The sequence below is a fragment of the Anopheles coustani genome, chromosome 3 (assembly GCF_943734705.1).
Source record: "Anopheles coustani chromosome 3, idAnoCousDA_361_x.2, whole genome shotgun sequence".
Lineage (NCBI taxonomy): Eukaryota > Metazoa > Arthropoda > Insecta > Diptera > Culicidae > Anopheles > Anopheles coustani.
The window spans coordinates 93479181-93623359 of record NC_071288.1 but is presented as its reverse complement, the minus strand read 5'-3'; the positions used below and the strand labels follow the sequence as shown (position 1 = coordinate 93623359).

Below are 144179 nucleotides of genomic sequence, written 5' to 3'. Positions count from 1 at the left end.
GGGGCACCAAGTCGTCCTTCCGTAAAAGGAACGGCACGAATTTGTCACACTTTCTGTGCTTTCAATAACTCCACACACACATGTGAGAAATAAAACCAACCTTCTCCGATGGCCTAAAGATGTCGAGCACGAAAGTAAGTGCTCCACTTTCGACCGGTAGCGATTGCAAAATGCAACCTAAATCGTGCGTGAACCCTTCAATCTCAACCTAAAGCCTTCGTCGGCTTTTGTCTCACTCAGACCGTGCCGTCACCGTCCTTCCCTCCCAGCACGTGTAACACACTTCCAACGCATGTAATTTGCTAAATTGTAGTCCCAGCGACGTTCTGCCTCGGTTTTGTTTATGCGGCACAAGACAAACGGGTTTTCCCTGGGAAGGAATTTCAGCTGGTTTGAATCCTTAACCGTGGTACAATGTTGTGTGGAAAGCGAGTTGAGGCAGTTACTTAGCAGCCGATTCACACTGAAAACTAGGTCGGATGAAGCACGCAGTTCCGGTGGCGGCAATTTGATTGATGGAGAATGGAGTCACTAAATGGAACGGGTTTGTGTTTACACGCAACTCGCAGGCGGATACTTTTTCACCTTGAATGCTTCCATAGAACTGTCGTGAATTCACTTTAGAATGTCCTACAAATTATTTGCCTTTCATATTTTGTCTCCCCAAGACTCATTAACGTCCCTTAGAAATGGTTCACAAGTAAAAAGGGGCCGTTACAGTTACAGTATGGCACTTCGTCAACCCGCAAAAAGGGTGACGGCATTCAAAGGTAGAATAACACACGTCATAATTGATACCTCGAGCCTCGAGGGGGGTGGGGGAGTGCCGCCTAATGGCAACCGGAACCGGTACTGCTTAGTGTCACAGAAAGCATAGAGTAATCCAATGAATACCGTAGCTAATTCTGAAGCATCTCAAGCGTGAAGCCATTCCCCCGGGGGGAAAAGCGTTCGTTCCGGGTGTGCAGCAAAAAGCAAAACCGGCCACATGCCAATAGAATACCGAAAGGACCCGTTGATGTGGCCATTCCCCCCCCCCCCCCCCCACGTGCTTTCTCGAGCCCTGGAGTAGCGTAATAATTCCTGTTCATTACGGGGCCAGCCAGCGTTAGGATATTCGATCCCGGGCCGGGGAAACCGAGCTGGGGTTCGGAAGGATGGATTATTAGCAAAAGAAGCTCGTAAACAAGGAATCCTCGTTAGTGACGAGGGGGTGAGAGAGAGAGAGAGTGCGTCCATCGGACCATCACTCCTAGTACTATTGACGCGCCAGTGTCAGAGTTGAGTGGGTACCGGAATGTACCCTGACAGTCGAAGTGGACTCCTCCTTAGCACGTCATTAGGACGCGCCGGGTCCGACGTAGGACGTGGGTCGTTTGGATGGAGGGGGGGGGGGGAATGAGGGGCGAAAATAAAAGCAAATCATCTTTTATGCTACCACGACGATGGGCCCGGAGCTGGGATGAGACCATGAGACCGTGAGGATGGATGGATGGATTTCATCGTCGGATCGTTAGAGCACAGGATATTGCGAGCGTTCACGTCTGAAGGACCATGATATCTTATCCAGTTCTGCCGTGCTTTCCTTCCGGCCCCGAACCGTGAACCGTAAAGTCCTTCACTGTACGAGGCCGATGCGGTTGGGGGGCGAAGGAGAGTGAGGATAAAAGTCCTGCCTAACGACGACACATAGACTCCCAGACCAAGAGCCAACAGTCCCGGTTTTGCTTCCCGTTTCCCGCAGTGGATACAAAAGATGGTCCCGGGTTTATATAACACAGCGAGAATAAAATGCAACTATTTATGGACACGTTCGGAGCCGGGAAAACCGCCGGCTTTCCACCCGGGGCCTTCGTTGCGCACTCCGGACATTCCTCGGGATGAATTCCTTTCCTGCTGATGGCTGCAAAATCTGGATCACGACCCGCTTCTCGGCAGGCAGCATCCCTTCGAATCCGTTCGAAAATAAAGTGATGGAAACGACCGGGCAGGGTCTACGGCGTTTTTCCTCGTGGAGGGTGCTTCTAGCGTAACCTTTAAGCATTTTGCAGCTTTTCACTCAACCCCCTTTGGAGTCGGGGCCTGTCTGAAGAGCGGCTCTGCCGATGTAAGGCGAAAACGAAAGATGGACTGCGCCGAACACAAACACACACACAGGTAGCACAAGTGCAGGATTTTATTTTTATGAAGCGGATAATTTTCCACTTCTCGATGCGACGGTGTTGTGTTTTATTTCACTCCGCAAAGGACACTTCCACCGGGAAAACCCTGCTCCGACTGCTGGGACTTGTTGAAACGCAAAAATGGATTGTCGGATTGCGCCACGGTAACGATGGTGGTGGTGCAGGACTTCGGAAAACGGTCCGACACCGGAAAGGATGTCACGTTTATTTCCGTTTCCTTGGGCCCTTAATGCTGGACGGTGGAGCTGCGTGGTGTTTGGCGCACGTCCACGCTTCGTCCTAAGCTGGTTGGAGCAATTTTCTCTCGTCCGGAGGATATATTTTATTTTCACCACTCGTAGTGACGGTTGAAAATTTCATATTAAAAGCGAACGAAACCCGGGTTTAACAAATCGATTCCCGGGGTAAATAAATGTGCACCGTTCGGAAACGGGTGCCCTACCGGCTTTTTGCGAAAGAGTGTAATAAAAATCCCTCGAATCGAACGTGAAGCAATAAAAATCCGTCACGCGGCTCAAAAGAAAGCGATATTCGTCCGGTTCCGGTTTCGCCTTTGCCTTTCTCTAATGGTCATGTTGGTGCTTTATTCAACTTCTTTCCGGGGTTTTTGAATGCTTAACTAAATGTCCTTTCCGGTGCAGGGGTGGGTGGGTGTTGGGTGCCTCCCACCGAAACGGAACGGTTGTAAAGCAATTTCGCAACCAAAATCGTATCCCATTCCTATTCCTTCCCGCCGGGGGGGTTTGTTGTAGTGATGGGCACTCCGGAGCGCACTAACGGCTCCGGCATTAGCTCAGAACCGGCTCCAAACTAACGGCTCCAAACTAACGGCTCCGAACTAACGGCTCCAAACTAACGACTCCGAACTAACGGCTCCGAACTAACGGCTCCGAACTAACGGCTCCGAACTAACGGCTCCGAACTAACGGCTCCAAACTAACGGCTCCGAACTAAAGACTCCGAACTATCGGCTCCGAACTAACGGCTCCGAACTAACGGCTCCGAACTAACGGCTCCGAACTAACGGCTCCGGAGCTGACTCCGAAGTATCGGCTTAATGCTTACGGGAGCCCCTTTTTTTGTGGGCGCATAATCTCGCAATGAAAGAGATTACTTTTTTGTTCACACCCGGCTCCGTAGTTCGGAGCCGTTAGTTCGGAGCCGGCTCCGGAGTCGGCTCCAAAATTTACTGGAGTTCGTCGAAGCCGGCTCCGGTTGTGGAGCCGATTTTCCCATCACTAGTTTGTTGCCACGGAATTGCAGTTGATTTTCACTTTCCCGTCCCGCGTGGAGGGCACGGATTTGGCGCCCCGGAGGGATTTATGCCAAGATTGCCTACGCACACCAGATGGATTTACGCGCGTTACGCGTCAGATGACTTCTGTTAATGTTGTTGCCTTGGTTTTATTGCTAAACTTTCTCTACTCCCGGCTCCTCCCCCGGGGATAGCGTTTAGAGGAGCGCAAGGTAACTGGTCCTTGCCCCCAAGGAACGTCCCTGGAACGCAACGAAGGGAACTAGAGACCCGTTAGAACATAAATTGAATGAGTTTCCCGCATAAATCTCTCGATGGCACATTAATTTGGCCACTTTTGAAGGAGGAGGCGGGAAAAAAGAATTCCAAATGGGAAAAAAGTACGCCACGGCACATTTGATTAGCCTCCCGTACCCCTATTTGCTCATCAAACGGTCACTCAAAGTCGTTGAAACAATCGAGCGAGTGAGTGCGGGAGAACGTTTCCGTTCGGGAACTTTGTTTATTCGTTTCGTTCGGTCCGGTTTTACTTGCGTGAACAAAAAGCATTTTAGAGCCGAAAAGGGTGGGGGTAATGGTGGAAACATCAGGTGGCTTATAGAGCGTCCGCGGTGTGGTGGGGGGTGGCAAAAGGACATCAAATGAATTTATTGGCCAATTTTGCAAAGGAAAGTTTAGAAACTTCACAACTACGGCGAGTGGAGAGCAAATCTTAATTTACTTCCAGCGGGGAAAAAAGAAAAAACACTTCACGCTCCACTGGAGAAAGTGAAAAAGAAACTGTAAATCCTTAGAAAACGGGAAGTGGGTTGGGAAAATGTACGATAGAAAAGAAAGAGCACGTAACGAAGGGAAAACGGGAAATGGAGCCGTATAAAAGGCTAGTAAATGGAGGAAGTAACTATTCAGCTGGTGCCCTGAACGGCCCCGGTTGCTTGCATGTGGATCCCAAGCATAGTTCGGAGCGTTCAAGGGCAGTTTCAGCCCGAATCTGAACCCGAGCTGATCGCTCGAAGACGATAAAATAGAGAATATACTGCAAATAGAATTTTCATTTGGGCGTAAATAATATTTCCTCGGCCCACGTGCGCGTTTGCTTTTGCCCTCCGGCGTGGGGGCACAAACAAACCTCACGGAAACATTGTCCACAGGATGTGCACGCGTTGTCGTTGTTGCTGTTTTTTTGGTGGAAATATTTTACAGAAAACACCCCCACCGCCCTTCGGTGGAAAACCCGAAAGAAAGCAGCTCGCGAATAAAGCCACCATTTGTTGCGCCTCCAGGAGAGGATGGGACATTTTTCTCACCATCTTTAGCATTTCCACCGATCGGGCCGCCGCCGCCGGCCGGTTCGGGTGTGGTGTTTCCAATTTTCACCAAATTTTACACACACTCGACGGAGGCGTTTGGGACCGTTTAAGGATTGGTTTTGTTTTTTGGTTCGGCTTTTTAAATCTCTCCCCGTAACGGTCATAATTTTTCGTTTTTCCAGCTTTCCCAGTGCCTCGGGGTGGGTTTTTTGTGTGTGTGGGAAGGTTAGGGCTTTTCATTTTCCCGTTTACCCGCTGCCCTGAAGTGAATTTTCCCAGCCACAGAAATTCCATCTCCCCATTTGTTGCCGCTGTGTTCCAGTTTCGATGGAGTTTTTCCAGGATTGTTGATTTTTTTTCCTGGGACGAAGTAAAACCAAGGCCGAAGCAAAACTAAAGCAAGGGGGAAAAACACAACCCACGCGCCGGAAAAAAAGAATGGTTACCGATAGCGATGATTACCATCGGCCCAATCGTTTTCCGGTGAGTCGTAAACATGTGTTATTATGATTATCATTGTATCGAGCTTCCGGCTCGGGGGGCATTTTCCGCCAGCGCAAGGAAACACTTCCAGTTGCGTGTTGGTGGAAGCTCTTAAAGCAAGCTACTTTTTTTTCTCACCCTCTCTACACGGAATCCGTATGGGGCCTCGAAATTGGCAAGTTTAAAAACATATACAATTCCACTTGCTGAATGCTGCTGAGGGAGCAATACTCTGCCTTTCGTTTAATCTGATAAAAGGGGCCAAGATTGGCGTTCATAGACGGTAAATTGTTGTGGATTGTATTATGCTAATGGTAGGAGTCGTCATGTTTATTTCATATTTATTCGTCTACAAAGAGAAGACGGGCATATGTGAATAAAAATAAATTAAATCAATTTCAACTCGAAAGAACAATATAGAATTGTTCTTACAATATTTAACACTAGAATCCAAATTGGGATCATTTTGACCCCAACGCAATTTTCGATCTAAATATCTCGAAAACGGCTGAAAATTCCTAAAATCCAAAGCTACATCTCAAACAAAATTTTCAGATTTTTCTGTTCGATCAGTTCCGAGAACCAACTTGACTATCCCTAGAATGCTTTTTAGGGGTAATTTTGACACCTATTTTGAAAAAACTATAACTTCACTATTTTTGAAGATTTTTCTAATCCGATAACTGTTGCTTTTAAGTATATTTGTTTTCGATCTTTTGACGTTTTTGGTTTTTTTATGCATTTCTTCATCATGTTGCTCAACATACTAACTTTCTAGCGTACACTGTTTTTTCTAGATAGATTTTGAATAAATAAAAGCTAAAAAGAACTCAATTTCGGCCATTTTAGCTTTACACCGAGCTAGAGGAATGATGAAGTGGAACACCAAAAAGTTAAAAATACCAAAAGATAGTCAACAAATATGCTAAAAAGTAACAGTTTACGGATTTGAAAAAATCTTCAAAAATAGTGAAGTTATAGCTTTTTCAAAATAGGGGTCAAAATGACCCCTAAAAAGCATTCGAGCAAGTTTCCAAAGCAATGTATTCTAGTGTTAAGCAAGTGGAAAATGGTAATAAATTATGTAAGAGAAACTAAATTAAATGTAGTCAGTGTATACGAATCTTGATATCTGTGATTCGTTCGCGAAACTCATCTCTATTCAAAGCACGGGATGTATGAAATGTGTCAAAGGCGTCAAAGTTTGATCTCTTCTTGACGGAAAAATAGCACAAATTAGATGATCCTATTTTTTACCGAAATTGGATCTCGACCGGAGAGAGAAAAAAGCCCCGTTTTTGATAACGTATCAAATCAACTACGCGACATCATCCTACCAATCGGGCCCTGTTTTCATTTGCCGCACCGGAATGTGATGAATTTTCCGTCCTCTCCGTCTCCAAGAATAGCTTTACGCTAGACATTTGCTTACCGTCTTGCTGCGTAGATAAGCGAGAAGCAGGAAGGTCTTAATATCATCCGACAAGAAAAATCACTGCTTTCCGTTGATTAAGATTTGTCTTGGCTCCACGCGCGCGGGTACTTGCACAACCTGGACCAGGTGTAAAGCTCGCGGAAAAGCAGAAGAAAAATGCTACCGACTACCGCCTTTTACCACCTGCCTCCGGCTCGATTGGTCGGTCTTCCGGTTCCTGTCCTGTGTGGCGTGATTGCGTTTTATCGTGCCAACAGATCATGGTGTGGCCAATGAGAGGATGGATGTACGCGTTTGTTTGCTCGTTTTTTCCTCGAGGGATGAAGCCAAAGAGGCGTTGATAACGGTCCCGAAGCGTTCCAACGTAACCGACCGGAGTGCTGAAAGCGCCGGCACGACATGATAGTTGCCTGCTAAAGAAGAGATCGATGTGAACGCATCCTTCACGACGGTTGGCCGGGCAGTGTGTTGAGCCGGCGAACACATATTTACCACTCCGACTCCGCAGGGGCCGACTGCGGTTGTTTGGTGACGTCTCGGGGTGGTTGGGGAGTTGCTATTAGCAGTACGGTGATTTCACGGCAAACGGTGCGCTGTTGTGTAGGCAAAAAAGGAACTCTTGCAGTGCCGCATCACGATTCCAGCTGATTCCCGCTGGCGTACGGGAAGGCCCCTGCAAGAGGCGCAAGAGGTTGACGAACGGGGTTTTTCTTGCGAGATCATCACCGGGCTGCAGAAGGCCAAAGTCCCATGGTTTGGCTCGGATGGGTCGTTGGTGCGCAGCATAACTGTGTTTCTGATGCCGGCGGCCTGAAAGGAAGAAAGTCGGCGTGGTGCGTGCCGGAGGAGGAGAAATAAAAAAGCCACCCAACGGGGGGGACGGGAGTCGAGCAAACATATTTACATAAAAGGCAATATAGTGGTACAAATAATGCCACCCTTTTGGAGCTGGTCGGAATGCTAGAGCGAGGGATTGGGAAGAGTGCAGAGATGCGTCAAGACGCTACGGTTGGAATGAATCTCTCGTTTCGATGCGAGACGCAGACGGGGAAGCTGCCGATGTAGCGTGATAAGGAACTTCAGGGCTCGCGGTTCGTTGCCATCAGCCCGTTGGAAGGGCGCGAAGACCGAGATTTATTACGTTATCCATCAAAAAGGGAACGCGCGGTACGATCCCGCTATGCTGTAACCACAATGCAATTCCTACGAGATGGGGTTACGACGAAAACGGGGCGACTCCAACAACGACGACGACAACGACGACGACTTCCAGTAATAAAGTCTTGGCAGGTCCGGAGAAACCTGGCGAACCCCCCTTTTGGCGAACGGTAACCGGGTGCGTCTTGAGCAAGTCCGGAAAGTCAGACACTAACATGAAGAGTACAAAGTGTTGCCGCTACGGTGCCATGTTCATTAACCGTGTGTCGTTCGCTTGCCCCCTGGCGAACCAACTCTGGCTGGCTGGCAAACGACTAACTTGTGTTTTGAGGCGTTACCCGACAACCCTTTTGTGTGCGCTGCACGTGTCTTCATGCTTTCATGAGATGAAGCTGTGCAAAACGCCAAGTCGCCATTGTGCAGACGGAAGGAAACCCCCGAAACTCCTCGCTTCGGCTTTGGTGTATTAATTATTGTGCACAGCATTGCTTCCACTTCGAGCGTGCACCGATTTTGACTGCATTCCCGCAGGGGAAAGTGATTCCCAAAAAAGCCTGACGACGGTGCCTTCAGTCGGAGGCAACATGCGGTAAAATATGGCAATGCGGTTGAAGGGCAAAACAAGGAAACACTTGCCTCGCTTGCTTTGGCAGCCCGTGACAATCTTGCCAACTCCGAGGAAGTCCTACGTAAGGTGCAGCATGGTGTGCGTTCGTTTTTGCACGAACGAAGATATCATCATGGGAGATGTTGGCAGAGAGAAGGGCAAGAGGAATGAGTTTGTAACCTGCCTTGGTGCGGAAGGAACTTTTGTGTTACGTTATGTACAGTCATAATTCTTCGGTTTACAAATGCTACAATGTATGTGTTTGAATGAGGGACTTAGTTCAGAAGTTTGTCAATAGGAGATGTGTTATTGTAACAAAATAGAATTTGACAGTTAAAACTTATTACAAGTATAAAAGATTTATGAACACGAGACAAATAGTTGAAAACTTCACATAAATAATAACATCCGTCGATGTAAGATATTCGGGTTCTCCAAACTTACTTTAGTTGATCCTTTTATTTTTCTCAACAAAACCAGCTCACTGTAACAAGTTATGTATGCTACCATGCTGACTTCGTCAATATATCTTTTTATCTCACCCTTGCCTAGAACTTTATTTTCAAATCACGTTTGACAGAAAGATGTCTGCCTCAAAATCGGAACCTAGCATGCCTGACCCATTTTTGAGTACTTTGCGTTATTACAGGATTCTTGCGCGGGTAGTTTGTTTATGTCAAACGTCCTGCTAGAGACTATTTTGACATTAATATGGCAAAGATGACAGTAATGCCCTAATTAGACGAGGATTTTATCTGTCATCTTTGCCCAGACTTTTACTGTCAAAGTAGGCTCTGGCAGGGCGTTTGACATATAAATGATGTCCGCTCGTGTAATAACGCACAAAATGGGTTTTTCAGTTATTTGATCATTTTTATGTTTGAATTTAGTGTATTGTTCATCCTAGTGTAATGAACCAAATCTGCTACAAACAACAGAGCTAAAAGTAAACAAATCACCACTTTGTCATAAAAATTCCAGTGGAAAGAAAATCGGACCCGATTGTGCTCGATTCCGATTTTGAGGAAGGAATGTATCTGTCAAACGCGTTTGGCAGTAAACTTCTGGGAAAATATGACAGATAAAGTCCTCGTCTAATAAGGGTTTAAAAGTCCACGTCTAGTAAGCGCATAAATGCGAAAAACAAAGCTGTTTTTGATTCAAATGCATACTCCTGTTTACAACTCAACTCACATGAATGCACGCAGGAAGAAGGATTATTTGTCCAACTTATTTCAATTTGTCTTGACACTCTTAAGCATTCCCGACACTTGAAGGTAGGATACCGTAAAAGGAAACTAGAATATATTTAGCCGCAAATTTCTCTCGGCTACCCTTTTAAATTACCACAATTTATTGCCGCTTTTGTCGTGTGGCACAAGGATATTTATGATCTCGCAATGATTCCGTACCGGAGCACGTTCAAGAAACAAAAATTGCCTCCATCACAACTCGCCGGACCCGTGTCTGACTGAACTGAAAATTAATCATCCTAATTTTAACATAACTCACCCTCGCATACCGCACCGATTGGCATTGTTGCCGAGCACATGCATGCATGTGGCAAAATGAGGTAGCCTCAAATGCAAAACCGTACGCAGTGACATCATCCCGTCAAGCAGGCCGCGAGCTTTCGGATTCGTTTCGTCGGTGCACGTTTTGTCACTGGGGCAAGGTGAAAACCACCCCAGCGGGCACCCTGGTTGCTCGAAAATCCCTTGGCCCTAGGGGCTGGAGTTGCCGCTTGGTATTCCGGTGGCGGCGTTACGGCGAACGCCTGTAATGTTGCGCTCTTTTTTTTCTCGTTGTTTACGCAGTGTCTTGTCTCCGAGGCGGGAAGGATTTGTTTCGCTGCAAAGACACCATTCTTCTTTTGCCGAAGGATAAAGTTTGGCCCTATTAGGTGAAGGCCCAGTGGGGGGGGAAAAAAACTGCTTTTCCATTATCAATTCCGTACACGCTGCACCAATATGGCGGACGAGAGGATCGAACAGGGCTGCCGAAAGGGAATCTCTCGCGCCGTAGTGGTGTTTGAATGCAAATTGGTTTTGATTTTTATCCGACTTCGCCTGTTCCGTTCGGCGTTACAAGCATGGTGCAACGTATTTACGCACCAACCGTTACGCAATCAGCAAAATGAATGTAAAAGGAGAAAATACCCAAAATGAGGATGGTCGAAAGTGTTCGGTTTTTGTTTGCTAAATAAATCGAGCCCAGTTTGAGGATGAGTTTGGTCACTATTGACGTTCCGCTGGTTGTGATTTAGCATTTTTCCAGCCAAAGTTCGTCCGTCCGTCTCTTTCTTGCTCCATTTCCGAGAGGGTCACCCAGCGAGGCTCCCACAGGGTCACCCATTTCCGAATGGGAATAAATTTCACTTACCCGGAATACCCTTCACGGGGCAGTGCGTTTTCCGAGCTCCTAACGAGCCTCGTTAAAGTTTCACAGTCAACTGCAATCAATCACGCCCCGGCCAAAGCTTTTGCGGAACTTTCCATTAGGAATTGACCCAATTAAAATCGGTTTCCATTTCGACCGACGGGACGGGGGAAAACTTTTCCCCGAGCGCTCGCAAAAGTAATCCTAATTTTGCCGATCGTGTTCCCTATTTTAGCTGTATTTGATTTGCTTTCGTTACGTTTGATGTAGTTTCATTTTTGCCCCCCCGGGAGGTGGTGGGAAGGAAGTGAGGGAAGGAGAATGGCCTGGAACGGTGACGGTTCTCTTCCTGTTTTAAAGCCTAAAGAGTGACCCCCGGAACTCGATGGCACCGGGACGGATTCAATCCGAATGCCGGAGTGAGACACACACTAAGGCGATTAGGACATTACCCTCATTCCTCTTGGGGCTTATTTACCGCATCCCCCCCTCTCTTCCTCCTCCACAATTCCACCCATGTCCGTGATCGGTCTCGTTTGTTGTTTCAAAACCGTGAATGAAGTTCCGGCCGGGCTGTGCGGGTTTGCATCTCGTTTAGAAGTTCGATTTTTCCTACAGAACAATGCGCTCCCGGAGAACAATGGTACTGCTGGGAAAGACAATTTTTCATCCTGGATGGTCCCTTCCCCCCTCAAAAGGAGGCGCCCTTGGATTCGGACAAATTTCGGGTGAACTCTTAATCCCGGCAGGAGAAAACTTTCGAAAAGTGCAAAAGTAGGAAAGAGCACGTCGTTTCGTAGATTGTATTTATTCAAACGATTAAACAGGATTTGGGCTCCCCCACCTCGCTTTCCCCTGGCAACTTTTACCACCGTCTGAATTTGAAACTCCTGTGTGTGTGTGTGGGTGTGGGCGGGAAAATTCCAATTTTTTGCTAATTGAATTCGAAAAACATTTATCCAAGCTTTACTCATCCAAATGCGGGTTACTTGTCGGCCCGCAAATACTTCTTTACTTTGTTGGTATAGATGTTTCTGATTAAGCGTAGTAGGCTATCCAATCCAATCAGTGTAGTTCATACTTTTGTGCTATTGTTGCTATCTTTTCAGCCCTTTAAATTGGAGGGAAGCAGCTCGTTATAAGCAGATGCTCCAAGGTAAGTTGAATAATTTTCTCTTGGGTTCCTTCTTCCCTGCCGCAGGACATCGTGTCACGTGTCAATAACTCTGATAACCGATGAGCATAGTGCAAGCACAAGATGCACCTTGGAAATCAATCCAACTGACCACAAAAACAGCGCCCTTAGGGCCTTTGTGGAGTAAAGTATCTTCTTCATCGTCAAGGCCAAAGGTTGCGAACAGTTTTCAAGATGTTGATATCTTCCAATCTCTCCCAAGACTTGCGTTCTCCAACCCCCCCTGCGTGGAGGAAAAGTACAGACGGTGCTCACACGGCCCGGTGAATAATTGAATCTCACGCGATTAAATCTTCCCGCAAGCGTAAAAGCTGCGGTGTGCTTTCCGATTGCCACGCCGACTTTACCGTGCGGTCTTATGAGGCGCTCGGGACGCGGGAATGTGTTCGGTTTTCTGCGCGATAATTTGCCATAATCTTGCACGTAATTAATTGCACGCACGCACAGTTTTCTTCAACGCCGCCGACGAGGCCTTGTGCCATATATTCGCCGGTTTGTTCTCTGGAGTTCTTGCTACGCCGGTGGGTTCACTGAGGGTGAGAAGGCGGCATTAAGGTGGATTTTACTGACCATCGGGAATTGCGGAGTTGCGCAAGCACTATAGGGAATGGTTTACCAGGATCCTTAGGTGAATGATGTTGATCACCGTGGAGAAGAATTAATTGGTATTGTAGTGCTTATTTGTTCCATCATTTAATTGCAACAACGTCAACCACGAGAAGGAAGTTCTTAAAGCGCACTTGAATGGTAACAGATGGATCTCAGCGTAAAAGGCAAACCTTAATGGAGCAAAACATGGAGAAGAACTCAACCCACTCAACGCATGCGGCACCCTTTTGCTTGTTTATCAACCATTTGTGAAGAAGCATAACTCTTTCGCTGCTTGTAAAGTTTGCCGCACCAGAAAGTCATCATCTGAAACCAAAGTAAATTTGCATGTAGGAAACTTAGCTACAAACCCGCTCGCTAATTAAACCGTAAGCAGCGCTAATGGGAACAGTGCGTGCGGAGTGTGAGGACGAAAGAAAACCGGGCACCGAAAACATCTCCTCAAGTTTCCTCAACTGAGTGCTGAAGCACGGGCACATTTTCCACGCATGACGTTGGAAAACTTCCGAGATGTTTTTAAAGCCACTTGTTTCCTTTCCGCAATAACAGCGAGGCGCACGTGCTTCACCGGGAGGGAAGAGTTAATTCTACCCTTTCTCCGGTGCGCATCTTGTGTTTTTATTTCGCCCAAGAGCGTAGGACATGTGCTCCATGGATTGGAAAAACATCTCTCGGAAAAATCGTACCCGCTCCGTGGCAGCCGGGACGCCGGGCAGCTGTGCAAACAGCGATAAATTGTCAGCTCAAGCTTCAACAGAGCCATTCGAGCTTGGGAGCTCCTAGAAACGTACGGCGTACAGTAAGTACGCTTTAAGTAACCTTTCCCAACCGGCTGCCTCCTCGCCTCCTTGCCCACCTTCGGGCCCCTAGGGTTTGGTCCGGATGCGGTTCGATTTCTTTTTGCAACGCGAAAGACAAACAAACCAATCACCCGAGAGAGCTCGCGCCGAACGGAACCGTGGGCAAAGGAAATAAATAAACGCTCCGTTGACGTGGCACCGTGTGAGGGTTTTTCACGTGTGTGGGTTGGAAAATAAAATAAACGCTCCGCACAAGTGGGTGGAAAAGCGGGGAGTAAAAAAATTGTGGCGAAGCGATTGAAAATTCAAACAAACGATTGCAGCGATGCAGGCGTAAGGAAGGGATAGTATCCTTTTCCGTTTCGAGGAAGAAGTCAACCGCGTGGCCCAACCGGGTCCGACCGGATCAAGGACCAACCGCTCCGGATGTGTGTTTGCAGATTGTGGTGCGCGCGCTTGTACGCGCCCGATCGCGTGCAAACAAACAAACGCCGTCCACTTGGTGACGATGCTTTATCCCACCGTTTGCTCGAGGGTCCTTCAAGTGGGGGGTTTGACTTCAAAAGATTGTTTTACTCCACATTCAGAGAGTGAGCAAACAAAAACGGGGGAAACACTGTTGCTGGCGAGCGGACGACAAACAGGTCCCGAGGACATGTGCAATGCACGCCGCACCAATGCCTGGGTTCGGTTTTGCTGACTCCGTTGGCACTGACATTGATTCTCGGAAGATGATTTGATCTTACAGCGCTGCAAAGTGGAGCGCTGGAGTGTGCCCGCGTAGGTCACGACATGCTCGCGACACATGCCTGAAGTGGTGCTGGGTTGCAAGCTTCACTTTTGTGTCATGTTTGCCACGGTTTGCGCTACTGAAAACAACTCCAAACGTGGAGGGCGAATGGTTTAGTTTTCGTTTTATTATGCAGCAGAGTGCATTATGTACGGGAGAAGGCAAGCTTCAATAAACCACAAAGGAAAGACAAGAAAACCAGAAGGAAACTAAATGGTAAAATCAATATTTGAAGTACATACATGTTTTAATGGATTAGAGACCACTCGACATAAGGTATTTTTAACACTAGAATCCAAATTGGGGTCATTTTGACTCCAACGCAATTTTCGATTTTTATATCTCGGAAACGACTGAATATTTTTACAAAAAAAATAAGGCGCGTTCTTAAAATCCAAAGCTACACCTAAAATAAAAAATTCAGCTATTTCTGTTCGACCAGTTCCGAGAACCAACTTGACTATCCCCAGATTGCTTTTAGGGGTCATTTTGACCCCTATTTTTCAAACGCTATAACTGCACTACTTTTGGAAATTTTCAAATCCGCAAACTGTTACTTTTTAGTATATTTGTTTTCTATCTTTTGATGTTTTTGGGTTTTCGGTGCATTTCTAGACTTACTTTACAGATTTTAAATAAATAAAAGCTGAAAAAACTCAATTTCGGCCGTTTTTGCTTTACACCGAGCTAGCGTAAAGATGAAGTGCTACATACTAAAAAGTAACAGTTTACGGATTTGAAAAATCTTCAAAAATAGTGAAGTTATATTGTCTTCAAAATAGGGGTCAAAATGACCCCCTAAAAGCATTTAGGCAAGTTTCCAAAGCAAGTGTTAAACCAGAATGGATTGAAAATGGGTGTTGAACAGCTCATAAATTTTTTGAGTATTCTTTTCCACATGGAAAAACATGATTCGCGATAAGTGTGGTTAGAGTAACATTAACTTTATTGGAAAATAGCTTTCAGGTTTTGAACCAAGAACTGTAGTTTTACCTCTTTTGTTTTATTACTTGCACAATCAAGTGTGCTAGCTATAATTTAACAATTATTTTCACACCTTCGTGCGCTTGTTATCGCTTTCGATAGCCTTCTGAGTATTCTCATAAAGCATACTACAATTCCACACAGCAACGCCTCAAAACGATCGCGTGACTTAAACACAACACCCATCGACATGTCGACTATCTTCATCTCCGCAAACGAAACACGCCATAACATTTATCCACTTCTTACCCATTTAAGGGCGGCCGAACGCCATTTATTGCCCGACCATTGCTGACATTTGTCTGCACGCGTCCGTCGGCGTTCAACGTCGGCGATTTGATGATTTGTCAAAACGAAAACAATACGATCGTAACTTGCAAATCTGAGTGTGCTGGTTCCGGGAACTTCCTCGGCTTGTCGTCACGCAAGTGATGGGGTTCTACCAGGAAAAGCACGCCATGCATGCAGTTTGCACACGGCGAAAGTAATGCATTTAAATCACATGCTTGTTGATGAAACGTCTTCCTTGGGAGTCGAACTGAACGTGGTATTGAATTATCAACGCGTGTCCGCGATTTTGCGCGACTACCCGTGGAGCGATAAATAAATGATCATCAATTAATTTACATCCATTAATGCCGCGTACATCTTGCAACCTTAGCGGCATATGCACAGGCACGGTGACAACCTGGCAGCGAATCCGGAGCCCTAATGAGCTGAATCGCTTAAAACACTCGCCCGACATAGCGACGGCGACCCTGGTGGTCCGTGCAATGGACACGCAACTGCGCACGCCAGCTAGGAAGTCCGCGTACCGGTGTTTATGTAGCGTGTCACATCTATAATGATATACTAGGGAGGTGTAGGCAAAAAAAAAAGAACGGCACTGTACATCGTGGCGACCTCACTCCAGGAAGTGGCACATCGTTTGAGTATTTTTATGAGTTCCTACAGTTTTCTGCCGGCAAAGTTCGGTGAGCTTAAGTGCTTTCGGCGTTGAAACAAATCATCGAATGGGTTATAAACAAGCCGCGAGGAAGAAGTAAGTAAGCTTCATATGCGGTTGTTTCGCGAGTAGGGCCACCTTCAACCTCGGGAAGTCGCGAGGAATCAGTAAATTCCATCTCGAATGTACCTTTGTCCGCACGGCTTGGAGTACTGGAAGGTGATAATCGAAGACGGGTAACAAATTGCCTCTAGATGGAATATTAAACAATTTCTTCAGTTTAGTCCATGATAAGGAGCTCGAGTTCTTCATATAGTGCATCCACGTGCACTCTGTAATTCCAATCGTGCCATTCCAAAAACGCGGTGGGAGCTCACCGAGGCCTGGGTCTCCCAAAGAAAGAAAGCTCTAAACCGGTGCCAACAGTGGCGACAAATTTACGACCCACGCTGCCAAGGGTGCATATAAATATCTTCGAGGCCCCGGCATGGTCGATGCATCCCATCGTGAGCCAGTATTCCGGGCAGGTACGAACGAACGAACGAAAGGCCTGTTTCGGGGCTCGGTTTCGCGTCATGCTGGCGCACCCGACATTGACCAAGGTGAGGGTCTTGCGACATCTTCCGGAGGATTCTTTATTTTTTAGCCTCGGAGAAGACCCTGCGGCTTTAGTACGATTGCAGTTAGGCTCCTGGGATAGCCCACGGCGTGGGGCGAATCCCGAATGGGAATGGGAATGTGTACAATATATCCTAGGAATTAAACACGATCTTCTGTAGGTACAGAAGAAGCATCGCCCCCCGGGGGCCTTCCGGGGATCGAACGGAATGGGAGTTGGGGGAAGCGGAAAGAGCCATGCTCAAAATAACAAGCACATTTATCAAACGGAATGCAGAGGTTGACTTGCTAAATGATGCGGCGATGAATTATTGACTCCAAACAGGGGAAGCACGTGGAAGGGAGCTCGCGGGGGTAGGGGGGTCGTTCAGTAGCCGCTGGAGGAAATGGTTTAGCCCAGCCCTCAAAGCGAATCGACTTCCGCTGGTTGCTGCCCACAGGAGATGAACCGATCTGCCCATGTTCAGTTCTGCCTATTGCTCGAGTTTGGGGATTACTCGCACTTTGACACGGTTCGAATAAATTGTGGTTTTCTTCACGGTTTAAACGTTCTTGTGAGGAGTTTTAGATGAGATAAAATTGGACAATTTAATTTAAAATTCCAAAAAAATCGCAAACAATTTTTATTCCCCTGTGAAGGTTTGAATTTTAATTTGGTTTAGAGAAGAAGATGAACTGTATTTTTTTATGTTAAACAATAACAAAACAAAACATCATATATTTACATCGCTTATTTCTAATTTTTACAATATCATTTGTCGTAGCTCTGTTTTATCCATATTGCTATTCATATCCATATTATAGATTACCTTTATGTAATTTGCAAATAGTCCTAGTATTTTTATCCTATTAGCTTTCTTCACGTTGTTTAGATTTGGTTTAATTATATGGTTGATTTTAGGCAACCTAATTTGGAACTCTGTCATTATTTCTACTAAATTCTGCCATTGCTTCTCTACAGTTTTACATTTCTGACTGGCTGTTATTGTTTATTTCACTTGTTCTGATTATAATGCTTTTCTTTCTTGAAATCAGGTAATTGTTTGGAGCTCTTTAATTGCACTTGGAGTTAAAGCTAATTTGAATGCCATTTTAACTGTGAAAATCTGCCATTTTTTCTCTTTTCAATGTTGCTTTGTTTTCACCTGCGGTTCATTAGGATGATTTTGGTTTGTGAAAGCAACCCCGCTGGAACCCATGGGGGATAAACACACATACTCCTCATTAATGGGCTTTTTTTTCGCCAATCCCGGTTCACCTCACACTGGTTCACGTGTCGCTAATGATAGTGATGGAGAGTAATGCCAGGGATGGCTCCGAACGCGCGTATTCATGATCCATGCAAATTATGAAATGGCCACTAAAGCGGCGAGCATCCATGGTGATTGGGAAAATCGGTGCGCGGACCAGGTTGATGATGATTTTATTTTTGCGGTGGTTTGGCTACCGAAAACCGCCAATTTACCAACCAACCATCCCGAATGAAGAGGTATCGTGGTAAAAAGTCTGATTTTTTGCAAAATGCATCGACGCAAGTAACCGGTCTTTGGTGGTCACTAATGTGGTGCTTTGGGGTTGGCTTTCGCATGGGACTTTGTGTATGTGTGCCTGGCGTTTTTTTTGTCGCCTTCCAATGCATAAAGCATGCCAAAAGAGCATAAAAAGCAAATGATGCATGTAATAATTTTCCAGTTTTGAAATGAGACGAAATTATACCGAAAACAAGACAAAAAAAAACAACGGCTACATGACCCGGAACGCCAAAGGGTTGAAAATGAGCGTTCATTATTTTCCTCCTTTGCCGGTAGCTTGGCTTCAGTTTCAACCGGGTATGTCGAACATCCTCCAACCTCCATTGAAGGATTGAGTGGTCCACAGGCTGGTGGAGAGGAACGGTTCCAGCAAGTGAAAGTGGTGGCCCGACGACGACGACGACGACGCGTAATCGGTCGCGACTTTTACCGAACCGGATTACTTTTTTTCCCATTTCCCTCGCCATGTTCCGTGTTTCGCATTCGATCCGCTTTTTTGCTGCCATTTCGCCACACTTTTGCAAATTGTAACGCGCTCGGCATGTCTTGCCCCGGGTCGGGTCAGGAAGTTCCCACTGGGCGTCGGCTGGAACGGTCGGTTTCGTTCGTATTTTGTTCACCCCAGATTCACTCGTTTTTCCCCGTCGTTTTACATCACAGCTTTTGCATCTTTGCATATTTTGTGCATAAAATAAAGTGCATGGCTTCATGCGTGACCGAGCAGAGAGAGGGAGAGAAAGTTTTTCATCAAAACGGGACCCGGTTTCCTACCGATCCTTGCCGAGTGTGGCAATATGTTGCACAGGGTCAGGCTTGTCTGTCTCGCTGGACAAAGGAGCAAGGAGTCCTGTGTGTGACATTTCGTTGGCCGAAATGTTGTGACATTTGGTTCGATGATGGTTGAATAATTGGAACTGAAAATATCGGCGCCTTCGGTGAAGGATTTCTTTTGCTCATTTTCGGCGGTTTTCGGGAGCGATCGAACTGTATGATAAATTGCACAACTCGATGCAACGAAGAGGAAAAACAACGACCGAGAACGATGTCGACGAGCTATAAAAGGAAACGTAAGTGTTGCAACCGGTTAATGAATTTGCATTTTGCAATGATCTTTTGGAAAAGAGCAATCTGTCCGAAAAATTAAGGTGAGTTATTGCATATTGGTCCTTTTAGACCTCTGACAAGTCATGCAGGTGTGGTGATTATACCATTCGATTTTGTTGTGGTGAAACTACCCATTGTTATTTTAAAGCTCCATTTTCAACACAAAAAATGTACAGAAAATAAACGTTGCAAAGCAATCAAAACCCCTTACCGGTTTTGGCTGCTGATAAGACTGAGTTTAACCCAAAATTGCAGTAACACGCAGTGACCAAAAGCCCTCAGCTAAACTAAAACATGGTTGCGGTTGGCAGGAATTTGAAGTGTTTTAATTGCCCAAGATTAAAGGAAGTATGAAAACACACAAACAAAAAAAAAAACGGCAGCGGTCCCTAATGGTCCGGTTTTCCAAACAGTTGCCTCAACTCTTGTATTTGGTTAGCTGATGACTGTGCCCGGTGTGTGTTTGTAAGTGTTGTCTAGTGGAAATGTGTTCTTTACTATGCACTCCTGCAGCTGTTGCACAGCCGGGCAAGGAATGCAACGGTCCTTAGGTTGGTGTGCTTTTTCTGTTGTTTTGCAAACAAGGTTCCCCAAAACCGGGTAAAAATTTGTCTGTACTCGAATGGTTCTGAAGTGGCTCTACACGATTCATTCGGATTGAAGGGGGAAGGTAAGGGTAGCTCTTATATTTTGCATCCTTTTGGATGTTAAAAACCTCAAAACCGCAAAAGTATGCTTTTATTTTCATTTCATCAGAGTGGGTAAATTCCTTGGCCATAGAATTAAATTTAACCTTCCGTCGGATTTGGAAAAGGTTTCTCAATTTAGAAAATTTGTTTATAGATCATGCTACTTGTATTATCAACATGTTATAGACTATCTTTGGTACATTTAAATTGGTATGGTACATTTAAATTTCCTTTCTTCAAACTTTAAACAGCAAAACTAATCTCATCAACAGGTAAGGGAAGGTTGCAGAAGCTTCTCCTTGCATTTCCTCAGAGAAAATGTAAATATTTACTCCGGGAAAACGGATATCTCCATCAGCCATCAGAGCTATCTGGGATTTTCCAGACCGTTCTCCCGGGCGGGAAGGTGTTTAACGATCGGGACAGACACTTTTACGAGGCTTCTCCTCGCAGCTGTACTAAACAATTAACGGTAAGCTGCACTGAGTGCGATTGTCTTACAAACCCGGTTTATACGTGCATGTGTACGTGTGTGTTTGTTTGGATGGTGTATTTTACGAGACAATATACTCCCGGATGGACGGTGCAACATCACGCCCGGCTCCTCAAATCACACGAAATGGCCCACTAAGCACCGGTTGGCCCTAAAGCCAGCACTAAAAGGGCAAACATAAACCAAACGTCACCATTTCGGGGCGCATCGTTACAGCCGCCTGTCGCCCGTCGGACCATTAAGAACAACCTGGTTAGCCGGAAAGGAGCTCATTATGTTCCGGTCATACGGTGCGTGAGAATGTGTCTGTGTGTCTGTGGGTGTGGGGTTGGTTCTAAGTACATAAGGACAGTTCCACCTCACGTTGGGTTGGGTGGCTCACGGGGTGTTCTCGTGTTTAATGGGCTCGCTAATAAAACATAATGTTCTATTAAGCCATTAAGTGCGACGCGATGTGGACCGTGGACCTGGAGAGTGCGCAACAGTTTCCGGGGAAGGGTTAGTGTGGCCCGGGGTATCTCCTTGTGGGATGGGTTAGTTGAAGTGTGTGATGCACCGTAAAGTGCAACCCGTTTGTAGTGGATGCTTAGGTATTCGGTAATGAACTGTCGGTTATGTTTGATACCTCTGATAAGTTACATACGATCATGTTTAGCGTGTGTGTCGACTTCTTATTGAGAATTTTGTAAAGCATATGAAATCCTTTGAGTTTATGTACTCCCAATCAACGAGTGATACTTGTCGTTAATTTAGGAGATGTTAGAGTTATGTAAGTAGCTCGACAGTTATGCACCACTAATCCCTTGAAATGTAGAGAGGTGCTTCTGTAAAATCTTCTCGAATTCGCGGCAGCCTAGCGAAATACCCTCACTCTCGGTCCTTTTGTAAGCAGCATCGCGATTGTCGAAGGCAGTCGGTTAGTCAGTGATTTATGTGAGGTTAATTATAATAATTTGCTTCGGTGCTAAGCTGGAAACCCAACGTGAGTTCGGGCGCGGTTTTACGCTGAACGGGAAAATCAGGAAGCTGTTCGTGGGTCACCTCGAAATCCTTGAGCAAACATGAACGTGCATCTTCGGTGCATTGTGTGTGCGTAAGACCATAATCTCATTCGTTGAATACATAACGAGCCTGGTCAATTTTGTCGCGTTCATTAGGGATCATGCGTCCCAATTGTTCTTGAGAAACAATTCATGGGAGTCAACGACAGAAGATAATAATAAGAGCATCGTGCAAGCGTAAACGTTACGGACCACCCATTGTAAGCTGTTAATTGACACACAATAATGGATTATGATTTATCGTAACTTGTGTAACGAGGGTAAATTGAAAAGCAATCTGGTTATTTCAGCCATCAGTGGACCACGGATATCAATTCGAACCATTCCTCGACCAGGATGATCTCTTGCGAAAACCATCGCGAATGTTGCTCCTTATTGGGGTTTCAATTTTATCAGACTGCCAGAGCCTTTGTCGGACCGAACGTAACCATTTTATCATCTTCCAGTCCATAAAGGAACAAAATTGATTTCTAACCCTCTTAGGACGTGCCAAGAATGCTAGCGGTAGCCCAAAGATACACCAACGTATCACAGTGTCGGCAGCTGATGCCTTTCCCGGTTCGATGGCGAAATTAGCACTGTAATTTATGGGGCCAAAAAAGGGCACCACTTGATGCACTTTCCGTTGCATCTTCGAGTGGAAGATCGATCGGAAGATTGACTTTTACCGTCGCTCCTTGCGGGAGAAACAGAAACCGTGGTGGGTGGGTAATTAACAAAAATCAATATTATCGTTTTTTGTTTTCGAGAAAAGGAAAAGTTTGGGAAGCCATTGGAGCTCAATTAGCGAAGTTAACCTCCGTCAGCCGCGTTCGTGGCAGGAGGTTGAAAGTAATTAGGGGGAAGTTTTTTTTGCGAATCGCATCAAGTGAAAATTAAAAACGCAAAGGAATGAGTAGAGAGAAAAAAAACCGTACTCACATTTGAACAAGTAAATGGAAAACCCTGAAAGGTATCGGTAGCCGCTGCTGAACGAACATTTTACATTATTGATGGAAATGTTGAGTAGTACCGTGAAACACAAAAAAAGATAGGACAAAATGGGAAATTGAACAAGTGTAAAGCATGTACACATTTTTGCTGGAAAGTGACGGTAAACTCATGCAACAAGCGTCTTTGGAAGCGGAAAGGGTAAAACAGAAAACAAACTCATTATGGCATCCATCGATTTCGCGATAATTAATAACCTAACGAGTTTGGAAAGGTTTCTTCGAAACGTTAGTGAAATACCTAACGCTGCAGCATCTTGCTAATTACTTCTATATACACAACAGTTTCCAGTGTTGGTGGTCGTTTATTAAATCAAGCAAGTAAACAGAAAAAATGATGAGTTCATTTCGAATGATTAAATAAACAGTAATCTGATACTCATTCAACATTTTTCTTTTACGGACTGGTGAAATTGGTACTGTCAGCATTTAACACAGCTGTTTCTGAACCAAAAATTTTAATATTTTGGAAGGTTAGTCTTGTTGCAAGATAATTAGGTTTTCCTCTTCAACGAATTCAATGTTGTCTGAACTGTGGGTTGATTGGTGGGCAGTTCAACACCCCTTTTGCTGATTTTTCATGTTTTTACAGAGTAGCTATGGTGGAAGGTGGTTTAAAAATGGTGTAGGAAACGGTAGTTTCGAGGAAAAATCCCTCGCGAGTCATTAAAAATAAAATGCCTTCATCACCGGTGAAAAGACCCTTTCGCCTGGCGCCTCAAGTAATAAACCCATCGCGTAGGAAAATGATGCAGAATAACTCGGAATCCCAGACCGCGAAGGAGGTCAGTTCCTTTTGGTATAATGTTTGCTTTGTGCAGCTCGGTTTATGTTGTCGGCTGAGGCCAAAAAAGCGATAAAACCTCCGGGTACTGTGTTGACTAGTTAAATAAGCAATCTAACTGACGTAAATTGAATCTGCTTCAAGCGCAAAGCTGCCCTAAACTGACAGGTTAACTTAACTGCCGAAGATTAACGAGTCAGCCGGACAGGCCGGTGTGGCGAAGAAATCACACTGGCCTGAAATTTCATTATGGATTTTCCTCGGTTTCCCCGGGGCTTGCGGGTTAAGCGCCTTTCACTGGTGCGTTCGAATTTACTACAAACATATTAGAAAATAAATTAGACGATGGGTTTTATTGCGTGCTTTTATGCGTTCATTAGCTGTCCCGATGGATTTGCGGGGAACGCATTAAAATAGCCGGTGAGATTCTGGCCAGCTGCTGCTGCCGGGAGGGGTTAGTGATTTTCGTTTAACTGAGAAGATTACGGGCTTTGGTCGCAATTTTACCGGTTCAGTGAAAATTGTAATGGATAAGGCTGGGATTATATTCGATTTCTTTGCCCAACGTCCATTCAATCTGCCGGGATTGGTTGTTTATTTTTTGTACATTTTATGTCCGCAGACAACCAAATAACTACGCTGGATAACCGAAAATCAAAAGCAATAAATCACTTTGATTTATGTCCTGATGATTTATATAGTGTTCTTTTCCAACGCATTGAAACTACATCAAAGTACATTTTTTGTGGGATGGAATCAGTACCTGACAGTTATTTGACATTTTTTGAGAAATTTTGAAGCTTTATTACAATTTTGAACAAACTAAAAAAGGTTATTTATTACTTTTCATCATTTAAAATAAAATAACAATCATGTTATATTGATTCTTTACGTACATATCAAAAAGAATTTTATTCGATTTCGATATGTCCGTAAAAGGAAAAACTGTCCCAAATGGCTCCCGGCGCATTCTGACTGCCAAGGTTAGTGCGGTCGTGTTTGTGGCCGCACAAGGAACGCTCGGGCTGAACTTGATACTGATCGCTCATAAATCTCCCGTTACTTCTTTAACCGGATCGACGCAAATCGGCAGCGTCCGACCGCGGGGAATCGCCGAAGGCCGGAGGGGGTAGGGTAGCGATCCGTTCAAGTTCAATGCACCGGGTACGAGAAAATGTTACCAGCATGCCGACGCCGGAGTCGGAGATGGTGAGTTGTCCGACGGGTTTTCTGGTGCGGAGGTATCGAAAGTGGTCATACCAGTTTTAAGCTAACCGCGTGTTAGGTTGGTTCGTAAAATGTTTAAATTTCAGTTTGGTTTTTGCCGTTCTTAATCTTCTATCACTATTGTATTATTTTTTAAGGAAATTGAAGCTTTATTATGTTAAACATTATTTACATGTGTAGAGATTTTCCTTAACAGGATGGTAGCTACTAAGAATTTACTTACATCTCTTGAAGAAATGGTTAAAGATTGTGTAATGGACTGGTTGTTGCTTTAAAGCTTGAAATACTAACAGTATTGAATGAAATGGTGTCTTTCATAGCACATTATCAATGTTTGAGATATGTGTTCCAGTTAATAGAACTCAGTGCTTTGAATTTTCGTAATATTTAACTTGTTTATGAAACCAACCAAGATCAACAAATGTTAGTCACATTTTTCTAAATATTTAAAACAAGTTCAAAACCAAATTCATTCCAAATAAGTATTTTCATTTTTTTATAATTGGTACCTACTTTAGTTGAACCATTTACATTTCAGCTCATTGGTGTTAGGTAACCATGGTCATGTAACTGGTTTGGTAGTTCCTCTTACCTGTTCGAATATTTCGGTTAATGCATTTATTCCGGTTTGTGTTAATCATACACGTAAAAAATATAAACAAATTCCTTTTACTACAAAAAAAAATCGTTCTTCTTTTGATCCAATTAAAACCAGCCAGTGTTAAGCTTGGTAAACATACGCGAACTGGTTCACGCTGAACGACACCATTCAAGGACCAAATGGAATGCAACCCCCGGAGTGGTACACTATTACTTCAAGTTTAAGGTCGTCGGTTCTAGTTCTCGGTCCTTTTGGACTCTCCTACCCGTTTCGCTTTTGAAGCTGTGGCGTTTCACAACATAACAACATTCGATAAATGGTGTTATTTTATTCAGGATATTTTACCCCGGCCAACCCACTCACCGTGACGTGTTTGCGAAGTTTCATCTTCAGCCATTTGACGTTTGAAGGTTGGCGTGATGTTTGGCACCGGAAAACCGGCTGGGATGGGTGTTTGTTGTGGGTGTTGGGTGGGGGTTTCCCACCCCGCGCGCTTAGAACGAACGCGCTGACGCAACGCGACGGACGGCGGGTGATTCAATTTTTAGGTCACCGGTGCAACCAGATGAACCGGATTCCGGATTCGAGTGTATCATATTCCTTTCGGTTCGCCGGGCTTGCGGTTTTGTGGATGGTGTCCCATTCGATTAACTGTGACGGGGCATGGGCTTCGCATGAGAGGGTGTTTTATGAAAATAGACGAATGGGAAAACATTTCCCGCTGATCGGGAGGGGGGAACGGAAACGGTCACGAGTCAGAAAGGTGGATAAAGTCCCGAAACCAGATCAACCGCAATGCAGATTGCAATTTTCATTTGCAGGTGGCTGCAGCTTTTCATCCACCGTTTGCGCGTGTGTTTGTATGGGTATGGGGGGATGTTGGTGTTTGCTTTACGTTTCTCCCATTTCAGTGCTTCCACCTTTAAAGCGTCCATCATTGATCAAAATTGAAGCCGGGAAAAGTTGTGAATTGAATGTCGGGGGAAAAATGAGGAAAAACACGCACCGAAAGTGGAACTCCCGTTTCACCCGCCCACCTCCAACCCTTATTTCTTATGCCGGAAACATAAAAACATTGTCCAAAGTGATCGATTTGATGTTTCTGTTCGTGTGTTTTCGGGAGGAGGAGTTTCACCGAGTCGTTCTACCGTCTGCAAAAGTATCTGTGCCGAGTCTGTTCACACTGGACACAGGAAAGGAAGGAGGTTTGAATAACGGAACGGTTTTGCGGTTGACTCCAACATTCAACCCCTTTCCCGCCCCTTAATGCTACCCTTCGGAGTCCTTGTGCTGCTTGTCGTGGTGTCCTTTTGGGGTTCGCAATCTGCTGACGCTTTGACGAGCCGTTTTTGATGCACTTTGGGCCGCATCGGCCTCGGGGTTCGGGATTCGTCAGCAGTAAAATGAGTGTCAGCGCCAAATGTGGTTATTTTGATGCACATTTCGGGTGTTCCGGGTGCGTCCAGCCATTTGTGAATGGTTCGATAATGCGCGCGGGTGTGTTCATGTGCTGCCCTTGCAGTGTTTTATGCTCGCCGGCTCGTGGCGATTTCGATTCGATGACGAATATGGCAAATTTCCTGTTTCCGATTTTTGTTACCGTCCGGTTTCGATTCTTTCCACGAAAAATGTTGCGCAAAAATGTGGAGCACCAGACCACGGTTTTATTTGCGGCCGCCATCATCTGGCCACCAGATTCGGTCTGTTATTATTTTGCACAGTGGCATATTTGGGAAAATAAAACAGAGTGCTCCTTTGTGACCAAGGCTTAATTTTCGAACCAATAAAAAACGCAAGAGACGCAATTTTTGATGCCTCCTGGAATGCCACAATTTTTTGTTTATTTATATTTAAATTTGGCTATTGAGTTTGTTCACTTTCTGTTTATATTAACATTTCTGATTGATCTTTTTGTTAAATATTTTTAAGTTCATATTTTGTAAACCTTTTTTCACATGATTTAAATTGGAGAAAAACCTTTAACAAACCAAAATCAGAACTTAAAGTAAACAATAGTAGTCATTTGTAACAATTTGACCATACACTTGAACTGCTTCCCGTTCATGGCTACAACGAACACGAGCAATTGAAAAGTGAGTTACAGTTTCAATTTTTTACTCCACATTCTCGTCGGCTGCCAACAAAGAGACGATTATTCTGCTCGCGGCTTTTGATTCTGTCTCCTTTTTTTAATCGAATTCGACCACTTCAACTCCGGCGAAATCTCCCCATGACCGTGGACTTCAACAGCCACGAACAGCGGTTCGGCGTAAATTACAATTAAACGCAAATTGATCGAGCGCGCAAACTGGTGCGGGTGTACTTTTTTGTTTTTCCCCCTCACCGAAGCCACAAGGCTCTTTATGAGTGAAACAAAATGAATGGGGATGTAACTCGATGGTGGTTACTGTTCTATATGGCGCCGGCGGTAGGAAATGGATGGGCGACGAACTGGAGGGCAGAGATTTTTCCTCATCGAAACGAAATCATTCCACGGTCGGTAATCGATTTGGCATTATGTGTTGTGTCGTGTGGATTTTGTCGTTCTTACCTTTACTCTGTGTGGTCGTGTTTGTTTTTTTTTGTGCCCATCAAACATGAAACGCGGGCATCAGTGGCGCATTAGTAAGTTATTACCATCGGCTTACCGGCGGAAGGTTCTTGTTCTTGTCCTTGCGAAAAGCCGCTCTGGCACACGAGCACCAAATTTATGTCTTGCAAGCTGAGCGAGTTTTAAGTCACCTCATTACGCGGCTTTCGATAACACATCCACCGATTAACGACGATGAGGACAAACGCTCCATTTTGCGCCTCGGAGGTTTTCGGATTTTCGAACGGTGATCGAAAATTATGCGCTCGTCTCGAGACCATTACCTAAATGGAGCGGCGTTCCATCCATCGCCGACGCATTGATGAGCCCAATCGGTGGGCTCGGAGGTCGAACGATAATGAGGTTGATTATCAGGAGAGTGCAAGGCTGTAGAGGGTGTTTAAACGTAAAGGGTTAATTTACGGAAGAGGTAAGAGTACTTACGTGTTAAAAACGTTGACTGCCATGCGGTTTTAGCACACTGTTTTAGTACATTCATTTCATTTTCATTTTTAATATAATTTGTTTATAACATTGATTAAACAAACGATTTTTGAAGGCAGAGCTAAAGGTTAGCTTCTCAAAGAACTGATATAAAATATTACTATAACTTTTGTGTTGCATTTTCATGTATTTATGGCGCAAACACTTTTTAGAACTGATTTTTGCTGTTACCCACTTTTGGGTGACATGGTAGTCAACGTGTTAATTTGTGTATAGTTTCTTATCCCTATACTGATAAATTCAATTTTTTTATAATTTGAGAACTTAACTGTGTTATTTAACACTCTTAAATTTATAAACAATGATTAACTTGACTATTTGGCGATAATTGACGACTTAAAAGAATCGATTTCCCCACTGAACCGTTTTGGCAACATGTTCATTTATTTAATCAATGTCAGACACTTGAATCGGTTCGCTTGAAATCAAATCGGTAAATAATTTAAACGATCCCCATTCCCTAACGATTGCGTTAGCGCCGTCACACCTCATCAAGACTCAATTTCCCCCGTTTCGAAGGGTTGGAAAAGCGGAGGAAAAGCCCATTTGGTAGCACATTGCCTCCACACAAGCGGCAGGCTCGAAAGGCAAATTTTCCCAAAACCAACCACCACCTCCGATGCACACCGTCCTTAGGCCGGGGGGGGCGGTTGGTCCAAGGCCGGAAAAACGGGACGCGACTGATGAGATTACGAAATGAACTGGAAAATCCTCATCATTCGCTAGCCAACACCATCCGCCTCATCATCATCATCGCCACCGGTGGCGCCAGCACGGCCAACGGGTGGGACGGTGGCGGCCATTTGCGGTTCTGGATAAACATGCCCGACACCGATCATCCGTGCCATCCGGCGACCAGGTTTGAGGTTAGGGCTTAGGTTTCCTGGTTTTCGGCCGGGCGGAAAGTATACAAGTTTGCGTTCCGCATATATGCTCTCGCTCACTTCGTGCCGACCTCAGAGTCTTGCCTAACCACTAACACACACATACACACACGTGCCCGTTAACCTCAACCGTACCTTTCCCCCCATTTCCCTCGGCTTGGAGTAATTCATGCAATTATGTAAGCCTTCGCGTTGGTCAGCGAATTAAAGAGCCGTAAGTGACCTAAAAGGGCCTCCACTGGGCTCGCACACTTTGGTGGTTAGCGTCGGCGGCCGGGTTTGAACTCTTGACACCCAACCGCGGGACCTTCACCACCCGACAAAGTTCAAGCTGCTGCCGATGATGATGATGGCGATGATGATGATGAGGTAATCAGAAGTTCAATGTTGAAATAAAATCCGCACAATTTTTCCTTTAAAAATGCTGCATTATGCATGACGGCGTGCCCGGGGAAAAAGGTTACGTGTCATTTGCATACACACAGACAGACACACACCTACAAAAGGTGATGAATGTGGGGCGGAAAAAGGGCGCCTAAAACCGAAGCTCGGAGGCTCGGTCCGGCTTTTCCGAAAATATGTAACAGACGAGTGCCGCTGATGATCGCTACCTTCGATCGTTATTATGTGTCGGTAATTGTTCCCTCTCCTCCCCCTTCTCTTTTTGCCCTTGGTCATCCCACAAGTAATGTCTTCATCAATTGGCCCATTATCCGTGACCCACACTGTCCGACGCTGTTCGGATGGTTCCGTCCGTCCGTCCATCTGTCTGTTGTTTTTTGGTTCGCATTACTTTGTGAACATTACACCCGGCACGCACAATTTTCCCGGCACGACCCCGTGTAATTGCGGGGGTATCAATGGGGTGTTTAAAATAAATTTTAAATGCTTCACCCCCCAAATGATCGCCGTTTAAGGGTGATTAAGTTATTCGGGTTCGTTTGAAGTGCGCGAACCCGGGAATGTGGCTCATTGGTCGCGGTAGCTAATAATAAAAATAATAAACTCCCCAAATGACCTTCGAATTAAGCTCGTAATCTGGTTTATTGGACCCTGTTTGCGTTGGTTTTCTTTCGGCATTGGCGTTAAAATAATACTGTAGCTATTTAACGAACTGGTGAAGTGGTTTATTTTCTTCCATTTATATGTTCCTTATTAACTTCTGCTACATTGTTTATCATGAAAAGAAAAAAAAGTGTGATGATAAGATCTGACAACATTTCCCTAACCAGAAAAATGGGAGTCTTTCCATCACGTGGAAACTTTCCAACAACCACGAATCGGTGAGTTTCGTAATCAGCCGAAACGCGTCACATCAGCGATTTACCGACCGTCGATAGCATCGTGCCCGACTGGTCACAAACTACTCCGGGACGAAATCTCGACGAGTCGGGATCCCGGCTCGAGCTTTGGCTAAAGTTTTCGCCCGCCCGTCCAACTGTCACCGGCAGTGACATCAGTTTAGGTTTAGGTGCGCAATGGGCTGTGAGTACGAAAACGAAAGTATAGCATCGTTGCAAATTCGTCCATCCTAGAGGACGTCATACAGCCCAACCCCGAAAAATGTTTGCGACCATCCCGCGCCATCGAACGCCGTCGGGTGTCAATCTCCGGCCGGGATTCGATATCGGGAAAACCGGGAGTGGGACGGCTGGTGGGCAAAAATCAATTACCATCAATTTATCCTCCCTACTGCTGGCTGTAAGAAGTCTCCTCGTTTGAACGTAACAACACTGCCGGTTCCTGCCAGCAATGACCGTTTGACGTCAAAGAACTTCACCCGGCAGCTGCTGACGGAATTTATTTAGGGGGCAGCAGTCAACTCTGGAGCGAAATCTTGCACCAAACTGGATGGACTGGTATCCTCCTGGACAGCTCGTATAACCACCCTTCGCAAGGAGAAAGGGGAGCACAACTTTTTCTCTAAAGCCAACAACCGGGGGGACGTCGGTCGAAGCCAGACGGTTATATCAAACTGGGCTGGGCTCCGGGCGGGATCATTTCACTTTCAATCCGCGGGGACAGCTTCGACAGCGAGAAGATCGACTGAAAACGATATGCAAAATTATTCCAGCAACACTTGATTATCAATCGAAAGTTTGCGCGGAATGCGAGGGGTGGAGAAGTTATGGAGGGAATGCTTTTCTCGGTGGAGATTTGGAGCATACTTTTCCCCGATCACGAGCAACGATTTATGCTACTTATCTTTTTCGGAGGGTGGTCATTTTTGTTTTCTTTCAACCGTCGTTTGGATTTTTTCTTTTGAACACACTTTTGAGCGCTTCAAGTCGACATTCATCAAATGCGAGATAAAAAAAAAAACTTGGGAAACCATATTGCAAAAGTTTTAGTTGCGAGAGTCGGAGAGGAACATAATAAAAAAGATTGTCAGTATTGACAGGTATTTAAAAAAGCATTCAAGTTAATAACGCGAAGGATAATAATTCAAGTTAATAACGCGAAGGAAGGAAATAATGAGGAATGCAGCTAGAGGATATCGGAAATAATATTAAACTTGTTTCGAAATAAAAAAAGGAAACATTACACTTTGTCGCAAGTAATTTGGTACAATAAAACCCAACTTACTCTCTACCGCATTGTGTTGTAATAGGTTTGTGGGGGTTTTTATCCCTGAATGATGATTACCACGAATTTCCGTAATCACGTGATCGGTAGTTTGGCGTGGATTAATGTTATTGGTGGCTTGGACAAACCGTTCCGTACGTCGACCCACTCAAACTGTCCAGCCAGCGTCGGGCGAGTAAAATGTGGCATTTTAGTTGTTGTGGTACGCGTTTGCAAAGTTCGCTCTCAGTGTTCGGGCTGCCAGTGACAGCTAAATTATTCGCCTGAATGCATCCATAACCGCATTAGCTTTGGCACTGGTGGGTGGAAAGTCCGGTGATGCTGTATTAAAATTTTGCGATCTGACCATCCGCGCATTGAGGAAGTGCTGTAGAAGCATCGGAAAATCGGATGAACAGGTTGACGGGCAGAAGGGAAAGAGATTGCGGTGGGCGAGTTAAGGGAAACAATGTTAATTGAAAAGGTATGACCGATATGCCAAACGGACGTTTCTGCTCTAAAAGCTGATGTAGACGGTGGTTATAACATTATCAGTCAGTGGTTGTTATCTTGTCCATAATTTAATCAGTTTAATTTATTTTGATTGACTGTTTATCATTTCTGTTAACTATCCACTTATCAATCGTTTTTATGTTGACTTACAAGTTTCACAAGTTATTAGTTTCATTTTTACATATGGTGTCGAGTTTCAAAAATATTAACCAATACATCCATACATCGTTACTACTGAAATTTAAGTTTAGTAAATTTCTTCTTTGAATTTACATACAAACTATGAGATTGCTGATCCTCTTGTTGTTATCTTGTTCATCATTTAATCAGTTTAATTTATTTTGATTGACTGTTTATCATTTATGTTGACTATCAATCTATCAATCTTTTTATGTTGGCTTACAAGCTTTACAAGTTATTAGTTTGATTTTTACACCTTAAGGTACAAGGTTTCGAGTTTCAAATATATTAAGTGATAAATCCATGCATCATTATTACTAAAATTTAAGTTTAGTACACTTCTTCTTTAAATTAACATACAAACTATTGGAGCTTGCTGAACCTGAACCTTTCGTTGCATTTTATATTAGGTTCTTTATCGCTATGAACTTAACGAACAATGTCAAACTCGGTCCCAGCGCCAGCTGCTGGGAACGAAAGAAAGGGAAAACTTTTCCCCGTTGCTCGAAGAAAGCGGAAGTGGAAAAATCCTTCCCTCGGGTGGTCGACGTTAATCACTTCGGAAAACATTCTGACAGGTGCCGAGATGTAAAACGGCGGAGAAAGCTTGCACTAAAATCCATCCCACCGACCCCTTCCCTGCGCGGTTGGCTGACTGACTTACGACGACGACGTCGACGACGACCATGGCGAAGGCGTTTTGCCATCGGGCGCTGGTCATTAGTGGGAAAATTTGATCCTGCAGCTGTGTTGCGCCAGCCCGAAACGCACCGAGCGGCGATGAAGGATGCATGCTAATTAGTTTTTGATACTGCACATTTCGCCCGCAACCCGAACATGCAGGCTCGGAGGAAGTAGCGGAGAGAGGGATGCAGCGATCCTTGAGCCATTTTCCGACCCATTTCGTCCGTGACGCTCCGGAGATGACGCAACGTCCTCGAGCGGTAACGGCAAAGTCAGGGACCGAGGCGAGTCCACGCGAGTCCGGCGACAGCTGTTTAAGATGGTTAAGTTTAAGATAAATAATGAACAAACTCATCGTGCGGCATCGATGGCGTTGTCTTGCGTCCTCCGCCGACAATGGCCGCCCGTGGAGGTGGTTCTTTAGTTCCTCTTGTTTGTCTTTTTGACCAGTTTGCATGTTAATGACTATGCGGTATGCTTCTCCATCAGGCTCACCCCCTAAGTGCGGGGAGGAAAATTGATGCCATTCCATGTTGGGACATTCTTTTTTCCCATCGTTCTCTGTTTCGCAACCACCATCGTTGTGTGGTTCTCTCGTTCGCTTCGTGAGGAATTGCATTGCGGTGACTTTGGCATTCAACTGTCATGTTCGATTATCGAAACGATTTACTGTCGTTCCCAGCGATCGCCTCGGATGGAATGCATTGAAAGACGTCGGAGGAACGTGGGGAGGGTATAAGGACATCGATGTTCCAAGTGGTATTGAATAAATTTTACTTTGCATTGCACTCACTTCGGAAAGGCATTTGAATCCAGTACAGAAGTAATTGAACCATATCGACCATTTAGTTCTCGAACTCGGCAGAACTCCTTCTGTCGGTAAAACTTATTCTAGTTTAACTTATGAATAAATCTAACTTCCTCTTTTCTCTTCCCTCTCTTCAGGTACGCCAGGTTTGAGAGATTCATTGAAAATCCAATTTCCATCCAGTGTGCATTCGAACTCACGACATTGAAGACAGAACCCGCCACCCCCGGTGGTTATTTCATATTCAGGGCAAGGTATGCAAATTACGCATTGTTAGAGCTCAATTACAGCAAAACGTGCACCCAATAACATCAAATCATGTGTGATTCGGTGCGCTCGGACGGCGCGGACAGAGAAGAAGAAACGACAACGGTGGCACGCTTGTTCTTATGAAACGATTTAGGCCCGCTCAATTGGTCAGCTGAATTGAGTGATTTTAACACTTCATTAGCCATTAGCTGTCCAGCCGGTCCGAGAGACGTGAACATCGGGGGTTATTTGAATTCTTTCCGAACGTCTTCGGTGCGCGTCATTACGAATGCAACGCTGTCGATTCGATTATTTGCTTGAACAGCGATGCAACTCACCAGAGTTAACCGAACTGGCAGCGCTTTTAGTGAGGGGTGGAAAAGTATTTAACACGAGGGATTAGAACGGATTGACAGAATTATTGACACAAGACTACGCAAGGCATTAGCAAAGTGTTTAATCTGAGATTTAAATTTATCTTAAAGTTTACATCTGTAACTCCTGTGACGGTTACATAGTGACAGGATGGCAAACAGCGTATTGTTTGATGTTAGTAATGTGTCAAAAACGTTCAGGATTTTGCTAAATGTGTTCTATTAACAACTCATTTGGTTTACAGTATTCATCAAATGAAAGTACATCTAAAACTCAACGTACACTTCTAGAACTCTGATTTCTATCGCAGACCATAACTGGTTGTTATTAAAATGGTTCAACAGCTTCACAACATAGAACGTAAGCAAATTTCCGCATTTGTCGACTTCACCATATGAATACCAGAGAAAATACACTCATCTCTCATATGGGGTCGTAAACAAACAAGTATGAGCTCTAACGCAAGTTTTAATGCAAGTGTTGTCCTTTACGCTTGCATGTGTGCGTATGTAGGTGTGTGTGTGTGTGTGTGAGTGTTTGTGGAACTACAAACCACCGTTCCATCTATCACGCTGCCCCCGGGCGGCAAGGTCAGGTTGCGGTTTGGCGGCGTTTAACCATAAATCAAACCCGGGCTGCCGGACGCGGGTGAAGGATCCTAAGTCTAACGGACAAGATACGCCATGTTGAACGTTAACTCACTCCCCGCAACCCCTCCAACGGGGCCTCCGGAGAGAGAGTGAGAGAGAAAAGTGCTTGGCTAGGGTTAATCACTATAATCCATCATCCATCTTGGTGGCGTCTACGGCAGCCCGCGACTGTGTGTGAGAAGTCACAGAGCGTCAGGAGTGCGACTGTTTCCTACTTTCTTTGCGGTTAATAACAAGGCACCGAACGGTGTCCCTCCCCCTTGACAAGGACATCAGACCCGAGGGCCCGAGATCGGAATGGAGCAGAAGAACTGTAAGCAAGTTATAAAGCGTTGTTGTTCTTGGGTGTGATGAAGTTCTAGCAGGGGAGAAACCGAGCGCGAGCTTACCAGGAGTTGGGCGAGACTCGAGCCGTGCTGGCGCCACCCGATGTGACGCTAACTTTTTTTTTTTTATTCTACTTCTGTCCCTTAGTTTCCCCCTTTCACCACGGCACGGAACATTCGAAACGCGCTTGGGTAAATGATTTAATTCTGAAAGTTAATTAACTCCGCTGCAGTTAAGCTTCATTTGCATAATCAAGACGTGTCATTTACGAGAGGTGGCCGCACCCAATCCGCAGAATGAGGTTGGTTGGGAGAAGTTGAGCGCAGGGAGGAAGGGGGATGTTTCAGGGAGCCATGTTGACTGCACACTTTATCGGCAGGCTATCACGAAGCACATTGCATCAAGAGGTGCCAGGTTAAGAGGAAGAGAGTTGAGAATTTTATTGTGAATAATGCTTAACGGTGCTCCTCAGTGATTAACCACGAGATATACGATACTGCCGCTGGCCGATGGGGGTGAGGTATGGGATGGGCTGTTGAATAGTCGATTGATCTGCTGCCACCGGGATGCGGCTTAATCGAGTGCACTCGAAAGCCTTTTTCCACCCGACCACCTCAGTATCAAAGGAGGCGTTGCACTCCGGTCGCTTCGAATAGCGCCATCTGGCGAGGTTCTGAAGCGTCACCCGGAATCGGTGAACACTCTCGCGCCCGGCAGCGGCGGGCGTTCGCTTCGACGCGAGTCACTTGACACCGTGACAGTAATGTGATAATTTGCATTTCCGCGTGTTCGGCAAAATCTCTGCATGGCGTTCGATGTTGGCACGATTGTTGAGAGTGCTTGCTTGGAGAGTGGGCATTTCGAATAGGAATTTGTCGAGCGTGTCGGTAGGCTCGGTTGCTGCATGTGAGGAGGGTGCTTGTCCTGGAACATAGGTTAGGAGTTGGTGACACACCCTGTGAGAGCACTCCACACTCGTGCCCCCAAACAACCAATGTTCATGTACTTGCAGTGCCACCGGCGGAGAGATTTGTTCCGAAACAACCGCTACACCGAGCTATACCTAACCCTCTGTCAAGAAGGGGTGTGCCGCGGGGGGGAGGGAAACAAATGCCGATTAACTGCAGCCAACCCCCCCTCCCGGGCTGGAATCGCATGACGTTGCGGCTGCGGCTGAATAATTAGATCGCTGTTTGCGTGTTATTTGGATAATTGAATTATGGTAATTTTTGTCAATCATACGCACCCGGATTGACAGTAATTACGCACAATCGTACGGCGCTGTTCACGGCGAGACTGGTGTACCGGTTCACGGTTCTCAGGCGCCACCGAAGCCCGAGGACTTGACATACGTTAAATAATGATTTGTGGGTTTTGTGGCCCACACCCGTTGCTTTCAGCAACTCTAAACTCATTGTGGTGATAGCAGTCATAAATAATGCGGGGGGGATAGCTATTGCTTGGGAGGGGAGGAAAACTAACCCGCAGGAAAAAAAGGGGTTCTGTTGGATTATTTGTAATTTATTGGCTTGCGTACATTGTGTGATTTTTTTGGTTCGAAGCAGCAGGCGTCAATTTGATTGATAATCAAATAGAAAAATAATACAATTCCAATGATGGACGGTTTAGTATTGGGATTTTTGAAAAAGAGTACTCACCTAATGAGTCAACATTATTAATTAGTACGCTACGAGTACCTTTCCAACTGTAAGTAAATGCCGATGTTTGATGTAACCGTAATGAAAACTGGCGACAAATTTGGGTCACTCCCACAACGGCTCTAATTAGGATTATGGACGCACTATTTGCTCCCACGCTCTTTAAACCGTCCGACTCCGCGTGCTCCGGGTTTCACTTTCGCTGTCACTCGGACGGCGGTTCTGCGGGTGACAGATATGTCAGATGAGATACAATACCTTACCTACCTGCTCCAGCTTGAGAAGGAAGGGTCTCTTTTATTATGGGCAATCCGTGATGTCTCCCCTTTACTTCTCACTCTCTATGATGACAAGTTGGTCCCCCGAAGATGTTGACGAAAAACCCTTGATAATTATCTACGATCGTGTTTCTCGCGCTTGAAACAAAAAACTTTGACGCGCGATGGCTATCTGGAACATCAGACTACGTTCTGTCTAGTAGTTGGGACTGCTAACTCGGCAAATCGTCAGCTACCAGTTGGTGGATCTCACGCCTTTATAAATCGTAGTTTTTGTGCCGCTTTTCACCCCCGTCCGAACACAGTGCGGACCTGCCTATCCTTTGGGTTTTGGTTTGGAATGTTTTGTTATTTTCTTCCAAACATGTACAATATGACGCCACACCCTGACAAAAAGGGTGAAAACCGTGAATCTTTTTTTCAGTCTCACGATGGTAGAAACGGTACCGATCCAGATCAATGACAACCAACGATCTCTTCCATTCGGGTGTGCGTGTGTGAGTCTGTCATTCGTGGTACGCCTGGGAACAGTTTTGAATTGTGTTTGCCCAGAACCAAACCTCAAAATGGAGGTCCGTTTCGCTCGGTAATGGATCGAACGGTGGATGAATTTTGCACATTCCAATTTCTCTCTCAATCATGTCACGTGAAGTCGGCGATGGACCGACCATGACCAGTGTGCACCGTGGTCACGAGTTGTGACAGATCAATCTTATCTACGTGAGCCACACATACACACCCCCGTACACTACCAGAATGCCAAAGGAATGAAATGAATCGAACTTTTATACCTTTTTTCCTTCCCACACGTCCTTTTGAGTTTCACTAAAAAAGCGTGAGTTTTTTCCTCCTTAGCCGCTGACGTTTGATGTGGCCACGATAACTCCTTTCGGTGTGCTTCGGCATGGTGATAGTACGGCACGCGTGGTGTGAGTACCACTCGGAAACATTGTGGGGCTACTTCTGGCCCCGTGAGCGCCCGTGACGCAAAACCACGGTGCCACTCGGCATTTGATTGATAGATTTATGGCGGTGATGATTGGATTTATGGTTACGAGTCGCCAAGTGTCAATCGATCAGCACGGAATCGAAACCCCATCTGACAGGTCGGGTCGGTCTGGACGGTCTGGTCGGTCCGATGATCAAGACTTCCCGGTGACTCGTGGCGTCCCGAGGGTTTTGGGAGCTATGCAGACAGTCCGTCCGGTGGATCAACGGCAAAGTCGAACGGAATGCAACGCCATCGGATCGGCATGATTGAACGCTGATTGCAACGACCGCTGCCACCGAGGTGGAGTGACTCCGAGTGCGATAAGGTTTAAGCTTTATTTAAATTGCATTAGTCGGTCCCGTACTGCAATTAACATCTCAGTGCAACGTTAGAAACGGCACCACTTTCGACAATTTCAATCCGGACAGATGAGATGAATAGAATGTACGTTTCAAATCGAATTTAGCCTTGCATCAGCACACCTTCATTGCAGAGAATTAAACAATATACTAAATTGCATTAATATCGACCAGCGCTGATTAGCTCTATTAGTAAAGGCTTTCCACAATAAAACGACACAAAAACCTAACTTAGAACTGACCAATGCTACGCCCAACCAATCCTCCAGTTGAATGGTATTTAAGGTGGAAAATTTCGAAATCATAGAAGGGTTGGTCCCTTCGAAAGGCACCTGTCCTTGAATGTGCCTTGCAAACCGTGCACCATTGCTTCAGTTTAGGTTGAACTTTCTGCCAATGGGAGTGCTCACCGCCCCTTAGGGGGGTTTGGAGCTTTTGCCGTACCACGCAGTGTCAGACACTTGACTTTTAAATCAACGTTCCGCTCCGTGAGATTGCCTCACACAGAACGGTACCGACTCGATGAATGCTAGCTAGCATCCACCGGCCTGTAAACAACGGTACTCGATGTCGTGAGGATCAACAAACACAGGCGAACGCACACCGGTTTTTCCAACCACCGCCCTCCCCCGGACAAAGGTGTGTTCATCGGACGGAGGTTGTCTCCAGCTTGAGGCTATCGAGACCATGTATAAGCGGCAAGCGTTCAGGGACTCCTGCTGTGTGGCCGCTCGGAAGCCAGCAGGGCCCGCTTCTGTCGATGGTGCGACAAATTGTTCACCCGAGGTGGCGGACTGGAAAATGCCGCACCCAACCCAACGGTGACCCTGGACCGGGCAAACCATGGTGTTCCGTGTGTCGGACGGGAAAGAACTTCACTTTGCTCCCCCTCGTGAATCAGATCGGGCTATAAATTAATGTGTGAAATGAAGAGATATTACTCGGGAATTGGACGAGGAAAAAGAAAAAGCGGAAGCAAACACACAAGGTTACTTTTCACCCCCAGCGTGGCTACCCCGGGGGTTTTTCTCTTCTCCAGATTAGAGGGGAGTGTTAGGTTTTCATTATGGCTCAATTACATCGTTTCGCTGCTTCGGCACATTCTAGGGATGATTGCGAAAAAAGACGCTTCACTCGGGGACCGTATTTTCATGCCAGATAACAACCGCACGACTCAGCTCGGTGTGAGTTTGCAATTTTCCCAACGGATTTCTGGTGGCAAGCGGGGCGATTCGTTCGGTAAAATTATTCTTAATCAACGTAGAACGAGTTCTGTTCGCGTCTCGTTACTTTTTTCAACGCTTCTCCAACGCTGTCGAAAGGTCATTTCGGTGGCTATTACACATTCACTCCATTTTAACCGCTTTTTTCTTCCTTCGGGTAGAAAAGCCGGAAATCTAATGGAACTAATGGGAAATCGATCGATTCCTCTTACATCGGCTGATGGAGAATTTTCACACGAGAGTTGAACCACGTTGGTCATAAACAAAATTCGAAAGCATTTTTAACTCTTAGCTTTAGCCTTGCGCGAGATGAATATTGAGGATCCAACGTGCGTTTCCAGCATGGAAATGGGAAATACACATTTTTATAGAGTGACCTTCGACCAAGACGAACAGCCTAATGAAAATATGTGACGTTATGTTGATAAAAAAAAATGACATCTTGCCAGGATGAGAGGATTCCCAATGGTGTTTGATACATGAAAGATGTGTAAATTATACCAAATTAATATTTAACATAATGTTGTAATATGTCGTTAACTTGCCGCAGTGAGTGAAAATTCAAGGAAATGTAAATAGTCTGTTAAAAATATAATAGTTCATGCTATGGCATCTTATAAGTAATCACTTCCTTGACAAAGAATATATTTTCTCACATTCGTTTGTTGATCTTATGTAATTATCTTCCTGTTAATAAGATTAGTTACTTAGTTGAAATCTCACGTGAAGCTGTCTAACCACGACATACGAGTTGATGGATATCAACTTTGAAGGACATGCAGTTAAGCTGTTCCGGTTCGCCAATAACTGTCACATCCGTTTGAATTAAGGAACTGCACTGCCTGCACGTCCCCATTTTCTCGTGATGGAGCATTTTATTACGTCATTGAGACACCTTATAGTAGCAGCTCGGAAAGCGGGAAAGCCAAGAAAATGTACACTTACGTATATTTTCCAAGGACCAGCCTGTCTCGGGCTTGCAATGTGCACAGTTTCCCACGTACCATCTTTCCGCATACCGAGCGCGCACTGCGTGGCAATTCTAATTGCATTTCACACGAGTAATTAACCGTTTGAAGATCATAATTAAGCTGCAAATGAAACGCACCCGGAGAACATGCCGCACCGATATAAATTAGTCCATTTGCCAGGAGGAATCGCTTGCAAAAGGGAAACCCTTTCGCGCAGGACTGCCGAGTGGGGTGCTGATTTTCATTGCCAGCGGTATGACATAATGAAGTTTCCTTTCCGGTAGATTACACGCTAATTTTCTTGCAAAGCAGTTTGCTCGGGTTGGCGCTGTGTGCATCGCACGTTTGCCATCTAATTGGCTTGCTTGCATCCTTGAAGGTTTTATGCTCGTCAAGACGTTTCGTAATGTCAGTGCGGGCTGCAATGAATGAAGGTACTAACAACAAGCGTTGGGGAACAATTAAAAAAGGGAAGGAGGTACTTGAGCTGAATCATTTAAATCGTTAGTTGTTACGTTGAAACATAGAGTGGAGACGCATGGTGTATGGAATCGGATTATGACTTCCATTTTTAATGATGTCTCTTAATTAGTAAGAAGTGATCGTAATTCCCAAAACATCGTTTGATTTTCTCTATATAAGACGTTTAGAGACTCTTCAGATAAATATTATAATTCCTTTTTCTTCCTTTTCCAGTTTGTTTTACAAACTTCAGACTAAATATTATTTCTCTTCAGTTGCTTTCTTAACCAAACTTATAACATACCGATACATCAACACCATATGAAAGCTTTTCGTCTTTGAATACTTCAGGCTAGAAATATGTCTTAATACATAAATATAATTCATGTAGCAACAAGGGTTTTCCAGTTGATATGAATTTTCTACTCCGCACGAGAGTTATGATTTACGATTGGAAAAAAGAGTGGAACAAAACAAACACGCATTTGCTATTACAGCGGGAGCCAAAAAACATATAAGCACATAGAGTGCTTGAAAACCTAATCAATCTTTCCGGGTTCTTTCGAGAGGCTGATGAAAAATTATTCTTTCTTTTTCGTCCATTTCCGCCACTGAAAAGCTTTCAACGCCACTCCACTCGCGTCGGTTGCTTTCAGTTATTGATAGTTTATATGATGTACCGTCAAGATCGCCGAGTGGAATGGGCCTGTTTGGGTGAAGAGGCTCCTTTCCATCAACCACCCGAGGGAGGTCGATTTTCGCATGATCCCCATTCAGCTCACGTACCACACGTCCCGCACTGATAGTGTAATAAAACAATTACCCAACTGAATCGGGCCAATAACAGCACTGGCCAGCGATCATCACGTCACGCGAAAAATGATACATACCACGATGAAGCCGACTGACAGCTTTCCCCTCAGCGCACTCGGATTTATCTTAAAGACGAGAGCTGTTTGGAAAGGAACATTAAATTTGTCCATACATAAATAATAATTCACATCAATTTCCCAACCGTTCGCATTGCCATCCTGAGCGGTTCATCACTCATCGTTTCCCGCTTAGTAATTCAACCAAATTGACTTTCAATGCCCATATTAAACTCGAGAGTTTAGCGATGTCGTTGTGTCATTTTCCTTTTTCATCGCGCAATTATCATTCCATTGCTTTACTTGAGGCTGCTGGAGACATGTGCTGTTTTATGATTGTATTTCATCAATTTAAGGTATTTTGAGAACTTGGCATAGATACGAAACAGAACATGATTTAATAGACACAACAAATGCATGCCACAAGCGAATGGAAGCGGTTAAAATATGTATTCAAAGGGAAAGGGATTGAGTGAAGGGACATTTTTAAAGTACTGATTATTCAATCCTTGTTGCATCGATTGCTCTTTCGCAAGATTTTTGGTTTCGTCTGAACATGGACGACTCAGTAAGTATACTTGAAGCTCTTCAGGTGGTAAAAATCAATACTGTCTTGCATCCAGACAGTTAGGTTTCCTATAAATTCTAGCCAAGCCAGCCATCACCATCTTCCTGCAAATGGTTCGTTGAGATTATCCGTCACCTCTTGAATTTCAGAGGTAAAAGACCACTTGAAGCTCAGACCAAACGCCGGCAAGTGCCACTTTTTCCTTTTCCACGCCAGAATAACTGTCATGAATAATTGACGTGAAGATGAGTCTCAAACCCACACGCATTCGTCTGGGTGGAATTCTGTGGTTTGTGTAGACAGACTTTTTTCTTCCCTCCATCTTTGACTCGATGACAACATTCGTTTGCAATGGATTTCTGTTGCGATTCCTTCCTCTACACCTTGCAATCGGTTGCTCATTCGGCTCGTAGCCTGAAGCATTGGGAATCCTTAAATGAACGAGCTTCACTATGCACTGGCAACTATCTATCGAGCAGTTCGTTCGGAAGGATGCCTTTCGCACGACCGTTCACTTCTCCAGATGTTGCACGAAGCCGTCGCACACAATTGACGGCTGATCGATGGTGTCAAATGGCTGATGAGTCGAATGTAGGTGGGCATGTGCTTTTTCGTTGCCAGCTGCTGGCTCTCCATATTGCGGAAACGTGAACCATCGACCGATGATGCCGGCTCGCCTGCGGTTTCCGAACGATAATTATCCTCCTTCGTCGGTGAGGAAAGGCAACCGAACTGAATACGAAAAAGCGAAAAGAAACTACCAGCTTCCAGTGAGGAAAATGTTGATGCTGCAAAAGGAAGATGCTGCCAGGTGTTTGCTGCTACCTTTCGCGGAGGCCCGCTGCGGCTAATGATTATGCCTCGACAAATGGGCAAACGATGGGGATAATGATGACGGCTTTGGTGTAGATCTCCATTGAAGGGCGATAATGAGGGAAGCAAGTGTTACCGTAGGGTGGAAAAAGGAATGGTTCGTTACAACAAGAGCTGTGCACAATGTTGCAAATTGTTAGCGCTGTTTGTTTCTCGACAAACGAGAAGAGTATTGATTGGAAAAGTTAGTCATAAAACTGAAAGATGCTATAAGATAATTCTTCAAGAAAAAGTTTATTTCCTACTAGTATGTTTCGCTGTTAAGCGCTGTTAAGCGCTTCGTCGGCCCCGTGGGGCCGACAGTGTTCTTCCCCGTAAGCCGGCGTCGGTCTGCTCGGACCGACAGAGCCCGTTGGGTAGGCCGGCGTTTCTACGAATCGCTGGCAGAACGGAAAGCAGTGCAATTTAGGCATAGCGCTTAACGTGTTAATTAGAAAACGTTTCAACTTAGTTTTAGATAAAACGTTGTTTTGATTGATCATCAGAAAATCAACTCAAATTTAACTTAAGAAAATCAATACAACAACAAAAAGTAAATCAAACAGTTCTCTATTTTCAACTCTATTTTGGCTTGCTCGAGGAATGAAGGGAAAATTAGTTAATTAAAAAAAAAAATTCAATTTAATTATAGATAAAACGTTGTTTTGATTGACAAACAAATTTAAATCAAGAAAATCAAAACTAAAACAAAAATACAAATCAAACAGTTTTCTTGTCCTCTAATATCGTACATTTGGTGACAAATAGCAAACAATCTGTCACGTATCGAGGCACAAGATAAAAACCTCAAACATTTTCCACTGTATCGTGGAAACACCTGCACCGGTGCATCGATGCACCTGCTGTTGCGATGCGGTTTCCTGGTACATCTATATTTTGTCACTCGTCGTCCTGCTCCTCGTCGTCCCATCGCCGCGGAGTGAAATGTGAGCATCGAATGGTGGCAAAATCGGTTCGATACGCTCGGCGCTTAACCTTTCGACCGACAAACCGGCTCCGGTCGTTTGGCAAGTCGCCTGTCAATCGGCTGACACTTGGCCTTATGCTACCAGGCCGGGCTTTCTTCGCTGTGGTTTGACACATTGGCTTTTGAATATCGTTTTATCTTCGCTCGTTTTCCATCGATGCTCCGTGGGAAAACGTTTCACCCGGGGGTGGTGTGGACGGTGGATGAAAGGCTTATCGATTCGATTTCGGTGCATAGGAGGGTAAACAGGTCCTTTGACCAACTCCGTGTAGAGCTTTCGTTTAAAGTTTTCACCAAATAGTAGGAGCATTAAATTAGACTACATTTTCCTACGTTTTTTATCATGTTAAGTGAATTTTTCAGAAAATATAAAATCTAGAAAACATCCTTCTCATTCTTCAAATCCTAGATGAAGCTTCCAACAAGAGAAAAACCTTTCGGTAAATTTTAGAAAGAGCCTTCCTTTGTCGACCTCGAGTGTCACTATGTTGATCCGGTGCCGGTGACAATCAACTCAGTCCAAAAAAAAAGGACGCCCTCAGTCCCAGCCTGGCTTGTCTGGTTTGAAGAGATGGATTTAGCAACAGATTTAGTTCTTCAACGCCCCTCCACCACCGACACGCAATGTGTTAAAGCATCTTCGGGTCGCCATTTGCACGTGCCACATTAATCATATCCACTGTGCATGCTCATGGATGCCGCGTGCTGCGTCGGTTGATTGGAGTTTCGGGGCCCATCTTTCGCTTCCCTGGTCTGGGCAGCTTCCATTGTGCTGCCGGAAATAATCATCAGCAACGGGGGGGTGGGGCTGGTGGGAGAAACCCGTTTCGAAAAGAATAACATTATTGCACAATAATGTATGTGTCTGGGTGTGTGTGTGTCGGACAGGGATGGGGAGCTCCGACCGCCAGACTATGGATGGAAGATGGATGACAAGTTGCTTGCGGAGGCAGAATGTCAATGAATCGTGAAATTGTATGTGCTGCTCCCGACATGTCACGGACCGTCACGGACACAAGCGGCGACGATTGTGTCCGAAATAAATGTCCCGCTGTGGCCAGCCGTCTGCCTTGGCAAGGATCGTTCGACCCGGGTCTTTGCCACGGGCGTCCATCGCGTGCGCACTGTGGTAGAAGATTTCGCTGGAAATGATACTAATTTGTCACGTGAAAGACATCTCCAGGTCGGAGCTGCTTTCAGATGAATAGATAAATAAATAATCAATTTCGAGTGCCGTCGCATTTTCCTTTTCCTTTAAGATTGGCTCCAAACCATACTGAACTTCTCCTTCATTTCTCTTGAATTTCCATTTCCAGCTCGACCTATTTCGCAGAGAAACTCCACGTTGTTTCGTAAGTATTGAGGTTTCTTCAATTTTATTATGGTTTGAAATCACATATATTGTTTCTGTACACTAATATTAAAACCATGGAGAGATGAGTGGTCAGTTCAAAGTCAATGGCAAAATAAAATCATATCACCTTGGCTCAAGGTATATACCCTTAATGAATCATGCACGATTTCTCGCTGGTACATAGTCAAGGATTCTCAACTTTCTTGTCATCAGTCATGGACACCTGAGTCATCCTTTCCGTGGTGAAGAACCTCCACGGTTGTTTCTTCCGGAGACAGCTCAGACAGTAGCCTCCCTACACGGAACTTCTGAAGAAATCCCAGTCATGACGCCCGGTCGGGGATGTTTTAATCGACACGTTTAAAGCAAATACTGACCAATTCGATCAGTTGAAGACCAGCAACAGATCTTTGAGGATCGAGTTTGCTAAAGTGATCGAAATTTTGGATTATATTTCAATTTCTTTGCCGCAAATATTTGTTCAATATTCTTTGGTTACAATGTACATGGTTAAACATTAATACGTAGTGAAAAAAATAATTTAGAATTGTGTTTTAAAAGTTTCCCTGAATTACGCAACGTAAAACATGTGTGAGGCATGATAATTGTGTTAAACCAATGTGAAGTGTATTATAATCGCCCATAAGACCATCAAAGCACGCTTCAAAGTGACCTATTCAACCGAAAGTGAGTGAAGCCTATTTATTCAACCATTATGTCAATTCGTTCCATGAAGTTTTCCCCTTTCAATCACATAATCCACGAGCCAGTTCGTCGAATGTTTTATGTCATTATGAATACCGTCGCTCGTGATAGTGTTTTCAGCGTATTTCAGCCGAATCCGGCACGGGGCCTTGTGAATATTATTCCACGAAATACCATGTTGTTTCGGTAGATAAAGAAGCCAGATAAGAGCCTCAACCATGCGTGTGTGCATTTGCTTGGCGGGAAAGTTTTCCCCCCGACCGACGATTGAAGCGGTTAATTATTCAGCAAAGGCACAAGTAAAGCTTCTTACGGCTTCACGTCGGGCTCGAAACAGTTCCCTCACGCAAGCACGCGCCTCGAGGCTCACGGCCGGAAAAGCGGATGCACACCAGGGAGCAAATTTACAATTGTAATTTACCTCAAGGACCTCCGCCCGGCAGCCCGGACCGATGACTGACAGGTGGTTCCCTAGGAGAGTGTCAGATTCTGTGGCACGTTTTCCGACCATCGATAACGCCGAAATTAATGCTGATGGATGCTGTTTCATTAGCCATAATTGATGGTAAACATTTTATATTCCACTCGCGCTCCGCCCGTCGCGGGTTCGCGCGTGGGGGAAATAGGTAATGTTTATGCGCTCGCGGAAGATTTACGATTTGATTGATATGTTGCCGCACAGACGGAAAAGGCAACGCTTCTCTTCCCCCGAGGGAGGTAGCAAGGGGACCGCGAGTCAACGTTGTGGGAAAGGTATGGAAGCGTCCGTTACATTTTCTCGGAAAGTGTGTCTGATAACGGAGCTCTTTGATGTGAAACGGAACTGCGCAGGTGAAAATCCTCCGAGGCATGTCTACTTTTCTTCGCATTCCTTGAGGCCGATGAAGCTCTTATAATTCCTACGAGGAAACGGGTTTCTTTTTTTAAATAACGATACTATAGCTACAAGCGTATTTGTAGTAGTGATGAGTAAATCCGACAAAAAGCCGGAACCGCTTCCGAATGATTCCACCAATATCGGAAGCGGCTCCGTAAGGTAGGTGCAATACTCTGAGCTCGTAACCGTCCGGAGCCGGTAGACGGCAGCCGGCTCCGGACTGCTCCGGACGGTTCCGGACAACTCCGGACGACTCCGGATGGCTCCGACGGCTCCGACGGCTGTCGACTAGCGGCTCCGGATGACTCCGGATGACTCCGGACGGCTCCGGATGATTCCCGATAACTCCGGACAGCTCCGGACGGTTCCGGACGGAATCGTGGGTTTTTCTAAGCCGGAATCGGAGCCGGTTTAAAGATGCTCGGAAGTGGTTCCGGGCGGTAGGTGCGGTTCCAAGAACCCATCATTAATTTGTAGGTTAGGAATTCAATTCGTTTGTGTTTGTTTTAAGGTGAATGAAATATGTACATAAGTGGATCAATATTCTGCATCAATGTCTAGAAATTGCTTTCCAAGCACGTTGATTTACATAATTTCATTGATTTTCCCGGAAATTGGTAAGGCTTATCTATCTTCGCAAAAGTGGTTCGCCGGAAGGAACCAAGGAATCACGGTAATATCCTCCTCACCGTTGGTTCGGAATCACTATCTTGAATCACTTGATCACTATCGTTCCCTCTGGATGTCATAAGTTTCGAGTCGCAACATTATAACCTTCCGGAAACTTTCGTCCTCCGCCATTTCTTGACTTCGATGAACAAAACAAAAGCCAAGATTATCAACAAAACGGATGTTGGCTGAAGTCGGCATCTTGCAGGGGCTGCAGATGAGCTTAATGGTTGCTGATAAATTATCTCTTTTGCACCGGAAATTATCTCTTTGCTTGCTCCTATCTCCGTCCATTCGACCACGAATGTGGTTTACAGGGATTTGATATTTAAAGAAAGATATTGTCACCACGAGCATGGACTTTGCGGGGAGAATTACGCACTGGAAATCAGAAATCCCCGGCGGAGGTATCGTTTCACCTTCCGGACCGGATGCCGTACGGGGATATCCGACTAATCGAATCAACCTCCCGGCACGCCGTGGAGATGGCGTTCATTTCCTGGTACGTCGTAATTGTAGTTTAATCTTGTTTAATCCTTCCGGAGAAAAAGGTAAAAACTCGTTTCCGCTGGGCACTGGGGTTCGTAATTTCGGGAATAAGTTAAAATGCTTTAATGTGTCACGTGGTTCAAGCGCTCGGTTAGAAAGCGCCGGTCAAAGGTCACACAGAAGGAGAAGAGTCACCCTGAAAAGGGCGTTGCATTAAAAAAGGTTTAATTGGAATTCTCTCTTCGAGCTGAACTATAAACGGCTTAGCAAATATTCGGCCGAAGTCGCCCCTTTTGTAGACGACGCTTGACACCCTCGAAGGAGTTGAGACTACACCGAACATTACTTGCCTGAAGAAAGTCCAGACGCGTCGGCGGAGAAGTACCCGGGGCAACACCCGCCAATTTATGACTGACTTAAGCGAAGAAATACGTGTGCACGTACACATGCTAAGGTGCTAATGACGGCGTATTGCGACGGCGTTTTCCCCTCCCGAAGCAGTTTTCCGGGAAAATCCTATCGACCGTGGGTACGATAATCCAGAAGGAGCGCCTTTGGGGGGTTCCTTTCGAGGTTCCCAACTCCGACGCCGGCGAAGGCACGGCCGGGACGCGCGTGGCGAAGCATCTTTTAATCCTGTCAAGGCTTAAAGTACACTTTATGAGTTTTAATTTAATTTTTGTGCTGCACGCTTCACCACCCGCAGCGGTCGTCGGCCGAGCGATCCGACGTTCCGTAAAGCAAACGGTGCCTTTCTGTCCCGCGCGAACTTTCACCGCTAAGAATCTTTTTCCAGCGGGGGAGAGGTTGGTTTAAGAGGATGCTTTTAATGGAACCCTTTTTACTAGATTTTAGAGATTTTTCTCCAGTTAAATTTATCCTGGGAATAGCCTTACTTCGTTCGCCAAAAGGGGAATTTTAATTTTGTGTATTTTTTTTGGGCGCCCCGTTCATCCATTGTTGGACGAAATTCGAATCTTTGGGACGTTCCGGGAGTTCTTCGAAAACGAAGTTGGGCTTTTTTTCACTAGAAAAGCCTCTCTAATTATATTTAACTCCTCTGGGAAGCAATAACTAGTCCTTAGAATGACGTGATTATCAGATATTTCCATGCCCATTATCCAGTGTGTTTAAGGATTAAGCGTGACCATAATTAATTAATGTGAGGAAAATAATCTGTTAGGATTTTAAAGCTCATAGCTTCTATCCTATTTTTATAGTTGTGTGTTGTGTAGAAAATAATGTTGAAAAATGAGCTGTCAAAAACGAAGACTAAAACTCTAGCAAAAATGACATTTTCAAATGTCGTTTTTTTCCCCGAAATGTCCCTGTCCAAAATGACACACTCTTATCCTGGGGAGAACAAATCGATCACTCACAACATCCCACTCAGGATAGGTTTGTTTTTCAAGATCCAAGCAAGATTATATGCGGACCACCCTCTGCACATGAAGTGTGCAATTGTCCAATCAATCTGTTTTCCAATCATCGACGGCCCAAAATAACGACCCGATTCGGAATGTTTGCGCATAAACAAATTCTCTCGACAGCAGTGATCCGTAAGCCAATATTTGAAGCCCGTGACCAAAGTGGGAAAAATACGTCATCTGTCTGTCGGACCGGATGTGATGGGGTGTTCGGTATGGAATAGATTTATTAGATTTGACTGAATTTGTTTCCGGCATTTTGATCTAGGAGTATGTCTCTTTGATACACATCCGAGAGTGATAGAAAATTTACATTTTGTATTCCGCTTTCGAACACATGATGCTAGGGATTGTTTTGATTTGGTTCTATCAGATCGCAAAGCGTTCTTTTTAAGCTTCCTTTGCAGTAGTTTTGAGGGAGATAACTAATCTCTTTTGCATTTTTGATAACCAACCCTCAGAGTATCAAATGTTTGGTATATGAATGTCACGTCCGTTTGTTTATAATAAAGCTTTTGATTGTTCTTTTAAACAACAAACTGTTGGCATGGATGTGTTTCATGATTTCTAATGCGTGTAAGCTAAATCCGATATTAAACACGTTATAGGATAAGTATTCTTTATTATTCCTTATAACCCCAGGGAATCTTCTAACCATAATTTAAAAACAATTAAAGAAATAGTCCAGAAAAAAAAATCCTGAGATGTTAACAAGATTAATAAAGAGTAAAGTACAATAGATACAGAACCCTAGAGGTTTAAGTTATTTGATCGAAAAGACCTTCCGCCCTAAAATGATCTCATATGCTATCTTTCATACGTCGGATGACGCTAAGAGCATTTCTTTCGACGAAAAAATGGTTTCTAACGACGCTGGTAATATCCTACAACGGAACTTGATGATATGATTGAACCTTACAAAAGATAAACTTGTGAAACATGGCCCGGTCTATGTTGTTTGTTATCTTTCAATTTTGTATGTCAAAACGTGGTGCACATCCTGATCCAAAGTAATTCTTTGATGTTTAACAAAGCACATCTACCCAAACATCTTACCAAACGTGTTACTTTACCTAAGATATGACGAAAACATTCGAAATATTTCCGGTGAGCGTTGCATGTTTTGTTACAAAAATCCTTTAAAGAGAGAATATCAGCTAGATTGAAAACGACAGAAAGTGTTCACAAACATAATAGAAAAAGGGTACATGAATGTCACTTTCCCGCTGTAGGAATCGCTTTTGCCAAGATAGCAATTCCAGATTTCAATCTTCCGCCGGGGCAGGTCGATATTCAGAAGGATTATCATTACTGCCACTCGATTGAGCATTTTTTGTCACCCAAAGACGGTTCGGCAACTTAATCGAGCAGTAAAGCAGATAACAATAACAATCAGTTGAAAATGGCGTCTTCGGGATGGTTAAGGGGGAACTTGTGGAGATAATTCCTTCGGCGGGGTTTACGTTGATGATGCTCTGCTTTTCAGATACCTGATCCGGCGAGTTTGGATGGAAAACATTTTAGTTCAACTTCAAAATCTAGCATTTGAATCAGGGTACTATCTACAAACTACAGAGAAACTACAGAAAAGGGTTAAAATAGGGTCGTTTTGAAGACGTGCTTGTGGTACTCTTTTGAAGCACGGGAAGATTGTCCCCAGCTGACGTCAGCACTGCAGAGCAATCTTCTCTCGTAAGTTCAACAAATGGTTTTCTTGCTGCAGCAAGGTGGCAATTGTTTTCGTGCGGGTTCATCGTAGTTGCGTGCGCGTTTGGAAGGAGGATGATGACGAAAAAAAGGCTGTAATAACACACTTCCCTGGCCGCAAGGTTAGCCACGAAGCGATCGTAACCTATGGTGACGCTGCTGCTGCTGACCCAGATTCCCGGCAAACCTAACGAACGCCGGCTTCGGGTCGCTCGCTAAAAGGTCCCCTGTGTTTATGGGGCTTCAATCGAACCGTTTCCGAGATGAGACACTCCACGGAATCGACGCTGCACGTACGGATATTCCAATTACTATCGATGGCCACCAGCACCGCCACCACCGTCGATCGAATCGGTAAGCTACGTGACGGGGAGGGAGAAAAAATCCCATCCTACGCCACCACATGAAGTGGTTCACGTACTCCAAACGCACTTCGTGGTGCATACATGCCGCATCTCCCTTCTCCGTTCCTTTCCACACAGAGGGGCTAAACCGCAATGGGATCAATTTGCTTTCGCCTACAACAGGCAAGCATGGCCGCCCCTCATTCGACCAAGGTGAATGTGGCCGGGCCCGAGCCGAGGCTGCGGGCTTCTTCGCCTTGGCATTGCCTGTACGCGCGGCTCGAATTTCTGGGCCGAGGTTGGCGGTTTGACTTTTCGGCTTCGATTTTTCCCGCGCACTCTAATTAAGTGCTCGAGCGGCGGATGTTCAAAGTGTCGATAGATTGATCATTGAACGGAGCACAGTTAACACTTGCATTCGCAGTGCGGCGTCGGTGGAATCTCTTAGATCTGTCTGTTTTCAGAAAGACAAGAGAAAAATCATATGAAATACATAGGAGCCCTGCTTCAATGGAAGGTTTTCTGCTTCTTAAATCAAAAATAAAGGATTGAAAATTTCATCTATTGCTAGTTTTCTACCATCCTAGTTGCAGCGGATAAAACATTTTTGTAGTTGTTCCTTCACAAACGGTTGCCAAACTTCTGAGCTTAGGTTCCTGCTTCGGTGCAACAAAAACAATCTGAAAACGATAATAATTAATCATATAATTTTTACAAGATTTACAAATGAATAATTGTCAAAACGACAGGGCTGCATGCGTGACAGCGTGAGAAGTGAGGAGTGAGAACGGGAACGCTCACTCGGGACTAATTAGTACAAAAATTTGAACCGTAGCACACAGGGGTTCACCGGGACGGGATATAAAAGGAAAACCCGAATGGGACTGGGGGAAAACGATAGTGAATTGACGAGTCAGTTGACTAAGTCCAAAATAATTATTTGCCTCGAACTTCTTCGAAATCCAAACGTTGTAGTTACAACAATAAAATTTCATGGATTGAGGAGTCCAAATCAAATTTTGCCGAGCTACCCAATGATTAACAAACCCAGGAAGAAGATTACACTAACGAAATATATGTAAATGCCATTGAAATGGCGGTATGCCAAATTAAATTTTTATAAGATTTTTAAGAAAAACAAAGCTTTAAAAAATAGAATAAAACTAAATTGATATTGACACACATAATAATGCAATATAAATATTATTTTGATATGTAATGAGCAAATTTTCTTATACTTCTATGCTAAACGTCGATAGACTTGCTCGATAAGATTGTCCAAAGGCTCTATACTGAGTGAATAAATATGCATGAAGATGTTGTGCTGCATTCATTGTGGTGAATCGCACCGAGAATTTTGTAAACAAACAACCAGACCATAAGCTGGCATTAATCAGCATTAAAATATGCATACCAACATGTTGTATGCGGCGGCAGCCGGCATAGACTTTCTTCAGGCGCTCACGTTTTCGATGCAAATCATCAGGACATCCCACGCCTTGCTTATTTTCCTATCATCATCGAAGCGCTCATCTTTTAAAAGCGATCAACCATCGTCGATCGAAGTCGTCGCCGTACGTCATCGTCATCGTGCCGCCAGGCGCTCCGAATCCCAAGGGGCTTTTCCCGATCGGGTTTTCCCCAGCACAACGCAAAACGACCAGATGATGAGCTACGTGATGCGAATCCTGGCACGCACAACGTGCGCGCGAACGTGAAGGAGACCAGATTGACGACGTTTCCGAATGCGCATCCATCCGCTGCCGGTGCCGCCCCGAATGTTTATCTCAACCCACCCCCTGTTGTGGTGTTGGTTGGTGGTTGGTTACAACAAACATCCATTGGGTGCATCGAGCATCGAGCTCCGGTTCAACGATTCGACGAATGTGCAAAACGATTCCAGCAGCAGCAGAAACACGCAGTTGCATCGTGGCGGGCAAAGTGCGGCACTTGAATGCAAGCTGTCTTTTGCTTCCTACCTCGAGAATGTGACCCCACACCCCCTCCCCGCGAGCCGAGGGAAATTATTCCACCTGATACCAATGCCCGTGTCAACTGATCTGTACGATGATGTCGTTGTATTTGTCGAACGAGTAGCGCTCCGGGAAACCCCTCTCGGCCCGGGACCAGGCAACTCCCACTTCGTGATGGATGTATGCAGCAACTCCAACATCCACACGGCATCGGCTTCCCTACCCGGTGGTAGTAATATCATTTGCATATTGATTGAAATCGAAATTCGAAATTCAATCAATTTCCGCATGATATGAATTTTTAGTCAATTTCATTACACATTATGCAATTTGTCTCGCTAAGTTATTTTATTGCGTCGAGCAGCGCTGCATTGAGTTGTTGCCGAGTTTGTTACCGTTTTTTTCGCTGTGTTTTTTTTTCATTTTTTCATCGTTATTTTTTCTACTTCGGAGAGAAACAATCCCACACACACAAACAAATGTGGTAGAAACATAGAAACCTTTCAGGTGAGGAGGGAGGTAGGGACACACATTCGAACACATTTGCTAGGTTTTTTTTCCTGATCTATTTTTTTGCCACATTCTTTCCAACCTTATCTGTGGTGGAATGTTATTTTGCGCTCCCGGTTTGATGTTTTCTTTTTGTTCTACCGGCTTTTAGGAGGGTTCGTGGCGCTAGGTTGGAAAAACATGCAACATGCATGAGCATAACCCAGGCGCCACGGGATGCAATGGTTTGTTTGACATTTTAATGAGTGGTGCTTTCCTATGGTTTTGGTTTTAAATAGCATACCATTTGAGGTTTGGATATCAGTTTAATGAGTTTTCTTTTTTGCTTTCCAAATCATCAGTTAGTGCTTTTTTACGAGTTTAGTATTTTAATTGTAATTAAAATAATTAGGACAAAAATGAAACTTTTAACTAGAAGAGTAATAATACTTGCGTTAAATATTCTTTGAACCTTTTAAAAAGAAAAACCGTTAATCAAAAGAAAACCACCAGGCGTCTCCATTGAGAAAAAGATTTTTATTTTCAGTAAGAGGCTTATACTTAAAGGCAATAATAATCTGCTTTAATCTTCATGAAGTGTGCTTTTGAAATCATGCTGATTATATTCCTTAATCATGACTGAAGGAATGCAGAAGGCTGAGATTGTTTTTCCTGTGTCATTGTATATATGTTTTTATTTTGACAATTTCTTATTAAAGAAAATTTGTCCCAAAAACTCTATTATCGATGTCACACAAAACGTATTCCTCGGCTGATTATTTTAGCATCATGAGTTATGGCGATTACCAAAGAGGAAAAAATTACATTTGTAAATGATTTGTTGTATGACGTGTGTCCTTTTCTCATTCCCTCCCCCTCCCCGTTCCAATTCCACGGTCCTTCCACAAACCGTTCCGCTGTCGGGACAAATTACTTTAGCCCGAACAATGATTTCACCTCCACCCCAGACCGGCAGGACCAATTGTGTTCGGTGGGCGAGCGAAATTGCCAACGAGCGCCCATCATCAAAACCCATCAGGACGGTGGCACCGGGAACAATTGCTCGGCGCACTGGAGCGTACCGAAGAAAGCGAAGGAATAGAACAAAAACACATACCCATACACACACACACATGGTCTAGCAAACGAAGCGTAGAACGACCAGACCGGGATCGTGCCTTTCTTGTGCGTCGTTTGTGGCGCGGATATGCCGTTTTCTTCACCGTTCGTTCGGAGAAAACAATTGGTCCAGAGTTGGCGGAAATGTCCAGGCGAAACCAGCCGTACCAGCCAGTAACATCCGGCCGAGGGAAACTGTCAACCGTTTGCGTGATTCGGCGAGACATATTTCCGTTCCGGGGGTTTTTCCAGCATGTGAGGAGAGTTCGCTCTTGTTTTTGCGTTGTGCCGCCGTTTTATTCACTTACCGCTTTCGGTTTTATTTTTTTGCGTCGTGTTTCTCCGCTCGACATTAGACATCGCAAAGATGGCGCGTTTTCATACGCGACTGAGTACGGCAATGAGATTTTTCTGACAGAAAAGACACACCACCACCACCCCGGGCACGGGCTTTTCCACCACCTAGGCAATGATCGCGACCGCAAGTGGTGAGTCGGGGTTTTTTTCCCAACCGTAAAACTGATGAGTAAGATTGAATTCCATTTTGTTTTGTAGTGTCTCATGCACGTTTGAGAGTTGGAAAGGAAAAGCATGAAATGCCGATCGGGCGGAATGTGTTCTAATATACGGTACCTACGGGAAGCTCTAAAATAAAACAAAAAAAAGTAACAAAACACTCACACACACACATGCCCCCCACTCATATGTGCACGAGCACGCTCGAAAAACTGCAGACAAAGTAATGCAAGAAGGAAGCAACAGCAGCAAAAAAAGTAGAAGTACGGATCTCGACGACAACGATGCAGGAAAATAATGTCATTTCCAGCGAGCAGCGGAATGTGGGAAATGTGGCAACATGCTTCCGGCAAGACGGCAAACCGGAAGACATCATCATCATCGTCGTCGTCGGCAGCGCCGGCGTCGTCGTTGTGCGAAGCGGAGGAAGGACTGTGTCGTAGACACTTGTAAAAGGAAATCGTTTCCGTCCACCATCCACCCACCGGCTCTAATTCTCCCGGATTGGTTCTGCTCGAGGGGGTTTTCCACGGTTGGCCAGGTTGGGCGTATGTAAGCGTGTGTTCGTGTGAGCGTTTTTTTTTTCTCTCGGAGGGAGCGCGCTTCGGGGCTTCGGAATGTCTGGATTTCGCTGTCTTGCAAATTCTTTTTCGTTCACGGAAAACATTCGATTATGTGTTGCCTTTTGTGCTTGATCAAATTATTTACGATGAAAAGCAATAAAACAAAAACGTAACAAATCACATATGAATTGTTGTCATGTTTTGGGGTGGAATGAATTGTATTTTGTTTCGTTATCTTTTGTGATGAATTTAATTTATTCTTCTTTGGTGGATTTCTATACTTTCTATATTAGACACTTGTTTGTTAAACTACGATAAAAACAATCCTATTTCTACTATGAAAAATCTTGTTTTTATTAAACCATTTACTCAATTATACCTACCGTCGTTCACTTGTGAAAATTGTTTTCATAAATTTATTGAAACGCTTAATTATATGTTCCTTTGCAATCTTGTGTTTTTCTTTCTTGCATCCAATGTTTTCTTAACCTCAACGACATGCTTTTACTGGACACTGTCTTGCCTTGTAAATGCTAGCTAATGAGCGTCGTGTCCTTTCACGGGAAATCAGCCCTCGGAGGCTCGTGTCTGTCGTGGAAGAAAACATAAAATTTCCAAAAATATTGCCCCAAGCCGGACAATAAACTGTCAGTTATCGTCCACTGTTTCCGCCCGACTCGAAGGACACCGGAGAGGTGCGGTGGCAACGTTTTTAGAGGGAGCGTGGGAGAGAGAGATAGGGAGAGGGTACAAAGATGGCGCAGGGTGTTTTTTGTGTTTCAAGAAAAATAATCATCACTTGCCTTGGAAGCGACCCAACGACGTGTCGCGTCTCTCGGGGGAAAAACCGGAAGCAGTAAACATTTTATCGAAGAAGACCCACCGCAACACTCCCCCCCCCCCCCCCCCCCGCTACCGTCTCGGACGTGTCCATGTCGTGGCCGGATGTGGCGGACAACGCCATCTTGCCGTCGTCGTGACCCAACGGAGGAATTTTTGACGAGCCCCAGAAGGCGGACCAAACGGCGGACACGACGCTTTTATTACTTGTGCGGGAGTTTTCCGGTCGCCCGGAGAGGGTAAGGGTGGGAACAATCGGAGGGGCGGCTAATTAAAGGTTGGCATACCACAGCGTAATGTCCGGTTACGATCGGGGTTGCACCGTCCCCTTGGGTGGCGTCCGGAAGGGACATTCAAAGGAAGTTGGAAAAGGGAAATATAGGCTACTGGAAGGGAAAATGGTTGAAAAACAAACCCCCTCCTCACACCCATTTCACTGCTGCGTTTTCGCAACATTTCCCGAAGCTTTTCGTCTCCCCCCCACCCGGCGGGCCGTCGTAAAGATCACGAGTTTTTATCTTGGGTCTCTCCCCCCTTACCCCTCCCGGTTACGCGCTTCCGGCTTTTTGAAAACATAAAACACAGGCGGAGGCAAATAAAAGGAAACCACTGCGAACGCCCAGTAAATCGGTTCGATGTAAATGCGCACTCGATCTAGATAGATGGTATTCGTTTTTCATGCTAATCAACTTTCCCTATCTTTACCGTTATCGTTACAGGTTGAGCTAATCGTCGGAGAGCAAACATTTTTCGTGGGTGAGTGTTGTTTTATGTTGTGGGTTAGATTTTTCCGTTTTCAGGTATCGCGTGCTGACGGTAAAATATGTTCCTGCGAGTTGCCATGGGCCGTCGGTTGCGTACTTTAATCGTGTTATTCAAATTTGCGCTCGATCTATCTGATAAATCTAAGCATTCGAATTGCTAGAGTCGTTTCATTCCGTTTCATTCGTTCGCATTGTCCAGGTTTGGTACTTTCATGATTTAAAATGTTTTTTACTGTTGTTTTATGAAATTTACTCGACATTTTACTTGTTAAACAGTGCTTTTGCCTTGTTCAATGTTACTTGTTATTTTATTGTATGTGATTATCATCTTTTTACAGAGATGATAATCGTTTTTACATGTTGTCATTAGAAGCTTTTGTGACATAATGTTGCAATGAAATATTTATATTAAGTGGAATCGCATACGGATTTGTTTATTTACCTATCGTTTAATTTGCCTTCTTGAGTTCATTTTCGATGAATTGGATGCATTTGTCAATCATTTTCGTCAAAATTAATGGTCGTTATAATCAGTACAAACGATCGTTACTCCCCTAGGTAAATTTCAGTTCCTAGGTCTATGAACATAGGCGATTGTTTATTTTAAACCATGGTTAAAATTAAACAAATCCGCATGCGATTCCTCCTATTATTTCTTCATGCAACCGCACCATCGGTCATTGATGTGCAACTCAATTGAGTTGGTTGATTTGTTCACCGTTTCATGTCAGCGCGTCAACGAGCTCCAATGAACCGATGAAACGAAACCGTTTCATTCGTAATCAGTTTCACATCGCACATGGCTTCTCCATCGAACACCAACGTGGTAATAAATTTGACACTTTACTTCCCAGAATCGATCGACACTCGTCGTTCACTGACGGCACGAAGATGTAATTTCTGTCACCGGCTTCGTTAATGATGATGATGATGCTGATGACGATGCTCGGCACGTAACGACTGCATAGTGTGTCGTCACTGGTTCGATGTTCGAAACCATCGTCGGTCCATCTTCATTTCTGTGCCGATCACGGCGAGGGTTGATGGTTTTACCTTCACTAGTTTCCTTCGTTGCGGCTCGTTGCCCCACGCCTTGTGGACTTCTCCTAATCACTCAACCAAACGGCGGTCTTACATAATCGACCTTAATTGCTCGGTTCGACTAGAAGAGCAGCGAATTTGTAAGGTGAATATTGTACGTCATTCGGGAACCTACCTTTATTTTCGCAACGTCTTATTCGATGGCGTTATCGGGTAGACATGAAGGAAAAAAAAGGTTGTGAACTGAATCGAGGTGGTGAAGCCAATCATTGGAGGAAATAAATATCCACTCGAGAATATGGAAAACTGTCGATTTGCTGGCCGAAGGTGGAAGAATAATCGGTCCTGCTTATTGCTTGTGGCGTGCGGTGAAGAACGTATTTGATTGCATGGTTCATTTTCGTAAATATCGCATAAATAAAACATTTTCCTGCCACTCCAACGCCCAACGAGGCCTGGGATGGCGTTCGGGTCGAAATGTTCTTCAATATTGCAGAGCACTCAATTTTTTTCCCCGATGGAAATCCACCTTTCTTTAGTTGTGGTGAGTTGGGGAGTTTTTTTTCCTTTTTTCCCTCAGTGCTTGCAAGGAGAGAAAAACATAACATCAATCCAAAGGTGCTTCAGCTTACGCTCCTGGTTGCTCACCTTCGGGCCTGCCAATGGTTGTTTTCCCTGTTTGGCGCAGTTTGCTCGTTGAAATTCATTGAACTTTAGTCGATGGGTTTATCCACCCGAACGGAATGAACACGATTTGTCGATCCACCCGAACGACCCGAGTCCTTGAGTCGGCCGACAAACACTCGTCTCAATCATAATTCACTATCACGCTGCAAAATGGCCTCCGCCTCCCGTAAAGCTCGAAGCATGAATTTATGACTCGATGTCGATGGAAACAAACCACCTTTGCTTGCGTTGAAGTGTAAATAACTCGCCGCACTGTGTGTTCTCTGTTCTGAAAAACATACCCCGCATCTAACGGATGTGCTTTCCGCACTGAATTCCGTGAATCAAGCACATCTTAACATGTGCTTGGTTCCGAGGAAGCCGCTTTAATTAACGTTTACAGTGTGACGCTACGGCTTTGGAGCACACACTGACGAGCTGGTGGTTGATTGAGCCGGTGCTAATGAGCAGCATTGTAAGCCCGTCCTCAGCGAACGACAGGGCATGTTACGAAACGTTCCGAAATGGAGGCGCCGTTTGCGAGGGAAATTTATGTACGCGCCACGGGGCATTTGTCTTTCTGCGTTCGATTCTAGTTCGATTGATGTGTTGATTGACAGCAGCGATGTGTTGCGGTTTAATAATTCAGGTTTGTGTTAATTACATTTGGTTATTCATTGGACCCCATTTGATGTAATTTAATTATTTTTAAACTAGCAAAGACATATTTAATGTTGTTTGATATATAGAAAAACAACTTTTTACTTCTATTACAGTACGACTCGTTACAAAATCAACAAAAACAAAGCCAAATGTATCCTGGAAAATTAGTTTCATTCCGCTGTCAACCGTTTGCAAAAATATTTACCTATTATCCGCCCGCGGCGTTCCGTGAGCCGAAAGTTGATACAATAACACAAACTTCAGCCTCGTAGGAAGTTAGAATTAAACGGAAAACTCCCCCTGGGGTGAATGGCGGACGGATTTTCAACACGGAATAGAACTAAAACAAAAAACAAAAACGAACAAGCCAACCTGCTGATTCTGGTGAGTATTAATTTCACGGCGAAACGGATCACGGGCGCGATGTCACACAAAACATCGTGACAACGCAAACGATCCCATGGCGATAGGGGCGAGATTGGCAGCAGCCTGGAGTGTTGTTTCCCCGATGGAAAACCCGATGGCATCGGGACGACTAGAAGTGACGCCGTGTCCGAACGTTTGGCGAGCGTTTGTTTTGGGAGTTTTTCTTTCGCTGTTTTATTATTCTAACGGTGTTGTGCTGTTCTGGTTTTATTTCCCGGTCCAGTTTCACGTTGTACACTTTGCGAATTAAAATTGTAATCAGATAATTGACTGGGCGTTTGCGACAGTCGCACCACGCGCCATGTTTTTATGTGTGTGTTTTGTTTTGTTTTTCACTCGTCTCTGTTGTTCCACTTTTTTGTTTTACTTCAGAGAATGTGTTTTGTCTTCCCGTCAGCGCCAAACTAGATTTTATTGCTGTCATCGGTTTGGTGTTAGAAATTTATTGATTCAACCACACACTACTCCGGCGAACACACGCGGGCTCTAGTCGGTTGTAGGGGTTAGGAAATCCCCCCCTGCCTCCCATCTTTCCAACGTCGCAGGCCAACCCGGTGGCGGTCAATAAATTACAGATTAGCGCATTGTGCCTAATGCGATTACTGCGCGGTCGAAATAGAGGTAACGGTTGGCCATTGCCGAGCCAAACAATATTGATGGTGGTGTAAATTTTCGCATTTAGCTCCGATTGGTTTTGCATTAAATTTTATCGGCTGTAAAAGGATTACACCGGTCGGTTGTTTGCTGGTTTTTCGGGTGCGCTTTTTCTTTTATGTCGGTTGTTGTTAGTTCCCGATGGATGTTTAGTTCCATTACATCTAATTGAAACATAAACACTTTAATCACACTAAAATATTTCTCAGTATTAACTTATGTTTTCAAATGTTTTATCATTCATCTGATATAGGATAAACTTTAACCATTTTACTTTAAAAAAAAATGACACGAAAAACACCCAAACCGGTGTTGATGGTGCTTTTTCCAGTCATTTCCTCCCGTCACGCTAACAACTCTGCTTTTAGAGTGGATGACAAAGTTGTCACGAAGAATTAGACACACAGGCAGACGGCAAGAGTATGCAAAACAATTCCGCCGCTTCCTACGAAGCGCTACTCGAGAACGAAAATTGCTTAACCAACCCGAACAAACCGAAACGCCAGCGCGCGGGCAGCTCCCGAAACGATTGCGATAAGATATGATACCACGGGCGGGCTTCGTGGACCATAAATGCATTCACTCTGACTTTGGACACTTGCTCTTCCAACTCACGACAAGCGAGACACCGACCATGGCATCGCTGCAGAAGCACACTTTCCCAACGGGCATCATCTTCGTCGTCGTCGTTCGAGTGATAGCGTACTTTCCACCGGTGGATGGAGTCTTTTCTTTCCACCGCACCAAACATGGTGATGCATTTTTCTGCATGCATTTTCTATGCTACACGGTGTTTTGCATTTTTCCATCGCTCATCGCGACCCAGGCAATATGATTTCGCATCTGCAAGAGCCACTTATTCTGCCGCCGATGCACACGATAAGCTAAACGATGGACGGTATACGATCCGTGCGTAACATTTGTCTGGCGTCTCGCGACATCACGAGCTCCAGTCGACTACACGTCGCTTGTTTTTACATCGGCCCTCCCCCGCTCAGCCCCCAGGCGAACACCGATAAGGCGACCGATGATTTATGATGACATAATGTCCACTTATTGCTACAAAACTGCAGATGAGCTCCGCATGGTGCACGTCCCAAGGTGCGTTCCTGAGGAACCCCCCGAAGCAGGTTTTCGACGCCGCATCGTAAGAAGCTTGATGGACTTTCAGCACTGTTAGCGCGGGTTTTGTCCAGAGTTTTGCCCGAAGGCTTACTTTGCTACCAGGAAGTGTGCATTTGCTTGTTTTGCATACAATAGTTGATGGCTTATCACATAAGTTACAAGCAATGCGTTCCTGAAATGAAATCGTTGTTGGTGGTTAATTGGAAGAGATTAATTTTATACAAACATACATTTAAATGAGGAAAATTTTCAATATTGAAATAGTACAGTAAAAATTTATGAAATTGGACAAAATGTTGAAAGGATTCTTTAAAATAATTATTAAATAACTATTAGACTAAAAACGATTGTTTAGGTAAACAACGAAAATAAACGACATAGAAACAAAACCATTGCAATTCATAATAGAACCATAACGGGAAGTGTAAAGAAAAATGTTACGTATGAAACATTGTTTGATATCAGAGCTAACTATTTGTAAACTCTTTTTCATTTTTTTTTATTTTTGTTGCACACATGCATGCATGCAAAACCAGTTGGGAATGGTTCTTCAAAGTGAAACTGTGTTTCATCATAAACCACACGCTGAGCGCTTGAACGCTCTCGGTGCAATGCTTGTTTAATGCTTCGCCGAGCAAATATTTAGCTTGGTTCTCAAGCTACACATTTTTTTTGTGTCTTGATCTCTTCATGTTTTCCATGGCAATTTAAACAACGCGCCCAGAAACGCGAGGTTATTTAATTTGTTTCCTTGCACACCAAAGTTGATCGTGCAAGCTTGGTCGTTTGTCAACAAGTTGTAAAAATGTGGTTCGTTTTTCAATATTTTACTAAATGTATAAATTGTTTGGAATGTGCACAGAAGCGTTGCATCATCATTTGCGTAGAGCAAATGGTTCAGTTTGCTCCGGCGTTGCATTTTGGGGGGGTGGGGGGGGGGGGGGGGGGGGTGGGGGTAATAAATGTAATGGCCCCTAAATGGAAAACCACGTCTCACGCATCACCGAACCAGGTTGACGGACACCGAACCCCCGTTTCGTCGAGGATCGCATCCTCGCTCGGGCCCGTTCGTTAGCATGGGAAAATTACATGAAAAGTGTACATTATCAGATGAAAATTTTTAATTTCATTAAAAGCATTTCCATCATGGTTCGCGCCGGTGCAGGCGATGAACGGTGGCGATGCGTCGGCCGGGAGCCTGAGAACCGTGAATAGTTTTCATCCAGTTCATGGGCCGGAAAGGGGAGCGCGGGGGTGGGCATCCGGTAGGCACAGGACAGCGGAAAATGTGCGCCTCGCGGAAGTGCATTACGAATGCGGTAGAGGATGAAGCAAATAGTCTGAGGATGAACAAGCATCGACAAATGGGGCAGCTGCAGCAAATCCGGCATGATGTGAGGAGTTTTCCGAGCGAATGCAATGATGTCTACATTAATCCTGTCCTTTAGAGGGTTACGGACGATGGAAAGTACGGTTTAACGTTTCTTTGCACTGATTATTCAGCATTTTTATGATATGAAGCATTTCTCATAATTTTGTTGAGTTTAAACTTGCATATTGAATTTAGAAGTAAAAATTACAAATCAATCACAGAATATTTGTGACTATTTTCCTTGGTTTATAAACATTTCAAAGCACTTTTTCATTCAAATTAGATCGTAAAATATTTTTGAAATAACATTATTTTTCGTTGGAAATCATTATCATCATTTATCTATAGTAAAGGAAGATATTTATTTTAATTTTTCAATCAAACCCAGAATAAATAAGCCACTCAACACCCATCCGTACACGAATATCGAAACACCGCTAGAAGACAATTACACTCTACCATAAAAACCTAATTAACCTCCTTTACCAACTTGAGCACTTCTGCATCCAGTTCCGCTTCTTTCTGTTTTCGAACTGGCCTTGGTTGAAGGATAGAAGCTCCCGATTCCCGTGTGAATACTCTTTCCTTCCCCAGATTGTGCCCGAAACAGGTTCATTGGGAGGCAAACTTTTTCGCTCAAATCAACTTTGCACATCAAAAGTTGGCCAATTTTTTCGTTAGCGTTGCCTCGGCTGTGGCCTTTTGGGAAATTAAGGAAAATAACGTTAAGAATATTCAATGTACTGTAACTGAATGGGTTGGGATTTGATGCTAGAAATATACGAAAAAAAACAAATGAACATACAATTATCAATGTTACGATTGAAAGGTGTAAAATGTTATCCCAAAAAAGATTTGCAAACAAAAGCATCACACTTGTCTTCGGGTGGATTGAAGAAACCAGATTAAATTCTTCACTGGTCCTACCTGCCCAACACCTTGCGATCGGATGGAAAATCATTCGAACCAGGAATCGGTCGTTGAAAGCGGTGAAAAAGTTCGGCCTACGCACAAGTGCCACGATAAAATTCTCCGGAGAGCGCGAAGAGCACTCCAGTGGGGTGCCCGGGGAGCCTTTTGTGAACTGCATCGACCAGAATCAAATTAAAAGTAATCTTGAAGGGAAAACTTTTTAATTTCTTTTTAATTATATCAATACGGAAAGCCAACGAGTTTGGCGAAGCAAAAGGTACAAAATACTCGGGGCCCTTTTTTTTCTTCTTCTTGTCCGTCATTTAGTACCTCTACCTCGGTTGTGCCCCGGTGGGAAAAAAACTTTTCCGATTGTGGTTGAAGGGCCAATAAGGGAAGGTTAGGGAAAAGGGGGTGGTAAAAGGTAAAGATTCTTTCCATGTCACAGCCAAAGTGTTCAAAGGCCCGCTTGGCAAAAGGTGCGCTTTTGCACTTCCCGGTCGGACCCCCGGCTGGCAAACCATTTCCACGAAGGGGTTTTTCCTCCCCAGATGGGGGGGAAAAAAGGTGGCGTGGCGGTGATCGCTGACATTTAATTTCCGTTTGGAAAATGCGCCTTCGAAACGCCACGTCGATTGCGAGCACTCATTGAGGGTGAATTAAAAGGCCTCGGCGGGTTCGGGGCGAGGAAAAGCGTGGGGAGAAAAGTTTCACAACTGCCAGTGGGAAAACTGGCGCCATGCCAGTCATCGAGCCACGCAGTAGAATAGGTGAATTCCAATGCGCGAGGGAAACAAATACGCATAATACGCTACATTCTCCAATCCCAAACGCTCTCCAACTGAACTGAAGTTACCGAAAGGAAAATCTTACTTCAGAAAACTGTTCATTACTGCTCTGTATTTCCTTCAACAAAAGCGGCACTTGATTTTGTCCCACAATGAACTCAAATGAAAAACCTTGTGAAAACAGTAGCAATCCGCGTTGGAAAAGAAAAGTTTGCTCCTTTTTCCCACTACTAAACATACTCCTTACCATAATTTACCCCCCACTCCCATCCAGTGAGGCGGGCAGTTTTTCCGGGGCACCTAAATGGTAGGCAGGATATTCACTTACCGTGCAGCTGTAATTTGCTGCTCGTGGCAAGTTGTTTGGGAACGCACACAGTATCGTGCCGCATTATGCCGTTCGATGGCAAGAACTGCAAAGCAGAAAAATAAAATAACGGGTAAATTGAACTCAACAACGTTTTACGCAATTTGTTTTGTGCATTGTTGAGATTTCCCCTATTCATAAAGTCGTTGGCAAAGTTTCAAACCCATCCACAGAGTGAAGGTACCGTTTCAACGTGGTTCACGGTATAATTTTATCATCTGTTTGCTTCGTTTTGTTGTTCACGTTTTGACCCGTGATATTTTGAATGTAAGACAAAGGGTTTGAGGGTTAATTTTAACTGAACAAAAAAGTTCTTGGTTGAATTTATGAAAACAGATTTTCATTCCATACTTCATACCTCTATATGATACTGTCACGTTATCGACATTCTACCGAAAGGGTGACATTTTTTGTTAATTAAATTAATAACCCGCTGCAGAAATAGCGGCGGGCTAAAATGGTGACTACAATTATCCGGGCACACCTCCACCGGGCGGGCGGGTTGTGGGGCGTGCCCAAGATGGCTTAATTGTCGGCGCCGTAGCAATTAGGGTTCCGCGGAGTCCCCGACAGTTCGACGGTTCGAGTGCGAATATCAATAAGACATTCGCACAAAACGGGGGTTCACTTACAGCAATTAAGGTTAAACACCCGCTCGGCAAAAATGTCACGTCGCAGCAAAAATGTGTTGCACACCCCGCTTAGAAACCATCAAAACCCGCTTAGAACCCCATATTGACCCGCTTAGAATGCCCAGATTCTAAGCGACTCTGAGTTACTTTTTTGAGAGTGTGTGCGTGCGATGAGCTCGTTTTGAGCATGTGTGCGTGCCGTACCGCAGTATCCCTTGCGTAGTGGTGTTAGTGTCATCAAAATGCAAACGTGTGTGTGAACACACGAAATGAGAAAAATTATTTCAATAATTGAATCACAATTTATTCACTTAAAAACTATAATTTCACGCACTACACACATGACTTATTTCACGCACTTTTTCACGCATTTCACACGAACTATTTCACGCACCTAAGGGCAGCAGCACAGCGATGGACGGCAGCAGTACAGCGTCCGGCCATCGTACTGTCAACGCACTTTTCACTTTTTCCGTCACCCGATGGTCTGAAAAACAAAACACAAATACGGAGTTAATTTTATGATTTTAAGATCACTTTCACGCACTAAACTATAACTTACCGTGCACAGTAATGATTGGCAGCATTACAGCGGTGTTCAGCAGCAGCAGCTGCTGGCTGCTAACTGGGGTTGACGACCGGCTTCAGCTCCGTCAAGGTGGTCTGAAAAACAATAAAAAATGATCTTTTATACGATGTATGCTTAAAATGATAGTAAACTGTACTATAGATTATGAAAATACTTATCTTTTTCTGTCGTGCAAACAATTTCCTCCATCCTTTTCCATTGGTCAATCCAGCAGCTTTTCCCGACTCCATCCGGCTTCATCCGACTTCATCCGGATTCGTCCAATCTGCAGCAACCGTGTATAAAGCGGCAGGAACTAACACTTTTTGCTAAAAGAAAGCAAATAACACTAAATACTTCATTAACATTTTAAAACAAACTAGTTTTACTTAGTTTTTGCTCCACGCACAGCACACACCACTGCTTTGTTTGGGTTTTGGTTGAATACTGCGAGCTGTCTAGGAATACTAGATCAAAGTGAAATTTTATTTCGGCCAAAATATGTTGGCCAGAAAAAGCGGGTAAAGCATGATGAAAACTTAAACCATCATTTTAAAAATAATTCATAATGTGTACTCGTTGTCAAAATTCATTTTACAATATTCGCACAGGAATTAAGCCGTGAATGTATAAAAAAAAAGATATTTATCAAGACAGATTAAATTATGTCCGCTGAGCATGACGCCCCTCTTATTATGTAATATTTAGATCGGCATTTGCCGATGAAAATTTGAACGGAATCGTAAGGTAAGCTTCGAACTCATGAAAAATAACACTTATGTTAATTTTTACTTCTCTTTTGCTGCAACTACCATTAACAATGAACTGCGATAAATGTAATAACGCGATGGAGCTTTCGCACCAGAGTGTTGAAGTCCAAACAGAGCCCGGAATGTTGGAAGCGTGGTATTATAAAGGATGTTTACGGAAGTGTACGTTTGCATTAAACAAAAATAGACAAATTTTAACGACTTTTCATGCAAAACCGGAAAACGCTAGCGATTTTCTGTTGGAAGCAAAATAAAGAGTAGCATTTCTTTTAAATTTAGAACAAGTTTTATAACTGTATCTTTTAAATTGAACCCGCCTTAGCCTAAACATTAAACAATCTACGTTTGATTGTGTGTTAAAACATCGAGCTTTATCGCGGACCACGTGACCAAAGATTATTTAAAGCCAGACGGCAACAAGTGGTAAAAAACCTTGGTACTCTATGTTGCTTTTGAAGCTTGTTACAGTACATTTAAAATATTTTGAGGTCCCTTAACTCTCATAGCGTGGCTGTAGAACACCATATCGTGGCTGAAAACCAGCGAGAAGGCTATGCATAAAGTCGCTGTTCTTTCTGTTAATACTTCCGGCGTATGGAGAAGTGTATAGTGTGTAGTGTTATGCGGAATTAAGCATCTTAATGAGAAAACATCATAAACAGTACGATTCAGTGGTTTAGACATACCTGGGCACAGTAAATCATGTGCAAAGAGCATCGGAGGAGTTGAACGGGTCAAATGTAATCGAAATACCCCACACTACTATCCCTTCTTATGCCTCTCAAGTACAACCAATCGAAAAACATTTACTTCAATTAAAAGTAGGACCTATTCCAACATTTTAAAATCCAAATGGTGTAGTATTTGGGCATGATTGCATTAAAACAACTGTAAAGCATCCTCACAAGATTGGTTTTGTCGGCTATGGCTAAAGTTTCGGCTAAGGACCGTATGGTCGGCTTACTGGCAGTCGGAATATTTTTTAAAAGTACTTAAAAGGTTAAATTTTACAATAAAATTCATATCATTCAATTAGCTTGGTTGACTTTCTTCTTATTACCGATGAAAATTTGTCTAATTTTTTTAATGCAAATGTTATACAGACTCGTTATTTATTTACTTGTTTTACTTTTAGTATAGTGATGCCGTGTACCAACCATTGCTCTGCGTTGCTAAATATGGTTCAGCAAGGCGCAAGCAGTTCATTTTTTCTACTAAAATTTAGCAATTTATTTCTTAAGCCACTATATCGTGCGCGATGTCCTGGGCTATTCACTTCCGTTTTTTGTAAGCTAACATTATCATCTATAAACTCATGAACATCAAAATAAAAATTATCATCAACATTTATGTTACTTAAATTACTTATTTTATCTTCTATTTTAACCATCTTTTACATGATATTATTTCCTAATAATAATGTCTAACTCTAATAGTTAAAAAGTATTGGTTTTATGCGATTTTTTTAAAAATTCAATTATAGAGCGTGATAGGCTCAATAACAAACAAAAAAATGAAAAGGTCGTTGAAATATAGATCCAAATTAATTAATACAAAAGATAGTAACAAAGGGAAAAAACAAACCTTTCATTTTCGAGTAAGTGGAAAAAGTATTTATCTTTTGACTAATTATATTATTATATTATATTGGCTTACGTTAATGCTTTTGCTGGTAGTCATAACCCACACAACACGAAGTCGTATTAAGTTGAAGAAATTGAATCACATATGAGCATTTTTCGAATCGGAATCGCAGTAAGCATAGACAATGTACGAGCAATGTATATTCTTTGTTCCATATGATGCCGATTAAGAATGTAATACGATTTTCTTTATGCATACGTATAGATAAACGAGCAATGTCCGGCTGATGTATATCGTAAGTCGTATATGATGCCGACTTAGAATATATACGACTAAACATATACATTTTGAACAATGTACGGTTAGCGCCTCCACTTTTGTACGTATAGGCATTATTTTAGCATCATTTACGATTCAATCATATTGCATAGAAGTACGATTATTTCAAATTGATATTCGATTTACATGCATATGTGTTGTGTGGGAAGGGCTCATCTTGTAATATGGAAGAATCTCTTTTGAAATGAATTGAACTTTATTCATACAAATGCTATATATGGACTCAGCAGTGCATCCGTGGAAGATTTAACATGGTTTAATTCTTATAAAGAGCCACGGATTGGTACTATTTACCTTTTCACTACACAACAGTGGTAAAAACTACGCCAAACCAAACTTCTTGAGTAGTAATAGATGACTATTTCTACTATCATTATTTGGTTTTTCTGATTTGTTTTGAATATTCGACCGATTCGTTACCGTTCTTTGAACCTTATGCGCTCTATAATCAGATTTTTTAAAATAAATTTGCATCTATACTTATAGAAGTCACGGTAAAACCAGCATTTGTTTCATCCACCAAATTATTTGCACTTCACAACATAATGATTGAACAATAATCATTCTTTATACTTACCAAGCGGCCATCTAAATGTAGAAACACCAGGAGGCAAGTTCATCTGTTCTCCAAAATTCCCAGCTTCCCATTCTGCTTGCGCTGCCTGCTCCCCTTCCCTCGTGAACTGACGGACACGGTTATAACTTTCACGGCGAATTCTATTCATTTTTTATGTGAAAAAAACCTAGAAAAAAAAGGTCTGAAATTTTTAATCTTCAAACATTTGTAACTCCAAAACTTTTATGAAAATTAAACGCCTACTCACCTAGCAAGCCTGTTAAACCTTTTACACAAACACATACATTCAAACACGATGTGTATACACGACGCGGGTGATTGAAAAATATTCGAGGTAGCATAGAGAGAGACGAGAAAAAAATTTGATCGAAGGAGAAAGTAGGATGGCCTACTCAATGTATCGACGATGTTGCAAAACGATTCAAAAGTGTGGGCCAAAGGGGGGGTGAAACGGAAGGAAACGGGTGAAACGTAGCAGAGACACTCAATTTTTGAGTGATCCTTGCCGGCCGGGCATACGCTTTCATGTCGCGCGATTGTGAGAATTTGTAAAAGGGGCACAGATTTAAAAAAAAGACTTAGCCCACTAAAAGGGGGAGGGGGGGGGGAGGTCTACCGTGTTCGTCGCACAAGATACGCGCCAGAGGCCTCTAATTGTGAATGGTTTAAGTTGATAGCGTTTCGTGGCTTCATCTTTGGAGCTCCCGCTGTCACGCTGGCATGACGATCTCTTATTCCGTGCACGTTCGTCACGAGGGTGTGTGCTTGGCTGGAGTAACACTTTTAATTTCAGCTGCACGGGGCGTGAACTGAAGCACCATTTTTTCACTCGCATATCTCATAGGGAGTTGAATCCAAGTTAGTTCAGAGTGTGAAATAGAGGAAAGTTAACGCATGAATCCGTTAAGGCGAGGATTTGCAACATCCATAGCAGCATGACGTCTCAAACCCAATGTTATTTTATAGTTTTATACGTTCTTCTTCTTTTGTCCACGACGTAAAAAGAGAAATTTAATACCGCAAAGACTAGTAAATTTGCTACAGAAGAGGATTGTTCCAGCGTAAATCGAATGACCACACATCATCATCCTTGCGGGGTCAACTAATTGAGCCCGTACAACGCTAACCTCTTCGGAGCTCGATCTAATATTCATTGGCGAAAACAGGAAAAACAAAATTGACCCTAAAATACCACCAATCCACAGGCTACTACTGGATGCGGGAAAACCTCGGCTAGAGGTTTCCAGGTAGGAAGGGGCCAGCCAATCCTCGGCACTCCGAAGTCATAACTTATGCGCTGCAAATACCATCGGCTGCAGCCAGTTTATTATCCAATTACTGGTTGCCGGTCAGCGCTGCCCAATGCATTTGCCAACGCGGCCGGAAGTGTTGGGGCACGGGGAGTTTCCCCATTTGCCTCCACCGATCCTTCCCGATTCTCCACGTACGAAAACCCAGGTAGTTGCTGGTGACTCTCATGGGAAAGTTTTTTTTTTGCTAGGCTTTTTTCCCGTTTCTCTCACCGTAACTTTAATCCAATATCCTGTATCCTGTCTGCTCGTTTTCGTAAAACCTTCCTCTTTCCGCCGGGAAAGATACCTAGGTTGGGAAATGCATCCACCAGCAGTGGCCGATCGGGCCGAGGATGCGTTGGCTCGTCGTTCATGAATTATTGTTGCACGGCAACTCCGCACTGTTATTAGTTTTCCCGTCCGCAGTCGCCAACCCATCCAATGTCCCGGAAAGGGGAACTGGGAAGCAGAAAACGTAGAGAAAATATGGAGGAAGTTTTTCCCTGTGCCAGTCCATCGGTTATCTATTGGGGGGTTTGGAGTTGAGGACGGTTCGAAGCTGTACCACGAACGTGTATGAAAATCATGGAACTAAAGTAATTAAAACTATTTGCTAGTTGTTGGTTGAATGGCGCTAAACGTTTTGTGGTAGTTTTATATTCCTCCGAACGTGGTTCGTTCGAGGGTTTGTGTTGATATGAGTTGTGCTTTTCTGCCTTCATTAAACACTTACATGGAATGCTTGGTTAGCTTTTCCACCTTCAACTATGTCTATTCAGTTCAATCGTTGATGAGAAAATTACTCGTATACATTATTAACTCTACCAACTCAACTTTTCATTACTCTTTAATTTTATAGAATCCGAAGAGTTTATAAAACATGAAATATTGTGATACTTTTGTTAACTTCAATTAATTTTTTTTCTTTTTTCTCTTTTCAGTCTCGTGCCCTTTCTCCAGCTGGATTGCATAAATTATGTACAACCTACCGTTTTAATTGGATGCTTGTGATAACAACAACAACTATTTAATCTTATCTACACCGCCGCAATAAAACACTTACATACGAGTGGAGTGAACGAGCGAACCCGCAAACTATAGCGAGCAACAATGGGAAATATTGTCAAGTTGTTGCTGCTATGCTTTTGCTTAGCGAAAGGTAAGGTTGACCTTTTAGTCCTTCTCCTTCTATTTATCATTTATGTTTTCCCTTATTTCATTGGTTTGTTTCCTGCCTTGATCCTATCGAGGCACCTTCTGTTTCTTTTGCATAATTGTTTCCACCTCGATAAATGGGTAACGAGGTCTGGGAAAGGTGCACCCCGTTACGGACCAGCCGATTTCTTGGTGGTTTATAATTTACTTTCCTCCCGGCTACACCACATTGGACCGATGTCAAAATGTGGCCGGTTCCGTTTCTGGTGGAAAGCCTTTAATTATAAGGCCGTCGCGCGTTTCAGCGAAATCACTTTTGTTTTCGTCACGCCATTAAATACCGCGAATTAGCGCCCTAATCAGTGATTAATTATCAGCCGAGCGCGGAAGGAGTCCGGGTCGGGTTTTATGCCGTAGCCATTTGTAAATGCCACCGCCTTTTGGGTCGGAAAGGTTTATAGTTTGTCATCGTTTTGTGTTTAGAACTGCAGGCTTTCTAAAATGGAAAAAAACAACCGGAGCACAACTAACGTGAAAGAAAATGAACGCTTTGCGTGACAGCGTGAATCCTGGGCGAACAATTTACCGAACTGCAGTTCGGTGCAGTTGACCCCGTTTTTGTTGTTTTTCTTTTCCGTGTTTGGTGCACTTTCGAGCGTCCATTTAGGTGCGTTTTGGACGTCATTTAGTGCCGAGGCCGGCTGATGTTGAACGTTGAAGTTTCTTGCCACGACATTGTTGTTGTCCCCGGCCCGGTGGAAAACTCAAAAGAACCCCCGAGAAAGAGTCCCGGACCGTCGGCAAGCACCGACCGGGCGTTCTTTAAATGGTCAGACAATTATAGGCACGCCATCTCGAGTTTCGTGAAATAACCAAGCACCCAAGGGGGGAACGGACACACACACAAACAGCGTAAGGCCTTTGAAGTTTTCCCTTCCCAATGCTTGACACGCCATCCGAATGGGGCAATTGCACAAAGATGGTGGTGGTGGTATGTGTAGGGAGCTTTTTGGGGCCGGACTGTTCGCTACACAAGGACACGTGCGGTCCCCCTGAGGGGAAAGGAACGGACAAAGGACGGCCGGGATGTGCTGTAAAAGTTGTTTTAGGTCAAATGGTGGAGCCCACGAGGGTCCGGTCACGAGAAATGGTTATGTTTATGCAAATGTCATTACACCACCGGAAGCGCACGGGGAGGAGGGGGGACGGATCGGCCGGACGGATGTCGCATGAAGGGGCTGGGGGATAGGGGCGAGGAAAACTTTAATGAAAAGTGCCATCTAACCTACAAAATAATTTTCTTCACTCCCCACATTGCGGTTCGGTTCGGTCATATTTCTTTGTCTTCGAATGGACCCGAGCACGGACGCTTTGTGGGGAGGGGAGAAGGTGGCACCGGGGTCGGCGAGAAGTTTCCTTGAACGCTCCAAGAAGGCAGGCTTCCATGGAACCGAAGAAAACTTGCGCTGGGTAACTTTATGACCTACAGGGGTTAACAGCAATATAAGTGGCGTTCGAGTTCGATTCGAGTGCAGCGAAGGGGAAGCGGAAGAGGAGAAATCCAAGAGCGCAGCAGGCAGACGGCACTATCGGGGAACAGCAGACAAACGGTATTACAAGCGGATCCGGAAAAGCACAGCAGACCGGCTCGGCCGACGACGATTTACCACCACAATAAACGCAAGCAGCGTCGAAAATGAACGACATACTGCATTTCGTCCTTAGGAGTGTATGTGTGTGTGTCGGGGAGTTATTATAGAGGGAATTGTCTATGTTTGCGGAGGGAGGGTGTGGAAAGGAGTAAATAATCGAGGTCCCAAAGATGGTACACGCCAGGGCGAGCGAACGCACGAAGGGATGCAAGGATTGAATAATGTCGCGGACGTGCTTGTTTAAGATAACGCAATGGTTGGGTGAACTTACGAAACACGTCCATGGGATTGAGTTATTTTTAATGAAATTTACTCCTCTATCTGTTAAATCCATATGCACGATGGTTTAAGGTCATCCAATGTTTGAAGTTTGAAGTAACAAGTTACAGTATTCCCACGCACCGGATTAAATTATTTACGTTAAACTTTTGCTTGCATTCCATGTGCTATGAACACTTCAATAGTTTATCATTGGAAGGCTTTGAAGTTAGATTTAAATAAAAAAAAAACGTTTTTTTAACGACTTTAATTTGTTGACGTTATTAAGTTTACGTATTTGTTATCGTATTTTAAGGCATTTCTTTTCGCTTGCTGAAGCACGTAACAAAATCAGTATAATAGAGTTGAAAATGAATAAGTTAGAGAACAACAAACTAAAAATTTCCCCGTGTTTTTCTTCATATTGGCAATCCCAAGGATTCCAGGTTATTTGTTGTATGAAGTTTGAAATGACAATTATAGTATAGTTTTCCCGCATACAAGATTAAACTCTTCTGTTTCGTTTAGTTGTGATATTTTTTTATAAGCTCTTTGTTCAACTGAAATTTGTTGATCTCAAGTTATCAATTGATTTTTTGCTTAGCTATAAAAGAATATATTTCATTTATTATGGTATTACGGTCATTGCCATGTTGTGTAAAAGAATAGTATAGTTATAAAAAAATAGTTTAGTATACGATAGTATTATAGTTTGCCCGTATACGAGATTAAACTCTTCTTAAACTGCTGTGTTTAGTTGTGATATTTTTTTAAGAACTTTGTTTAACTGAACTTTGTTGATCTCATGTTATTAAAACGATGTTTTGCTTGGTTATTAAAGAATATAGTATAAAAACCATAAGTCAAAGAGTCATTAAACATCTGTTCACAAGTGTTTTGTTTAGATTGTGTACTTGTTTTTGATTTGATGTCTGCACAAAATGGGCTTAAAACTACACATTGGTTTTATTTTGGTGCACACATGTTTTTCGTCCAGCTTTTAAAGAAATCGATTGGAAGTTGTAGCATTCATTGCTGTTATTGTTGCTTAACAAGTAGGTAAAACAAAGAAAAATGCCAACTAGTTTTAGTAGAATAACAGGAAAGCCAATCTTCGCTGAAAGCCTCTCCTGAGGGAAGGAAAATATTGTATCTCTTCCCTTCACTTCCAGCAAGAAAGGATGTACGGCTCGTTAATAGGACAGTAATGTTCGACCTGGCCTGTCCTTTTTCCTTGGCGTAGCAGGTGTGTGTTTGGACGGCCAATTTCCGATAATAGAGTTAGAGACCTTCCTCCCCCCTCCCTGAGCTGAACTCGACCTGTTTCTCAATCGATCGGTTCCCTCCTTTGCTTTTGCGACAAAGAATGGTTGCTCAATAGCTTCTTGTCCTTTATTCTGTTACTTGCACAAAGGGCTCTACTTTCCCGAGTTACAGTACAGTCAAAAGCCTACGTGGAGTGCCCTTGAGTTTGGGGCTTTTTTTTCCTTTCATGTTCCATTGGTTTCCTTACTTTCGGAAGGACTCTCTCCCTAGATCGGGTAAAGGCAGCAAAGGAAGTGTTGGTGCGCCGCCTTCTCCAGGCCAACATCCGGGTCGTAAAATACCTGTGTATGTTCCATTGATACAAATTTGCATAAATTCCCATTTCCAGCTGCACGCTCATGACCGTATGGCTACAAAGTATCGTCTGAGTGGTTTCCCACCGGGCGAGCTCCTGGTCCTCCCCTCAGGTGTCTTCGCCCGGGAGTGGAGCATACCAGGGACCCAGGTTGGTTGTTGATTATTCGTGGCATGAGAAGTGTGCTTGCCAGAAGTGCGGAGACTGTGTTCTCGTGTACGGAAAATGCTCTTCCCGGGCCACGTACTCGTGCGCTCTTGTACCAGTACCGCCAATTATCGACTTTTGCTCTTCCCTCCCACCCCCTCCCCCAAACGGATGCGCCCCGTGCAGACAAATCGAAACCGTTCGGAAAAGAAAACCCGGAGGGCGAGCGTAAGGAAAACTTTTGTTTACCATCGCTTCCACCGGGGTTTTTCCGCTACCGGTTCGGTGTTTGTTTCTCTTTTCGGGGTGGGAGGGAAAACGAGATGTTTGTCTGCCAGACCGTCGGCCTATTTCCATTCTAGGAATTTGACCATTCTTATCTTGCTGCCGCCGCTTTGCGTACCAGAAAACTCAGGATTGGGAAGTAATTCCACCGGGACGACCACATGAGTTCGGTGAGTGAACGATCATTACTGTTTTGGGAGGCGGCCCCCCAGGTTTACGGTGCCTGGCGTACAATTAGAGCCCGGTATCGATTTCCACGGACGGAAAAGCGTGCCTTTTGAGCCGCTGTATCGGAGACCGGAAGCGAAAACGAAACGGATATTCTCCGTTACCCAAGGGATACACTGGAATTAGCGTGGGACTACCTTTATCAGTTAAAATGTTTCTGTTTTCGTTCATGTTAAAGCAAAAGAGTTGCATACCAGGTAGTTGATGTAAGATAAAATAATTTTCTATTTCTTTTCTTTGCTAAATGCTATTATAAATAGAGTTTGTGAAATTGTTTTGAACATTTGTTTCATTAGCAGAGCGTTGAAAACTTTGTTGAGGAAAACTGTAGCGCACACTCCGTGGAAATTTTGTCCATCCAATAAAAGTTACCTACGTAACCGGAAGTCTATTTACAAAATGTACTCCCCCCGCACATGTCCACATGACAAAACTTTGGTCGTTCCGAACGGAACCGGTTCGGTCACCGGCACACGACTCCCGACGACCGGTGAGAAGTTACGGTTAATTTGCAGTTAGCCAAACTCATTGCTCGCCTTTCCCACAACCGAGGGCACTATCTGATGTTGGTTTACCGGTAAGTTGCTGGTGTGCATACTCACCACTCCCTCTTACCGAAAAGGACACCCCCACCCATTCGATCGAGCCCTCGGTTTCGGGCGAGAACTTATTGCCACTAATAGGCGGAAGTTGTGCGAAAAATGGACCCAATGAGCTAGCGCACTGGAAGTCGACTGAGTGGGTCCTTGCCAGGGGACAGTCGGGATCCGGTTCCAGCACCAACCCGGCTGTGCCTCGGGACTGCGATGTAGAGATACAGGCCAATTAAATGCAAATTAAGTTGGAGAAAAGTCTAATTAAAGTTAAATTTCAACCCATTTGCTATTTGCCTGTTGGTGCCGGGCCGTTTGCTCGACGGTTCGACCGCCCGGTCGCTCCGGGTACTGGTACCAGCCTCTTGTTCGGGAGTCAGCTCACCAAACGGGGTAGTTCTTCGGAATCTCTCCTCGTCGCTGACGGGACTCGAAACAAATCGTCGACCAAAGTCGACCAAACCGAACGACTCGTCAGCAAATGGCGTTCGGTTCGTTTTTCTTCTCAATTCCTCCGAGATCGAGTAGATCGGGGAACGGATTGGACCTTGGGTTTGGACCGCACTTGATGTGTGTGTGTCGTTATTCTTTCCACCTGCCCGGTTCATGGCATGGCTTGGCCCTCGGGGAGAATGTAGTGTTGTGTGGTTGACTCTCGAGGTGTGGCGCAAGAATCTTCTTAGTGCCTCGGATGAGTGTGGTGGAAGGTGTTTCATTCCACTTGGAGTGAAGGTGCATCCCCTTCGGGCAAAATGGCACGCCCGGTTGTTGGCACCGCTCTGCATTTCAAGTTTCCCCATTAGTTCTCAATTTCGACGCCACAATTAAAGCTCAATGCTTGGGACGGTTCGGTATTGTTTGTTTGAATTTCGCCGACTCAATTCTGCCATCGGGAGCTCCCTCATTGTGAAACACAACTCGTGAACTCAGAGAGGATAACGAGACCTCAACAAAGATCGTGGACGAGAATAGGATAAGAAACGTACTTGTTGAGAGAAGTTAATGCATGCAATTATCACTAGAACAGAATGAAATCATTCAACGAGAATTGACCAAGACTTTTAAGGATTCTTAGTACGACCATTTCTAAAAGAAGAAAACTGGTTACATTACTTACAACATAAAATAAAATGGCAAGCAATAGTTAACATGAAGATGATTTATTGGAATATGATATATTGGAAAATAAATAAAACTAACTAAATGGATTATTATGTGAGTTTCGTGTTAAAATCGTAGGCATCTTTACAAGGAATAAAAAAAATGTCAAAATGGGTTTAATTTATCAAAATCTCTCATTTCAGCGAATTTAACATGCTTGCAAAAATGTGTTTTATGTGTTTATGTGATAACTAAATTTATTTCATTGTGCATTTACTTGGTGATTTTATCTATTTTTAAATGTCTAATTTTACAATTTCTACCATGTGTTGTTCGTTCCGAACGAAAGAACCCCAAACACGACGCACAACTTTTCTAATGGATGTAAAACAATTCAACAAATCAAACGTTCTTCTACGCACGAAAAGAAAAGCATGTAAAACTTTTCCCTCGCAACACAATGGATAAAATTATCCATCAAAAAGCATTCATATTTCCACCATGACTTTCTTGTGCCAAAAGAGGAAACGTAAGAAACTCCTCTCGGTTAAAATCCATTGTCAATGTGTTACAGTTTGTAACTGATTTTTGTACATTGACAACAACAGCAGCTTAAAATTTCTTCATACGCCTACGTGGGGACCCTTTTTGCCCAAAACCAGATGGCATTATAAAGACGCATTTTGGTACCGCCGCTTCAACACCACACCCTTGCCAACTATTCGTTAAACATACCTGCGGATGAAAATCACAGCTTTGCGAGGGTTTCTTGGGATTTGCGAAGTAAAAACAGAAGCAAAACATTTTATTCCCTTCCCACAAAACAACCGCAGGGGGAAAAACACACGGTGTGGGAAAAGACTCGTTCGGTGCACGATAGCAGGATTCGCTATCTTGCGAGCAGTTTCCACGCGCATCGGCGTTGGAGGGAAAAGTTAACAAGTAAACGCCTCGTCACTCCTTCGAAGAACACCTTCCCGTTGTTGCCGGCCGGCAGCCAGTAGTCAATTTTTCCATCCATTTTCACCGGAATGGAACAAAACAAGTAACGAACGTAAAATGACAAACGCGTCTCAAACACGACCGACGCCACGGGTTTGGTGCCGAACGCCCCCCCCCCCCCCCACCCCCCTTTTCACGGAAAAGGGATGGAAAAATTACCTGACAGAGCAATCGCACGAATCCCCGGGAGAAATTCGAGCCCCCCAACCCAGCATCCGAGTTTTCCCGCGGCTTTGGGTTTATTTCTTCTTTGCCACTCAACCATCAAATCGCTGCTTTCTATCATTTTCATCCCTGTTGGGCAGCATTGTCTTGGGGGTTTTTTGCGCGGACTTTTTCTTCTTGCAAATTTCATTAATATTCCTCCCTTCATGGGGGGAATCACCTATTAAATTTATGCCAACGCATAAAAGTGAAACGCTGTGCCTCTTTTTCTTCACCGTTTGTGTTTTGCCTTTGCCGGCATTTCTTTTGTCTTGGGAAAATGTTCGGCGCTACGAAAACAAACCCAAGACACAATCCGCTCACCGTGCAGACTAAATTCAACGCAAGGACGCGGTAAAGCCAACGCCGTCCTATTCGTGGGAAAATCAAGGGAAAAGGACAAAAGTGCCAACATGCCCGAAGTCTTTGGGGTGCCATTTGTGAAAGCGGGAAAATAAAATGACAACGAAGGGCGATACGTACCCGTAAGACAATAACAGCAAGTTTTGCGAAAATTTGGCCAGCATTTTTTTCCTCGAAGAGCAGCTTAAAAACAATTTTACACCAGGACGGGGGCGTTTTCTTCGACGTTGGTAGGAGCTTTTTTTGTGTCAAGAAAAATCGGTAACGAGAAAGGAAAATATCACTAGACACGCCAAAAGACAGCGCAATAAAACATGAATGATTGGGGGGTTTGTTTTTACTTTTGTTTCCTCCCGGTAGCGACGGATTTAATGGCGAAGGCTTTGGGCGATTAGGTTTTGATCCTGTTGTCTTGCTTTTTTTTTTAATCACAGGATGCACTCCAGATGCTTAGAGAACAAGCGATAAACAAGCAAACAGACAAAAACAAAACCGAAGAAACAATTCTGCATCTGTCAACGGCTCATGAGAACTCGCAAGGGTCTCAGCTTTCGGAGGGCCAGATTCCTGAAGCCGCATCATAAAACAGCACATTTTCCACCCGAGGAGGATTTTCCTCCAGGGGTAGAGGCAGGACGATTTTTATTATTTGTTTTCTCAAAGCACTTGCGCCAGTTTTATTTGTTGTTGTTCCGAAGCGGGACCGCAGCGGTTTTTTTCCATCCCACTTTATTTTTCCTATCCATCAGGCTGGCTTCTCTTGGACTGTGTTTGCAGTATTTACCCGTGTTTAAAATCTTACCGTTCGTTCTACCCCATGCGAAGAACCCCATGGCCTGCTCTGGGTGATGGTAAAAAGAAAAATCCTCTCGAATAAAACTGTCACCGGAAGGGAGGATAAACATTTCACTGCGCTAATAAAAAAAAACACTCACAAAACACTCGCCTAATTGAGATGTTTACATACGCCACGTCAACGCGGGCGACGGGCCCTGTCACGTGACAGGTGCCGGGAAAATCGCTGCCCCGACCGAACACTCTACCCGGGAGGATGTGTTTTTCACGAAACTGTGTGCGGTGGGAGCTCCGGTGTCTCATCTAGGAGCGGACGCGTACCTTTGATCTTATGCTTGAGGTAATACGGTTTTTGTCCCGGGTTGGGGCGGGTGGTTTTCCTGGTTTCGTTTTAAACATTTTATTTGTTTATTTTGGAACCTCATTTGATGCCTTCTGTGTACGTTTTCCTGTGAGTTTCCCGTCTTTCCAGGTTCGGTTTTGAAATCTATTTTCGTTTTCTTTGAAGTGCACAATTTATATTCAGCAAGCACGCTTGATTGAGCGTTAGGCTTCGGTTTTTGGAGCTCCTCCATTAGCAAATTCCCCGGACTTTTGCCATAAATGTCATTACTCCTGGACGTTTAAGCGTCCTACACGTTTCATAACTTCCCCTGAAGTGAACCTTCCTTTTGTCTTGTCAAGTCACTACTCCACACAAGTACTCCGATTCTTCTCGTTCTTTGTGATATCGATTTCATACTTCTTACAACTCCTGGTGGACTATAAGACTTTCACATTCCCACTAGAGGTCCCTCGTTTTCGATCGTAACGAATACATAAATTACATTTGCATTTTTTGCATTCAATTTCGCCCCGGTAAAATCGTTCAATCAGCACATAAAAGCGCCCTGCCAGCAATGAGCACGTCGGATTAAGGTAATTCTTCACGTGCCAGCACTTCACTTGGGAACTCCGGGAGTCCGAGAGCCCGTGGAGCTAATCGTTAGGAATGCAAATGGTGCCCGGTTACTTATCGTTTGATCTGAACCACTTTGTTACACCATCGGTCGGGAAACGTTCAGGGAACGGGTGGGTGTTGGACCGGGGCTTGATATATTGTTACTGCATCCTCGCACTGGCGGGAGTCCTTTTTAAGGAGTCCCCTAAGGATTTTCCCCCTCGAAAGTTGGGAAAACGGTACAAACGGGGACCTCTTTTGGGCGGGGGGCCTTTTTCTTGGCGAGAACAGCGTGGATAGGATTAAAGTCGAGAGTGGAATTTGCAGTTGAATGCCAGTGGAAGGTAAGGACATTCGTTACATTCAGGTCTCGCATGGCTGGTTGAACGTGAGAAAATGAACCGTTGCTCTGGACCACAGGAAGGCCAATTTTCGTATAATTTTTTTTTGCTCCCAACTCCATGTTCTCCTCCTCGAACAAGGTTTTGCATCTCGTCTACGGCGATGTCCTTGTACAGCCTTAGGTCTACGCTGCATTTCACTGTTCCGCTACATGTTTAGAATAGTGCAAGGATGTGAATATGTGCGACATGGGGGCGTTTTGGGGGTGGAAAAATCGCAAGGTAAAAGTTGGTAAAAGCTCGTTAACAACGTCGTGACTCTTCCCTCCCCCACCCCCTCACTCTAGTTTTAGTCAAAGGATCCTCCCAATACATTCACGTTCTGGGTAACTGTCTCCCGATGTTGTACCTTTCGAGGGGACAAACTTTAAACTGTGTTTCTTTTTTTTTGCGGAAAAACTTTTTTTTCGCTTGAAAACTCCCACTCGCGGTAACAAGGCAACAAGGACATGCCCAAATCCTCCTCCACCTTTTACCTTCAAAAGGGGGTGTAACGAGTGAAAAATGAATATATGCTGGAAAAAAACGAGACAAAAGTCTGGTTACAACTCATTCGGACGATTGCTTTTTCGTTTTCGTTGCCCTCTTTTTGTGCTTTGAAGGCTTTGAGGTTGTACCTCACCGGACGCGCGGAACACGCCGAACCCAACTTTGTCCTCCGGAAGAAAACTTCACTTGAAGCGGCAGGACTTTTCGCTTTTCCCGTCGATTGTGTCGCCAACGGGTGCGGCGATGTTTTTAACGGGTTTTCCCGCCTGTTAAACATGTGTGTGTGTGCATGTGTGTGTGTGCATCAGGACTGTCTGATTTCCTTCCTCGAGTGCCTTTCAAGTCGCATACCGTACACTTCAATCAGATCGATTCGTACCTTCCAACTGTATTTTTTCCCTCTTCGGTTCTTTTCCACTTTTCCCCCCCATTTCCCCCAGCGAACCGTTTAGGGATGGCGGGAAAAAAGGGGCATTTGCTAGGGTAGATAACTTTCACCAAATGGGTGTGCGTATGCGGAAAACACCGTACTTTCTGTGGAGTATGGAAGGAAAAACTCTCGATCTAACTACCGCAACTTTGCTGCTTTCGTCGGCTAGTTTTATTTCGAACCATCAACTTCTTCGGCCAGCATCGTCATTATCTTCATCCGACCCCTTCCTGGCTTCAACCAGCTCTCGGGAAAAAATGGCATGATGAAAACTTTGTGCAATCGAATGCAATATATTTGCGAAAGTAAGTGCAACGACCGGCTAGTTGGTAGACGACTGGCTGGGTGGTATAATTTTGAGGAGTTTACATTCGTATGTTTTTAGTGTACAAACTCCAGCCCTTATTTGTGTTGCTTTCCCCCGTTGGCGGAGCCAAAGTTTACGATGCACTTGACGGGGAGGGTAAACATTTCCGGTGCGGTCGGTAAAATAATTCTCCTCGAAATTACCACGTCACGCAAAGTGGTAATTTACGAATATCCTGGCCAAGTTTATTTCCATGGGCCGAACTTCTCCATCCCCTTTCCAAGTTGGGGTTGCTTTCGATTAATCGTGCTTGCAAATGAATTCATTTGGCCATTCAACTGAAATGTTGCATTGAATAAATTCACAATTTTTCCCCTCTTCGTAATGGTGGCCTTTGGTGCTCCTCCATGTACCGAGCCGATTTTTTCCAAAAAGTCCAAGCAAGTGATGTCGTTCCATGCATACAAAAAGAACCGATGAAGTATGCGATACAGTGTGCCATCTACTTATAATATACCTTGCATCAATCAGCAGAATTTAAGTGATTTGAAACAGTGTAGCCATTTTTGGGCTTACATTGTAGGTAAAGAAGGATAGGTGAAGAGAACACGTATACATCTCAAATGCAGTTTGATGCCACTAAACGTTGAAACATTAAAAAAAATGACGAGCTAGGATTACTTCTAAAACAGTTTTATTTGAATATAATTCGAAAGAACCTGAGTTATAACTTTTTGCTACATATATCTAACGCTAATGCAATATGAATGTTAAGAGTTGCTGCTTTCTCTACTTTTTTGATACTATTAATGTATGTGCTATATGCTTAATATAAATTCAGTACAGTTTTTATTTTTTTAAAATGAACAATTTTTAAATATTACTTATGTTATCAATGTTATCCGTTTATTTTATGAATACTTTTGCGTGCGGAGGCTAAATTGATTGACAGCTTATCACACTACTTTGGAATGATGACATCTCTATTGATATTGTGAACAAATACAGTTTGTTTTAGTTTTGACGCGTTTTTATTGCTTGAGATATGTTTATGTTAGTAACATGACAGGGGTATTCAAACAACTGTTCCTTCTTTTTCTTTAATCGATCTCGTCATCATATTTTGTTGTGAAAGTATGATTACTTTAGACTGAAAAGTAATAAACGCTCTTGAATGTAAATTTTAAAAGCAATTTATCGGATGTACACCAAACTTTCTGTTTATCGACTTTTCTTGTCTTTGTGCTTTGGGAAGGAAAATTACTTTGCTGCCCCGAAGCAACGATGAAAATGAACACATGCTCGACGGTTGCATCGTCGTGTCGACTGCACGTCTTTGTCATCACTGACGCCGCTCGCACATACAGACGAGCTACGCTAACTTCAAGACCCGAAAATGCATCCCAACGTACACTCAGTTGTTTGGGATTGTTTTTGTAGATGTTGCTCTTACCACCCGCTCTATCCCAGAGTATAATATCCTTGCAACGACAGCGTCGTTCGTCTAAGATCATTAGCTCAATGTTGTTGAACAAACGCTTTCCCGCTTCCCCGAAAGCGTCATCGCTCGCGATGGATGAACTTTGGGTTAAATTTAAATTCCTTCCACTCCATCGAACCTCGTGGGGTGAAAGTTTTTCCGAGCGTAACGCCCCTTCGACCGTTGATGAATTGATGGCTGACTGTTTGCTTATTGTTAGGGCGAGGCGAGGAAAACTCCTGGGCAAACTGTTGTCGCACGCAATCCTTTTTGGCCTCGAGCTGATGAGAAATTGTTGAAAATTGTCACCGTCAATATTTGGGCAAAACATTACCGACATTCACCGACGTCGGGCGCCCGAACTTCGATGCCAACAGTGAACGGATCCGTTCGTTCGGCCATCATCGATACCTAGAACGGCGCGAAGGACGAGAACAATCTTTTGCCTACGTTTCATAAATATCAACGCCAAAACTCATCCAAGCTCAAACCTGGTGCTGTAGAATTAGTGGAATTATTTGACTTTACCATTGCAACGCTTTGCAGATTATGTTACGATTGATCATAATTCGTGGGTTTAATTCCTTTCCTCCTCTAGCACACGGTGCCGTTTATTCGCCCGGCGGTGGCGGCGTCTACGGTGGAAATGACGATCTGCCAAGGGAGGCCGGTGGCGATCCGGTGTTTGCGGTGCTGCCGAGCCAGGACGTCAATCCCGACTACTACATCACGCAGACGGTGTACGGATTTCTCGACTTCACCACCACCATCGGCAACACGGTGATGATCTTTTCGCCCCAAAGTGCAGCTCCGGTAGTTACAGGTAATCAGGGCAGGTTTGTTTGCATCAATCAATGTTGCGCGGAGTTGTTCGAAAGTTTGCTTTCCTATCGCCGAATTTGATTGAATCATCAATTCCACATACGGGAGGTATCAAGAGGTGATTTAATCACATCAAGTTTTCAATTGGATTATCATGTATTCCTAGTATTTAAAATGATAAATGTTTAGGTTCTAAGACATCCTGTGTCCTTGAGTAAAGTAGTGCAATATTCGCGTAGAGCACGGACTACCATCGAAAAAAATCCGTTCGACAGTCGGTGAAAAATGAACTCTGTCTGTTTATACCTCGTATGTTCCGAGGTTCCGAGGTTCCAGCATCGTTTATACCTTAGGCGCTCAAGTGTTTCCATGAATTGGATGATTGTTTCTTTTCAAACGAAGTGGTTGGTAATCATTTCAATAATTATACAAAATGATGATAAATTCATGAAAAAAAAACTACAAATAGGATCCTCAGAAAAGCAATTAACATTCTTTTTTTTAATTAGAACCATAAATGTACGAATTCGTTGAGAATCCGCGGCTTAAAACCTCGCGGATTTCTTCCCAAACAAACGGAAACGTACGGATTTGCGAAAAGATTTCATTTCGTTCATATTCAAAATGGCAGGTAAAATGAATACATTTCAGAGGAGGTGAGTGAAACTTGACAGCCATTTGCCCGCACTTTTCAACGTGAGTGACCTTTTACAACTCGATTCGAACGGATTTTTTCCGATCGTAGTCCATGCTCTCAGCGATTGTTTCTTGTAAGGTTTATCAACTTATACCTAACCTTGATAATTTGTCATCCAAGCTTGTATTTATTCTCTGCTAATACTTTTGTATTTGTTGATCTTTTATGCGGCTCAAAATGTGCTTGGTGATGCAACCTAGAACCACCGAAAACAACAGCCGCACCACCGCCGGTGATCGAGACGACGCCCAGCACGACGACCACCACGGAGGAAGCGGTGCGGGAGATCAAACCAAGCAAAACGGTCGTCTTACCGGTGCAGCCCAAGGAGAAGGTCAGCATCGTCCAGGTGCTGCCGGAAACACCAAAACCACCGACCAGCAAACCACCCGGTCCGCTAAAGTTCGTCCCGAAGGCCGTGCCGAAGGTGGCGATCAAGCCGATTCTCAAGCCCAAACCGAAGGTGGTCGAGGTGACCCCGGTGAAGGTGGTCGAGCAGGAGCAACAGCAACCGGAACGGTTCATCGTCAAGCCGGTCCCGAAGTCGGTCATCATCAAACCGGTGGCACCGATCGTGAAGGTTGTCGCGACGAAGGTTGAACCGACGACAACGACGACCACGGAGGAACCACCGGTAGAATCAGAGGAGGAAGAGGAAGAGGCCACTTCGGAGGAGCAGGAAGTGGAGCCGGAACAGCATGAGGAGCAACAAGAGGAGGAAGAAGAACAGGACGCCGAAGAACAGCACGAACAAACTGAAGCGGTAGAAGAGGAACCGGAAGCGGATGAAGATGAAGCGAAACCGGTTGAAAAGGTGGTACCGGTTGAACCGGTTCAGGTGACCGAAAAACCGAAAACGCTTGTAGTGGAAGCTGTGAAGGAGGTTATTGCCGAAAAAGTGACCACGACATCCACGACAACGACGACCACGGAGGAACCGGAGCTGAAGGAAGAGGAACACGAAGAACACTCGCCGATAATGTTCTCAAACATTTCCGAGGACGAAGTGAAGAGCAAGAAGGTGTCCGCCGAGCCAGCGACGCACGAGGAGCAGCAGGACGAGGATGAGGAGCACGAGCAGGAGGACGACGAAGAGGACGAGGAGGCGGACGAGCCGGTGCCGGTGCTGCAGATCGGCAACAACATCGGCGAGCCGGAGTACGACTTCCTCTCGCGCCAACCGTCCGAGTTCGTCGAGGAGACGTTCCGCGTGGTCAACCTGCGCCCGACGGCGGCCGCAGCACACCCGGCATCGGCCGCCGCCCAACCGGCGCCCCGCGAGAAGGCGGCCAAGCCGAAGCGAGGTAATAAGGGCCACCATCACCCGACCGGACTGGTGACCAAGCTCGGGGGCACCGTGGTCAAGGAGGGCGTCACCACCGTCCACGAGACCAGCGTGATCGGCACCTACATTTCAGGAAAGTATGCGCAGGTCCTACAAAGCACGTCTCATGTCATTCAAGGTAACCAAGGTGGAGCGGCAGCGGCGGCGGCTCAGGCGGCCGGCGGCGCCGAAAATCGGCGCGTCAAGCTGAACCCCAGCTCGACGCTGCGCATTCTCAAGACGGCGGCGCCGGCGCTGAACAAGACGCCGCGCTACAACCCGGAGGCGGCCTCGATCATAACGCCGTCGCCGGCGACGCACGCCACCCTCGAGGACACCGGGCTGCCGCTGGAGAACCTGTTCGCCAGCCAGCCCAGCTCGAGCCTGGTGCGGCCGTCGCGCCGCCTCCCGGGTAGCGCCAGCGGCAACTTCAAGAACCGCCTCAAGAACCGCATCACCAAGGACGAGAACGAGCAGCAGCAGGAGCAGGCCGAGCAGGAGCCGAGCACGCCGCAGGCCACCGTCACCCCGCAGCCCGCCCCCGCCTACGGCAAGAAGCCCGCCGGCAGCCGCTACCGCAACACGCAGATCGTAAAGCCCGTCGCCAAGAAGTAAGTAGAGCCAGCTGCCACTCCAGCTGTCGCCCTTAGAGGCGCGCATGTGTCTGTCTTTGCTTGCTGGACTTTGCTGGGCGGCCTTTTCCATTCCACGGCCGCCGGGAAAACGCCGACTCGAAATTCTCAGACAAAACCATTTTTTCCATCCAAACTTTGTCTCATTATCCATTCGTTTCCGTTTCCTGCGTAAGTGTGCATGATTGTTGCCGTTTGCAGAATGTTTCTTTTCAGAAGGACGACCAAATTGATTCTATTTTGATTTATTTTGTTTTTCTTGAGACTTTTCACTCACAGAAACGCATATGATGGTACTTGTGAGAACTAAAGTATCAATTTTCTTGTAAATTATCTTATCCATACACTTTTTGATTCATGTTCCCTCGTAAGTCCATCAATGCGTTATCATGTGACCGAAAAAAAATGTTAATGAATGTAAATTTCAACCATTTCCAAAATTTAACTTATCCACATGTTTCCCAAATTATACTTCAACTTTGTTTTTGTGTGTGCTTTGATCAGATTCTACCGTTTTGCATGTTCTATCTTTCACTGTTTCGTTACTTTCCGTTCATTTTTATCATTTTCATCACGAGTGTGCTTTCTGCGTGTGTGTGTGTGTTTATGTGTGATTGAGAGTTTGGCATGTGTGTCTTTTGCTTGTTTCTATTACTTCTTCGCATGAGTTTTATCTTGTTTTTACACAATATGCGTTTTGTGAAAGCACATTTTCACCTTCACACTCTTGTTTTTGTTTTTCATTACACTTTCATTTTCTATTTCTTTCAAAATCATCACCCTATCTTCAATCAACCCATTTATCATACACCATTTTTATGATTTTTTTTCACTTTCATTTCATTTCACCTTTCACTACACCCGATCACCCTTTACATTCAATTTGGCGAGTTTTTGTTTCCGTTTTCGTTTCTTGCATTCTGGTTTCGTTTTGTTTTGGGGGCAAAGTTTTTGCATGCAAACAACAACAGCAAACAACAGATCTACAATGTACATACCTTGAACACCCCGGTGATTGAACAAAACACTTCCCCTATTTCCTAACCGTGTTTATTGCAGTCAGAGATATAATCGTTATTCTACATCTAGTGTGGAGTTGGCTACGGTGTCCGTTTTTAGTGAGCCAAGCACCACGACCCCGGGCTATCAGAACCGGCGCAATAAATCCTCACGTAACGGTTTCAAACCAACATCATCCCACAGCGCGCAACAGACGGCCGCGGTGCCGCAGCAACCCGCGTCCGACCGGCGATCGTTCAAGCCCCGGCCGCAACCGTCCGCCCCGCAGGAGCAGGAACCGGGCCAGACCACGAGTCTGTACAAGTTCAAGCTGAACCGATCGCCGGGCCGCTGGCAGTATAAGTCCCCGGCCAAGCCGACCGTTGCGATACGGAAGCAGAGTGCGGTAAAGCCGGTCGGTGCCGGCACGGGCAAGGATCAGGTACTGGAAAATCTTACCGCCGCACCGCTTTCCGACACCTCCGTACAGTCTAATGATATTGCGCAGTCACTGCCGGACCACGCGGAGAAGGTGGACACGGACACGGACCTGGACCAGTCCGGCTCGGTGCACGGGAATGTGCTGAACGACGCCGAGAACGACAACCAGATCGAGCGCCGCTACCCGATCGAGACGCTGAAGGTGGAAATTTCGACGCCGGCCGACTTCCGGGACACGTACTACGAGATTGCGACTATCAAGTCGCCCTACACTTTCCAGGTAAGCTTACTCCTGGAGGTATACAATAAGCTGAACATAGGCAAATTTCAATCTCGGATTTAAGACTTAAGTCTTTAAGGTCACTCCGTACCATTTTAATCGTGCATGTTAAATTGTTACAGGTTGGAACGGTCAAGAACACGCGGTACATCACCGTCACGTCAACAATCGAGAAGGTACTCGAACAGGAAACGGCCACCATTACGCCCTCGCTGACGGAACCACTGACGGAGAATATCCTCGCCACTACGACGCACATCGACAAGGAAAGTAATTTACTTGACTCCAGCATTGCCACGCTGCCACCTATCTCGCTTGGACCCGATACGGAGACACCTCCACTGGAAACCCTTACGGAAACGTTCAGCACCACTCAGGCTATGCTGAAGACGCACATTCTGCCAGTGATCCACGAAGGCGATACGACTTCCTACACGCTTATCCAAACGTACCACGTGACACGTCTGGTAACTGCCACCAAGACGCTCCCTCCGATGGAACTGTACCACTTTGTACCTTCGCGCACTCTGAACGAGTTCAACAGTCGGCTGGATGAGGCTGGTTCCGAGTTGCACCTCGAGCTGGAGTTCGGTGATGATAACGAGAACGAGGACGACGACAAGCCGAAGCGCGAGCGACTACCCTCGGACCTGGACCTCTCTAGCATCGGTTCGGACTTTGACCTATCGGAGGTGGACAAGACGAACATCCCGGAGAACATCCGGCCGAAGAAGAAGATCACTGGCAGCAACAAGGACAACCGAGTCACCACGGAAGCTCCCGTCACGACACCCGCCCTAACGCCGGAGCAGCTCCAACAGCTGGCCCTTCTCCGCTTGCTCAACCCGGCTGCCGCCGCCCAGATTCCCTCGGTCATCACCTCCTCCAAGCCGGTCTACAAACTGGAGACGGTTTACGAATCGCACGTCCTCCCGATCATCAACGGACACAACACGATCCTCAGCACCATCTCGCGCCCGATCGGAACGATCACCAAGACGAACTACGAGATCGTCACCACGACCCTTCCCTCGCTCCCACTCCCGCCCATCCCGCAGCTCAACCCCCTGCTTCTCCAACAGCAACAGCAACAACAACAGCAGCAGCAGCAGCTCCAGATCCAGTCCACACCCGTCGTCACGCAGACGATCGTCACCGAGACGAACAGCAAGGTGCTGAAGCTGACGTTCGGCGCCAAGACGGCCTACACCACGCTCTACTCGACCACGGTCGTGCCGACGGTGCTCACCACCTACCTGACGCAGTCGGTGTCTGTGCAGCCGACGGCGGCCGCCTTCCCCGGCTACTTCCCCAATCCCTACGCTCCCTTCCCGTTCGTGGGATAGGAAACCCTACCGTCGGTAGTACCTGCATGTGGTGCGCAATGCTTGCCTAGAGTAGTTTAGGATAACGAATTTAGTAGAAACAAGGAACTTCAATGCTAGAACCCTCTCGAACATCCACCGAAAAGCTGGAGATATGATGTGGAGTCGAAACTGATGAGGTGTCTTGAAGGTGAGTTATGTTTGATTTAGTGTTTTCAGGCTAATATTGTTTCGTTTTCAAATTCGTAGTCGTTATATCTCATACTTGTTTACTACTATGACTTTTGTCTGAGAATTTCCAAGTTTCTTTGCACATATTTAAATGAAAAACATATTTCTTAAACCGGAGATCAGAGTTTAATCAATGAAGGATAGAGCGATTTCGTAAATGGAAGAGGCACTTCTCTCAAAGAAAACTTTACAATCCCTTCTTACATCGCAGCTGGAAGGTGAGCTAACCGATAATTGGGCGCTAAATAACCCGAAAGTGTTATTTAATTTCCTTAAGTTCCTAATGGACACGAGCGAACTTTCGTTGGCAAACTTTATCGCCCAATCTTCGTTTTGTTGATATCTTGTCTTTTTTGTTCTCTCTGTCCCGTCTCGTGTTGCCATTTTATTTGTCTTCTTGCAATTATCGAGCAAACACCCAGTGCACACAAACTTAGCCTTCCCGGGTGCTAGGAGCGGGAGTTTTATTTTTCCCTAAAGTTTTTGTTTTTCCACCGTCAGCTCGTCGCATCTTATGGAAGCCGATTTCATGCTTTTCTCATTTCCTTTCGTCGAAGGAGAGTGTATTAAACTTTCCCCGTGGATAGAAGCGGGGAAGACCTGCATCAAGCAACAACAAGCCAGTGCTTCCCAGGAGCATCCAAGGGCAGTGCAACAAGTTCGTTTCGGGAATGTTTCGCTGAGTGCTTGTACTTGTGGCGCCAGAGAGATAAAGGTAACGAGAGGCAGCTGCCATCTTGCGCCAAGGAACGATGGTAGCTTCTTCTTGAATTAGGTTTTCCTTCGTCGCTCCGGGTTTTTTTTTTGTTTCTTCACACAAAGCAAAGCTTTTGTTTGGCGGCAGAGATTGGGAAAATTGTGCTGAACAGATTAATTCCCGTCCCAGTCCCGGCGTTTTTTCTCCATTCCATGGAATCCTTGGAGATGGACCCATCTCCTTCCAAGGATGCATTGTTTACTACCTTGTAGTCTTTTTTCTACGCTCAGATACGATGTAGAAGAAAAAGAGATCATCACATTTATTCCGAGAAGAACGAAAGGCAAAAGTTCGCAATCGAAATTCGCTGTAAAAATGCATCCTTCCTAATCGGAAGGCTCTTTGACAGTAAACTTCTCCTACCTTAGGCCCGGGGACGGCTCGAAACCAAACTCCACCGAGACTATTGGCGCTCATTTCCCTGCGCCATCAATGAGAGCAGGCAGCCTTTGTAAGCATGTCGTATCGGTTGATTGAAACCCGCCGTTCCCTTTCCCTCGGACAAATCCGCTTCTACTGACGGACAGATGTCCTGCCAGCAAAACTTGCTAATAACAATGAATCCTCGCTGAACCCATCGTCATGACCCGCCCATACCACGCGGAAGTCCCACGCTTTCGTCGGCAAAAAGAGGGAAAAACGAGAAATGGAAGCGATGGTTCATGAAGCCCAGAAGTTACCACTACAGGACGAAAAAAAAACACCAGATAGGGAAGCGAAGAAAAGAAGAAAGCGGATGAAAAAAAATCCCCGAAGTCATCTTAATTCTCTTGTTGAATGGAAGTTTATTTCGCTTCGCAAACTTTCCCTGCCTCGGCTTACAATGCACCAACGGAATGATCCAACTTTTCCGGCTCCGTCCATCTGTATTGTCGGAAAGGACCTGCCCTCCATTGCGCCCTTTGTTCATTCGTTCCTTTTCTTTTCCCACCTCCCCCCCCCCCCTCCCCCCATGGTTGGTGGTGCGATTTTTTCTCATTAACTATTTGTCCAGCACTAGTTTGTGTGGCGAGCGCTACTGACTGTCGGACCATCATCCGAACCCGCCAATCCAAAGTCAAAGACGAGGATCAGGTGGGTGGGGAAGAGCTGCAGTGCCTGATGGTGTTGTTGGAGGACCCCCGGTTCGGCCAGAGATGCACCATTGACTCATACGCAGACAGAGAGTATTTTTCTGCTCTTCACGCCACTCGCGATGGATAAAGTTTCCTTCACTTATTCCATCCTCGGATATATCTATTTTTTCCCATTTTTCCTTACATCCTTTTGCCTACCATCAGTTCCTTTTCCCATTCCCTGCATGCGTGAAATCCGTCGAAGATCAACTTCCATGCAGGACGGTATGGCCTGCCGTGGCTCATTTCGTTCCAATTTTACGACTTTTTCGACGACTGAAGTTCCTCCGCACAAAGTTTTGCGATTGAGCACCAAGAAGGTTCTTTTTCCCCTTCTTCGGGGAATGGCGACTGTACCTCGGTGTTAGTGTTTGGTGTTCGTCTTTAAGATCCGTCCCGTACTGCCCCTTTTTTATTGCCCCTGCTTAAGGTCAGGGGACAATTCTTGTGCACACTGGAGTTGTTTTGTTTCCTGCAGTTAGTTTGTTCGCAATCGTTTCGCCTTCCGTCTTTATGGAATCCTTGTTCTTTGTTCGGTCTCGACAATACTTCGACGGGATCGATCGTATTAACGATCCCAAGAGTGGATCTCATCCTTTTCGTTTTTTGTTCTTCGTGGGCGAAAAATCCCTTTAAAAAAGACTCCCCCTCCCCCACACCCGGTACGCCATTACCGGTAACGGTGAAAAGACGCGTAAAAGACTTATACACATCAGCGCTGGGGAAGTGAAGAGAAAAGACACAAAAAGATAAGATGGCGAACTCGACGTCACTCACCGGCAAACCTTTTTTCCCTCTTGCTTATTGCTCCCCGCGGAGTCGTTCGGCCAAAAGGGGATCGAAAATCCTTAAACGGATTAGTTTTTATTCGCTCACCGAACGCCCCCTCCCCCTTTTTCCCTATAACTACGATCGACCTCCCCCCCCCCTCCCCCCCGGCTCTTCCCACGGGAAAAGGATTTGTGCGATTGAAAACGAACGAAGGGCATTCACCAAACAATGGTGAAAATGGTCCTCAAAACAAGTACTACCCCGGGAAGGAAAAACTGGGAAAACTTCGGGTCTCCGATCGGCGGGAGTGATTGGATTAGACCCACCAGCCTTTTCATCTTGCCTCATTCATAAGCAAATAAAACCCCGAGCTCATAACGTTGAAGACTGTGTCCTTCCGAGGGTCGGGAAAGGGTTCACGCGAGTGTGGGTGTGTTTGTGTCCGCTCAGCGTGTCGATAGAAAATGGAAGCTTTAAGTCTGATACTCCTGAACATGGTGCGGGTTTGTTGGCCTCACGAGGTGTTTAGTTTTCTTCTGCCAAATACTTTGATCTTTAACATTTACTGATCATGTGTCTGTTTAAGATCCTGTTAATGTCCTTATTAGACGAGGGTTTTATTTGTCATCTTTGCCCAGACTTTTACTGTCAAAGTAGGCTCTGGTAGGGCGTTTGACATATAAATGATGTCCACTCGTGTAATAACGCAAAGTTCCACAAAATAGGTTTTCCAGTGATCATTTTCATGTTTGAATTTAGCGTATTGTTCATCCTAGTAATGAACAAAATCTGCTGCAAACAACAGAGCTAAAAGTAAACAAATCGCCACTTTGACATATAAATTCCAGTCGAAAGAAAATCAAAACCGGGCCTGCCCGATTCCGATTTTGGGGAAAGAATGTATCTGTCAAACGCGTTTGACAGAAAACTTCTGTGAAAATAAGACAGATAAAGTCCTCGTCTAGTAAGGGTATAATAGAAGCTGTCAACAGTAACATTCAATAAGGTGTCAGTTTTCAGTCCAATATTTGTTGTGTTGGCGAATTTGGGACTCAGTAGACCATTTTTCGATGTACATGAATATATTATTAATAATGGTTATTATTTTGGATGAACAAGTTTTCGAAGAATCCCCTTTCATGAAAATAACTGTTGTCTAAGTGTTCACCCGGAAAATGGTTTCCGTTAGCATACCTACTTTGAAAAGACGTTTATTTAGAACTCCTATGCGTCTCTGTGCAAGTTTTCCATTGGTATACGCCAGAAATATGTCAAAATAGGAGAAGATCTCCTGGAAACCACATCAAACCACATAGTACTACCAAAGGCAACGAAAACTTGACTCCTTTTCCGACTGCAAGCCATCCTCTTCCCTGCCTCAGCATCTCCCTCCCTTCGTTGACCGCAACGTATGTATGTGGGATGGATCTGGTGACTCTAATTAGTGTGAAAATATTTCACCAGAAGCGAGGTCAAAGGAATTATGCATGCATGCCCCCGGAGGAATCCTAAACAGGCCCCCGTCGATCTCTTTGCACTTTCTCCCTTTATGCTTTGGCATTTGTTGCGCTTAACGCTTTCTTTCGACTGGTGGCACTTCCACCGACGAAAGCACTATGCTGCGAGTTGTCGTTTTAGTAGAATACTGCCTTTATTCAACTCTTTGATGCGCTTATATACCTAAATTCTTATGACTATGCTTAACGCTTTTAACCTAGTCAGCAACGCCGGCACGGCGGCGTTTTTTATCATCATGGATGGTGCAACGCAGCCAAACCGTTCCGATCGTACGATCGGCGGTTGGCTGCGATGACCTAATAAGCCGTTTCGCGTCGTCAGCGACATCCCCACCCCCGTAAATCCACGTAGAGGAGTTACAATTCGAATTCTTCGGGGGTTCTAAAGGGGGGCGGTTTTAAGGTGCACTTGGCTCGTGCCTTTAACTTAATTATTATTATTGTCGTTATTAGTACGGCGCCGATCATAGCCGAGGTCACTGATATTATTACTATCTTCGAAATGCCTATAGCGTCTTCGGTTGGCTTTTGTATGAGATTAGACAGGTATGCCTGAGGTTTAAAAAACGTTCTGAAGACTTCGCTTTTGATGCTATACGTTGGGCTGATTTCTATTCTATTTATTCGGAGGAGACAAGTAACAATAATCTTTCCATTTTACTGCCCGAATTGATTTTCTGGGTTTCTTTTTGGGGGCGATAGCTTCAAGTTCGGCAGCTCTATCTTTAATGGCTTGTATGTCTATATGACGTTTTCTTCCCCAATGTGGAAATGTCTTGTTTTCCCTATCTTTAGTATTATTGTTTTCTTGCGTTGTTTTGTTTTCTTTTTCACCCCTTTGAACGTCTAGGATGGCTAATTTTACTGTAGGTTTCGTTACCTCTAGGTCTCCAACTCTAATGCGTGCGGATCTAGTCTGTCCGTCTTTCCCAGGGAATACCTCGCAGACTATTCCCTTGATCCACTTCCCCTTTTTCTGTTCGTCCGGGAAGGTAACGACTGCGCCTACTGTTAGTGGTTTTGATGGGCTGTGCCACTTCTCTCGCTCGGAGAGTTTCGGTAGATATTCGGTTACCCACCGTTTCCACGGTTTTCTCGCCAAAATAAGGTTAGTTACATGGTGCATTTTTGGAAGTATGATCCGCATTTTTGTATCGTACTTCAGAAATTCTATGCGTTCTAGTCTGCCTTTGGATCTCAGTACCCCCTTTTCGTCTATTATGGGATTAAGCCCGCGAATGGAACTGCGGCTATTGATCGCGTTTCCTAAGGAAAGCTGAGTCATTTCGTCTGTATACTTTTCCCACTGGGCCTTCTTTAGGAGAAGCATTTCGGCCCTGTCTAATTCTGATACGGAGATTACTTTAGAAAATGTGGTACCTGTGGCTTTTGCCTTTAGCCATTCGATGTATTTTAGCCCTATAGCTAGTGATCGTTTCAGTCGATTCCAATTTGGACACCACTCGGTGTTGATGACACTCCAGTCAGTTTTTTCTAGTGTCTTCGTAGTATGCACTGGCTTGGTCTCTTTTGACGTGACAACTTCGTCCTTTTTAGTCGATTTTACGTCTTCGAACAACTTGGGCTGCTTGAAAGAGATTTCTTGATCCTTGAGAAAGTTCATTGTGGCGCGAGCTCTTTCTTTCTGTTTCGGAGATTTGTTCGGAGTAGGGTTCATTCTGAACTCTTCGGTCGAAAAGTGTCCCCGCGTAAGTTGATTTAAATAATTTTCTTTTGGTTTCTCCTTTTCTTGGACCATAAACAAGTTGGTCTTTGATTTAACACTCTGATCTCCCCCAAACACTACCCATCCTAGTCGGGTTTCTTGGGCAATCGGCTCGTGAGGCTTTCCCTCTCGGTGGCTAGTTCCGCGTATGAGATGGGAGTGCGGCAGTCCAAGAAGCACCGTAGGTAGTGCATTCTTGTAGCTCTCGAGCTTTATCCCTCTTAAATGTGCATATCTTTTTGCTAACATATTCACGTCTACAGTTTGAAGCGGGAGGTCGAGTTCGTCCACGCTTCGCAACCCTTTGATATCGAACACCATTCCGTTCGTACCTTCCATTTTTACGTCGACCGTTTGACTATTTTTGTCTTCATGGGTATTCCCGTTTGTCCATGATAGGGTCAACGGTTTCTTTGACCCAGTTAAGTTCAGTTTCTTCCGTGTTTCGTTCAGAATTAGACTCGTGGAAGAACCTGAGTCAATAAATGCATGCGTACGTACAATTTTGTTTTGATTCCGTAGGCATACGGGAATAATTTGGTAAAAGAGTTGCTGTTTGTTTTTGAGAACGTTAACAGCGCTCATATTTTCGCGGCGGGCGCGGTTCTGCCACTCAGCGGTTTCGTTTCGGTGAAGCGCTGTGTGGTGTTTTTTGCCGCAGCCGGAAAGCATTGTTTCTTGGAGAAAAGTCGTCTATATGTCCTCTGCCACCTTTAACCGAACTCCCACTTGCTCTTTTTCAATCCTTTGATAGTTTCCTTTTTCCATAAAAGGGGACTCCGTTTGTTGGAAGACACAAACCGCAGCAGAATGTAGTGTGAATTGTTGCGTGAATTTGTCTCCCCGATTCCCGGAGACTATTCTACCGTATTCCCGTCGAATGTACCTTCCCTCCCCCGGACCTGCCATCTCTAGAGCACCCTCAGCACGGGTGCATCAAAACCGCTGCACCATTGGGAGAAGGATTTCCCGTCCCGGGATCGCTTTTATTTCTCGCCTTCTCAGGCGACCGATTCCATGGTTTCCCATTTTTCCCAACCAACATTGGAAGGATACCTTATGGCCCCGGTTTGGCGTTGCCCCGGTTTCCAACGAATACTCCACGGGGCCCACAACTTCTACGTGCTACTCCCCCCAACAAAGACTAAACGCTTCGTTACGCCACGAACGTGCGAACAATTTGCTTCTACCTGGACGACTCCTTTCCACCGAAAGGGGGGATAAAAAAAAAGGTGATTTTCTAGTGGTGTGCAAATTTTAACCTCACTTCACGGGGTTTTGGATGCAGCAAACAATTTGCCGAGTCGTTGCAGCATGAACGGGAAAAATAAAAGAACCTGGTGGAAAACAACCCCCCGTAAATGATTCTCAGCCCTCCGTTTATCCTTTTCGGCTTGAAGTGGCCACTCCCCCCTTTTTCCGGTCCCGGAAAACTACTCCGGGTTTTGCGAAGAAACCGGGAGGGAATACTTTTGAAGTTCAACTCGCCGTAAGATGATGGTCCTTTGATTTACGGCAAATCGGAATCCCTTCACGGGGATCTTCTCCGCGTTGTAGGTCTGTTTCCTTTTTTTTGGTTTGTTTGATGGCGGGAGATTTATGGGCGGATTCGTTTCCTTGAAAGGGGTTAGGAAAGGTAGGAAAACGGTTTTTTTTTCTCCCAGTGAATAGCAAAATTCTTATCCCTTCAGTCACCAGGTTCAGGCTCAGTTGGCACCTGCGAAGTTTGGTCCTGCATCGAACCAAAGATTCAGGTCTAGCAAAACTGGGGAAATAGTTTTGCGGAAACCATTGTGCCAGCTGAACCGAATTCGTTCGTAGAAGAAAGTTCAACGCGGGAGGAACGCTTTGATGTAAAATGGGTTGGAAAAATTCTTTGGTCACAGCGGACATTTTTTTTCTTTCTTTTGGTTTGGGATAAATATCATGAACTCTTGGGAAATGCGTCGCTGATTGAAAGGTCATCATGCGATAAACACAAAGCATTAGAAATTACAGAAAGTATTTATCCAAATGAATCTGAATTGAGCCTCAATTTATTTTAGTACACTTGACCTCTTTATTTACCAATTTCCCAATTTCGACAAACATTCTTGCCTAAATTTATGAAAACCCAGTAATGATAATAACCGACAATAAGACCACTAGCATAAAAACACGCCCGTTTCACAAAAACATACTGATGTTAATCCTTTCTCTCTCTACCACTGATTTATAGGCGGTTACAACGTGAAAGCTGATGCCGCTGCTGTTTGCCACAAAGAAACGTCCGAACCGCTATCTACCTAAGTCCCGATAATCTCAACCTCAATTCATTCCGGATGATTGCATCGTCCACGTGCCACGGGATACCTGAACGGGATACCCCGTACCGGAGAGAAGCGTTCATCTGAGGTGAAACGAAGCACACACACACAAAAAAAATCCCCCCGATGGAAAAAGATCCCAACATCGGGGAAGGCCACTGAACCCCTAAGATGCGGCCAAAGGAAACAAAGGGCGTTGCGGAAGGATTTTCGGAGCGCGATCCTCACTCCCACCGGGCGGAGGAGGAGGAGGAGTAGGTGAGCGGGGGTTGAAAATCCTTTCGGATCGGTTTTTCTTTCGACGCAACGGTGTTTTATGTTATTTGCATGTTTTGTTTTCCCATCCGGGGCTCACCCTCGTTCCTCCATTCCCGGCCCCTTTTATCTATTGTCCCCCGTGGAAACCCTGTCTGATGGACATAAAATATTCCATCCCTTTTAGTGGACGAAACATTTTCCCTTTTCACCACCCCCTCTTCACGACCTTCCGCTAGCGACGAATGAACGTGGATGAACATTTGCCTTAAGAATAGCATTACATTTAATTCAAAAGTAGAGCACCATAAAACGGTTAGAAATGTTGTTCGAAGCAGGAAAAACGAGAGTGAGATTTTTTTTTTTATTTCTTTATGAACGAGCTCGAAAAGGAGGATGCGCTACGAGATTTGTTTTTTCTTTTCTGTTTTACGATACTGCACAGGATTGCCAAGGGATCGCCGAATGTAAAAGAAAGCGACCGAGCTCAAGCAAAGTGCAATCGTAAAAGTTGAATAACGGGAAAGGTTAACTGTAAGTGTAGCCGCGAACTTTTTGACGCCATCGAACGAACGCGGCGGGGGGAAAATTCATAAACGGATAATTTTGTAAATATTTTATATGATTATCTCAATCCCGCGCCCAACCGTTTGGCCACTCGTTATGGCGGTCTTTGGCGAGGGATTTGATTGAACGATGCAGTTTATCTATAAACTTTTGCTCCTGATGGGAAAAGTTTTGCGCTCGAAAGGAGTTTCATTTGCTTTTGATGTATTTATGTTTTATGCACTCGCATTCCTACTCGAGTTTAAAACGTTTATTTTCAATCAACCTCTACTACCGAATATCGAACAAAATGTTTCCATTTATTGAGTTAAATTCTTCTACTTTCCGTTCGTTATCAGTTTTCTCTATTGTAAATAATTTTTCCATTCAAAATGTGTTTTAATCAATTTCCTCAAGTTCATACTATGTTTCAACTCAAGCCAGATCTAAACCTACTCAGTACATCTGTCTTTTGCCTTCAATGTACCCATCAATTATATTAAGAAGTCTTATTATAACGATCTTTCATCGACGAATCGAATCATGACCACGTAATGACTCTAGAGTTAGCTATAAAAGACCACGACGTGCAGAGCTCGGTCTTTTACAAAACCGAAAAGAAATACATTCCAACCCAATACTCAATTATTAAGTATGACCCGTTAGGTTACATTAGTGTTAGGGAATGATTGACTTATATGATATTATTATACGCCGTCTATACACCAATATGCATGGTTTTGCTAGCTTTTTTTCGGCAACTTGTTTCTATATCTGTTGTACATAAGTTTATACCGTGTCACTTCTTGTTTCAACGTTTTGTATACTTTACAAATTTTATACAAGCATACGATGGCACCAGCTAGCTCAACCGTACGAACTGTATTTGAATAAACAATTTTAATAAAACATGTTAAATTATACCGTTTTATTGTGTTTAGTAGACATGAATAATTTGGTGAGTATAAAACAGGAGCCTTTTATTGTTAAGAGTTGTCAAATGAATAGTAAAACTCTATACAGATCTAATATTTAAGTTCGTAATATGCAAATAAATCTTTACGAATCGATCTACATTCCCGTTTTAACTTCAAAATCATCGCCGACCACTGGAACTAAAACGTAGAACTGCAAATGGAGCAAACTCCAGCGTTCGTTATCTCGTCGGACGCGAACGATCCGACAGGTTCTGACACAACCCTGCTCAAAACCTTTCGGTTCCCGCCAGTTGTCGCAGCATCGAATGCCACCTTTGAACACACACACACACACCAACACTGCCGCCCCATTTCCACCGATTGGGGGCCGATGGGCAAACATTACGAAAAGTGACCCCGCACGGTATCGGGGCTTCTTATCTTATCTCGCAACCCTCGGGGTTCGGTGCAGGCCAGCGCACAGTCACCGCACCTGAACCGGGCGTAGCTGAGCCCTTTTCTGGCTGGGACAGGTGCCTCCTCAGCAGTCCCGCAATCGTTACGGTCGTTCGCGAACGCACTTTTCCATTTCGTCCAGTCGACGGTAGACACCTCCCGAGGGAATAATTGTACAACGTTTCGAGTGAGCTCAAAGTGAGTAGGCCTTGAGGAGGAGTGAAAACTCGAACCGCTTTTAGTGCGAAACAAGTGCGTGCGTGTGTATCTCGTGAGCCTCGGGTTACGACTTTTTGGTGAAGTTTTTTTGCGTTTCCTCAAAGAAGCGGACGAATAACACCATGGCTCGTGGCGAAGGCAAAGGTGAAAGTGTTGCCAGATTGTCAAATCAAATAGCGTGCATAAAGTACACGCTGTTCTGTTTCAACATTGTGGCATGGGTAAGTGATACACGTTCGCTTTTTTCGTACAAAATACGTCCATTTAACCGTGCGTTGGATGCTGGCAGTTTGGGGGGACATTTTCTTTTTCCTATTCAACGCAATGGCAAACGGTGTGATATCATCGGAATTCGACGAACGGAAGCTTAACGACAGCTTTGAAGCATGATTCACACACTACAAATGGCAACATATCAGTTGGTGTGCTTGTGCGTGTTGCTGGTGATAGTTGCTATCAGTGTGATGGTGGTGTGTGCGCGCAGCGAGACACGGTTATCTTGCAATAATGGGCCTTCCCTGATAAGACCGATACCGTCAATGCGATCATTGAGAAACGAGGAAAAAACCACAGCGCAATGTTCAGCTCGTCTATAACTTGTTGTTTAGGGATTGAAATGAACGCACTTTACCTGAAACTATTTATTGTGAGAACTTTAGGAATTAATTTTCCATGTACAGAAGCAGTTAGTTGATGAAAAAAAGTCGTTCCTTATCAATCACAGCTTGTGGCAGGAAGTGAATGACTCATCTTACTCGAGGACCTACCATTCTATACTCATCCTCCCTACCACATTGCGCCATAATGATCAACAACTAGGCAAACAAGATACCTTTTTCTCGCAATACTTCTTCCATTTGCCAATTGCTAGAGCGCTGCCTTTTGGATTTAGCAATTCAATTTATCTAAAAGCAATATTAAAACACACCATTTCCTTTGATCAGCAGCTGAAAGACGCCGATGTAAGCCTGCCGGTGAGGTATTGCTTTCATTTAGCTGCTTTTGTTGATGATGAAACTAAATCTCGCTAAGCAAGGGTTGGGATGGAAACCTTAAGTCCTTCGAAGGCGACAAAAGTGTATCGCTCTTCGAGGATCTACAATCTTTTCGAATTCAATCAACTTTCGTCAACGAATCTCGTTCGTCACTCCTCACCCCAACTGAATGTTAGTTTATAAGGTTGTGCCAAAAAGATGGTGATCCAATCTACAACTGGTGTTGCACTTTGCAACGCCATCCTAACTTCGGTGTAAGCTTACGTTTGAGAGATAAATTGTTAGGTTTTTCCTACCATCTTCTCTTTGTGTGCATGTTTATCTTTTGTTTCAATCAGGCGTACTTCAATTTGTGAAAAACGAAAGGGCTTTGCAGCTTTATTCGTGTACATATATTTTTCCTCAAGTCTGTCTTTTTCCACCCTCATGAAACCTGACTCGTAAAGATTGGCTCGTCAGTTTTGTTATGTTTTCGTCAAGTGTGTTTTGCAAAGCGTTTGGTAAGTGCAGAAAAGGTTCTTCGAGACAATCTGCGTAGGACAAAATCAGGCGCTTCTTTTGATGACCTTTGAATAATTGGAAGGACAAGATAACATGTGAAGCATAAAGTTTCCCTAACATCTTGGAAAAATTGTATAAATAGTCTTATGCTATCCATCTTGAAAGAACAAAATATCTCAATTTCTATAAGTGCATGAAAATATTTTTACAGGAATAATTTCTTTAAAGTAATTCTAATAGGGATCCCTAAAATTGACAGAATCATTTTGACTTTCACTTCATTCTGGGCTCGTAGTAGATTTTCAACGCGAAGAATGTGTGGGACACACTTCTGGAGGGGATTAATATTCGGGAAGGTCGATTTTCCTCCACCCCGCGCCACTCATAAAATGTTGAATTTATGACGGAAGCCGTAATAAAAACTACCCCCATGCTTTTACTTTCCCCCGGGAAAACGCACGCGTCACCCACACCCCACGTGGAAGAAAGGAAATATTTCTTCCCATCGGCCAGCGGGTGTTGCACGTCTTGCGTGTGTTTGCTTTCGGTTGCTTCCGTCCAGCCGAAACACCCGATAAGGAAGGACGCGGCCGGAAAGCTGAAAACATGTGGATAATTCATCCATTTCGCCGCCTTACCACCACCACCTCACTATGTCTGTTAGTCTACAACAAATTTCAATGATCCAAAGAAAAGCAGACAAATCGGTGGGGGGGAAAGGAAAAGCGATTGAATGGGAGTATTGGGATGGGAAAACCCGGGGACTTTTCGGAATCCCAAATATGTCGGCAAATGCGGCAAAGTGCGAGCTGGCGACGATCGGCTGACTCGATTTTATTGCGTGATGTTGAGTGAAGCATAAAATTTACCATACCTTCACGCCCGTCGCCCCGGAAAGGAGGAGATTGTTTTCATCACTTCACACCATCAGAGGGTATTTATTTTGGAGGGGCGAAAAGTAGAGGGTGGGGCTACGTATTTGCGGTTTATGAAATGAAAATTTTACGTGGAGGTGTATGGTTTTGTATATTTTAATTAATTTGAGTTTTCAAATAGTATGTCGCACTTTTTTTTATCGCAATCTATATAAACTCAATATTCTGTCATACCGAAGGGAAATCATAAAAATAAGTTAAAAACCTACATTGAAAATAAATACCATTATGCTCATGGCATACTCTAATCAATGGCATACTCTAATAATTTCACTCAATTTATAACAACTTTCCGACAACTTACTCTCCCATTGCTAGCGTCTCATTCGCTCAACACAAGGGAAATTCTACGAAAGGTCCAGACTGGGAATCTCTATTTCGATTTTCTCCTCCACTGACTTATTGATTTCACATTTACATTCCAACCTGGAACGTGGGTTGGTTGCTTTCAGCGTAATTAAAGAATAAAATCTTCATCCCAAAGTAAATGAACCCCAGGGGGGGCGGGGTCGGGGATGGAAGCGGGCCAGTCAAATTGATTTCCCTTTGTGTTCCAGCCGGGGTCAATGGCTGTCGGTTGCAACGGTTCCACGGCGCTCCTTGCCTCTCCAAGGAATCGATGGTAATGAGCAAACTGGAGAAAGGACAGACTAGGAAAAAAAAGTAAATGAATGTACTCCACGAAAGCACATTGGCAAATGGCGAATGCTTTCCGCTCGAAATAAGGACACGGTGTGGCCTTTGCCAAGGAGGTCGTGTCTCGTGATGTTGTGTAAAAGGTTCTTCGCGCAAGAAACCAAGAGACGTCAAGAAGCAGAGATTCACAGAGCTAAGGACACAAGTTCGGAGGAAAAATCCAACTGTCGCTGCCAAGCCACCCGAAGCTTAGTCCGGAGCGAACAAATTAATATTAATTAAAATGAACAGCCAAAGCTAAACTGCGTTCGGTTTTTACAATGGTTTGATTCTCAACATGTACAAAGAGGATCTACCATCGCTTCGCAATTCGATAGCTTCAGGCGATCCGATAGGCAGCCATTGGATTAATTATTCTAACGAAAGCAATTGAAGATTAAAAGTGGAAGCTATTTTTAATCGCTATAGAAAATGATTATGTAACGAATTATAATCCCTCTTGTCTCCAGATCAATATGTGAAAACAATACATAGGCACTTGGTTAGATAAAACAATGAAATTTACAAAACAAATGTGTTTTTCGTTAACAGAACAAAATGGCAACATAAATAGAAAGTTATTGTGACTATCGTTCAATAGTTTACTACTCAGCATTTCCGGGGAAACCAAACCCTCCAAACAGTGGCTCTGATTGTAACAACACATGTCGAGTTTCGACGAGAAAAACAAACATAAATTGATCGATTACGGGAGCCAACGCAAAGATGGTTCTGCTAAATTTTTGGGGCAAAGCTGTAGATATGCAGGGAAAAACTCGGCACGAAAAACAAATCTAGCCAAACATATGTGAAAATAAGTGGGACAATAGTTGGCGTTCGTGGAAACGTGATGAAATACATGGAAATAACATATCGACTCGAACCGGTGCTACGAGATTGGGTGCAGATTTCCCAGCGAGAGTTGCAAAAGAAATAAATCCTTCCGGATGATCGATTCGTATCGATGCGCGTTCCCGGGAAAAACTGGAGCTTGATATTTGCTTAAGCCCCAGAAATAGATTTCTTATTTTATTCCCCTAGTCAACATGGTTGTTCGGTGTGAAAACACATGGAGTCCATTTTACTGCTTCAAACGTTCGGTGACGTGGGATCCTCTTCATTCGGGCTTTCGCATCTTCACCTTCACGGTTTGCGAGCAAAATTTCTTACGTTTGAGGTCACGATAGGATGCGAATGGGAAACTAACACCGTGTGACCGCGTTCCGGTACTGGTAAGGGAAAACTTTCTGTTTTTCACGCTTACCCCTCCCCCAGCGTTCACGCGGCAGGGCAATGGTGTTTTTATCTGTCTATTTTACGACCAGCACAACTGTTCGGACCAGTTTCGGCCGACTGTATCGAAATAAAGTGCAAAGTGTACAACCGATTTTCCACCGCTTCTGACTTCATTTTCTCGTGCCTACTTGCCTCTCCATCAGGGCTTGGGTTTCTTTCTCGGGTGAAAGAAAAGCTTGATAGTCCCCTGGTAAAGTTTTCCGCAACACCGCCGAATGTTTGGTGTTCGTAAGTCAGGCCATGCTGGCGCAACAGAGAACTGTTTCTCGTAATTTTTTTTCTTCACTTCGTTTCTTTATCATTTTCGCTTTTTTTGTATCTTCGTTCTCCTTCCATCTTCTTCTATTTACCGTTTCAGTGTTGCACAATTTTGGTCTCGCTTTTTTTTATTACATTTATAGTTTCATGTTCTACCGTTTCTTTTCCATTTTCGGCCTCTTCCCGTTGGCCCGGGTATAACATTCGTTCAACTTCTGCTCGCTTTTTCTACTTCCACAGCACAACTCCTTCCCTTGTGGGCTCGATTTCAGATTCGGGAAAACTTCCTGATTTTTTCACACCATCCGAAATTCGCCGACCCAGTTCGGCGGGCCGCGATGCAAACTCGGTCCATTTTTTTCCCAAACCCGGGCCAAGATTTATAGGGTGTGAAAATTTATCATTCCTACGTGATCTTCGCTCATTTCGCGCGCGTACACCGTTTGGACGGGTTAACTTCACCAATTTTCGTACGTCGCAGGGACGAAGGGCGCGGTGTTTCGGTGCAACAGTGCATTCCGTCTTTTTTGGTGGGCTTTTTTTTCCTTCTTCGTGGCTTTCAAAAGCCAATCGGATGGCCTGGTGGTGATGGTGGACGTCATTTTACAAACTTGTACTTTGTGCGCTCTCTGGAGTTTTTTTGAGTTTGTTTCTTTGCGGTTGCAAAAGTTTTAATTCAATAAACTTGGACGTCAGATACGTTTGCTGTTCGGATAGAATTGAAGTAAACGTTTGCACTCTAGTAAATTGTAAATGCAAAGTTGAAAATGTTTCGGATATTAACACAATATAAAGTAAATAGTTACGTCAGGGTAACATGTGATGCAATTTCATTGCGTATCAAACACGCTTCAATTTTGAAACAGAGTAGCCTAAACTGTATTCTAGTTGTATTGTCATGGTAACAAGACACGACATAAATAGAAATGCTGGTTTTTCATAACTAAAAACGGATATTCCAACTCCCGGAAGCATCTCCACTCGAAAGAAGGTATTTAATAAACGTCTAAATGCATTCACGTCCGGTCGGGAATGTTTTGATAACCGTTGCAACCGTTGCCCTCCGGGGAACACTGCAAAAAAGGTTGACGACCGAATGTGGTTGAGCGAAAAATGAGCGAAAAGGGTTGAGCGGTATGGGTGGAATGTGTGTCCCTTGCCACCCCGCCTCCGTCGTGGTTGACCAGATACGATGGTATGTGTGATTATTAAATTCAAACCAAAAGGGAAACGAGCGCTTGAGTCGCTGTTCGAGCGGTTCTCATAACATTCCAGAAGATACGTTATCAAAAAGTAGCAAAATATTATTTTAATACGTGAAATTCCTGTTCCTCTGCATGCTTTTATGTATCAATTTTCTTCTGAAAGACGATCAACATGATGAAACAAAAATTTAAATTGAAGGATCCATGGAAAGCGAAATGACAACCAGAGTGATCAAGGTCAAAATTTGTCCTGTGTCCTTGAAACAAAAGCTACAAAATGTCATCCACGGGAACCACCTCAACTTAAAGCAAATGGGGTTTGTAATATTCCCTTTCCGGACCGAAAAAAGCTTTGTAACATTTTTTATTTAAAATTATTCTCCAACCGCTCGCTTTCAACGATGTTTGCCTTTGTGTCCCCTTGGCTCGCCTCAAAAAGGCCAAGCAATTTGGCTGCTGGCGAACCCCAAAACGAGAACGCAACGAAAGTATGCGGGCACCAGAAAGGGACGGGGAGAAACCCGCGAACCCGGGCGCGAACCGAAAGGATACTAATGAGATTATTCCATTAGGAAGTCAGTGAAATTGCGACGTTGACGTTGAATGGAATTTAATGAGTGAACGAGCGCGGAGCATTTTCCCAGCAGTCTTCTGGGGGATTGTGAGGAAAAAGCCGTTGGGAAAACCAGGGAGATGTTGGGGGAGGTGTGCAATAAAACGCGTGACGCTTTTCGTTAAGCATGGCGACTGAAACCGGGTGGTGGATTTTACTTCCACCCCCCCAAGGATGAGCAACATACCACGAGGTTGCTTTCGGCAAATTGTTGTGTATGTGAGTGTGTACGTTTGGGAGAATTTTAATTTCCCATCACCATAACGGGAACCTCCTAGTGGCCTCGTGGTGTTACCGTTTCCATCCGACTCAGGAGACTCCTTTCGGAGGCGCTTATTGGTCGTATAGTGTGACAGTTTCAACAACCCACCTTAAAAGCCCTCTATTTCCACCGGGGTGGGGGATTTTTCTCCCCGACACCCTTGAAGCGCGTTAGACATTCCCTTTCGTTCGGCAGCTGGCGCGTCACATGCGGCTCACGTAGAAAACATGTGTCTGGTTCGGTTTGAAGGCGTATTTATGATTTATAATTCATACGCAAATGAGTGCCCCGTCGGCCGGCCGACTTTTCCACCTATTTCGGTGCGAGTGAAATAAAAGGCACGACCACGCGGGATCTCGTACGTTGACAAGGGGGACAAAACGCCAGCTTTCCATTTTCCGGTGCGGGTGTTACATTCCCGGCCTTTTAATATGCGTCCGCTGTAGCACTCGTGGGTGTGATTTTTTTCCCAGAGTCTTTTTGTGTCCTCTTTCTTACATCGTTCACTTTTTCCCATCGTTCACACACGAACGAGTGTGTCTCGTGTGAATTTGTACACGACCGGTTTGTTCCATTAGCGATGGAATTACCATCGCTTAAAATGAGACTCGTGTCGCATCACTCCATGCACGGAAGCAAAAAGCAACACTTGGAGAGACGCAATGAATGAAAGAAAATGGTTTCGAGAGAAAGACTTACCCACAAAAAAACATCGGATTCCGTCAGCCTCATTGACCACAATGTTGCGATATGTAGAAACGGTTTCACTCGGGTATAGGATCCTTTTTCCTCAAATTTGCATTCAATTCCCAGATTTAAACCATTCTTTAGTACTTGTAAATATTCCCTGACAACTGTGAACAGTCTTTCGTCTGGTTGTGGCATTACTTTCCAACCTTTGTCTACCGATAAAAGATCATTTCATTGGCTCAGCCCCATCGAGGACACATTAGTGACGATTCCCAAACAGTCAACAGAAATTAAAATGCTAGATAAATCGTTATTATTTTTAAACTTCCAGGTACAGACTTATGAATACATATGGTTGACAAAGATTGGAAACAATTAATCACATCAGAAAATAACATAATGAAAGTCACATCTGTTTCAACTGAATGAACTAAATGGATAGTAAAAATAGGCAACAAAAGAGAATAAAAGCTTCAACTAAGATCGAAAACCAAGCAAGAAATAAATCTGAATTGATAAATTTGAGAAAACAAGTGATTGTGAAGATAATATACATGAGTTTCAACTGAATGAACTGGATTGATAGTAAAAATAGGCAAGAAAAGAGAATAAAAGCTTCAACTAATATTGAAAATCAAGCAAGAAATAATGCGAAATTGATTAATTTGGGGAAACAAGTAATTATGAGATAATATACATGAGTTTCAACTGAATGAACTGAATAGATAATAAAAATAGGCAACAACAAAGAATAAAAGCTTCAACTAAGATTGAAAACCAAGCAAGAAATAGTTCTGAATTGATAAATTTGAGAAAACAAGTAATTATGAAGATGACATACACAAAAATTAGTTTTACTGAACAAATTTACTAACAATTACGTTTGCATGATGTTAGAAAAGATATAGTTACACGCTAAATGATTTTGTTTCTGTTCGCAAAGTCTTTTCAAAGGCGAATTGAATTCAAATACAAATTACATCTTTTCATCCGACTTCCTCCGGAACATTTGCTCCACTGGAACTGCTTATATTCACGCAAAGAGCACGGTGTAATCAGAAACCTTTTCTATCTCGGCAAAACGTCTTTCCCAATGGCAGCTTCTTACACGCGTTACGCAATTAGAGCATCGTGCCTTGCTGGCGAACGTTCGCTAACGAATGTGGTATAGTTTTCCAGCAAGGTAAGCCGTTTCGATCGAACCTTGCTGCAAATTACGAAGCCGACGGAAGAAACCGGGGAAGCGGAAGACCATTGCATCAACCGTTCGAGCAGGGCGTGGAGCAAACCCTCTAACGAATAGAATGTGAAATTTATTCACCTTCCCTTTCGAAGCCAAACGATAACGCTTTGTGATGACTCAATTAGGCAAGGACGGGGGGACGAAGTAAGGAAGGCTTTCGTTTGTGTGTTTCCAAGTTTCCCGCTGATGGTTCCACTTCTTCGCCGTCGTTTGGATGTGTTCAACTGTTTGAATCGTAAACATGTCATAATTTGCCTCCACCACTGCACGATGGAGCGAAGCCGGGATAAAAATCAAAAATTCATTTTTTGATTTCAGAAAAATGAGATATGTTTTCTTAAACTACAAGATGAAACTAAGAAATGACCCAAAAACTAGAGCCTCTATTCTTCCAGGTTCTGAGAAACAGCCCGTCGAAGTCAAGATTTGTGAAAATATTGCGTGAAAAATTGAAAAAAATCCATCAACTTTGAAGGCCTGTAACTCCTATAATAATGGCCGGAATCGAATTTCAAGTACAGTTTTGGAAAGGTTTATTATCATGCTTTAAAATTGTTGACAGTTTAAGCAAATTGAAATTGAATGTCACAAAATATTAAGCATTGTTTCGCAAAACTCCTGGAAATTTTTTAAATTTTCTGTTTTTAACCTTACGCCATCGCTAAGGATTATGAAAGATTGTAATATGTTGCATACCCACTTATAGCCTAGAATGTTTTGTAACAATAAATGATAGTTTTTTTTGCGCATACGCGCGCATCTTTACGTTATTCTGTACTTTATATGTGAAGCTTATAGTTTATCACCTACTAGGCGTCTCCATTATGCCATATGCCGCATCGTGTGTGGTAAGAAATATTTGAAATTCTCATTCAATGAAATATAGGTCGATGATCGTATCGTAAAAATGTGAAGCAGGGTAGTGGTTGAACATCACGTAAAAGAGGAAAGACAAGCCAAGCCAACGGCAAAGAATGAAATTTGGTTTGGTTTGCTTTGAATGTATCAGGTCGCTTTTACTTGTTCTGCAGCTCACAAACCCATCATGTTATACCCAAAGTTCCTCGGACTAATGTACCCTACACTAACATTTTGTTTTGTTTGTACCCTTACCTGTAAAAGTTGAAGTTAATCTTCAAGAGTTGGTGAATCACACTGCGTGTAGAATAATTGAAATGAAAAAGCAGAAATCTTGCGGCACCTTTCATCTTCTTTGTGTGATTCACTAAGCGTCGTAATATTGCGCTCGTGAGGCATTGACGGATCTAGTGAACACAGCATTTACAATCAACTGTTTCATGGTTCCGGAGAAAATACTGCATCAGACAGTGATTTACTAGTATCGGCATTAACTCCTATCCATCTTTCGTTCATTAGTGACAATTCAGATATCATTTAGATAAACTTGATGCCCCAAAGTGTTGGTTCTGCAGGCCAATTGTGATCAAGTTTGCGAAAGATTGAAAAGAAAAAGTTATACAAATAGTATAGTATGAAATCAAAAGCCAAATAACCAGGTTAGTTCCTTATACAATCCAGCTAAATGAAACAAGTTACGTAACGGTAAATTATTCATTTTACATGAGGTGAATTGATGAAAAAATTTCGGCATATTTAACCAACGCTATGTATACGCAAACATGTTGTATGTATGGAGCAAAACTAACAGAAATGAACAGTGTAGAGCACTTATAAAACGGATTTATTCCAAATCCTGAGAATTTATCTTATGTTGGATGAGATTTTTCGAATGCTTGCTTCACATTTCATACAGAATTGAATTTAAAAAACGGAAGATTACTTAAAATTATAAAAACATATACAATGGTAAAAAAACATCGTATTGGAAAAGATGTACAAGGAATTTGGTGTTAAAGTAGATGAACCAAGGTTAATGGGTGGAAATAGTACGACAGGAAATGTCTGTCGTCGGGCTTTTTGAAACATAGGAAAATTGAGCGATATTTTGCAAATAGAAACAGAACTTATAGAAAGGATTCGAAATATTTTAATAGCCATCAACTGTAAATGACCAAGGTCCATTGGGATCCTTAAGAGAGGAAGCAGCAGAAGGTGGAAATAAAATATACAGAAGGGATAGAAGAGAACACGTCTGTAAAATGTAACGAGAATTCAAGATTAAATACATTTTTATGAGAGCATTCTTTTATTTAAATTCAAAAAAATTTAAATTTAAATAAAACTTTCATATTTAAAAACATTCTTCGTAGATTACAGCTCCTCAAATAGTAACAGACCCTTGCCAATTCAAAACCAAGAATATGATGGTACAAGCTCAGAATAGTTCAGAAGTTATGTCCAGGTTAGATGCTTTAAATATCAATTATTTTCTAGATAACAATATTTGGAATGAAAGTTTTTTGTAAATTTAGTTTGTTTTATATCAAACTAAATAAAATCTTTAAGTTAATATAAAAAAAATTGAAAAAATAATGCACCCATAGAAAAATCCAAAAATATGAGGTTTTTGCAGCGCCACCTGGCGGGATTGTCCAGAAACATCATAATTCCGTGTAATATAATAGTATTACACGATATTACAATGAAAAAATTGCAAAACATTTGATTCTGAATTTTATCCCGGCAATTTGCTCTTTTCGCTCCATAGTGCACTGTCTCGACGATCAGGTTCGTGGAATGGTTTGTCCTGCTAGCTCGGTGTGGAAAATTCCACCGGCGTGTTGCAGGAAAGTATTATTATGCTTTACGGAGCAAAACGAGCGAAAGAAAAACATCGCGAACGCAGGTGAACCGAGAAGAAAACATTGGTCGTGCTGAACGATTTTCCTCCTGTTTTTTTGTGCCTTCGTGATAATAAAAAGAACTTATGTATGGGGACGCGATAAAAATAAAATCACCTCACCAACAAAAGCAGAGATTGCACACACACACACATCGATGAAACCCGTATCTGTGTTCGGGTTGAAACGGTGAGCCGTGCGGAATAGTATCTGCCCGGTCGTTATCGGGCGACGGTTGACGCCAGACGAGAACCGTTTTTCCTACCACGTGAAAATGGGTACTTCGGAAAAGAGTGAAGAGCGCTCGAAGGAACAATATGGCCACGGGAAAGCCATCCATTCCAAAGTCGTTTGCCGATCGGCGCTCAGGTACGGTTGCCTACAGGAAAGGTCCTATTTTGCTCATCATTTCTTTGTCATTTCATGCTTAAGATGTTTGACGGAAGAAAAATGAGCCGGGTGGAAAAGAGGGGGGGGGGGGGGGGAAGCGGCGACCGAATTGATATCGATGCGTAACATTTACATTCTCGCTCCGTCGACTCTATCCCGTGCGGATGGTCGGAAAAGTGTTTGGGGGTTTGGGAAAATGGGCACACCGAAAGGTTGTCGTACGCCATGCTTCCCCGCACAAGATCTCCCCTCCCCCCCCCCCCCCCCACGCCCCCGGGAAACCCTTCACAAATTTTTGCTTGCGCATGGCGAAGCACAAGATGAGTGAAAATAAATGGAGCATGGGAGGAAAAGCGTCTTCGGTAGCACATTTTTACAGCCGAACCGAAGATTGTTAATACCCACACTGGTGGGCCTATTTTCCGGGCGACTGTTGAACGCTTCCTGTCTCTCCCCCTTTTCCCGCTGTCCCTCGCCTCGGACGACGAGTAGACGAATTGCTGATGGTTCAGATCCATCAACTCGATTGGTGGCTCGCAACAAGTCACCGAAATGGTCGCATGGAAGCATTTTCCCTCGCTGGCCGGAAGCATTAGTGAGGCGCGATCCATCCAAGGAAGGGACGTGGATAAGGGTGTAACGGGGGGAGTTGGGTTGTTCACATCGAACGCTCCCAGATCCTGATGCCCCGAAAAAGGGAAAAAAAGGGATCAGACATTCTTTCGGAAGATATTTTTCTTTCAAGCAGCCCTTTTTACGGGACCGAAAAATTTTGCCCATAAAAATGGGCCCGCATGAGTCCGGTCCTTCCACCCTGCTGGCAGGGGTTGGGGGAGGGAAAACGGAAAAGGAACAGGGTAAGCAGAGGAATGTTTTACGGTAAAACTGTGCAAAGATATTCAGTTTTTCATACTTTATTTTCTCAGATGGTCGGTGTCCCTTTTTGCCCTTCCCGACGGCGGAAGGTAAATTGCCCATGGGATGGGGGGAGGAAGGAAGCCGCGGGGAAAATGGACGAGCAGAAAAATTCAATTAGTATAAAAGCTGTCAAAAGGATTGAAAAGTTTGCTGCTAAACTTCATCCACTTCGCGCTCAAGTGTTGCTACATGATGGTACCCACACTTTTTGATATTTTAACCGTCTTAAGAAGGTTTTACTGGCTCCCATTTTCAACGATAATCAAAAGGATACAAACAGGAAAACGTTTCCATACCGTGTTTGTGTAATGAAAATAAATTGAAAAATTATTTGGATCATTGAATGTGTAAGAGTTTTATTTTCATCAGGGAGCATAACTCAAAAGCAACGAAGAAAAAGAAATGGAATGTACAACATCAAACCCGAAACACTTATTTGTCAACCTCCAACCGATTAGATCCGGTAAATTAAATTTATCCTGATTAATTATCGCGCCGTAGACAAATTATACGAGTCCTTTCCGCCCGCCATGGTGGACCCTTTTCGGAATAATTTGAAAACCGCTACCGCCTTATCATGCAAATCGCTCGAGTTGGGTTGAAAATTTGTGCAGAAAATAGTGATAAAAAATCTTCAACATTGTGTTGAATTTCAAAACAAACCGACAACAACGACGAAAGTTAAGCAAACCCGATCCCGAGTGACAGTTGCAGCTCCCTTTGCTTTGAACTTCTGCAATGGCCGGGCGAAGATTGGGTAAACAAAATTAGCGAAAAAGTTTAGCTTTGTTCGGAATGGAAAAGATTTTGTGTTTCCCGTTTTGTGTTTTTTTTTCTTTGTTCATTCCGTTTGTTAAAACACCAGCATTTCTGCTTTCGCTTTGTTCCGTTTGCCTTGTTTTTCGCCAACGCATTGGTGGATTACAAAATGTCATCCTTTAAAGAACAATAGCCAGGCGATCCTCGGTAAGGGAAAGGAAAAACCCCTCCTAAAGAACTCACAGCAACACGCAACTGGCCAGGCCATCGGTATAGAGTTCTCCCGGGTGGGTTTATTCCTTTTCCTCCGGGTGGGTTCTTGTTCTTTTGTTCTAGCAAACTTTTGTCGTCGCGTAAGTTCAAAGTGTAACCACAGTCCAACTTTGGCCCGACTAGCGCCACTATTGGGCCCCACTTGCTGGCAGAACCACTAACTGCACTAAACAATAATTTGATTTGGTTTGGCGTTGCCATTACAATTGTCGTTGGCCAGAGGATGGCGCGAGACAGTTTTTTTTGTGTTTGTCCCGGTGTTCGTGCAAACAACTTGGTATCGGTGGTATCGAAACTTTTTGGAAGGTTGTTGGCCGATGGGTGATGAAAAGTGTTCTACAATTATTTTAAAACTCGTTGGTGATGCAGTCAAAGTCGAAAAACTAAGCTTTTACACAATTGACTTTCGTTTTATCAACTAACTAATGGATATTGAATGAAGAAATTGAAGATAGATTGAAGAAATGAATTAACTTCGCCTCTAAAATGTTAGAAAAAAACAACAATAGATGTCAAGAAGTCAAAAGAACTTGCTTGAAACGACTTTCTTGGAAGTATTTATGCGTTTAGAAACAAGTTATCCGAAAGATGATGAACATGCATTTAGTTTGTTGTATTCGTGTAGATAGTCCGTCGTTGGCAACTCGAAAACATAAAAAACATCTCACCGAAGCTTCAAACAGCTTTCGATATCTTACTTCTTTGTTCTGCCCGGGATATTGGTCGGAACTTATCCCCGGAAAGCAAACAGGCAAACACGGGACCGAAACGACTTGTTTTGAATTTCCCAAACATGATAAAGGAAGACAATTTCCTGTCGCTGTGTACACTTCGGGAAGAACCGTATTCCGTACGCAATTTAAAAAAGCAAGCAAAAATGCAAAGAAAAAAACCCAAAGTGGAGAGCAGCTAGCGGAGAAACCAATAAAATAAAATTAATCGTAAAACACATCGTTTCTTCTTTTATTGCAAATCGGCTCCGCTTCCGCCCAGATCTCATTTCGTTGTTTATGACTCACGATACGCTTGCGAAAGCAAACAGCATTAGTCACCGCAGAAGAAGTCCGGGGTAAGGCGCTTCGCGGTGGTGTATGATCGATCAGGCCGCACAAATGAAGATACTTATTGGCAAATCATGTGGCTCGCGCACTTTTTGCGGGGGATTAAATTTATTTCAATTTCGACTTTATGTAAACCGTTACAAATGCGACGCACGTGACGTGTATTTATTGATACTTACCGTATCAGAAACGTGCTTAGAGCCAAGCAATGTGTAAAGGTACTTTAAAGGCTGTGTTTAAAGTTAGACTCTTCTTGAAATCTCCTTGAAATGCTCATAATAGATAAGCTAAAAGAATAAATTAATAATAAAAGAGAAAACCACAAGGATTGTATCAATGAGTTGAGACACTCAATACGGACACGATACCTTTTATCCGCTCTTATCGTCAAGTCTCTTGAAGATCCTTGTGAATATCGGAACTAAGGAACTAGGATCATGGAAGAGGACTGGACTTCCTTTGGAATCGAGGAACTAAGGAGGACTGGAAATTCTGGTCATCGAAATAGCTGTCGCAAAACCGGAAGCTCCCGTATACTTCGCTCATTTGGTACTTGAACGTGTTAACCGATCACGAAAGGATACTTGTCGATTTCCCACAAGTAATAGATCTCCATCACATTCTGGCTCTATCTTTCTCTCCTGGAATGCTGTTTCAAAGCTTAGCCGAGCCCATCGGTCGACTCAATTTCCGGCCCGATCTATATCTGGAACAGGATGCATCCCTTTGACACTGACAAGTGGAGTTCACATTGATCCACGAGATGAAAACACACGCGTCGGAATGGACACGCTTAGAACAAAGCAGACATTCATTACAGAGGAACCGCAGTCGAGCTGGTTCACATAGTAGAGTAGGCTCGTTCGGTCCCTCTCGCTTTGCCGATTTGCGGCTGCGGTCACACACACTCCAAGACCCGACGATCCATTTGTTACACGTGCCCACTGGAAACCAACCTCCACCGGGTGGGCCACCTTTAGCCCATTTGCGTGCAGATATTTGTCTCCTCGGACCCATTTCGTGGCATTCTCTGACAGGTTGCCGGATGGAAAACGGGCACGTTCATCCCAAAACCACGCGATGGCAATAATGTTTGGTGTCGTAGCGGCGACGTGGGCAAGGTTTCCTCGCCAGATCGATTCGGTTGTCAAAGATGTGGGCTGGAGCTACAGTCAAACGGCGTGTGCGTGCATTAATCTTGCTTCATTTCCTTCTGTGGAGGCATCAATCTTTGTGTGTGTGTTTGGTGCTTTACTGTTTAAGTTACTTACGAGCATTTACGAAAGTCTGCAAAGTGTTGCCAATTTTCAAATCATACTGAAAATGTTCAATAATATACTATTTATGATTGAAAAGATGTAAGATTTTTCTTATTTCCTTATTTCTTCATTAAGCCTCACTTATTAGTTTCACACTTTGAACAGATTTGCTCAAACCTGCCCAATCTTTCTTTTTATAAATCCAAAATTATGACTACTCCTCTTTTTCGATCGAACTCAGATATATTTTCAAATGAGAACCGAGCGATAAAATATTATGATTTAGTACAAATTAGTACAATGTGATTAATTTACTCAATCTGTCGGGAACGATTTATTTAAATTTTTCATCTGCTTTATTCCTTTAAAAATCTCTTTCGCTTGTATAATTAAAAACATTCATTCCACATTTAGTGAAAATCAGCTTCCACAAACCGTGGGAAAACTCCTTCCTGGTCCGGTGTCCGGGCACGAAAGCTTTCCCACTACTTTTAATGAGCCTCGACTGATTTTTCACCGGGCGGACAAAACCCCTCCGCGTGCTGTATCAGCTCTTTTTTCTTCCATTCTGTGGAAGTGTCCAAGCCAAGCGAACCCATTGAATACATTTTGATTTTCCCACCCTTTCCCGAACTGGGCTCCCCCCACCCCCACGCCCGATCGGAGGTCCGTCCTTGAGGGCGCGCTAATTACGAAGGCGACGTCGGGCAAAATGAAAACATCATTTCAGCGCGTCCGCCGGCCGGGGGTCCGTCACCGGCTGGAAAATGGGACCGGAAGCAACATTCACTTCGGGACTAAAGTCCCGCTGGAAAACGTTAATTAATGCCACCGGCGGAGACAAAACGCGTGCGCACGTTCCGCCCGTCCTGGGCTGGCCGCCTCGATGGGTTGGGGAAAAATGGAAGGATAATGGTAACGATTCGGGGGAAAATACACAGAAAGCCCTTCAACCTCCCCCCACCCGACTCAATCAAACCCCTTTCGGCCACCGTCATTTTCCTTTCGCGCCCGCATAGAGATAATACGCCGGGTGGGTGAAGAAAACCATTATATTCCACCATTGTAACTTCCACCTGCTTTACCAGCGAGAATGGAAATTTCTTGCTGGGCGGATAAAAAAAAATAGAAACTCCCTACAACTTCCGGGGACACTTCACCGAAGCTGAACACTAAACTGTAACGGTTTGCGGTATGTTGTTCCGCCGGTTAACTTTTATGTCCGTCTCATTTGTGGGTGATACTGGCTCCCACCTTTGGTGCGCCCGGAGTGGAAAAACCCCCGGGGAGGAAAGGGTTGAGATTTCCCTTTATGACTGTATTTTCGTTTCCGGGAGTTTTTTTTTTCCCTCTCATTCTTCCGTCCATCATTGGTCAGCTAATTTGCTGAGTGTGCTTCTTGCTTGTCACTTCCGACGAACGTCATAGCGCGGAGGTACGAAGCGGACGGAAGTCAGAAGTGTTCTAGAAGAAAACCGAAAAAGTGTTTCCTTTGGCGGACGGGTTATAAGCCGGTACGAAGTCGCCAGTCGTTTGGTCGGGACGATCCAATCTCGGACCTATTTAAAATAGCCCCGTAGATGTGGATATAAAACGATCCTCAAACAAACGATTGAGTGGCTTCCGAGCACCGCCGGACTTACAGCTTTCTTGGTCCATATCTAGGCCACGAACGGGGACGACGGGAGACGGACACCAATTATAAAGTCTCGTTAAATTTTACTAACTTGAACTCCATTATTTTGGCTCTTCGTTTTAATGATAGTTTTACTCCGACTCTGCTGACTCGCGACATTCTTTGAAGGGTTTGGGGGGTGGGTTAAGCGCAAGCGGGATAATGATTTCCATTTGGAGACAATTTTGAATTTTCCATTTTCCTGGGTGTAAGAAACGAGAACCGCTTCATGTTAAAACGGGTTCAACTGAATTTAATAGTCGCTTGCTTGCATTAATTAAGCGGAATAAAATTGGAATCAGGTCTTTTCTAGCCTTGAATCACTTTACTCTTAATCTTACTTTACTCAATTGGCACGATGTTTTCGAACTAGCTTATTGTGTTACATTGTTTATATTTTAACTGTTGTTTTCTTAAAGCAAACTCAATTTGATTGTTCGTAATCAATTTTGTGATAAAAATAGCCTAAAATGGTATAACATTTTTTACAGATCTTACATCATTCTATTCTTTTTTCAACCAAGCGGTTTCTGTTTTGCAATCTGACACTTTTTGATTTATGGTTTTCTGTTTTGAAGACTACGGGACCTGCTTGCTTGATCTTTCGATTGATTTATTGATATGGGACAAACATTGTATCCCTTTGTCTCCTTGTAGCCAAAATATCATAAAAGGGCTCTCTTCCCTAGATTTCCAGATTCCACACGTGTGTCGTTACAATCGAAGCAATTCCAATAAATCAAACCCAGTAGAAATCCAGCGTGTTATGCAATAACAGTTAAAAAGACTTCGAATGATGAGTGTTGATTGCAAAGTATTGCGTAGTCAAACAAAAAATGGAAATGCTTACGCAAAGAGCGAAGATTTTAATTGTTTTTTATTGCTTTTTTAACCTTTCTACAAACTTTTACCTCCTGTTCCAAATGTTGGTACTATAGAGTTTCTATTCGATTTTTATTGGATCATCCAAACCAGAGAAAATTTGTTGGATGTGGGAATGTTGTCGCATTCTGAATTGGTTTACAAAAGAATACCTAGATAAAGTTGATTTATTCGTCTATTTCGATCGACCACAGTTCACTCGTTGTACACTCGTTGGATGGTAAAATGTTTCGCTTAACCACGACAAAGAAAAGCGTTTGTCCGTTGTAGGTTCTTGTAGGCTTCGCGAACCATTTTCCATTCATCACAACGTGCTGTACATTCAACCGTTTTTACATTTGATCTTCAGTTGTTTTTGCTTTCAAAAGTCGTTACGTCTATTAGCGAGATTCAATTTCCACCCTGTTTACATGATATATGTCCGGCGAGCTCCGGCCAACGAGACAAACACACCGAAACGATCCCTATGCTGGACAAGGATGGTTAAAAATATTGCCGTTTTTTGACCATATGGAACGGATATACCAGTTGCCGGAAGAAAGAAAACAAAACCGGAGCGAGAAAACACCATGAATCCTTCCTCCAGCGAAAGAACTCCGACACAATTTAACGAACCCAAACTAATGGTCGGTAGTTAGGAGGTAATTTACAGCGGCAAGGCATTGGGCACGAAAACCCACGTGTGGGTGGGTGGCAGCGTTGTTTTTGTCTTCCTGGTTTTTGCTTGGATGTCCTTTTTTATCACTTCTTTTCGGCTAATTTATGCAACCGGTTCAAACGTTCCAGCTGGAGGTCGGATGGAGGAAAAAACGAGAAACGGTTCGGAAAACGGGGAGTTCGTGCCCGACGGCTTCTAACTTCTCGCCACGTCATCATACATGATGACACCTTCACCGAAACTCGACGGTCGCAATTAGGTTTCGTGTTTTATGGCTTCATTTTGCCCACCACCCACCGAAGGGATGTTTTTATTATCACGACAAGCGACCACGGTGGAAAAAAAGAAGTATGCTTAGGACTGGGGAGCTTATGCATGTTGTTTTATTTAACCTTGCTTCTTTTTCAAGGAACGATACCCTCTAATTTGAGGTTCCCCAAGGGACACCCAAACCAGCTTCATGTGTTCTTTTCTCCGTCTCCCAAAAGTCTTCTTTAATAACCACAAACTAAACACGGAAAGGAAAAACAAAAAACCCCGTAGACAGCATAATGCCACCGGGAGCAAAACCGTCCTTCGGTCGTCGTTAGGCATAATATTTCCAACATTTTAATCATCTACCGATGTTTTACTTTACGATTGCTTCTGGCCGCTCGGAGTGTTTCGCGGCTGCAAATGAAATTAGCTTTTTTTTACCCCCCTCACCCGGCTCGACTTTGCCTCTCCCAAGCCTGTCAGCATGCAAAACCATAACTTGTTGAGTTTTACAACACTCGTCCTGAATATTTCATCACCCTAACTGGGTTGGTGGTGTTGTCACGAAATGTTCGGCGGTTGGTGGTGGCCTCGAAGGGAAGGACTATTGGTTGAGAAATGTAAGTTCAGTCTCTTTTTTCCACCACCCGGAACGATGATGGGAAAATGAACGAACAATTTGCAAGCTTTCATCGCTTGGAGGGTTTTGTAGTTTATGCGAGATCGTGACTGTATTTTGATGCTTAAAGCATAGTAGTTGTTGTATCAAATTTAAACCCTGATTCATAAAATGAGTGTTCCATTGGTTATGGTCCAGTGGTTTGGGAAACACAAAAAAAGCAAAAGCACAAAAAAGATTTGTTATTTTATACATTGTAATTTCTTATGTTAAAGTAAATACTTCAAGAATAAAAGTAAGTCTTTTTACTGTGTTTTAATTTGTAAAACCAATAAACATGAAATTTTACCTGTCCTAGTTCATGCTAAGGTTATATACAAAACACACAGTACTCAGTAGACTATCCACAACACAAAGCGCAAGTTTAACCAATAAAAACTAAGCACCAAACAAATGCTCGTACCAGATTATTTACTGCTCACATTTGTTCCACAGTCGTAGCGCACACAAAAACCGATATCAATCATCGCAATTGACTTTACGATCACCATCGTCGAGGTGGGGGGGATGGGAGCATTGGAAAGTTGTGCACTTTATCGTGCGGCATAAAGCATAACTATCGTACTTCATGACGACGACGACACCCAACTGTGATCGGAGATTACGAGGACTCGAGGCAAGCAGGACAGAAACAACGATTTGCCCCTAGGATTATTTGCACCGAAAAGCGTGAATAATCGCACTTTGGTGAAGTTTGTAAAGTGTGTGTGTCTTTTTTATTGCCCGTTGAGTTCCACTTTGCTCCGGGCCCGGTTTTTCGCTTGTTGATATTTTTCTACAGATATTCAGGTTAGGGTAAAATTATGACTTCATAAATACGATCACTTCACATAAGAGAAAACTCGAGTGTGTCTTGATCGAGCACTGTTTCAACCATTTTAAATTTATAACCGACTAAGAAAAATGATAAAGCACGCAATTAATGTAATGCAAACATCTATCTCTAACGTATGTGAGTGTGTGGGGGGAACCATTAGTCACGATACCATTACGCATTGGAAAACGAACTTCAGTTCTCTAATCAAAGAAGGGGTAACGCACTTATTCAGAGGTCTCGTCCCTTTCGACGAGTAATGGGTTTCAGCAAAACTGGATCTTAAGATTATTGAGGAAAAAGTATCTCCATTGAAAGTGTGTATATATGTGTGTGTAAGAGTGTGTTTTTTATATTATTACCTACCCTTTTCCGAGAAGGAACTATCGGATATACTACCTCATCCCTGTTGAGGCCGATGATGTCAGTTTTTATTTTATGAAGCTGATACGGGAAAACCCTTTTCCCCATTCCTCCAAGGTTCGTGTCCAACAGGATGGGGTCGGCTGCGAAAGGACTGACGCTTCGCAGAGTGCAGATGAATGATTTATAGGCGCCATTGCAAAAAGCAAACCCCATCAAGCATTTATCAATATTGCTAGGACGGTGAACTTTGCCGCCCGTTCGCATTTTCCGAGCCACGTTTTTTTCCCTCGTTTTTTTCTCTCTCCTGTATTTTGGTCGGTGGGCAGGGATCAATAATTTTTATTTCCCCGTTCCCCGATGGATGGGGATGGACGAGGATGGACGGTCCCGAAACCGAACCCGCGCGCCGACTCAACCATTTCTCAATCATTTCCGTACTTTATTCGATGAACTTCGGCCCGGGATGGATGGAAAATGTGATGTTCCTCGGTGGTCTCCTTCTTTACCCTTCGGTAACATATTTCATTCGGTGGTGGTGGTGGTGGGAAATTTTCAATATTTGCCACGAGCTGGTATAAGTGATACGTAAACAATTTTACACACTCTTACCCGACCACTCCTTTTCGTGTGTGTGTTTCGTTTTTTTTTCTTTTTTGGTTCCCGTTGCAAATTTGCAAACCCGTACCGGGTTGCGGTCGGCCCTGGAGGAAGCAATTTTATTTTCCACCGGATTCGGATTTCCGTGCAGTGACTTGTTGAGGTCGAAGCCCTGTTGAGCCGTTTCCGCCGGACGGGGGAGGTTTGATTTTCGCCTGCTGGCTCGGCCTATGCCTTTCCGCATCGGCGCGGCTTAACAGTAATCGTGCCGACAGTGGTCAGATTGTGGCGCTCGGGAAAAAAAAGACATCGAAATGCTGGCAACAACAACCAAATCGCCAACCGCAAGCCCGGCGCGAAACGGTCGCTGGCTCGAACGGTCCGAAAAATGTTATTTATGAGCTACAATATGACATCGGAAACCGATTGCAATAAAATGCAGACCAAAAACGGCGGCCTGGGCACGGTGGACGGATTGGTTGTGGAAAATGGTGAAAATGCTTCGTCGCGGAATGTCGCCCACACGAATTGCACGCCGACGTCCGGTGGGTGACAGCTTGCCGAACGGTTGCATCAGCAGGCCCGCGATGATGAACGGAAAAAGGCTGGGAGAAAATAACACCCCCCTCACTCGTCGGCATCCCATCTCCCCCGGGGTGCGGGGTTCTTTGGATGATCGAAAAAGTAATAAAATTTTAATCGAATTTCATTGTGCCGCCCATCGGATGGAGGTTGGTTTTTTTGTTTTTTGTTTTGCCTCACTGCCTGACCATCGGTCGGAAGCAATGCAACACACTTGCGTTATCACAAACTGACCACTAAGTGACACTAAAACGGTTCGTTTGGTTTGGGAATGGTTTTTCATCCCCTCGGAAAGGAGGCTGGAAGGAAGGGGGTGGGTGTCCGGAAACCACTAGCACCAGGAAAATGATTTAATTTTTCATTCCGAATGATGATGACGGACGACCGCGGTTGGACAAACTTTGGTGGAGTTACGCTTACCGTAAAATGTTTATCTCCGTTAAAAATGGTTTTAAAATTTTCCATCCACGAAATCTGAATAATCCAGTTTATCTGGGTGACCGATGAACAGTTGTAAAAACTTAATGTTCTTTTATTACAACATGAAACACGCGTTTGTTAATATGTAACTAATATAATAATCCACATTAAATCGATCTTCCCCAGGAGAACGAAAACATAAAAGGAAAAGCATCGCATGTAGTTCTTTTAACACGATGACTTACATTATCACACCAAAAATTCTATTAATGTCTAGTTTATTTGAATAGTAAAACGCTATATTAATACGTTCCGTACCGCGTCACCCAAATATGGGTGACAGCAGTTTTAGTACAAATATGTTTTTGACCCATAAATAAATGAAAATGCAACATAAAAATTATTGTAATATTTTATATAAATTTTTGGGAAGCTAAGTTTTTGCTTGGCCTTCGAAAACAATCGGTTTAACAAATATTATGAACAAATTGTAATTTGAAAAATTGTACTAAAAATTGTGCTAAAACGCTTGGTACGGAACGTGTTAAATACAAAAGTATATTTTTGGAAACTATTTAAAAACCAATTGGTGTAATAAATTCTGGAAAAGTTATCGTTCTAAAGAAATGAACTAATACGGTTAAAAAATGTTTACAAAGATATAACTACTATATGAAAGTAATAACTTTATGAAAACAGCTCCCTTCGAAATGTAAAATGCCATTTTATGAATACTTCAAACATCCCCGCAGATATTGAAACCATTGAACGCATCCACCGATGGATCTCAAGCTGAATCATCTGCTGGCGCAATGCTAATGTTTGCATAAATTTGACCAAATCTTCACACTGAGCAAATACGGCCGATCATAATGATTTTCCCAGGCGAATGCATTCCTTTGTTCCCGCGCTTCCCAAAAGACCGAGCAAGAGCAGAGCGATGGCAGGGCAAAAAGCGTCGATCCCATCACTGGAGAATGAAATGAATTCACTTGCTTGATAATCCAGTCAAAGTTGGAAGGAATATCCGCATCCTTGCCACCGTCTCTACCTCTCGCTGGCTCGGTTTGCATGGCAAAGCAATGTTAATAATTCAACCGACCGAAAACTGAAATGACGATGGCGAAGGGTAAATTGCTGGGTGGGCAATTTCGATGGGCTTGGCCTCCTCCTAGGTTTGGCTCGTTTGTCTGACAGATTGCCAGTGTCATTGAGTGGGCGCAGGGTGTGGACGGGGCAGATGGATGAAGGGCTTCAATTTCACTACCGCTCGACACCGGACGTCACCGTATGCTTGAAGGGTTTGAACAAGCCAAAGTAAGGACGGGCGGACGAGTGAAAGCGAAGTCTGTTTGGAAATAAATCTCATTTCGTGATTTTAGAGACAATCGCATGAATAATAGAAGGACCTAACCGGACCCGAAAAGGGCTTCGTTGGGAAAGGGGGGACACAGCCTCGACCACGGCGATGCAAAACGCTAAAGGTCATCCCGTACACGACGTGTTAGTGTCGACACCGACAAGCCTCCCGTTTCCGCTTTTCCAAGGGTGAAGGATCCTTTCCCCTTCAAATGGCTTCATATCAGCACAGAAACTGATGAACCCTGTCAAGGCCAGCTCTTCCCCGAAGCTTATCCGGTTCCGGATCCTTGAGGAACCCGAAGGATGGATCCCGATCTTGATGACTTGATAGGTTAAGCCGTTCGTCGTTACCGACGTGATTCCATTCGTTTCCCAAGCCTAATGTTGCCCGAGGGATGAGAGGGAAGCGTGAAAAAGGGGAAGTAAAGTGAAAAACAAAGCAAAGTAGTGAAGTAGTATCCAACTTCATTTCCATTTTTGGGATTTGAAGTGAAAATATTCTTCTAATGGTGATTACATTTCATCCAATGGAGTTGATTGTGATGTTAAAAGGGATCATCATAATGGCATGGGAAGGATTTTGAACCTTTTTAAATTAAAATAGTACAATGAAAAATACACTCTGATCATGTTAAAATAACCAAAGGAGTGAATATCTTTCAATTTTTGTAATGTTCTGGTAAAAAGCACTCTTTTAAAATATAAAACTCGCTTGATAAACAACTGTAAACATGCAAACCATGCAACAACATTCATTGTTACGAGTATGCGTTAGTCGAACTGAATACAAAGAAAACATTTTCCTACGTTCGACAAGTGTTGGAACACGGAAGCACGCGACATGCTGATGAAGTTGATGTCGATGGACGTTCGCTCCTTTCGAGTTGCCCCGAAAAGATGCCATTCATTTGTCAAACCATCCTGAACCACCGCCCTTCCCTTTCCCTCCACACAACCACGCACCAAAAAGCTGCAAGGAGTTGAACTGGATAATGGAATACCCCAAACAAAGCAAATCACACACAGTAAAAAAAAAAGGGAAACACACATAGAACACCAATAACCTCGTGTTGAGAGGAATTTCCTTCGTAAAAATCCTCATTCACATCGTGTGCGTGTGTGTGTGTGGTGTGATGGTGATGTGTCTGGAATTTATTAGTGAAATTTGGTCCCACACTCCTTGGGGCCATTTTTCCAAGCTTCCAAGCTGAAGGGAAGGGGGCCGATTCGGCGCCCGTCGGTTCTATTAAATAAAATAACTTTTCACCATTTCCACCACCACCGTGGGGAAGGTTATCTTTGTCCCATCGGACGGGGAATGGGGAGAAAAAAAAGGGCGAGCCCTCCGAGGGTCACCGATGGACCGATGTCCTGCCGATTCGTTGGTCACCCTGAAGGGCTGAACATCTCCGGGTTTCCTTTCAATTCCCCCAAGACAGGCGACGGAGAGGAGTGGGGGAGGGGTGTAGAGTGAGAATGTGTGATGTGAAATTTATATTATCCGAGCGTTACATTTTCCCTTTCAGGCCACTTTCTCGATTTTGCCTTATTTTTTCCCAGTGGAAAAGCTTCACGATGAAGGAACGGAGAGTGTCGGAGTGTTGGAAAGGGTTCAGCGTCTCCATGTGGACTTTCGGTTGCCCTGGAGGTCCTCGTGGGTCTCTTCCTCCTGGCGTTCTCTCGCGCCGCACTTTCCCAAACCGTTAGCGGTCACAAAAGATCTCCATCTTCATCCCGCGCTTCTTGCGTTCGCCTCGAGTGAAGAGATAAATATACGAATAATTGAGCTCCCGAAGGATTAAGGACTGGGGGGGATCCGTCTGCCGGTTGGATAAAGAAATGGAAGAAAAAAGGACTCGCCACTGGAAAAGGACACACATCGTGGTCGGGGGACGTGTGTGATGCCGTCGGCATTGATGTACAGCGTGAAAAGCGGATGATGTTATTACGGGCCAGATGAATCCCGACGGCATCACACCGAACCTCCCCCCGAAGCCGCGCTGTGCGATGAATGTAAATGAGAAGCGAGGGAAATTCCGCTTCCGAACGGACCCGAGCCTCGGCTATGACTGATTGCGTTTGGCGAGTTTTCTTCTCCGTTTTCCGGCCCCGAAAGCCGTCTGCGTGAGAAAAGTTTATCAGCAAACCAGTGAACATTTGTTAAATCCTCACAATCTACTACGGACACACGTACCGACAGGATCACCAGCGAATCAAGTTCTTCAGCACACAAACACATTCTTTGTGTCCCACAACCACACCCTCCCCCGGTTGCGTGCGTCTCAGCTGGCATTCGGGTCTGGATTTTGAGTGGTAGAATGATAATTTAAAAGTTGATTAAAAATTCGACACAAAACTTTCCCTTTTCAATGCATAGGAAATGAGGTCCAACGGCACGGCCCTCCAGTTTGTGTGGTCTGATGTTTGATTTTCTTTCGGAGTAATCCGACCCTCCCTCCCCACCATCAATGAAATGAACGTCGATAAGGCGGCAGAACGGGAAATGGAGCTTGTGAGGTGGATGGAGTGGTTTCAGATAATCATCAGCCGACGTTAGTTTTGCATAGTGAAGGTGACTCGCATCGGTTTCGTATTTAAATTTAATCAACCGCGCGATCGTGGGGTTGTATTTATACCGGAGGCTTAAGTGGCTCAAACCATGCAGGGTGTTTTTCAATTTATTTCTAGTTATGAATAACCAGATCGTGTGTGAAAATTAATTTAACTTTTATTTTGGAAAGGTGGGTAAATTAATTCTGGCTATTTGAAACTTTTTTCTAATTAAAATGTTTCACTTGGACCGTTAATAAGTTTTTTTCCGGTAGAAACAAAACAAAATTTTATCATGTATTAATTTTCCAATCCAAAGTTACATAGTTTGGTTATTACCTTTTAGCTTAGTAACATTTTATTTACTCTTTACGTGGCTTTGTAACATTCTAACGAAAAAGCTGCTTTTATTGCATCACACTTGAGCACGTTCCAGCTGCGGTAATAAATATTGTATTCTTGCTCACCACCTTACAAACACATTTTCTCCACGTTTAAGACCATTTTATGCATTGGCTGTAAACAAATTGCAACGAGTAGCATACTGATAGCCGTTTGGCGGAACCATCGAACGGAACCACTTCGGTAAAAGCAAATGGAGAATTACACTCAACACTCGGCATGCAGAATGGCAGCTTGTGGCCTGCGAACAAAGTGGTTCGCTCGCAAGTGGACCGCCCACCAGCGCTGTCAATGGATATTGAAAAGCAATGTCCTTTCGCTGGCGTGGGACGCACTGGGCTTCCATTTGTCCGCCGTGTACGTAGCTGCAATGCAAACACCAGTGCATCAGTTACAAAAAAAACAAAACAAAGGAAAGTAGCCTTTCTTTGAGGGTATTTCGTTTGGAAAAAAAACGAACAACAAAAACGGCTGTGAAACGCAGGAAAAAGGAAAACTACCGACCGGCAAACTGTTATGGATAGAAACTATCATTTGTTTAAAAAAGAGCCACACAAATGCACAGTTCATGCTGATTTACATAATGTTCTCGCTTTTCTTGCACCGGCAAGTGTTCCGGGGGTGCAAATTTCGAGGTTTCCGAAGGAAAAATCGACCAAAAACCGATACAATCTCCCGAAAACCACTACGAATTTTCCCCCGACCTCGATAGCTTATTGTGGGAAGACATGGAGATAAATCGTATTGTTGTTTAACGGTTGCCTGCTTGTGGTTCGCCCGATTGCCAATGGAGGCGCCCGGTGGTTTTCGAAACGAAACGAGAAAAAAATACCCCGATGATGGAGGCGCCTGGTTGTTCACGATGGTACATGCCAAGCGTGTGAGTGTGTGTATGTGTGTGGGGAAGGGATTTTTTTACAATAAAACAATGCAACGTGGGGCGAACAGTGAGAGGAAAGGTTTTTTTTTGTGCTGCTATTGAATGATGCAAATTGCAGAAACCGGAAGCGCATGGTTCGGTCAGTGAAATTCAAATGATTTCCTGCTCTCCGTTACACGTAATCATTCGTTTTACGACTGCTTCGCTCCACTTGTGCTTGCAAAAGGTATGTCTTGCGTGGGGGTTTCCCGTTTTCCAGGTTTTCTTCCTTATTTCCTTGCTTTGCCAACCGTATCGGTATGGTTTGTATCAAACGGAGCTAGGAAAAGCTTCTTACAAACCATTTTACACTTCTCTTGCCCATTTCTTCTCCGTTGCTCGACAGCAATCATTCGATTTGGGTGTGTGGTTTCGCTTTTCTCTTTCTTATTATTTTTTCTTGTGATCGAATATTTCAGATTGTCGGTGCCGGTCTGTTTGCGTTCACCATCTTCATCCGTGCCGAGCCCGGCTTCGACGAATGGATTGCCATCCTGAATGTGTACGAGTACTACATCGGTGTGTACATACTGATCGCCGCCGGTGCGTTGGTCATGATTTTCTCCTTCCTCGGTTGCTGCTCCGCGCTGATGGAACACTCCTCCGCTCTGTATCTGGTAAGTACACTCTTCTGTTTTAATTTGTTCTAAGTATTTATTCTCATTTTTTATTTGAAAACGATTATAATCTTCGATCTTCGAAGAATTTGTTATAATATGTTGTAATATAGATGCTGCATCATACACTTGTGGCAAAATAGTTCCTACAAGCATTAAAAACAAAGATTTCCCACCCGTAAGAAACTTTCTCAAAACAGCTCATTTCTGTAGGCGACATACAATCGAACTGCACTGAATTATTTCCACTCGACGTCCAACGTCGGGAAACAAAGACTCCCTAGTGACAGGCACAATTTTCCGACACAATCCCACACACACATACCCACAGAACAAATCGTCAAGCGTCGCTGTTGCCGCTGGTACTGACAGCTCCAATGAAAGCCGGCCCACGCGTCTTTTGCCTTCGACTGCGGTGAATAATGAATCAACGGAGTCCAGCGGCGAGGAACTCGCCACGCCAAACTGTCACCGACTGCGTCACCGACAGCTGATTGGCCGGTTCCCGGTGTCATCTGCTGGGTTTTTCCCTCCTCCGTCGGTTCCAAATCCGGAAAAGCGCTAAGTCGTGCGGTTGACGGGCTTCGGAATTGGTTCCGGGATGCGGTTGCGATGCGGTTTTCGTGGAACTTTCTGACGTCGGTTCGTGGTGAGAGGAAAGTTTTCCCATCCCGAGGGGGGGGGGGGGACAAATGCCGCGCAAGTAATGCCACTGTGAGACCCAAGCATGTGCACTGAGGTTGGGAACAAGGGCCCCGGCCGATGGCATCGGATCGAAACTATCGTCCCATTTTGTTCGAAGGTTTGTCTTGGCTCTCCTTCCCATGATTCCCCCCCCCCCCCCTCGCTCCCCAGCGTCTTAAAGGGCCGGAAAAAAATTATAACTTACACAACATGACACTTCGGTGTCAATTAAAGCATGAATAATGTAGGAAGTCCCGTTTCCGCTTCGGTGCAGGAGCGAGTCCGAGTCCTGCCATGAGTTGTGGAAATACTTTTGTTGGCTAAGACAAAGAAAAACCCTCACCCCGAACGCCCCCCCCCCCCCCGACTTTGCCGGACAACCAGAAACGACCCCTGGCCGGGTTTGTCTCCTCCGTGAAGTGCTTTGCAGCTGACAGTTTTGGGGTTCGGACGTCGGATGGGAAACCAATTTCAATAATCATCCAACCGAACTAACCGATGCGAGCGGAATCCTTGGCGCCCTGTTTTGTTATGATAATGGCCGGGCACTTGCGCATCCCGGCTTTTCCGGCCCCCCTCATTTCCATCCGGTTTGATGTTGGCTTTCTTCTTTTTATGCGCAGCAGCAGCACACTTTTTTGCACACTACAAGATCCTTCCCAGACGGCGAGCAATTGTGCCAGCGGAGATTACAATCTTAACTGCAGGAGGTAACGGCGCGAACCAGAACGCGACCAAACGCATAACTTTAATTGCTTTCGCCGTGCGCCAATGGGAGAAGTGTCGAGGTCGAGCATCGACGGTTGAAGCTGCAGAATCTCTCCCCGGAAAACGAGCGAGAAAAACACCGGCAAAGGCTCGGCAACTATAATGAACCGTTTTGTTTGTGTGTTTTTTTCCGAGCAGAAGCTTATATTCTTGACGCTTTGGTTGCCCCGAGTTTCTCACATTTTTCTTTGATTTTTCACTGCCGGTGGTTCACCGAAAGTGTGACGCAATTGTCGTTAGCTGGGAAGAGCTCTACTTTCACCTTTTATTCACCGCGTTGAGAAAAACATCCTTGCCATTAGTGGAGCTGGAAAATGTTTTTGTTCCGCTGCATTCTGCATCGCTTTGCCGTCGTATAGACTGCACAAACTCGTGTCGCCGCTCGGTTGCCATGACGCTTGCCAGTGCTGCTTGGTAAAGCGAGAAAATTATTGGAGAGGAAAATCCAGAACACTGCACATCGAAATCATTATCACCGCAAGTGAAATCGTTCGATACCGCAGTTAAACTGAGTGAAACGATCGCTAACGTTGAAAATTAATTGCAAATGTTTGCTGAGGCGACGAGAATTTAAAATGCATTTAAAAATTTCATATACATTTGCAAAAAACCTTCACTTCAGTTTTTAAAAGTTCTTTTCAAATTGACGAAACACCTCTGTATGTATTTTCGGATGGTCTTCCTGCTGTGCAATTAAAACCTCACACTTTGAGCTCCAGTTTGCTACTGTTTATTAATCTGTCAAATATTGTTCATTCGCGTTACTTTATAATTCATTTGACTTAGTTCCTAATTCCCTTTTCGTTAATCCTATTCTCTATTCTAATGATATCCGATCCGATATCCGCTAACGTTGAAAATTAATTGCAAATGTTTGCTGATGCGACGAGAATGTAAAATACATTCAAAAATTTCATTAGATTACGGGAAATCAGTTCAGAATTTAAAAATTCTTTTTAAAATGACGAAACACCTCCAAATCAGTCGAAGTATCAATACGCACGATCAAATTAAGGCATTGCTTGTTTAAGAACTATAAGCAAATAGCATTGGAATATTTTGTGGATCAGATTGAGATTCACCTCCACTTTCTCCAAAACCAATCGATCCAGGACCGCCAGCGCATCCTATAAAGCTAGCATCAGTTTTGCATAGGATAGGGTTCTTACTCCAGTAACAGAGAAGCTGTGTAAGCTTTCCATAAGTGCATCGATGCTTTCGCTTTTGTTTTCTATCATCCTCAACACTGAAATGCTGCAGATGCTATGTTTACCTAACAACTATGCAAAAATGTGGGGTACGTTTCGATGCCCTCTTTTATGCTCTTTTCTGCGAAACCATCGATTCCATTTTGCGTTGCAAAGTGATAGGATTTTACCTCCAATCCATATATCTCACAACAAATGCTCAGCAGAATTCCATCAACCAATCGAGCAAGTAAGGAGTACGATGCGAAGGAAAGCATCACTCATGCATTTGCACCGTATTTCCCATGCATGCATTCGACCAAAGTAATTTAAACTTTCTCATCGGGACGAGCGTCTTTCCGAAAAACGGGTATCCTGGTGGGAGTTGTTCCATTTGTTTGAACCACTTACCGTGGATTGGAGCTTTTCTTGGGTTTTGGTGAATCGATGGATGTTGTTTTATTAATTTCTCCATATTTCTGAACCCACCGTTGGATTGTTTTGCAAACGTTGTTTGCAATATAATCTAAATTAAAGTGGAAATCGTGTGTTTTTGGTTTGTCTTGTTATTTTTCATGTTGAAATAAAAACAAGAATCTCTTTGAGAAAGCTTAAGCAGGTTTTGTACCTCATTCGAATGATTAAATTCAAACCATCAAAGTTCGTTAATAATCCGTCTTGCTTTAAGACCCTCCTCAAATCTCGTGACGGGCTTTGACTCCTCAGAAACACTCGGTATGCAACTCCTTGGGCAACATCTGTGCAAACACACGCCAAGAACCCGTGTCCGCACGCAACCGACACCGATTCAACTCCGACGCCGTTGCCAAACCACCGACCGACCGGTGAAGCATAAACGCTGGGAAAATAAACACCACCGAAGAAAGTCAAACTTACCGGGGGATAACAGGCGCTGCCCAGCGGTGACTCCCGGAGTGTCCGTCGGAAGGTTATAAACATGCTGATTATATCATAACTCTCCCCCCATCCTGAAGCACCCCCCTCCTCTTCCTGTGCAGAGACATAGTTTGCTGTGGTTTGGACAATTTACACCGACCGGCCAACTGGTCAACCGTGGCTCGTTTGTTTGCCTGTTTGCTTGGTTAGTTACCCGCCGTTGGGTTGGTTTCTTGGAACCGGTCAAAGTTCAGGCCGGACTTGGAATGACTTTTACCTCGAAGCCGGTGATAAAGCAAGCTGTCTAACTTGAGATTTCCCCTTCCGCCGGGACCCCACGACGAGGAGCGTCCGCTTGGAAAAGGCAGCAGATTGTGATAGAATTATTCGACCCATGATTGAACACAACAAACTGTCTTCAGTCGGTCATGAAATATTTTGCATGTGATCCAACCCAAACCGAGGGAATATATGGGAATTCTGCTCAAAAGTCTTGAAGCTAAGGGAGACCAAGTTGTTCTTTGTTGCCATTGACCACTGTCATGTGGACAAATGCAACCATCGGATTTCAAATCGCTTCACCGATCTCTTCCTCCCAGATTCCGGTGCAATTCTTTTCAGAAGATCACTCTTTTCAAGAGCATACTTGTAAGGATCACGGTGCTCGTTTCAATATAAATATGAAATAAGTTTTGTGGCCTCCCACCATATGTTTGTTTGGGTTTCCAGCAACAATTGTAACGACAAAGAGAATAGGATAGGAAAAACTTGGCCAACTCAATTTAAAGATATATTTTTATTGGTATAAGCTAATAAGATTTGATTGATTCACTCAATGGAGACTTTGGTCTTAAAGCAAAGACAAGTAAACAAAAAAAAAATACAAATTATTTATAAGAAAGGTAGAAAGAATAGTAGTAAAATATAGTATAACTTGTAAGACATTGGCAAAGTGGAAAAGTGAATAATTTTTCAAAATGAAAGCACAAGATTGGTTTGTGTTTAAACAATTGTTAAAAAGAGCAACAAGAAAAAGCGTATTGTGTCTCATAGCGTTTTCTATCAATATCAAACTTTGCAATTCTGCTATTCTTTGAAAGTTATTGCCTACTCACATCGAGAAAGAAAAACAAATCGAAATCACCATAAGGTACGAAGACGTTTAACACGAGGTTTTCGTGCAAGTGGGCGTGCTATGATACAACGGTTTCTATTTCTCCGAAGGACAAGCAATTTACTAAAAGGTTGGAATACAAAAGGGTACTTGTTTATACTGGAAAAATCAAAATTCATAGTGGAATACATTTTGATCCAACAAAACGATGTAAACGAACATCATATGAAGAACTATTTTAAAGCATGTCACTGATAAACAACTCGATGAGAACACTTTCCTTTTTCTTAGTCGATGGGTTTCGAAACCGTCTGAACACCATTTGGCCCGGATGGTATTGGTTTCGGGAAGCTCCAATACACGGAACACCGTCACGTACGAGCAAACAGTCACGTCTGGATGCACGATGATTAATTAATTAACTTTTCAAAATGGATTTATGAATAATGAGCAGTTGTCAGACGGGTTGACCGATGAACCTGCACGGGAAACACGTGGAAAAGGCAGAAGAAAATCGTGCAACCGATTCGAGTCCGATCCTGGAACGGACATACTCTCCCTTCCTTTGTCCCCGCCATCAAACTGGAGTCATTTTGCATCCTTTTCCTTTAGCAGGGACAATAGACGCTCTGAATAAAAATGTTCGGTTTAAGATCGAAGAAAAGGGACGTGATTGAATCGAAAAAATATAAAATGACACCGTCCCAAGTGAAAATTGGACACACACAGGACGGGAGGGGAAGGCCGACCAGGCTGGCGACAAATCGGTCGACGACCGAGTGGCGTGCGGGCGCGATGATGAAAAATGGCAAAAATTTCCAATCACATCACGGAAATTGGTTTTCATAACATCCGGTTCGAGTCAAGGGGAGGGGGGAGGAAAACGAGACGTACGATAGAGGGCGAGAGCAGGAGAGAGTGAAAAATGAACCAACCAAGTAGCAGCGAATCAGGACGCCTCTTCCTGTGCCTTGACCACGCTTGGGTCATTTCTGGCGTGGGATGGGAACACCAGTTGAGCAAAAGGCAGAGACAACATGGAAGAGAGATCAGAAAAGTGGGAGAAAATAAAACCCCCCCGAGGACTGGACGAGGAAAAGGCAATGTCGTTTTCATTTGCTGCCCGAAAGGCGGCCGGACCGATGATGGCATGATCAGCTTCCTATCCGAAATTCGGCCGCAAACCGCGAGCTTCGGAAGCGCCGGGAAAAAAAAAAACACGGGAAACCCTCCGGCGGAATGTCAACTAGAGAGGCTGAAGAATTTCCACTCGGTTTGCAGAATGTTTCCGCTTACCACCGCGATGGCCTCGTGTAGGCTTCATCGTTCCCTGGAAGATTGAGACGGATTGAACAACGGCGGAGAAATGAACACCGGGAAGAAAAAAAGCGGACCTTCGGGCAACTCCAACTCCAACTTGTTTCGAGGCTCGACCAAAACGTTTCTCCACGCTTTTCGGATCGGTATCATCGTGTCTTTCCACGGTCGGTTCGTCCGGAAAATGTCCACATCTCAGATACCGCAACGGGTTTTTCGTCGCATTGCCTTGGGCGATGGAGATAGTCGGTGGAAAACCTTTTTATCCTCCTTCTCCGGTGGTTCTTTCCGTTGCCTTTCCTCAACATTACTAACCACTGAAATGAAGCTAAGGATCGCAACAATCATCGAAATGCCTTGGTCACAGTTCTTGTTTCTTTTTTCCATTCTTTGGGCGGCTCTACTCTCCTACAACCTTCATGTTAATGCTGACCCTTCGGTCCTTTCCACTCGGGAGAAAAGCATCTTGCCACGTGGTTTGAAGGCTGCCGGAAATGAAAAGATTTGCCGCACGGTGATTGCGTTTACGAGCCACAGGTTCAATCCGTTCCGATCCGGGAAGAAACTGCTTTGTGAGAAGGAGTGGTAAATAAGAGCCATAGATGAGCTGATCGCTTTCATACACACCCTGTTTAGAAAGCTAGAAAATGATACAGTTGATTTGCGGAGAGGTTTATCAGGACTAACACATCATAGAAAAGAATATGATAAAACATCATTTAGAACATAGGTGTTGTTTGTACTTAATTTAATAAAATGAACATTCAGTGTCGTTTGACAGGCCTTCTAAGAAGAATAATTGTTCCCCTTCATACATTCCATGAGTTGTAATGTTTATGTGCATCTGAGCACTTAAAATGGAATATATTATTCAATTATTTACCAGTTTACCACTACAACGTGTATTGATGTGAAACATGTAGTAGAATCTTCCCACTTTATACTCTTGAAGACTGCAACATGTGGTTCCGAAAGGTCAAGACAGTCTCTCCTATTTTCTCCAACATGATAACAACCACTTTCCTTCGAGCAAACACTCTTCGGAATGCACTTTCATCTTGGCCTAACGTCACCTCATGGTCAATAATTTAGACCCGGGCAGGAAATTGATAGAATATTACATCGCACACACTCATACCAACACCTCCGAAGGCTTTTTCCTAAGCCTCCGATAATGGAAGTAGGTAGGCCGGTGACTTTTCTTTCCCCACCGGGTTCGAACGGAACTTAGCTTCAGAAGGACTCGTTGCTTATTCATTGCTGCAAGCGACGTCCTCTCAGCCCTGCCAATGGCAGCCATCTTACCTTAGTTATTGAAATCCTCCGAGACGAGGTGAACTTCCTTAAGCAGAACCTCGACGTGGGCGAGCGTCACAAGGAAAAGCTTCAGCAAATTGTGTCACTCGTGAGGAGACCGAAATTCCGCTTTGATGGCAAAGGACCATAGGACTCTTTTTCCAGCAACTAGGAAAGAAAAAGAGGGAGCAATAGGAGATAGGAGTAGGACAAGGACATCGACCGTTGGGTTGCTGGGGATCGCTGGCCAAGTTACGAAACCGAACCGAAGCGTTGTATAATGATGAACCAGCAATAAAGAAAAGCCCCCGTCGTTGCAAAACGGTAAACGTATTGAAGCGCACCGTTTCTTCGAGGTTTCTCGTTGCCTTCCATCGATCACTCAAAGGTTTCCCCGTGAGAAGGACGTTGCGCTTTGATGTAGTAACATAATTTATAGAAATATCACTACCCTTCCTGCCAAAGGAAGCTGCTTCATTTGCAATCGTTTCTGGCTCGAGCTTGGTTACATTTTTCGTCCAGTCCAACCCACCTGGATTTCAAAGCTCTCCGGTTCATGACAACAACGGAAGCCAACGTAACGGAAAGATCCTTTGAATGTCTTTCAAGGTAAATAGAGCGCATGGAAACTTGCTACGATATTCAAACCGACAACCTACGGCATTTGCTAAATTTAGTTTATTATTAAGTTAAGCTTGATTGAAGAGATGGAACTGAAAGAAATATTAGATGTAAATGTTTTGTAGCAGCACAAAAATGATGTTATATAAGGGTAAACTGGTTATGAAAAGTTTTCTCTAATTCATCTGCTTGCTTGCTAAAAAAAGGCAACTATCAAATATGAATTGGGAAAAGTACCAAAACAGATCAGTCAAAGTGTATAATGCCATAATACAATTCTGATGTGATGAATCGATGCTCCTATCGGTTTATGTTTTTAATCTCATGCACTTAACTGAGTATTACAAATATTTACCTACCAACAACTGAAACTCATGAATAGGTTATTTTTAATGCATTCTTTGTAAACCACGTGCTTGACTTCATTGTAAATTATTCGAGCTAATGGTGGTTTTTGTTGGTTCTTCTATTCACTAAATAACAACCGACCTAGTTGATTACGCTAAACCTATTGACTCGAAGCGAGCTAAATTGCATTTCGTTTCGTGCAAAAGCCTCGAAGAGTGGTCAATGCTTTTACGTATATATTTTTCTTTTTTTCTGTGTACATATTTTTTCTGTTTCCCTTTCGTTCCTACCCCTTGCACGTCATGCCACGAACATCGGGTCTCTAAGCAAATATTGAATGGCCGTAGTTGATTGAATTTTTTATCGACTGTTCCACACGAGTCCCAGCTGCGATCCCCAGACTGCACCTGTAATTTCGTCCACTCCCTTCAATGCCTCGATAGTCCATTGAGGCGTGTGTTCAATCAGTCTATTCAGCGTTGGTTTTATTCGGGCTCGATTATAGTGTTTGCGCCGCTCGAGTGGAATTTTCATTTTTCTCAAGAACTCTGCTCGCGCCCCATTTTTCCTAGTGAAGACCCCCGTTCGTGAAATTCACAACGTTCACTAACCTATTCATAACGATACTGAGGTCTAGAACCTTGCAACCACTTTGCACAATCATTATTTTCACGCACCAGGCACACAAAAGGGTATCAAATAGGTTAAGAATCACGCGATACAAATCCGGGAAATATGAACAGGAATTGTTGAATTACTCATTATTTGCATGAAATTGGAAGTGAATAGGAGGTTGATTGGGAAGTCAATTATTCACTTTTTGTGTGTTTTATTACACCTAGAAGCAGGTTCCATGTTGTTTAATGTTCACTTTATGTTTGATTCATGTTTTATAAGTATTTTTGATTTTTAAACACTCAAAAGTATTTTGTAAAGGTACATTAATCATTCAAGATACGAAATCTTACGTCATGAGCTTTGTAACAAAAGAGGAAGGTAAAATTTTAAGCCTTTCCTCTATTTTTTATTTTTAACAAAAATAATTCACTTTCAATTACTTCCACATATATCAACACTCTCGTTCATCATATAATTAACACAATTCATTTCCAACATCCTTTCCACAATTGAAACCCAAGCTCCTCACTTCATGTGAATGAAAACATAACACGATGAGAAAATCACTACGAAATAAAAAACAGTTCCCAACTTCCCAATCGAAGCGGAATGGGACGATTGTATTTTAATCGACCGACATGATCCGACCGGGAGAAGTGCGGACGAAGGTTGCAGCGACAGCGGTAACGGATGTTTGCCAGAGTGGCAAGATAATCGGCCCCGTTACATGGCTTAATCAGGTTCGTAATTGTGCAATTTTCATCAAATCGCACGCTCGTTGGTAAAAGGAGACAACATTGTTGAGTTTTCGAGCGATGGGAAGGCTTCGATCGTAATTGATAAGCGGAGGGTAATTAATTTTTCATTTCAATGGTTTCGTGGAAACCGAGCGCAAAGGACTATCAATCCGACGAGCGGACTTATTGCAAACGCCTGACAGGCACCGGTGATGAGGGCTTCAATTTGTTCTTACCTCGATGATTGTGTCGAACGTGAAGTTAATTGATGCTGTGGTGGAAATTCTGTGGAAACTGTGTGTGCCTTCAATTGTTAATTCGGCGCAATTATTTCAAAAGGACGAGGACGTGAAACGATAATTTATTTCCCGTTACATAATCGTCACAAATGACATACATCTTTCGGTTTTACTTTATTTCAAGTTTCAACACATTTTTCGCTCATTCCGGCATCCTGTTAACGAAATGTTTCCTCTTTGTTTTGCAGTTCATCGGTACGCAGGTCTTTCTGTTCCTGCTAACCGTCATCGGTTCGGCCATCCTGTTGGACTACTCGACGATGAACTCCAGCATCCAGCCGCTGATTCGGGAGACGATGCTCCGCTTCATCGTCACCTCCGAGCATCCGCACTCGTCGGCCGCCCTCAAGCTGATCCAGGAGAGTGTAAGTGTATTCGATTCGTTTTTCAATTCCCACTTCTCCCCATTCCCACGTTGACAAATGGTTACACAAATTCAAACTAAAAGAAAGTCCTAACAAAACTGCCAACCGATGGAATGGCAATGATTGACGATCGTTTCCACTTTTCCCCACCAAGTTCCCCAGAAAAAAAAACGAGTCGGGAAAGTTGGGCTTCGGTTTCTGGTGCAAATGGGGACGACACAGTTCATTAATCCATTATTGAAATCAAACACCATTCTTCCCTCGATTCCCGTTGCCGGGTTTCCTGCAATTTGCTTCCGAAGCAAACTCCTCCGGGAAACGCTGGAATTAATGCTTCGAAATGTGAGCCTTTAATGGATATTTGTTTTGGAACACACTGGAACGGTCCACGCTCTGCTCGATCGATCGGCAATCAATCCGATCCCGTCTGCTCCCGTGGCCATCCTTCATTGACGCTTCCCTTTCGCTCAATTATGTCGACTATTGTGGTCGTCAAGCGTTCCGCTTGAAATTGAGGACATTCGAAAGCTTCGGGCGCAACGTTGAACGAGCGGAATTCGAACCAGTCAAACATGTCTATATGAAATTTAAGCTCAATGTTTCACGTGTATCAGAAAAATATGACACCATGTTGCGCCTAAGGATTTGTTGTCAAAAAGAAACGTCACATCACTTTTTATCTTCGAATGAATGTTCCGAGCAATTTTCATCAGCGACCGCATACGAAAAGAAATCATTATTCTCTTATCAAAGAACCTGCTTCGTGGTTTATGTATCCTTTCACTTCAAATCACAGCAGGTCCCCGGCATTGAGTTCCTTTTGTATCCTTTCCCCCATCGCCAAAAGCAATCTCATTTCACTTTCTCATTTCCAAAAGTAAGGACTCGTTTGCTTTCATTTCGTTCGGCGACCCTCTGCGTAAATGATTCGCTCCGGCAATGGGGAGGCTGCATAATTAAGACACAAATGCGTTCCGTCCAGCAATGGTTTTCCCTCCCCAGGGGGGGTCAGAACCACAGCGGACATTCACTCGGACACTCCCGGGTGCGTCACACTAATGATGATTTTTCTCCGACCCTTCCGGCGCCGGCCCGAATGTGTGTGTGTGTGTGTGGAGAAATGGGCACGCAAAAAAGAAGGGACACTGGCCAGAAATTGGGTTCATTTCTTTCGCCTACGGCACTCATGTTTTTCCTCCCTTTCCACACACACATTTTGCTGTCGATCACTAAGTAGAGCTAATATATTTTTTATCTTCTTTGGTTCCTTATCCTGCGTTCGCACACACAGATTGGATGCTGCGGTGCGGACGGACCGAACGACTACATGGTGATGCGCCAGCCGCTGCCCCTGGAGTGCCGTGACACCGTCAGTGGCAATGCGTTCTTCAACGGGTGCGTCAACGAGCTGACCTGGTTCCTGGAGGACAAGTCGGTGTGGGCCGCCATTATGGCGATGATTCTGGCCGCCGTTCATGTAAGTGCTCGATCGTCGAGGAGTGTATTAAACATTCATCGGGCTAACCTTTTCGAACGATTCTTTTTTCCACACCGCAGACCTGCAATGGCGTGCTGGGAATCGTCCTGGTCCAGGCGTTGAAGCGCGAGGAGGAGGCCATGAACAGGCGCTAAATGTCATCGATGGATCAGGTGGAATTTTCTTCTGCATGCAAAAACGCAACCCCAAGTGCCAATTTCAAGTGACCAGTGACAGTAAAAAACAACAACGAACCAGTGGAGCATGGAGCTATGACATGGAAAGCGTTTATTTTTTTGTTTCTTCTATCAACAGCAAACAGTATTTAGGAGCTAGCACGTAATTTTATATCAACCCTTTTCGTACTTAGGTTTCCGCATTAGAGCTTAATTGAACAAT

The 144179-nt window shown here is 44.1% G+C and overlaps 2 protein-coding genes across 2 annotated transcripts; both read left to right on the top strand.

Annotated features, from left to right (window-relative positions):
• Window positions 1-83067: 83067 nt before the first annotated feature.
• LOC131269733 (proteoglycan 4) lies at window positions 83068-92384 on the top strand. The gene is made up of 5 exons (XM_058272240.1): window positions 83068-83080; window positions 86442-86666; window positions 87563-89297; window positions 90378-91038; window positions 91161-92384. The coding sequence occupies exons 1-5, from the start codon at window positions 83068-83070 to the stop codon at window positions 92382-92384; spliced, it is 3858 nt and encodes a 1285-aa protein (XP_058128223.1).
• A 10917-nt stretch (window positions 92385-103301) lies between these two features.
• Window positions 103302-143954, top strand: LOC131271912 (tetraspanin-2A). The gene is made up of 5 exons (XM_058273486.1): window positions 103302-103400; window positions 131855-132052; window positions 142127-142303; window positions 143595-143780; window positions 143861-143954. The coding sequence occupies exons 1-5, from the start codon at window positions 103302-103304 to the stop codon at window positions 143933-143935; spliced, it is 735 nt and encodes a 244-aa protein (XP_058129469.1). The 3' UTR covers window positions 143936-143954.
• The last annotated feature ends 225 nt before the right edge of the window (window positions 143955-144179 follow it).

What these genes read in the sequence shown, in the direction of transcription:
- LOC131269733 (XM_058272240.1), top strand. An exon ending in TGCAGCTCCGGTAGTTACAG is followed by an intron (nt 86,667 to 87,562) that starts GTAATCAGGGCA and finishes GATGCAACCTAG; the next exon opens with AACCACCGAAAACAACAGCC. An exon ending in GTAAAGCCCGTCGCCAAGAA is followed by an intron (nt 89,298 to 90,377) that starts GTAAGTAGAGCC and finishes TGTTTATTGCAG; the next exon opens with TCAGAGATATAATCGTTATT.
- LOC131271912 (XM_058273486.1), top strand. Translation starts at nt 103,302, where the DNA reads ATGGCTCGTGGCGAAGGCAAAGGTGAAAGTGTTGCCAGATTGTCAAAT. An exon ending in GTTTCAACATTGTGGCATGG is followed by an intron (nt 103,401 to 131,854) that starts GTAAGTGATACA and finishes CGAATATTTCAG; the next exon opens with ATTGTCGGTGCCGGTCTGTT. An exon ending in ACTCCTCCGCTCTGTATCTG is followed by an intron (nt 132,053 to 142,126) that starts GTAAGTACACTC and finishes TTTGTTTTGCAG; the next exon opens with TTCATCGGTACGCAGGTCTT.